Raw genomic sequence first — 121,896 nt, forward strand, 5'->3', positions numbered from 1 at the left:
AGATAAATAATAGATTATTTCCTTCAGATGAGACACTTCAGATGCACCATGATGGTTTTAAATGGCTTGAAATATGATTGGAATAACTCAGAAAAAAAAAAAAAAATATATATATATATATATATACAGTTAAGTGCAACACAAGCTGTCATATAGGCTACAGTACATTTTTTTTGTAATCAGGCAAATCATATAAAATTTGGATTTAGATTTATCGGCCACTATATCGGTTATTGGCTTTCAAATATAAAGAATTATTGGTTATCGCTATCGGCGCATCCCTAATGCAAATACAAAAAGCATATATTAATATTTAGCTGGTTCTCTATTGTTTTTTCATGTGTTCATAATTTCTTCGAATGACAGCCTGGCCAAAAATATGTTTTCTCAATTTGGCACGTTTCATAGCGTTACCATCACAAATACAACAATTGACTCCAAGCGCAACTACGCAATATGATAACAAAATCTTTAACACATTTTTAACAATATTTAAATAATGGGTGAAGATGTCAGTTTTCCTCGGTCGGACATCACTTTTGGCCGCTACTGTACTTGAGCCGTCTAGTAACGTTCAGCAAAGTCTAACCTCTTCTCTGCATGCAATAAATCCAGAAATAAATCAGGCAGTTCACTAACTGAATTCAGCGATAATTAATTCAGCCAATAATGACTGCATGGAATTAATGTCAGAAATGTCCACATATCCGGAAAGAGTGCGACCTTTCCCCTCCGACGGGAAATCTCTGGCCTTTAAACTCACAGCGCAGGTTCTGGACTTCATATCAGGAGGATTCATATAGTTCAAACCCAGAGGAGGAAGTGACCTTTTGGAAATGTAATTATGATGTTTGATGACCTTGCCTGACCTCTGTTTTGAGATCTCATCCACAGACTTATTAGAATGGATGGAGGTCAAGGAATAGAAGTTTGAAACCGCAAATTTGGCAAAAGTTGCCTCGAGTCACTAGAGAACTAGAGGTATTAAATCCCACGGACCGTCTGATGCATATTACGCACAAGACTGACAGAAGCTTTCTGATAACCGCTGCTCCAGTCTGATATCCAGCTGGCTTTGTGCAATTTACATGTGTCAGTGTGCACAGGTTTATATCTGGAAATAAAGATGAGTTCTGAGAAATAACTAGACACTGGGCTCACTGAATTAAATTTGAAGGATATGCAAAAGTTTGTTAGCATTTAAACTAAATAAAGAGGAATATACAGTGCTGCTCACGGTTGTTCTCAGAGCTCGTTTCTGATTTACCGGCACCTAAATATTACATACAAAATATAACCTAATTTTCCCATGTCAGGGATTTTGGGTGTCGGCCATTTTGAATTTAGTCAAAAAATGCTACATTTTAGAAATGCATTTGCATTCATCAGCACCATGCCCAGAATGCAAATAGGTTTTGATTATTTTGCCTATTGTTATGAAATAGATTCCTAATAGATTGCTTGAGTCACGCCAAGAACATTGATACCAAATTTGGCATAGTCGGCCGGACTTCCTGTCCACCATTTTGATTTTCTTTAAAAAACGACTTTTTTTAATTCCCCCTCCGCTTCTGATTTTCACAAAATTTCGATTTCATCATGAAAAACTGAATCTGAGGCTGTATCTCTGCAATTTGCTCTATTGACACCAAACTTCGTGTATGTCATTGTTACCCCGCACTGACCAAACCCCATCAGTTTGTGGGCACTGCCACCTATTGGTCAAAAGTAATAAGCAATTAAATTGTATTGTGTATTTATTATTTTCCAACAATTTAGAAAATTCCTAAAATCACCAACAAATGTCTTTATGTTATTAAGTTTTTATGCTTGACCCTGATAATTGCTGCTTGCAGCGAAATTTAATCTTTGTTACCGTTAATTAGCAAACATCGAATTGTTCATTGTTTGCTCATGTTAGTTCAAAGTGTATTAGCAAATGTTAAAATTACACATCATTAGATTTGAAAAATGTTTTAGTAAATGTTAAAATTACCATTGACTACGATTATTAAATGCTGTAGAAATATTGTTCTTTGTTCGTTACAAGATTCATTGGGGTTTTATATATAAAACTAGACTTTTAACATGTTTTTTAAAGAACACTTTATGCCAAAAAGGTTCTATCCAAGAAGAAATGTCTTGAATGATTGCCTAATGCTTTCATATTTAACGGATTATTTCATTTTTTCTAGTGATTAAGTATGTTTAAGAGCTGCTTATTTCATCAAAAGTGAATGAAAATGAATTAAAACTAAATCCATAAAATGATCCCATTATGAGAACACCTAAAAGGTTCCATATGACGCGTCTAACAGAATCTATATAGAACCTATTCTTCGAAAAGTGTAACTAATCAGCCCGGTCTCACCCCAAAACGTCACATACTGACGCGTCTTGACCAAACGGCAATATACGACGAAAAGGGTACCCCTAAAACGTCCATATGAGACGAAGACATAAGCGCACCAGCAGCGCCTCTTAGCGGTACCCTAACGCATACCTAAACCTACCCATAACCCGAATAGTCACATACGGACGTTTTAGGGGTACCCTTTTCGTCGTATATTGCCGTTTGGTCAAGACGCGTCAGTATGTGACGTTTGGGGGTGAGACTGTGTTACACTAATATAGCAAATGTTACCAAATGTAAACTTGTAAAGTGTAACCTAAACATTATTTAATTCACTACAAGAAAAAAGTAACAAAAGGCATCATGGAAAAAGTATTCTCAGGGGTTACAAAGTAACAAGAAAGTGCAAAAACAAGAGAAACAAAAGCAAACCGAAAAGAGCTAAATAAAAAAATGCATACAAAAACAAGGTGAAAGGGCCTGAAGAACAATCGGGTCGTAACATCATGCATCTGCATGCGCTGTAAAATAAATGAATGTTAAATTAGTTCCTACAGAGTAACATCACCGCAGGAGTGAAGGTCTACAGGAGCCATTTTAACTTGGGTGAGTTTCTGTGTTTCCAGAAGCTCGGTTCGCGGTGAGAATCTCATCAATAAAATTACAGGATGCTGTCAGACGAAAGGCGACGTGATTGATTTGAAAGCATGAAGTTGAAATCCTCTCGCTGTTCACTTCAGATCGTGATTCGTTAGAGCTAGTTAAAACCACAGGCGACATTTACCAAAACATCTCTTGCTCAAATTTGAGTGTTTCTACATTTAAAGTTCTCTAAGCTAATAAATACGAACTCATGTCTGTCAGAGACAAGCATCGAGACAAGCCAGCAGTCTGAAAGTTCATCAATTAAAGGCTGAATGCAAAAGACTTTGAACAACAGATGAATATCAGGTGGTGAAATAATGCTGAGAGTAGAAATAATTTAATGAGTTGCATGTAAAATATTCTCTTTTTCATTTCTGATTGGCATCAAATTAAGGTTGACTCATCTCGCTGTGTCTCTGCTCTCTAGGGCTGCTGAAGAAATTAAAGGGGAGGACGTAATTCTATCAGCGAGCTCATTTTCTCATCTTCTCGGCTGTGTGCAGACGCATATATCGTGTTAAATATGAACCGGTGGAGTCCGCTCTCGTGCATTTCAATGAGCAGCGTTTGAGCTGCATTTATCTGTGGTGACGAGGCCATATGCACATACAATCAAACTAACATGCCACCAATCCATTATAAGAGACGAAGCTGTGAAGATGGGGTTTTGTAGACGCTATTCATATGCTAGCAGAGTCGTGGCTCGGACTGACTTTAGTTCATTAGCACAATAATGAGTAAAGCTGGGCCGCATGAATGAGTGTGAAGGTTTATGGGTAGAGACTTGCAGTACGACGAGGAGGGCTTTTTTTCAGCCAGGAGTGCATGGTGACTGACTGGGATTTTTTCTAGCAAATGTTTTCACAACGTTGCAGTTAGTTTATATTGTGGTACAATATCCTAAAACATTCTAGAAACCACAACTAAAATGAAATAATAACAATAATAATAATAATAATTTGGGTAAGTAGGGTAATAATAGTTGCAAATACTATAATTGTACAATACAAAATAAATTAGCATAAAATACTCTATTAAATAAATAGATAAATTAAATAAATAAACACATGGATGGATGGATATAAATAAATAAATAGATAAATAGATATTATTATTATTATTATCAATAATAATACAACATTCAACTAACAACAACAAAAATAACACTAATACTAATAATTGGGGTACGTAGGGCAATTATAGTTTCTTTTTTTTTCATTTAGTTCCTTAAATGTAGTCTTAACTTTACATCAAACAAATTTGCAAAAAATATTAAATAGATAAATAAACAAATAAATAAATAATAAATAAGTGTTTATAAAATAATTATAAATAAACAAAAACAAGCAATCAAATAAAAAATAAACAACAATAATAAATAAGCATAAATAATATAAATACAAATAAATAAATAAATACAAACAATTATAAATAAACAAATAAATAAAAAATAAATAAAACAAATGAACAAAAAATATAAATAAATAAATAAATACATAAATACATACATACATACATACATACATACATACATACATAAATACATACATACATACATACATACATACATACATACATATAGTTAGGGAAAGTTAGGAATTTTTTTTTTGCCAATCTGAAAAAAATGTCTTAACAATAACTTTTTTTACCATGTGTTCCTATAGGTGTCTAGTAACACCTCCCAATTTATCCACGGCCAAATCCTCGGGGAAACGCCTGGAGAGGCAATCAAAGTTTTTTTTTTTTTTTTTTTGATTTTTTTTTTTCCAATATTACCTTTTGAGATGTCTAACTAGGGGTTTTTAGGGGTGCCGAATCTATCCCAGCCATTAGTTTTGAGTAAAAATGAGTCCAAGTCCATACAAAAACCACATTAAAATGGTTTTATTGAACAATTACAAAACAAAACTTACTTACAAAACTTAATCGGTTTAAGGCGAGACACTACAGAGTCAAAATTTTAACTAGCAGATATCACAATGAAACTTTCCCAGTTGATTACCTATATTATGATGAGAAAAAAATGTATTGCAAGTTTTCTGTAATTTAATGTTTAAATATGCAAATTAGGCAATATCTAATTAAATATGCGCTCATTTGCATATATTTAAAAAAAAAAAAAAAAAAAAAAAAAAAAAAAAAAAACGAAAAATGAGTATTGGATAAAGCCAGGTTTAAAATATTTTTTTCATTGTGTTCACATATTAGATGGGGGAAAAAATTACAGAGGGATTTATGGATATCTACTTTTATTATCCTGTAAATCTGAAAATACTGTCAATAGCCTTAAAAAATGATTTGTTTCTAGACACCTATAGGAAACACATGGTAAAAAAAATCTATTGGTAAGAAATTGTTTTGCAGATTGGCAAAAAATTTTCCTAACTTTCCCCTAACTAATACATACATACAGTTGTGGTCAGAATTATTGGCACCCCTGATACATATGATCAAAGATGGCTGTACAAATAAATCTGCATTGTTTTCCTTTTGATCTTTCATTAAAAAAATAAAAAAATAATTGACGGGTAAAATATCTCTGTATATTCCCATTAATATTTACCTTTTTTAACACACCAGGGTGACTAGGACCATGAAATTGTCTCGCTATGACTTCTTGTTTCACATGAGTATAAATATGGCCAGAGTATAAATTTGAGGAAACAAATTCCTTTAATCATTTATCACAATAAGTAAAACCCAGGGCAATAATTAAGAAGTTCCAATCAACTAAAGATATTATGATTCTGCCTTGAAGAGAACGTGTGTCTATATCGTCCTAATGCACGGCGAGGAGGAGAGTTTGAGTGGACAAAGACTCTCCAAGGATCACAGATGGAGATTTGCAGAGATTAGTGAGTTTTGGGGTCAGATAGAAACCCCTACATCACCACATGTTGTTTGGGAGGGTTTCAAGAAAAATCTTCCTCGCTCATCCCAAAACAAACTCCAGCATATTCAGTTGTCAAACACGACTGGAACTTCAAAAGGGACCTGGTTCTATCGTCAGATGAAAAAAAAAAAAAAAGAAGCTTTTTGGCAGCAAACACACCAGATGGCTTTGGTGCAAACAGGGATAAAAAGTACCCCATGCCCACGGTTTAACATCAAAATGAAGCTTCTGCCTTCTTCCCAGTCCCCTGACCTGAACCCTATAGAAAATGACTGAACTCGTCAGGCATTATAGGAAAAGACTCGGAGCTGTTATCTTGGCAAAAGGAGGTTGCGAAAAGTATTTAATTAAAGGGTGCCAATAATTGTGGCCAAAGTGTTTTGGAGAAAAGCATTTATTTCATAATATGATTTACCCCCCACTTTTAATTCTTTTACTTCAATGAAAGGTTATATTTTTGCGCATTTTTTCAATGAAAGATCAAAAGGATAAACAATGTAGATTTATTTTTACAGCCATCTTTGATCATATTTACACCAAGGATGCCAATAATTTTGACCACAACTATAGAATTACAATATAAATGCGAATAGATAGATAAATACAAATATAAATACAAATGAGTTAAATAAAAATAATTACAAATAAACAAAATCAAATAAAAAATAATAATAAATGCATACACATACATACATGCATACAACATAGATACATATACATACACACATACACATACATGCAAACATGCATACATACATAGCCTACACATACATACATACATACATACTCATAGTTGTGCTAGATGGGCTGAGAGCTTCTTACTAGGACACTTTAGAAGTGCCAAACCAGCAGCAAAGCAACTTTAAATAAAAAACCCTGAATAAATGCAGCAGTGCGAGTGTGTGAGCTGTAGGGTCTGAGGATCACTCCAATGCACGGCAGAGCAGCATCTTTCCCCGGGCCAAACAGAGCGAGTGCTTTCATAAAAAAAAAAAAAAACAGAAGAGAAGCCAGAAATGTCGACAAAAAATATAGTCACTTCACTTACAAGTAAGTAAATAGCTTGGGATTATTTGAGAATTATCACGGCTCAAGGCAGAAATCATTTACGACTTGTTTACACGCAACACCAAGATCATACCGAGCGACTTCTCACATAGTTCAACCAAATAACCTATTAAACACTTAGAAAAAAATTTGATTTTAAAATGTGCATTTTGAAATGTGGATTACACAGTTTTAACATAAACTAATAAATACAAGTACTTATAAACTAAATGTTTTTAATATTTATACTTTTATAATCAATAAATCCAATTTGTTTCGATCTCATATTTATGGCCATGTTCACACAGATGTTCATGTTCATTCTTAATACGGTTACGTTCACACAGAGTTCATTTATTTACGGTAGTAAACCGTATTCACAAATGCATTCTCGGAAAACCCGGAACTGGACGGAACCGAACCGGAAAGGACTACTAGTTCCCTATCACGTCATACAGTGCGAGAGCAACGCACAAACGTGTGTCTATCATGAGTGTTTTCAGTAACTTACAGTGATGGAGATATGAGCTGTCTCTCATCTGAAGGTTTTAAATCCAGTCACTGTTCCTCTTCTCCCGTTAGTTTTGTAGGCTACACTCCATTTCCTCCCAGATATAAAAGCTGCTGTCAGTTAATGAAGATTTGGTGAATGAACATGCAGCTTGATTGTTCTCTTGTCGCATCAAAAGTGACACTTCAGACTTTTCAGTTTTATGGACGTTGCCATCTCTGACATTACTTTGGCCACAGTCGCTACACTCTCAGAAAAAAAGTGTGTAAAAATGTTACTTTTAGGGGTAGTCTACAACAGCTTGTCACAGGGGATGCACCCTTAAAAGAACATCTTTGTACCTTATTTACCCCTAAAAGTTTCATAGTAGTACCTTGCCACTCTAAATTACTAATATGCAGTGCATTTTTGCTGTTAAAAACACGAGACGCAGGTCAGTGGAACAAAAATAGTTGAAGGTCTAGAGACACGTCTTTAAATGTTGAACTTCCTTTAACTTTAAAATGCCCGATTATAAGCGAGACGTGAGCGCAGCGGTTAAAGACGTCCGTCAAGTGCGTGTTTACATTGAAAACCAATGGAAAATTATTTGGAAAAAATGGAGAAACAAAAACCTAGAGGAATGGAAACACGTGTTCTGTCTAAGCCTTCAAATATAACACACAAGTCCCCGGATTACCGTTATGGGGCTTTTTCCCTGTTCATTTTCCCTCTTGCGTCTCTTTCTAGCCGCCTCACTAACACGGGTGCAGTGGCGGCATTAGTTTGTTTGCACATGAGCTGTCAGTAATTAGTCCATGATGCTGAAAGCTGCCGTAACAGAGAGACATTCACCAGCACATCCAATACAGAGCGAGCCAAGCGGTGAATTCTGAAAACCCATCTAAGGATGAAATACAAACATCAATCTCACTCTCTTTGCTGTAGGAGTTTTCCACGGTATGTTGTCAGACATGTGCTTGTTTTAGCGGCTTGCTCGCTCTTTTAGATCTCGCCTCAATGACAGGCCGATCGGAGTCAAACAGCGACAACTCACATTAACATACATAAACGTTAGCGATTTACAACCATGAAATACTAAAACAACTGGTGGCAAATGTATGGAGCATAATAACAGGATTCAGATCATAGCGTGCCATTGAAAAAGTGTGCATTTATGACATGTGGCTGCTAGTCTTTCTTTTCTTTTCTTTTCTTTTCTTTTCTTTTCTTTTCTTTTCTTTTATCAGTCCTGTTCATACAGACTTAAATATGTTCAGTGTTCCAAAAGATAAAACAATTATGGGACCACACATGCATCAGTAGCAAGGTTTTTTTATGTTTGGTCATTTTTGAAAATCTTTAGACAACTAAAAATCTTTTTTAGACAATTCACTGATTAAATTCATTCACTGATTCAATTAAAGGTAGGGTGAGCAATTTCCGAGAGCAGCTAGCAATAGCAAGCTAGCTTTGAAAGCATGAGATCCCACCCTCCCTTCAGAGCGTTTTCAAAGCCACACCTCCATCAAAACAAATGAACTCACACAGCAGATTCTGCAAAGCGTCACGAGAAACGGCGTTAAACTACCTCATGTCTCAAAGCACATAACATTACAATAATAATGAACATAAACAACTTAAAAGGCACTGACCTGTACCACCTGACTGCTGCAGATTCATTTCAGCGTTGATAGTGTTGACATTGAAACGTATCAATTCGAGTCACGAACCACTCGGAGTATAACGTCACTGGTTTCCATCCTTTTCAAATTACAGTAGTTATGGCGTGAATGCAGAATAAGTTCATTATTTTGGTTCAAGAGGAACTGTAAAAGGTGGCTGTTGTTTCGTTTGTGGCGCTCGGTGACTGACGTCTGTCTAACTCTGCCTAGCATGATACATGCAGATGACGTGTGATGTCTGCGTGATGCATGGTGCAGAGGTATGGAAATACTACCTGTCCTACACGTTCCACAGATGATATATATATATATATATATATATATATATACATATATATACATACATATATATATATATATATATATACACATATATATACATATATATACATATATATATATATATATTAGTGGTGGGCCGTTATCGGCGTTAACGTGCTGCGTTAACGCGAGACTCTTATCGCGCGATAAAAAAAATATCGCCGTTAATCTATTCTCCAAGTTGGGTTGGAAGCTGGCTAATACTACACAAGCAATGATGACGCAATCTACCCGTGGCCGCGAGGAACACCCGCCTGCAACCAGGGCCGGTTCTAGACATTAGGAGGCCCTAGGCAAAATTCATGTTGGAGGCCCCCCACCCCCAATAAAAAAACACTTGAAACAAATATGATTCCTAACCTTTTTATTTATATAACATTTAATTTTAAAAGCAGTATATTTTTACTTACACAGTACATAAGTTTGGACACATTACTATTTTTAATGTTTTTGAAAGAAGTCTCTTATGCTCATCAAGCCTGGATTTATTTGATCAAAAATACAGAAAAATAATATAGTGAAATATTATTAAAATTTAAAATAATGGTTTTCTATTTTACTATAGTTTATATTTCTGTGATGCAAAGCTGAATTTAGTGCCACGTGATCATTCTGATTTATTATGTTAGAAATGGTGCTTAATATTTATTTTATAACCTGTAATACTTTTTTTCAGGATTTTTGATTATTAAAAAGTTGTTTTAAAAAAGTCTTCACTATCACTTTTTATATATTTAACACATCCTTGCTGAATATTCCTGTTTTTTTCTGTATTTTTGATCAAATAAATGCAGGCTTGTAGAGCATAATAATCAAAAACATTAAAAATAGTAATGGGTCCAGACTTTTACCGGTACTGTATGTACATAGTAATCAAACTTTATCTAAGATAATCTCTTTTTTGTTTAATGGAGATGTTATTGTTGTTGTTGTTATTTTGCTGTTTTATTCAATTTATTCACAGTTCCAGAATCCCAATTCAGTAGATGAGCATAAGTGCTTTTATATTGCATTGCTACCTTAAATATGCTATACACAAATCAAGTGGAAGAAAAAGACACGATCGCTACTGAGCAGAAAAAAATATATAAAGTGATATTATTGGCGTAATGTCAGGAATCTAATCATCAGCAGAATTTAGAAGATAGACCCATAGATATGAGATCCTTTACTTGAAACATTTAAAAATGTTGTAGTGTGTTGGCTTTTTAACTTAGAATACAGACGTCTTGTCTTTTAATTTTGTAGCTTTTTTACTAGTCAGCTCCCGACGCGATGTTATTGTACGCGCAAATTCAAAGCGTCGCGTCTGGGCACGTTAATGACGCTCACGCTCTTTTAAACTCGTAATAAAGCGGTGAATGATTTTTTCCAGAAATGACGCTGATCTACAGTACAAGTTTATATTTAGAATACATTGCAATCACTCCAAAATAGATGACGACAACTCACACACCTGCATTATGAGCTGTGCTTCTTTGTGTGCTATTAGGCTTTTGCCTCGCAGCACCTGATGGATGCGTTCGTTACACATACTTTCAGAAGCCGGCACCCGCTTTGTAACGGACACATTAATTGGTTTAACTGCAGTAATGTAACAGTCTATGGTTAAGATAAACATCGTCACTATTTTTAGTTAATAAATAAATATTGAAATAAATTGTAGATGGGACATTTGTACATTTTTTTTTTTTTTTGTCCCTCTGTCTGGGCCCCATCCCGCCAATCGGGCCCTAGGCACGTGCCTAGTTTGCCTTTGCGTTAATCCGGCTCTGCCTGCAACGCATCATATTCGTCGTCATCTTAAGTGAACACGGCTGAAAGTGAAAGCTGGTGAAAAAGATCGGTGCAACGAGCAGCAGCAAACTATATAGACAGAGTGTGTGGGGTTAACAGTTCGGTAAGTTAACACGCGACTAATCCGTTCTACCACCTCAAATTCAAAACGAAACATATCACTGAATACCAGCGCGCGCGTATTATTCCCAATATATCTCAGTGGTGTCGCACATAATCTGTCTGCGCCCGATTTTAAGAATCGTTGTTGTGTTTCTTTTTAACTGAAAAGACATCAGTTAGACAATATTCTAATTTTAAATTTGGGGTTTCATAAGCTCCAAGCCATAATAAACATTAGACATACTTAAGTCTCTGCAGCTAGTGTACTTAAATTTTATTTATCTGCAAAATTATGTTGTATACTTACAGTTTTGCACAATATGTTCTCAAAACTACATACACCCTTTAAAAAAAATACATTTAGCAGTTGTTTAGCAGGGTCTGTGTAACCTGTTCTAAAATGGTTTTATTATAATATATATCGTTATCGCAAGAGGCTGCAATGTAGGCCTATATCACAATATGAATTTTAGGCCATATCGCCCATCCCTAATTGATAGCCTATAGTAGTTGATAATAATAAGGCCTACCTAATTTTGCCTACGGACGGTAACAGTACAGTAGTAACTTTTACAGTCTATGAGTAGAACAGCTTTCTCAAGCAGTTTGTGATGCATTTTGGAAACAGGAGATGAGCCCCTGGTCTAAAGCGCCACCTGGCTTGAGGAACCCGTTCTCAAAGACTTACTTTTATAGACATTATTTGGGTAGCACACATATTCTGAATGCCTTCGGCAGAATTCAAATGAGCCATTTTAATCTAGATTAATCTAGATTAATTTCAAAATTAATCTAGATTAATCTAGATTAAAAAAATTAATCTATGCCCACCTCTAATATATATATATATATATATATATATATATATATATATATATATATATATATATATATATATATATATATATATATATATATATATATATATATATATATATACATTAAGACCACTTAACTTAGTGAAATGCTATCAGGATCAGATACTTTCAACCAGCATAACAAAAAATTGTTCTGCTACCAAATCGGCTACCCTGCATTTAAGTGATGTTTTCATTCATTTTTTAAACATTCCTTCGAGAGAAAGTTTTCTATAAGTTTCATAACTATTTTTTGTATCACTCCAGTACAAGCTCTTCACAAATGTATGTTTTGATGCAGGACTTTAATTAGTACATTTGTCTTGGGCCATTAGGCAAATACCCAGAACTCCCAAGCAATTGCATAGTGACACCTAGCAACCACCTAAAACACCTTAGCAACTAACCATAGACAATCTAACAAAAAATCCCAACACTAAATCATGGCTTTTTGCAGGAACACCAGTTTATTGATCCAATTTGATTGAAAATTGTTTTAGCCATTTTGTTTTAATTCCATCTTCATTTTTATAATAATAAAATAACTCAAGGAGCATATGCTAATATGACAATGTCTATGCATTATAAGAAAAAAAGGGTTAGTGATGACATCATAATGGTGGCTAATTTGCCTATTATTCTGACGATAGACAGGGAGATGATATAATGAGGCTTGAGATGCCCCAAATTCTGAGTTCATTAATGCACTAAAAATGTAGAGATTTGAGTGCATTTCTCAGTGCGCTTATGCTGCTCCTGCTGACGCACACACTGATACAACAGCTGCGGACTGACAGATCAGAATATTTCAAACTCAACTCTCACACACTTAAAAAAAAAAACCTAAAGGCCGCAATGACAACAGTGCTAAAAGCATCTTTTCCCAAAACTGGAGCAGTCTGCATCGAGCTTTCAGTCGATGCAACAGTTCTGAACCTCATCCACGGAGCAAGCGTACATGTGTTGATGGTTAAATTTAGCACTGTGTGCATAAACCCTATTCAGATGAAATTAACTGTACAAGGGTTGATGGAATAATGTAATTTTACCACACAACGTCTGTAATATAACTTATAAACACAAAATTACGAAATATTTACGTACATAAATAAACATATTTACAGTGGGTCTATTCACACGGAATTAGTATTACCTGAGAACATTTTTCAGGACCTTTTTACTGAAGGTAAAAGTCACCATAATCTTTACTGACATTATCCGTAATGATTACTGAGATGGCACATTCGGGTGGGACTAAAATCACAGAGAAGCTCTGGTAATTATTACTTTACCCCACCTCTCCATGTTAAACTAGTCCCGTCCGAGACCCAAGTGCACATGATTCAAAACCTCTAACCCTAAATATGAAGCAACCAGTGTTGGGGAAATTTAGTTTGAAATCTAATGCATTACAATATTGTGCTACTCCCTTAAAAAGTAACTAATTACGTTACTTAGTAACTTTTTTTAGAAAAGTAATGTGTTACGTTACTTTTGCGTTACTTTTTCCCCACCTGGGCTGGGCCTGTTTTTTTTTTTTTATCACAAAAAAGTTATATTTTGGCAAATGTAAAGACCCTTTCACACCAAAAGTGAAATAATAAGCCTCAGGCTGAAGGAAATGCAGATTTAGACTGTTCTAAGTGGTTGCTAGGCAGTTACTATGGGGTTTTAAGTGTTTCTAAGATCTTCCAATGGGTTACTGGGGTTGCTATGAGTTCTAAGTGTTTCTAAGGTGTTCTAAGTGGTTTCTAGGCAGTTACAATGGAGTTCTAAGTGTTTCTAATGAGTTATAAGGAGTTACTATGCAGTTACTGTGTAGTTCTAGGTGTTCTAAGTGGTTTCTGGGCAGTTACTATGGAGTTCTAAGTGTTTCTAAGGTGTTACTTGTTAAAATACTTGTTAAAACTAATGTTTCAAAGATCTCATTCTGTTGATTGTTGGAGTGATGGATCTTGGAAGACTTCGGTGAGCAGATGTCCACTCTTGGCTTCGTTCATGGAAGAAACAGATGCCCTAGAACTCGAATCACCTTGAGAAAGACCACACTTCCCCTCCTTCACCCTCCAGCCCACACAAGACTCAGAGCTCTAATGGTGTGTGTGTGTGTGTGTGTGTGTGTGGCTTAGCGGGGCAGCGCTAACAGCTATAGCTAATTGCCTGACCTAATTATAGCTGTGACAAAAGGTGTCCAACAGGAAAAAAAGAATTCTGCCTGTCTAGAGACGATACGAGTCCCGATAGAAAAAAACGGCATGTATGGCATCATTATTGTGCCAAATCAAAAAATTTAAAACAAAATAGAAAGTTACATTATGAAAGAGATGCATGTTTATATTAAGTGCATAGCATTACTACAGTCTGCATGAAATTAAGTATTGATAGTGAAATCTGAGTGGTTGTTAGTGTGTTGCTATGCAGTTTGTAGAGTGTTTTGAGAGGTTGGTTGGTAGTGTTGCCATAGAGTTGCTAGGGTGTTTTGAGTGGTTGTTTGTGTACTTCTATACAGTTGCTGGGGTTTTCTAAGTGGTTGTCAGTGTGTTGCTATGCGGTTGCTATGGTGTTCATGAGTGGTTGTTAATGGGTCGCTATGCGATCACTAGGGTGTTTTTAGTGGTTGTTAGTGTGTTACTATGCAGTCCCTATGGTGTTCTGCTGAGGTGTGGTTGCTGGGGTGTTCCGAGTGGTTGTTAGTGTGTTGCTATGCAGTTGGTCGGGTGTTTTGAGTAGTTGAAAATGTTGCTATGTGATCTTTAGGGTGCTCTGCTGTGGTGTGGTTCCTGGGGTGTTCTGAGTAGTTGTTAGTTGTTTGCGATGCAGTTGGTTGGGTGTTTTAAGTAGTTGTAAATAGGGCTGCCTCCTAATAGTTGGCTAACCATTAGCTGACTAGAAGAGGCTTAGTCGACCAAGATTTTATTATAGTCGGTTAGTCACAGAATAATAATAATAAAAAAAAACTCCACAGGGAGTGTGGAAACACCTTATTAGAATCACCTAGAACTCCATAGTAACTGCCCCTTCCCCAGCAACCCCTTAGAAACTCCATAGTAACTGCCTAGCGACCCCAGCAACCCCTTAGAAACTCCATAGTAACTGCCGTGACCCCAGCAACCCTTAGAACACCTCTGAAACACCAAGAACTCATTAGTAACTGCCTAGCAAACACTTAGAACACTCTAGAAACACCTAGAACTTGTAACTGTCTAGCAACCCCTAGCAACCACATGATCACACGATGCAGAATAAAGAACAACAAATATAGTCAGATATTTCTAATGACAGTACTGTATGAGTTGTATTAGCTTAATTTGATAGCTAATTAAAGCTACAATATGAAAAAAATAAATAAAAAATTGCCGCTAGGAGTCGCTAACCTCTTACAATTATGGGACTTGCTGTCAATGCTGATGGAGCTAATAATGTTCATGGATGAATTAAAACATTCATGTTTTTTAACATGACTGTGGTATGAAGCAGGGCGTAATTGCATTTCATTCTACCAAACTACACTCAAGTGTTGAATTAATACTCACACAGGTCAGTTTATTTGACGAATTAAACTAGTGAGGTAACGCAGTGTTTCACTTGGTCTTACGCCGTGTCCTAACTACACGCGACACGATAAAATTCCAGTGACAGGCAGTGTGTCTGTCCACACTAGATGCAACACGACTGTGAGACGCCACAACGTCAATCAAAAATCACAGCCAATCAGAACAGCGTGTGGGCGGAGTCTCGCGGCAAGTGCACAACACTAGAGAGTAATCTTGACGGCACTCGCAAGAAAATGGATAAGTAGCTACATAATCAAATTCACAAATATTACACCATTTTAAAAAAATACATAGGCTACTGAGTCAAATAATACACTTGTTTGTTCACAGTTTTAACGTTCTTGTTTCCATTTGTTTAATTTCAAGATCTGAGGTGAATTATATCCATTGTTGCTTTTACAGCTACAAAGCTGGAGCACTAAATTACATTCAGAGTCACATGATACGCTTTTAACATTAAATAAAGCACATAAACAGTACCTGAGATTATCATTGCCACACTTTGTGTGTGTTGTTCCAGCGCGACGTCGCAGAAAAATAAGAGTTTTTTTTTTTTTTTATTATTTAATTGAAGAAAAAACAACAACAAAAAAAACTAAAATTAAGAACAAATTAAATATCAAAGTGATTTAATTTAGAAAAATACAGATCTTTCCCAGTTCCTTTCATGGTAAACATGGGAAAAACCAATGCACTCTGAACAACTCTTTCTCTAAGACATAGCATGGAAAGTGATAAATTAAAGGTAACAGAAAAACTGACAGTATTGTTAATGGCAATCTGTGTGAGATCTGATCTGATATGCTGTATCTGTAAATCTGTGACTGATCCGTTCCTGCAGGTACAGTGAAATGATCTATATCGTGTCTGTTTTTATGACCTTCACCATGTCCCTAATAAAAATTAAAGATAGATTACTCTAGAGCTGAGGAGAACAGTACGACCTTGTGCCAAGCAAAAGAGTGTGTGTGTGTGTGTGTGTGTGTGTGTGTGTGCGTGATTCTATGTGCACATTTTCACAGATTAAATAGCCATTTACGATAATTAAGATAAAAAAAATAAAAATCACAAGTACAAGAGAAAGTCATGCTAGCATGTAACACATGAATTTACAAGCATATGCATATAAACACACACATGCACACACGTGTGTGAATCTGGGCTAGTGCGGTGAATGTCTGCGCCTCTGAGGAGCAAACCTACATATCAACTCTTAAACTGCCGTATTCTAACACACACACACACACACACACACACACACACACACACACACACACACACACACACACACACACACACACACACACACAGCTCCTTATGACACTCCATACATGGCAGATAAATGAAGCAGAGAAAAAAAGAGAGTATGCAACTCAGACAGAAAAGGACGAGAGAGAGAGAGAGAGAGAGAGAGAGAGAGAGAGAGAGAGAGAGAGAGAGAGAGAGAGAGAGAGAGAGAGAGAGAGAGAGAGAGAGAGAGAGAGAGAGAGAGAGAGAGAGAGAGAGAGAGAGAAATAGGGTGATTAGGTGTCTTCCTGAACTTCTAGGAGAATTCAGTCTGCCGTTAAAGTGGGGCACGTTACTAAACCAAGAGAGACACGCAAAAAAACTCACAGTCCTCGATCAACCTCAAACACACACACACTGTAGTTTAGTGTACAAATCCAGCATATAAAGAGATCCTCACAAAAATGCATAATGACATCATCAGTGTGTATTTTAATGAATAATTGCTTTAGAGTACAATTATTAGTTATAACGTCAACATCAAATACAAAATAACCCTAACTGACCCTTTCTTTAACACTCTACATTACATGGCTATGTATTATATTAATAATCATTATAATAATCTCGTTATTATGATCTTGCTTTAATTTAAATTTAAATTTTAAAGTGCAGAGTAGACCAATCACAACTGACTGAGCCATCTGACCAATCAGAGCAGAGTAGACCAATCACAACAGACTGAGTCATCTGACCAATCAGAGCAGAGTAGACCATTCACAACAGACTGGGTCATCTGACCAATCAGAGCAGAGTAGACCAATCACAACAGACTGAGTCATCTGACCAATCAGAGCAGAGTAGACCAATCACAACAGACTGGGTCATCTGACCAATCAGAGCAGAGTAGACCAATCACAACAGACTGGGTCATCTGACCAATCAGAGCAGAGTAGACCAATCACAACAGACTGGGTCATCTGACCAATCAGAGCAGAGTAGACCAATCACAACAGACTGGGTCATACAATTACTAAAACTTGAACTAAAATTAAAATGAAAACAGAATTAAAATATAATTTCAAATATTAGCGAAAACTGTAATAGTATAAAGATACTAAAATAACCCCGCTAGAGAGTAATCTTGTGATTAACTGCACTGATTTATTTCATTACCATCTACTTGATATTACTCCTCTATCTTTTCTTCTAGTGGGGTTCTGACTAGTGGGTGTGTTTCATCATTATAAACTTTCTGTGTGTGTGTGAGAGATATATAATTTGGATGGCTGACATTGTGGCTCTCTCCTTTCATTTCTTTCTAATAAAGTTCAGAGAGTCTGTTTCTGCTCTCTGCTCCACGGCTTTTGTGAACCCTTCACGTAATTAGAGAAGCAACCCATGCCAGTCGGCCCGCCGCCCCCAAGGGTCCCCCTCCAAGAGTCTGTCAGAGAACTAACACTTTGTTCTTATTAATGCAGTTCCTAGCCAACACTTACAATGAGAGAGAGAGAGAGATAGAGAGAGAGAGAGAGAGAGAGAGAGAGAGAGAGAGAGAGAGAGAGAGAGAGAGAGAGAGAGAGAGAGAGAGAGAGACAGAGAGAGAGAGAGAGAGAGAGAGAGATTTGCATGTCATTTTTATATGACATGCAAAGTTCATACAGGTGATGTGCAGAGAATAGACTGAAATCCTTCAGATCTATCACTCATTTACACCTGCGTTTAAAGGAAGATTTCACACAAAACGTGTTAGTAGCACTTAACAATAAACTAACAATGAGCTTATTCAATTATTCATGATTGTTAACGTTACTTAATAAAATACAACAGTTCATTGTTAGTTCATGTCAGATTAGGTCCATTAAATAATATTATAAGACACTTTTGATTTAATAATGTGTTGGTAAATGTTGAAATTAACGTTAGGTAGGATTAATAACTGCTTCAGAAGTCATTGTTTGTTTATGTTAACTAATGTGGTTATCTAATGTTAACAAATGGGTCCTTACTGTAAATTGTTAATGGCTGCGCAGAGAGGTACAAGAGAATACAGTACAGTACCGTACGATTCGGGACAGTAAACCCTGTGTGCGCCTCTAGTGTTGTCATTGCCCTTGTAGCAGCGCAAGTGATGATTCTCTGTTAACCAATCAGCATTCAGCATTCTGCAGTGAGTCTAACTCCACCCTTTAGTACCAGACTACTGCGCTTGGCACCCCAACGGAAGGGTCCCAAAAAATTGGTACGGGACGCTATTTTGGTACCATTCACAACTTCTAACAGTTGAAACAGAAATAATTGTGTACCGCAAAAGGGCAAAGAAGCACCATGAAAAGTATTATAAAAGTCCAAACAACTCATGCATTTTACTGCAAGTCTTTAAAGTATGATATTATACAAAAATATTCTTAACTTTATTTTAAGTTAGAAAATAAGAATTAAATAGCAGTTAAAAAATGTATTATGCCCATATATTACGCATATATTACATATATGCCCTTTTTCAAAGTCTTTATACTGTAGTTGGGCTCTACCAGAACAGGTTTTCATGCTTGAATTTTCAAAATATTCTGCATTATTGCAGCTCCTTTTTTCCCAGTCTGTCAGTAACGCTCTGAGGTGCGTTTCCTGAAGCCAACTATGGTCGCAACCAACACAATTCGACGAAACTTGCAACCACAGTTGGCCTTTGGGAAACACACTCCTGTTGAGTTCCTGTCTTTAAGAAGCCCCTCCTTCATGTGCTCTGATTGGTCAGCTGGACCAGTGTGCTGTGATTGGTCAACCGCTTCGAGTGTGTTTAGGAAATGTCACGCCCCTTACCATAACTAAGTTAATTACCATAACAGACTACTATCTAGGGGGCTATTTACGCGACACTGTTTTCAACAAAAAACGTAAAACTTTTTACGCGTTTTAACTGTTCGTTTACACAACAACAGCGTTTTTGGTGTCTGAAAATGCAAAGTCTTGAAAACAGGTTTCAAAGTGCAAGTTTTGGAAAACAGTCTCAGTGTAAACAATTAAAAAAGCGAATCTCTGAAGACGACAACGTCATTCATGCGTATTACATGTTCTGTCTATAGTATATCATCGCCATCTAATGGCCTGGCAGCAGAATACAGGGTTTTTAGTCGTTTTCGCGGATCATTGTGGATGGGGATCGTTTTGACAATGGTGTCGTGTGTACGCGGAAAACTCAAAGGAAAAACTTCATTTTAAGCATATCGTTGTCGTGTAAACGTACCCTAACTCAACCAGACCCCGCACCTTTATTTACCATATGCCTTGGGCGGGAATTATTTAAATGAGGAATATTGTGATGTGTTCGTTCCCGGAGGAAAACTCAAGACTACAATGGAGTCAGAAAGTTCAGAAACAGTGTTACTGATAAAGAGAATAACTCCCGTTGGAGGGACTTTTACATCTACATTTAGTGCTGACCACTTGTGTTTGGACAACCTTGTTAATGGCAGGTGTAAACAGGCTCCTGAAGACTCTCCTCCAGTATTGTTGGACTGATTCTACATTAGTTCTGCTGCAGTGTTTGGCACAGTCAGAGCCTCAAGCCATGTAGTGTGACCCTGAATCCTAAATAGGACACCCTGCCTGCTCGTGTGCTGCGGATTTCGAGGTGCTTCTTCCTCTCTGGTCTTGCGTCTGGTGAAGAACCTGAGGACATGAGACATGCACTCATGCATCAAACCCTTGTCTAAAGATTGTCCTTTACCCACTTTCATAGAGGTAAGAGCAGATGCAAGGGGGAATTTCACTCGTGCATCGGATGAAGCATCAAATTAACCAACTAAGCGTACAAAAAGATACATTTATTCTAAATTTAGAACAGGATTTATAATGAACTATTTTGAGAGCGTACGGATTGCACAGAATGACCTTATAAGGAGGATTGGGTGTGTGTTTATTGTTGTCACATGACCTCATTATGTTGCATGTTTAATTCAGCTAATGGTTCAAAGTCTTTGTTTAATCTTTAATCTAGTCTTTGTTTAACATTACCTTTGAGAAATAAATGTCTGTAATCTGTACAATGTTAGTCGGTCTTAATTATTTAACTTCTGAACAAAGAAACAAGATTAAAAGAGGATTTTAGAGCCTGAATGAAAGATCTCAATGAACATGTTCCCCACCTATTTCTGTCTAAATCTGCATATCATTACATATTCTCGAGGCTCTCGTCAGATGACATGAATAGAGATACTACACAGATTCAGAACACAATGCACTGAATATATTGATGCAGTTTATAATGAAAGAGAAAAAAAAATGAGAGAAAGGTAATGCCGTTGATGGGAGGTTGGGAAAGTCACTTCGTTGCCATTAGGACATTACTTCAGTGACACAAATCACACACAAACACAAACAAGTGCTTTATCACAGAGCTTCGGGGGAACAGCACAGGTAATTACTAAACAACAGAAAACACTGATGATCTGATTGGGTATTGATTGTGTGTGTGTGTGTTATTGCCTTTGTGTGGTTTGGTTCCCATCCACAGGGATCAAGGACAGGGAACCTGAAGAAAAAGGTCGAGAATGTGTTTGTATTGCTGGCAAAAAAAAAAAAATCCCCAGAGGCCTTCATAATTGCTGTTGGTTCACAAAACTGTACTTACTTCATTTTATGTGAGCAATTCACGCATTGATTTTATGATCAAATCTACAAGTTAAAAGAGCTGTGCGCCAGCCAAATGCGATTTCCAACCAGAATAATTATCTTCATTAGCGGTAATGAACCTGCGGCTTCCCATTGGGTTTAAATAGTGTGTGACTGATGTTTCCTGGTACTGGAACAAAGATTTTTGTGGATAAATTGATGATAAATGGTCATGTGTTGAGTCTTACCTTCAGAATGGTTCAGACTCTCTCTTGTCATAAGTTTATCTTCTCCTAAATGCACCAATAAGACAGTTTAAAGAAAAGTTCACCCAAAAAATGTAAAACTCTTGACATCATCTACTCACCTTTATGCGCTCCAAGCCTTTATAACTCTTTTTCTTCTGTGGAACACAAAATTAGATGTTTTATTAACTGTTGATTTGTTACTGTAATTGATAGATTGATCAATACTGCAGGGTAAAATGCAACAGCTGCTTTCAAACTTGTCAAACTTGCGTGTTTGAGTTCATGAATCCTCATGTTCTGTTGTTTATGCTGCTATATGCACATGTAAAGGCCTGTTCACACCGGGACGAATTTTGCGCGCGATATTCGCCGACGTTTAACGCCTCGTAAGTAAACAAAGGGCGGCAATGTGAGTGTGCACACCGACGCGAAAAACGCCACGCGTAAAAGCGTCATTTTTAAAAAAACGCCTCGGGTTCGTTTTTTTGGTTTGACGCGCCCAAGCGGCAACATTCTGATCTGAAAAAAGAAGCCTACCCGGAAGTGCGAAAAACTGCAATACATCGAAAATCCGCTAGGGGCAGGTCCCAAAAGGGAGCAAATGTCCATAGCCCCCATGTTAAAATGTCCGTTTTCACAGCATAAATTCATGTTTTTACAGGTTGGTCCCATGGACTTTTATTGTATTTTTCGATAGGTTCCGAGTGCCTGACAACGACGAGGGGGGTGATTTTTTTTCTAACTCGTTAGTTTAGATCGTATTTAGTTATAAAATATATGACAATAAGGGCGTGGTTAACTTTGATTGACAGCTTGATTGACAGCTGACAAGGCAGCGCCACGGAGAATGACAACATAAGAAGCGCCATTTTTTAATACAGTTGACATAATACTACTGTTTCTGTATCATGAAAAGTAGTTTTAAGAGTTTTTCAGGCGAGAATGTAGTTGTTTAAAGCTCAAATCTGTGGTTTATTTAAAGATTTATGAAAATTTTATCCAGTTGATCCAGCGATGACTGGGCGCTCGGCGCGATGTACCCCGCCTGGAACGGTCTTTCATCGGCTTGACGTTCTGAGGTTTGCCGCCAATGCCGCGGACTCTGGCGTCTCTGTAGTGGTTAAACATGAGATATAATTCATCTTGTGTACATCTAATGGGCGATTTTTGGTCTCGTGAATCTATATTTTTTTCCCTGGGCAATCGTTTTGGCTGAGGGGAAGTTTCATAACTTTATAAGCTATTTAACTTTACCGATGTATGGTTAAACTCGCGCTGACTTTGTATGTTTGACTGAATTGTTTGCTTTATTTGTATAGCTTCTTATACCTTTTACTTATACTTTTATAGTGGCTAACATTGATAAAACTGAAATTTAACAAAAAGAGACTGGGTTGAGTTTTTGTCATTTTAAATTTTAATACGAAGATGATATGTAATGTTGTTTACTGCAAAATCTGTTGTTTAGTACAAATGCACATATTGCCTGGACCATAAAATGTTTAATATTTTTATATTATATTTAAAATGAAAAGAGGCAGGTTTGTGTTTTATATATAGGCTATATATTTTTTTTTTCATAAATAGGCAAACGTTATGTGCAGTTGAATATAATCAATATGCGTTGCCTGAAACACATTTGTGTGGCTATAATGTTTAAGATTTCTTTAAATGAAAACGAAAAGAGTTAGTATGGTGTTTTATAACATATTTCGTTGCCTGAAATATACACAGAGATAACCGGAGTAGCATGCCAGCTGAGTGAAGGTGGGCGGGGTGACGCGCGCTGCGTCAGAAGGTGGGCGGGGTTAGGATTTCCACAGATTTTCCAAGATGGCGCCGCCCATACCCCCCATAAACGGCTTCAAACCCGTTCTTCAGAAAGTCTATGGGTGACGTCACAGACGCTTTGTCCATATTTTTTACAGTCTATGGACGCGCCGCGTCAAAAACTATCCGACCAATGAGATTGGCGCTTTTGCTCACGTGTCTGGAGCTTCTGAAGTTACAGTAAAACACAACTTGGAGGCGCTCAAACACAAAACGGTCTTGCCGAGCACACATACGTAACGGCGAAGAAGATATATGCCGAGTAGCGTCTAAACACTGCCGGGAAGTATTAAGACGAGGAAGATGCAAGGCAAGATGATTGTAGAGCTGCTGGTCTCGTTGGTGTCGGAACATAAAGAACTGTGACAAACGCGACAGCAACTACAAAAATCTTGATAAAAGAGAACTGTTATGGAGTGGTATTAAGCGCCATCTAATGTCAGGGAATGAATTTGCATGTTCACTCGGCTCATCGTCAGCGAAAATCGCTTGGGTGTGAACACAAAAAACGCGTTGCAAAACGCTGGCGAATAACACGCGCCGATATTCATCCCGGTGTGTACGGGCCTTAAAACTGAACAAAACAATTCTCCATTCTAATTTAATATAATTTTATCAGTTAATGAGCGTCGGTTGTCAGTAAAAAAAAAAACGAAAAAAAACCCCGAAATGAACATCTCTTATATATCCAGTACTGTGCAAAAGTCTTAGGCACATTAGTATTTGTATTTTTCATATACAAATAAATGGTTTTAAACCAGTTATATCTTTTGCTATAGTGTGTCAATAGGAAATATCAGTTTACATTTCCAAACATTTCTTTTGCCATTAATTGTAATAATCCAGTAAGATTTTTGTAAGCACAATGAGTCAGACGACAGCCGATATGAGCTGATCTCACCATCATCATCTATGATTGCAAGAAAGAAACAGAAAAAAAAATGAGACATACTAAATCAGAACAACTGTGGCAACGTCTCCAATACGCTTGAAGGGGCTTTATTTATATATGTAATTATTATTTTTTATTAATTATTCTGGTGGTAAATTGTTGGAAAAGAAAGTGAAATCGTGAAAGAAAGAATAAATCAATTGAAATCCTTCCTGTGGCGGAGAAAACAAAACCCTACACTCGCACTCACACACACACACACACACACTATCACAGAAGCAGCACTTCAGACGCTGATTGATTATGTTACTCAATTACTGTGATTGAATGTGTGTGTGAGAGCGTTTAAAAGTGTGTGTTGTGGAAGAGATAAACAAAAGAAAGATAATGAGTATTTTTACGTCATGAAGTGAGAATATTGAAAGGGTAATACACAACCTTGTGAATTATTCATAAGTCATAAAGACCCAAGCACAAACCCCGCCCTCAGGCGGAAGCCAAACTCCAGAGTCAAATCATCGTGATTGGAGAGTAAATCAACTGGCATCGTCAATAGTGTGGCACTCATTACCATAGTTTATACTAAAACAAAACCAGTTACATTAATAATATTACAATAAAACAACAAATAAATAAAGACCAGGGTCGTAATAAAGCAGGTTAAAAAAAAATCCCACATTAACCAGAATATCACTGAGACTTAAAGGTGCATTCTTTTGAACCCAACCGGTTAAAAACCACCTGACAACCACTAAGAACACCCTAGCAACCAACAACAACACCCTAGCAACCACCATCCACATCAAGCACCATGGCAGCAACTTCCTCAGTCAAAAAACGCTCAAATTCTTCATAAAACGTAAAAACCTAGTTTCATATAATGTCCTCTGCCCACGTGGCCCAGTGAAATAAAACATTCATGGTGTGCGAAACCATTTTAATTCAAACGCAATTGAATTTCAGCAGGTCTGTATGGCGAGTGAGGCTTTTATGCTCCTAATTAAAGGTCTGTAACAGTTTTACATTCAGCACAATGGCTAGACACACTAGCGGACCGGACCGCTGCTCATTTGCCGCAAAATGAATTACCTTTCCGTGTGAAAGAAAAAGAGGAAGCGGGCGACATGTTCACCGAAGCATGCGATATCTATCTGATGTTCACCCTCCAACAATCACTTACTGAGGAGCCACTGATTGAAAAGAAAAGGCTAGCCGATCATTAAAGAACACATGACGGTCAATACCACTTATTCAGAGTAGAATGGAAATCAACGCTAAATGTGGCACAGTTTCACGCTAATCACGCTACAAGTGTAGGGCTTGAAGAGGAGGCTTATTTATGAAAATGTCAGAAGCAGATGGGAGGAAAACAATTTAGCCTTCGAGAAGGAAATCCGTGAGACGTAATAAGCATTGAAGGCTGTTTTCTGTGCGACTGCAGGGTGAAGGGCTCTTACACGGCTGTTTCTTAAGATGTGACTCACACACACGCCGCGTCTCTGAATGGATCCGGGAGTATTTGTGTGCCGCGTGAATAGCCTGCCAGCGCAGCAGCGGGTCACTGTGAACGTGCATGACATGTCAGGGCTTTCATTCAGAAATCTGGATGAAAAATAGAGGACAAGATGAAATAAATATAGGCTATCAGCGCTAGGTTCTCGACATCATGGACCTGGAAACATCAGGGAAATGTGTCATGTTAAAAAGCCATGGACTTTTCTAAAGCAAATGTAAATATCTCTGGTTATGCTGTATGTGACTGTTCAGGAAGACAGATCCTCCATTGAGACACATTCAAAATCTAAGGATGGTTTTGCATGGGAAGGCCATCACGAATTTCTCATTCACATCTAATTGCGCTTGAATGGTCGAATACACACGCTATTATGTCGAAATGCCCATCATGTGGAGTATTCATGTGAACACAGCCGGTTATGTCTCAAGTGAAAGTCAGCAGTTAGGTGTAAACTGGATGTGTAACAGTATTATGGACCAGTGCGTTTGGTCTTAAAGTGACAGTAGACTAATAAACTGCTCTGTGTCATTAATGTGAATCAAACAAAAGAGAAAATAACTTACTGCTCTCGACTGAATAACTTTTTTTAGCTTTAATCGATCAGCTGACTTCAGATAACCATAACTTTTGTTACAGACAAACGATGAAATAAATAAAAACAGATTTGGAAAGGGCTTGGACCCAGCTTTAATATGATATCAAAACTGTAATAGGTAAAATTTCACCATGTTTTCCCAGATCGCATCACAAATTTAGATTTAATTCATACAGTGATGACTATGCACCATTTTATTTTTACATTTGATAATTAAATTTCTGTACTAACTCAACTGAAATTCTTAATTTCTTTAATTCATGTTTTTGTTATATTGTATTTATCCAATTGTTTGTAATTTTCTTCGTTTTTTTATTTTTAAATAATCGTGATATTGTCACGGCAGGCCTTTGGAATTAAAATAGCCCCACATCATCACATAGCCTTCACCGTACCTAGAGATTGGCATGGGGTACTTTCCATAAGATCATCTCTCAATGCAAATCAAACCAGCTATTAGGCTAACTGAAATAAAACCATGCCAATCTCTAGGTATGGTGAAGGCTATGTGATGATGTGGGGCTATTTTAATTCCAAAGGCCAAGGGAACTTTATCAGGATGCATAGTATCCTGGATCCATGAAGTAACTGGCCTTTAAAAATTAAAATCTGCCTGCCTATGGGAATTTAACATAGGGGTGTCCAAACTTATGCACCCTGTATTTTAAGGAGAACATTTATTTATTTACGATACATTATTCATTCACAAAGAAAATTGGTGTCCTTAAAGGTTGGATTTTTCCTAATTTTTTTAATTAAGGCATTAAGTTCAATTTCCAAAAGATGATTTTGTATTCCTTTTTTTAGTCAACTTTAGTATGGTGTCTAAACTTATGCATAGCACTGTAAATGATAGTAGAACAGGCAGCAACACACACCATACACAACATAGATCGGACAAAGACTGATTGAACAGACAGAACTACAATGCAAACACAGATTAACTAAACAAGGGTGATACAGATGAACTGATAATGACAATGAAGATGACACGTGACATGATGACAGGCAGACAAGTCCAATGAGAACAAACTAAACAAAACACAACTGTGACAGATATATATCGTTATCAAGAAATAAAATTTCTCATATCATAAAATGTGAGTTTCTATTATCGCCCACCCCTATATAATAGTTTAAATCTCTTGATTCCAAGGACTGGTGCAAATGTAAATCATCCTCAGGAAGCTCTATTAAATATTTATGCAGTAATCATGAATGACTTCTGAAATCACATCTGGGAAAATGTGGGATTTAAAATCTAATTTTACTTTGTAATCCAAGGCAGTCAGATCTTAAATCAAACCTTGAGTTGGGAACACTAAATACACACTGAAGTTTACTACAATTACTTTGTTCATGAATCAAAAGTTTGCATATAACTACACAGATGAGGTTGGTAAAAGATTCTATCACACCAGCTGCATATGTAAAAAAAAAAAAAAAAAATTGAATGAACTTTTTATTAAAAGATAAAATACAAATATATATATATATTTTTTTTTTTAATTTCAACTTTTTTCTGTCTTACTTAACATCCAAAAAACATGTACTTAAACAAGTACCAAAAGCACTAAGCTAAAAAAAAAAGTTATTGTAGAATATGGTACAATATTGTTTTTTGCTTGTAACACTTTTGTTTTTTACATTTTTTGTTTTCCCCGGGGAAGACCTAGGACGTACTGGAGAGACTATGTCTCCCGGCTGACCTGGGAACGCCTCGGTGTCCCCCCGGAAGAGCTAGAGGAAGTGTCTAGGGAGAGGGAAGTCTGGGCATCTCTGCTTAGACTGCTACCCCCGTGACCCGGCCCCGGATAAGCGGAAGAAGATGAGATGAGACATTTTTGTTTTTTTGGATGTGTACCATGATATTCTAAGAGGAACCTTGAAGTAACATGTAAATACACCATAAATATCAGTCGTAAAAAAGTCGTACCATGGTAAATAATAAACAGCATCAATATAAGCCATTCCACTATAGTGTAAAGAACAAGTTTCTGTGGGGGAAATTGTCAGTAGTGAAAATGTGTTTCAACATCCTGATGGCAGACAGACAGAAGAACAACAACAAGAGAAACGGTTTCTCGTACACAAGAACAAACACCATCATGACTACAGAGGATAAACTTTCTCTCACTGATTCTGGAGACTGACAGGATTCGTGTGAGCCGTCAGCGTCAGGGCACCTGTTCGAAAATGACCTCATTTCCTATCGGCATTGGGGGGGGGGGGGGCACCTCTGTGAACGCTTTCCCCAGCCGCTGTTCCTGTAAAAGCGTGGACGTGAGAGATATGAATTAGTTAACAGTCCCGGCTGAATACCTTTCATTCTGAGCTTTCATGTGTTTTGGTGCTGATTTGTGCTTTTCCTGAAGCGAGAGAGAGAGAGAGAGAGAGAGAGAGAGAGAGAAGAGAGAGAGAGAGAGAGAGAGAGAGAGAGAGAGGAGAGAGAGAGAGAGAGAGAGAGAGAGAGAGAGAGAGAGAGAGAGAGAGAGAGAGAGAGAGAGAGAGAGAGAGAGAGAGAGAGGAGAGAGAGAGAGAGAGAGAGAGAGAGAGAGAGAGAGAGAGAGAGAGAGAGAGAGAGAGAGAGAGAGAGAGAGAGAGAGAGAGAGAGAGAGAGAGAGAGAGAGAGAGAGAGAGAGAGAGAGAGAGGCCTTCATGAAACATCAACTCACAAAGGCTTTCAGTGGCACTACTGGATGAAGAAACAGGCTTCCCACAGGTCACTGGTGTGTGTGAATGAACGACCTGTTAGAGGAGGCGGAAACAACCCCACACAATCACGCTAAAGGAGAAGAAAAGAGCATGAAGCAACAGCCTAGTCTCTGATCATTCATTAGCCATTTTCGGAAGAAAATATGAGTGGTGCTTGACACTGGATAATATGCCAAGGGTGATCTTCCATCGATTTAACATCACTCAGATGATGATGATATAACTAACTTGAATACATAACCTGCCCACAAATACACATGATGCATCTCATCTTGTTTGTGGGTCTTAAAGGTTTTAAAAATACATAAGAAACTATTTGTAATTCAACATCTTTATAAAAGTACAATCTGCCACTTATCACAAATGAATAAATGCTCATCATTTTCCCATTCAAAAAACATATACACAAAAAAGTACCAAAAATCACTGTTAAAAATAAGTACTTGGTAGAACATATATATATACACTCACCTAAAGGATTATTAGGAACACCACACTAATACTGTGTTTGACCCCCTTTCACCTTTAGAACTGCCTTAATTCTATGTGGCATTGATTCAACAAGGTGCTAAAAGCATTCTTTAGAAATGTTGGCCCATATTGATAGGATAGCATCTTGCAGTTGATGGAGATTTGTGGGATGCACATCCAGGGCACGAAGCTCCCGTTCCACCACATCCCAAAGATGCTCTATTGGGTTGAGATCTGGTGACTGTGGGGGCCATTTTAGTACAGTGAACTCATTGTCATGTTCAAGAAACCAATTTGAAATGATTCGAGCTTTGTGACATGGTGCATTATCCTGCTGGAAGTAGCCATCAGAGGATGGGTACATGGTGGTCATAAAGGGATGGACATGGTCAGAAACAATGCTCAGGTAGGCCGTGGCATTTAAACGATGCCCAATTGGCACTAAGGGGCCTAAAGTGTGCCAAGAAAACATCCCCCACACCATTACACCACCACCACCAGCCTGCACAGTGGTAACAAGGCATGATGGATCCATGTTCTCATTCTGTTTATGCCAAATTCTGACTCTACCATCTGAATGTCTCAACAGAAATCGAGACTCATCAGACCAGGCAACATTTATCCAGTCTTCAACTGTCCAATTTTGGTGAGCTTGTGCAAATTGTAGCCTCTTTTTCCTATTTGTAGTGGAGATGAGTGGTACCCGGTGGGGTCTTCTGCTGTTGTAGCCCATCCGCCTCAAGGTTGTGCGTGTTGTATCTTCACAAATGCTTTGCTGCATACCTCGGTTGTAACGAGTGGTTATTTCAGTCAAAGTTGCTCTTCTATCAGCTTGAATCAGTCGGCCCATTCTCCTCTGATCTCTAGCATCAACAAGGCATTTTCGCCCACAGGACTGCCGCATACTGGATATTTTTCCCTTTTCACACCATTCTTTGTAAACCCTAGAAATGGTTGTGCGTGAAAATCCCAGTAACTGAGCAGATTGTGAAATACTCAGACCGGCCCGTCTGGCACCAACAACCATGCCACGCTCAAAATTGCTTAAATCACCTTTCTTTCCCATTCTGTCATTCAGTTTGGAGTTCAGGAGATTGTCTTGACCAGGACCACACCCCTAAATGCATTGAAGCAACTGCCATGTGATTGGTTGATTAGATAATTTCATTAATGAGAAATTTAACAGGTGTTCCTAATAATCCTTTAGGTGAGTGTATATATATATAATATATATGTATAAAACATGACTTACTGATCATAGCATTTTTACAGTTGGTTTCATCACAAAAAAGTAACACTTTTTAGAGTTTTTTCCTACAATTATTACTTTTTTCCTGAGAATTCTGTTTACATTCCGCAATTTATTTTTTTTCCTCCACAGAAAAAAAAGGTAACTGCAACTCACAAATCTGACTTTTCTTTTGTTTTCTACAATTATTACTTTTTTCCTCAGATTTTTTTTTTACATTCCGCAATTCTGACTTTTTCCACCCTCAGTAGCACGACTCACAAATCTGACTTTTCTTTTTTTTTCTACAATTATTACTTTTTTCCTCAGATTTTTTTTTTTACATTCCGCAATTCTGACTTTTTCCACCCTCAGTAGCCACGACTCACAAATCTGACTTTTCTTTAAAATTCTGAGTTTAGAAAAAAGTTTTGTGAGATATGAATATGGTCAGTATATGGTAATCTCCACTGACCTACAGATTTATCAGTAATATTTTACTGGAGACAGTGGTACTTCACTTTTTTTTTACATTTCACAGTAAAAAGCATCTAGCGACTTCATCTTTTACACACTTGATGCTATTTTCTGAGAACTGTAACCCACATTCACAGAGTTATTTTTATTCTCCTCCGTTTTAAATCTCTCTTCACTCATCCGCATAAAAATGACACGCTTCACAACACGATTGTTGTTGGTTGCATTATGTTTGCAACAAGGACCAAAAACACAGTAATTTATGCATGAAAAAGGTTTGATCTAACCAGGATAAGACATGGGCGATCCTGTACAGCACAGCTCAGTCTTAAATAAGGGATCTCACACTGTAAATTGAAGACTCGTGTTGTAAATCCACAGCTCAGATTAAGTGCAGTGGCCTGTTTTATGCCTCGCTGATATCCAACTTGTCGGGCTTCCCGGATGGGAATTGAAATGGGCAAAGCTGTGATATCTGTGAGGTAAAGCGCGGGCTTGGGTCACGGCTGTTTCCGCTCGCGGGACTGATGAAGAGCAGAGGAATGAATCCAGGACTGAGTTTGGATTAGCTGTCCTGAATGAGTCTGAGGAACTAGAAGAACGACTACAACCAATCCACAACCACTCTTAAATTACAGGACATATTATTCACCATGAGTTGGGAATATTTAAGGTTTCTTGGATGATGATTATTATTATTATTATTATTAATAATAATAATATCATTAATTATTATTATATTGAAAATGCCAGGGATCCGCAAATATGACGATCCCCTTGCAAGGGACCCTTTCCTAGAATATAAAAGCAATTATTTTTGAATATTTTGTATGTATGTATAAAGACTCATTGGTAACACTGTGTGTGTGTGTGTGTGTGTGTGTGTGTGTGTGTGTGTGTGTGTGTGTGTGTGAGTGGGAGAGGTTATTTGAGTGTGTGTGTGTCTGGTGTGTGAGTGGCAGAGGTTAGTTGAGTGTGTGTGTGTGTGTGTGTGTGTGTGTGTGTGTGTGAGAGAGAGTGTGTGTGTGAGAGAGAGAGAGAGAGAGAGAGAGAGAGAGAGAGAGAGAGAGAGAGAGAGAGAGAGAGAGAGAGAGAGAGGTTAGTTTTCACAGCGAGTGAGAAAGGTCGACATGGAACATCTAAATCTCCAAACTCCGGAGAATCAGCCGTTTTAAACAAACGATGAACAGAGGAGAGTCTGCTGGAGAAAAGAGAATGAGACAGAGATTGCCATAAAAAAATTATCAACATCGGCTTGGCTTTTCAGAGATGGAGAACTGAGGGATCTGAAATGCTGTAAAAGTGAACCACAACCAAAACAATGTTCTTCTGCAAAATACATAGTTCTGTTTTTTAACTGCTAGAGGACCAAACGTTACACAGTGTACTTTTAAACAAAAAATTGCCTTTTTTTACAGAAAACTATTCATATTTGTTTTTATCATGTTTTTCCCCAAAAAACTTTCTGCAGACCCCCTAACACCCTCAAATGTAATATTTTACATCTCACAAACACATTATTAAGCCTACATATTAATATACTCTAGTTTTGACACCTAATATCCAGCGTCACTTTCCCTCCACAGCTCTTCATCTGTCCTCGTCTCGCTGACACTTGCAACAGTTGTTGGAAGCAGATGGTTGTCCTTTTTTAAAGGAGCAATAACAGCAGAAGTTACTCTCTCTCTCTCTCTCTCTCTCTCTCTCTCTCTCTCTCTCTCTTTTTAAATTTTCAAAAATTCACACACACACTTTCAAAAATGCAAACTGTCACCAGTGACTTTGAATGTCTACCTTCTCAGGATGAGAGCAGCAGTTTTCAACTGATTTCATCCTTATTTAAGCAAATCAAACATTGCAGTAGACTCGCTCGCCGTGTATGAAACACACAGGACTCTTCTCAGATTCAGTTCAAACTCTGCTTATTGTCTAACAGACTGGAGAAAAACAGCTATGGGAGGAATAGATGAATGCAGTTGTAATGTGAATAAACAATGTTAATATCCACATTTGTCCAATTTGGTGAGTACGTTTAAAATAAAGTTAAACTGCATGTTACATTCGCAATCATCAACTGTCCAATAACATTAACAAAAATGTGCATTTTTCATTTGTCAAGCTGGCAAAGTTAAAGAAAACCAATAGAGTCCAACAGCGGACCTCCACTTTTTCATCAACCTTGATTTCTAAAGTATTTTTCAATTAATTCATCTTTAAAAATTCAGCAATAAGAGTTTTAAGCCTTGAACCAAACCAGCATGTTGTGAGATGAAACGAGACTACAAAATTTAACCTGAAGCAAAAAAAATCTGACAAATGCAATTTAAATGACATTATTTTATTTATTCATTTTTAATTTATAATTGAATTTTAATTAAATTTAAAATATTTTTATTGTGAATTTATTTAAAGAAAAGTTGAATTTGAAATAGTTTTTTTCAAGCACAAATACCTAAAAAGATACATTTACTTGACATGCAAAATTACTTTAGGTATCAAGTCTTGTTGTCTGAAAAATTATGCATAAAATCAGAAAAAAGTCATAATAATAAACTTACTTCAAAGGGAAAACAAGTTTATTTTTCTCACCCCATTGAGAGATATTTGTTCTTATTTCCAGAAAAACTCATATAATTTAAGTCTTTACAACTTATTTTGATTCTCAAATATTTTTTTAATCAGGTCAGTGAAGTAAAAAAAGGAGGCATGGTCGTCAAGGTAAGGTAAAGCAAGGTAAAAGTTGATCTTTTTAAACTTGAGAGCCCATTTTCCAGAACGCTGCGTCATGCACGTGACTGCAAAAGACACGAGCGAAGCGGTCAAACACATCCGTCTCGCGTGTTTACATTGGAAAAACAATGAAAAAGTAGCACATTGTTGAGAACAAGGCAAAACTAGTGTACTTAGTATTGATATGTAGGCTTAATAATGTGTTTGTGAGATGTAAAAGATTACATTTGAGGGTGTTAGGGGGTCTGCAGAAAGTTTGGGGGGTGAAAACATGATAAAAACAAATATACCAAGAATAATAATACCTAGAATATCAAAATCGACTGCTGGCGGTAGATCCTTTTCCTATTTAGCACCAAAACTCTGGAACAGTCTTCCTACCATTGTCCGGGAAGCAGACACACTCTGTCAGTTCAAAGCTAGATTAAAAACACATCTCTTTGACCTAGCATTCACATAATACATTATAGACTTCTATAATTTAATGTTAGGCTGCATAGATTAGGTCAGCTGGAACCGGGAACACTTCCCATAAATCCTGATGTACTCGTTACATCATAAGAAGAATGGCATCTACGCTAATTTTAGTGTCTGTGTTTATCCCAAGGTTTTCCCGCAGCCAGCCGGATCCAGGCCGTATCCAGATCTGATGAAGGACCTGCGCCTGGACCCGATGACAACGCAGTGCTGAAGTGCCAACTAGTCTCTCCCTATGGAGGATCCCTCTACCACTCTACAGATAAAGCGTTGTCGGGAAACTCGTTTCGCGTACCTACCCCGAAGTGACAAAATAAAATAAAATAAAATTCTGTATCAAAATTTATAAGGAAAGCCCAGTACTTTTAGGCTTGGTTTGTAGGGAATTCCAAACCTGCGCACATATATTCAAACGCACATAACTATAGAACCAATTCTTAATGCGCATGTGAACGCCATCAGCGTTTCTCACAGGTTCGCGTTTAAAGTCTATGTAGAGAGAATTGGGTCGTCTTAGTGGCCCCTAATTTAATAACAAATGATCGTTGCGACGGAAGCGAATCAATCATAACTAACCTTAGCTGGAAAATAACTTTACTAAAGAACCGCTATAAAGCCAAAACAATCTCTGTTACCATAAATTATACGTTTGTCTCTGTAAAGCTGCTTTGAAACAATCTACATTGTTAAAAGCGCTATATAAATGAGGATGACTTGACTTGACTTGACAGTGGAATGGACAAATGTTCCCGTACGGTCGGTTTTACACTCTCAAGGTAAAAGAAGAACTATCAAGGAAGAACTAATCGCTGCATTCCTTGAAAGTATAAAAGGTCTGAGACATGTAATCTTTGAAAGATGTGCCTGTAAAATAAATGTAAATACAGCTGTCATACAATATAGCATTTTTCAGTATAAACCAATGTTTGTGTTGAATCTGTGTGTTGATTTACGGCTGTTGATTATAACTCTGTGCTGCATCAATGTCTCAGACCCGGACACATCAATAACTACTGACAAAATTCATCTTGCCAGATTAAATTGACAGACGGTAGGTGGGGGGGGGGGGGTGGCGTCCCACACGTACAATCCAGCCTATCCGCAACCTCATCTCATTATTCCCAAAAGCTTATTAAATATAAAACAGACACCATTTATCACGGCATACAGCCGACAACGGGATGCATACATCACCGGAAATGTCAGCGAGAGGGTTTATTTACACTGTCTGTGCGCTGTGTGGATGTTACCAGCTCACCTCTGGGCGTCCCGCTGACAGAAGACACGATTCCTGTGGAGTCCACAGGAAAAAAAAATGAGCTGAAGTTATAAAATGTGTGTGTAGGCACAACAAATAAAGGTTTATTTACACTTTTAAACGGTCTAGTTTGTTGTTAAAAGCTGGAAAGTTTAACTATGGATGTGATGAAACCTGAAACACAGACGACATTTAAAGAAGCCGTATTATGCCCTTTTATAGTCTTGATATTGTTTTTGGCATCTACTAGAACTGGTTTTCATGCTTGAATGTTCAAAAACCCATTATTTTTGTTATATAGCATAATTGCATATAGCATAATTGTTTGTAAAGTGGGAGATTGATTTTGCGCTGAATAGGATTGCATATAATTTCGTTGTACTCTTTAGTATAATGACAAATAAACATTCTGATATGCGTTTGCAATAAGTCTAATTGAAAATGAACAGTTGCCTTTTCACTTTAAGCACTCATTAAACCTACAGATAAAGATCCTCCATTCACTGCAGCACCTGCTGGGATGAGGAGGAATCTCTGATCCCTCTGTCAGGATTCCATATGGAATGTTTCTGGATTCCGAGGCACGTCGTCATCACTTGCTGTTATCATGGGACGTCGTCTAAGCCACATCAACTGTGTAAGAAGAGCATGTTAAAAAATCATGAACCCGAAAGTGTGGTTATTTGTGGGAAAGATCATCCACTGACCTCTGCTTTCTGTCCCAGAGCCTGAAGGGCTCTCTAAATAACGCAGGACGCTCCGTCCACCATGTCCTTTGAGGGCTTTGTTAAAGAAAAGGCCAGACGCCCCTCAAACCGCCGGTTCATCTCTGAAATATTTATGCACCCAACCACAAAGTCACTAATCATGATACCCAGCATCTATTGCGACTGTATTACAGGAAAAAGTTTAAACTTCTAGCAAGATGCATTTAATTTAGCCAGTGCCAAGCTAATGCTAACGCTGAGAACTGTAGATCCTGTAGGTTTATCCTTCAGGTTCATCTTAATCCTCACAGTACAATATATAAAAGACGCCGATATATTATCCTTGATATCCTGGTCTACAGTATATTTCCCAAACGTCCATCCTCAAAGGCAGAAATACTGAAAATTGGAATTAATAATACTGAACATCATAACCTGCACAAGCTTTTATGGTAACACTTTACAATAAGGTTCGTTAGTTAACATTAGTTAACTGCATTAGTTAACCTGACCTTACAATGAACTGCACTTCTACAGAATTTATTAATCTTTGTTAATGTTAATTTCAACATTCACTAATACTTTATTAAAATCTTGTTATCATTAGTTAATGCACTGTGAACTAACATGAACAAACAATGAACAGTTAACAAATGATTAATGATCAAATGATTAACATAATCGTTTACCATGCTATTTAAATGGTACATTGTCCAAAAAAACATTGTAATACCGTGGTAACTTTCATGTTATTGACGCCTTTGAATGTAAATGGTTTGCAAAGTTGGAATTTAAAACTTTCAAATTCAGAATTTGAGATTAAAGCTGGAACTTGTGTTGCTGCTGTGATGTGAAACTCATCTGACATATGCATTCTTTACTAGCTTCATATCTATGTTATGCCATACTATATCAAAATGAAAAAACAGCAGAGAAAACTGGCAGTGTTGGTTTGTTTGCAAACATTTGGTCAAGGTTACTCGAGACGAGGCTTCACACACTTAACCTTGTCTTCAAAACGAGAGTGACCTTTTCCACAGTGACGTCTCTGAAATTGATTCTATTTAATGTGAGTTGACCCACGGCCACGGCGAGAGCGTGGATTTGACTGACATGACCATGATGTCATGGAGATGGGTTACCTCGGGTTGCCACGGTAACTGGCAGGCAACGGTAGGGGACTTTATGAAAGTCAAAGTAACTCAGTTTAGAACATAGGCCTAAGTAAATTACCATGCGTGCATGAGTATTATTCATAAATATGAAATGAAGTAGTACGCAACAAATGTAAACATGCACAAATAGATGTTTGAATGGTGATTAAAAGTTCCCGCCAGAGTGCTAGTGTTGTTGGTGGTTTCCAGGGAGTTGCTAGGGTGTTCTGGGTCATTTCTAGGGTGTTGCGTCCTAAATTCTTCCAAAGTTAAAGAGCCAAGATAGCATTAATTTGTGTTTGTGGTATGCAGAGAACATACACAGCATCACCCTCTCTCAATATGAGTACACAAACACACACTAACTCACACACACAGACAGACACGCACACACATGGACACACACACACACAGGGACACACAGAGAGAGAGACACACACTCACACTAGTGGACATGAAAGGTGTTCGAAGCGTGATCGTTTCCTGGGGGAAATAAGTATCCGTCTCAAGTCTTTATTAGATCCTACAGCCTATGACACACACAGAGCTGCAACTCCCAAGACATCTTTCCCTGCCCTTGAGAGAGACCTGATACCACAACACACACACACACACACACACACACACACACACACACACAGACACACACACACACACACACACACACACACACACACACACACACACACACACACACACACACACACACACACAGACACACACACAGACACACACACACACACACACACACACACACACACACACACACACACACAGATCTAAACTACACCATCACCGAAGGGCATGCTGGCCTGGTGTCACACTCACTGCCATTGAGACAGATTTATAGCATTCATATTCGAATTCTTCCTTGTTGAAAACAAGCTCTAGACTCTTAACAATGAAGCTTCCAGTGGGAACCAAAAATACACAATACATCCATAAAATGGGTCTTGATAAAAACCCAGAAAAAAAAAAAAAATTTTCACAACATTATACTAGATTTGGAAGTTAGGTTCATTTTGTGTTTAAAAAAAAGTTATGAATAATTAGACCAAGATATGACATGGGCTTACATTCTGAAACAAATTCAAAAAGGCCATACTGCAAGATTGAGAACATGTGTTTTAGTTCCCATTAATATAATTACTCAACCAAAATAATGGTTTGTATGCTAAATAAATATTGTGAAAACATCTTTGTATGTTTTCATTGTTTTTGCTTTTTTATTACATGGATGTGCAATCAGTTTCTCATCCATGTGCAAAAAAACAAACAAACAAACAAAAAAAAAAAAACCATTAAACTGACCAGACCAGCACATGGAGTAATGTGAAAATTAAATAAATTCAATAATTTAAAGATTATATTCAAGAGCGTTTAGGAGTAATGTCAAGATAAAATAAATTTATCAAATTATAATTAATGTAAGTAATGCCATCAAATTTTATTAAAATTATATGAAATATGAGAAAATATGGAGTAATTTTATGTAATGCAATTTTAAAATTAAATTGTTAGTTATGTAGATTTAGTTTAACTTGACAGTAATTAAAAAAAATTAAAATCATGTTCATAACTGTTATTCAGATCTACAGTGAATCATATATGCCATATTTTGAATTCAAGATGCTGAATTTTAAGAAACAGTATAAAACACAGGGACTTCATATTTTATCTTTTAACATTAAATATTAAACTTTAAGTCCCCCTGTGGTGAAAATCAAGTTTTTAATGTTGTTTATATGTCTAAGTGGTGTTTTTAATATGCTTTAAGACAAACCATGTGTAAATTCATCAGTCGACACCATTGCTGAGTATTTTCTTCTTAAAACTGCAGTGAATCAAAGACAGTCTCAAAAACACGGTTTGAAATCGCTGGTGCTTCTGACGTCACAAACTACCTTGTAACCAATCAGATCAACGTGTGATCGTCAACCAGTGGATCTCTGAGCTACTGTGAGTGAGTGGAGGCGGGGCTCATTTGCATATTCATAGAACCGCGTATAATAAATGAGGCAAGGGTGTCAAGTTACATTCAAACTATTTTAAGGCATGAAGACATTTTTCAGGGAAAAAAAAACATTTAAATATGTAATTTTGGTGATCAAAGATGAGTTTTAAGAAATAAAATGATTAACTACAGGGGACTTTCAATATTAAATTTTGTTAGAAAACATGTCACAGAAAAGTCACCAGAATTCATACCATTGATAAGGTAAAAAAAAAAAGTTAAAAGTTAAAACGTAAATGTTTCGGTCACTAATGACCAAACAGCAGCAAATGGTTACGAGGGAAAATACTTAATGGAATCTCTTAATGGAAAAGTCCATTTCTGTCAATATTGTGAACTAACAACCACACAGTAAAAAAAAAAAAAAAAAAAAACATCAATACCCTTTGACATTTTAGTTGTGCTAACCGGAAAGAGAGCTGCATTATGTAGATCAGAGGAGAAAGCATCTCTCTCTCTCTCTCTCTCTCTCTCTCTCTCTCTCTCTCTCTCTGTCTGAATGAATGAATGTGTTTATGTGTGTTTATATGAGACTTTGACTAAATGAATGTGCTGGAGACAGAGGGTTTCCCAACACATTTGTCACGCGGGTGATAACCTGTCAGCGCTGGAAAGCTTTTCTGCCGCTTTGATTCATGGCTTGCATTCACTCAGCTGTCATTAGCAGCCCGCGTCTGTCAGAGAGAAAGCACCAGCCAACCCCTGCGTTTTACTGATGAGACAAAATTATAACAACCAGTGTTATTCATGTCCCGACATGACACTAGAGATAAGGATGAACTAAAACCCCAGACGGAAGAGGCAAACTTTAAGACTTACTGTTTAATTAACTGATACACTATATCTTTAAACTTTGGAGGCTTGTTGTGTGTTTGCCAGCCGTGAGCACTGGAAGTAAAAGTCCTATTCATTTTCTCCATAGAGAAATTGATTTTTTGCGATAATGTATAAACCTTTCTGAACAGACCCGCCGTGAGCTCGGAGGTTGTTAAATGATGGCATTTGCTTCTGTAGAGGCCACGATTGACTGTTTTCCATATTTAAAGGCCTGCTCACGCCAAAAGCCATGACTAATATAGTTATCGTTATCTTTATAGTCAAGTCATGTCACCTTTATTTATACAGTTGTGTCATGGACTGCTGTTCTTTTAAATATATAACATTTTTTACAACTACATATGTTATCGTATCATTATTAGTTATCGTTCTTGGTGTGAACCTTGGCTTAATACCCAACTGAACTACTAAGTATAACAACGACTATAATCATTGTGATGTTGTTACATGTTATAGTACATCCGTTGGTACTTTGTTTAAGTAAATAAAAGTTATTTTAAGAAACCATTGTGAATGGACGATATGTGAACCAGTTTAAAAGGAGAAATATAAAGTAATATAATCAGAGGATAGCTTTAATGTTAAACATAGCCTACTGGGCTTTTTAATGCATAAACCTATGAAATAATTGAAAACTCTAAAAATATGGATCATAAATTGAATATCTCTTACCCTACTTGCTTGGTGGAGAAGACTGAACAGAGCTGGTCACACTCATATGTTCTGTTGAAAAACTAAAAGTAATAAAAACAGGACAGTATGATTATAGGAAAACAGTTACAATTTAATGTCTTTATATTAAAATGTAATGGCATTTCAATAGGAATATCGAGTATACCTGTTGAGAGTGTGTTGACAGTCCATGTAGATTTTTAACTACCAAAAAAAAGTCAGTTACAGATTTAAATAAATAAAAAAGGGCGGGAAAAAAGAACCCTAAACTCCAACCGACTACTGTTTGCCAAATATTTTGATGTAAAGCAGCTAAAACTTGCTTGAAAAGTCGCTAAATGATGCCATGTGCTAGCATATTCATGACATCATCATCATATTTGCACTCAGCCTAGTGTCAGCCCTTTGTATCTGTTTGCTTCTCTCCAACTCTCTGCACTTGAATACTGTATTTGAATACAGCCAATTTCTCAATAAAGGTGTTTTCATTTATGTACATATTTTTCTGTTTTCATCGGAACGAGTACGAAATAGAACACGGCCCATTAAGACTACTTGTACTACGGGCTGTTGAATGCTTGAATCTGATTGGTTGATGGACGTTATAAGGGGATAGTTCACCCCAAAATGAAAATCATTTACTCACCCTCTTAAAAAGCTAGAGGACGTTTCTAGCGAGGTGTAGATAAACTTAGTTTCGCTATTAGTAGACGCTGTTGAGAGACGCACAGACTGAAGTAATTCACACATACTTAATTTCTCTCTCTCTCTCTCTCTCTCTCTCTCTAATAACTGCATTAGTCTCCTATCATTGGCTCAAGCCTCCGTTAGAAGCTCTTAAATGACGTTTTGGAATTATCAACTGAGGCTTGAGATTAGATACGTTAGAAATTAGTCTGTTTCCGTTAGAGCGTTTCATTGAGAAATAAACTGACAAACATCTTTAAATACATCATCTGAACAATGTTTTGGGGTGTGGTAAATGTACGTAATTCAACAGCCCGTTGTCAATTAATCCTTACATGTTAACTAGCAATCACTTCCAAGCTGCTGCTCCGCATAGCTAAAATCCTGACTAAAATTTTTTAATCCTGACATTAAAATTACAGAATGTTACACAGGTATAAGCTACGTAAAATAAAGTGTATCAAGATTGTACTTAAGTGTCATTTGTGTATACATACCTTATCCATCTGTGCCTTAGTTTGATTTAAACTCACTAGTTCACAGCTTAAATACATGCAGTAGCTTCCTAATTACATTAAAATGACATAATATTACACAGGGATAAGCTACGTAAAATATAGTGTATCAAGATTGTACTTAAGTGTACTTTGTGTATACATACCTTATTTATCTGTGCCTTAGTTTGATTTAAACTCACTAGTTCACAGCTTAAATACATGCAGTAGCTTCCTAATTACATTGCAATTACATAATATTACACAGGGATAAGCTACGTAAAATAAAGTGCATCTAGAATGTACTTAAGTGTACTTCATGTGTATCTATAAACCTTATCCATCTCGGCTTATTACATAAGTGTAACAGTAGCTGCCTATTACATGTGCGTAATTACAATCTGTAAGTACAGGCTGTTCCATAACTTAGTTACATGTTAATTACATTTTGTTACATGTCATTACAACGTCTACTACTAAATAATTAATGAAGTAATTACTCTGTAACACGGACACCGTAAAATAAAGTGTTACCGAAGATTTGGTTCTAAAAAACGGCCTTTTTAGTACGTAATATTGCTCTGATATTGTTTGCTTTAGATATTGTGACAGGTCGCTGTAGCGCCTCATTTTAAGTCGCAGTTGAACTGATCATCTCTTCCTCTTTACGACTATGAAATAAACAGGAATAAACGTCAGAGAGGATACATTGAAAGATATAGTACAGCTTACTGAAATGTCTCATCTCATGTAATCGATCAATCAGTTTCAACAGCAGAAAGACGTCAATAAAACAGCTTGTAAACAATGTACACAAAATGTTACCTCAGGAAAGCCATTTAATGACAAAAGCATGTTAGTTAGCTAGAAAAATTAACCCTAGAGGGGAGAATTTTGCTAAATATATGCACTATAGGCATAATAGATATTCATTATATTTTTACTCTCACATCATTAAAACAAATCAGTTAATTTTAACCTTCCAAGTAAATTGTAATCGTCCAAGTGGATGCTGTGAGGAGAGTCTCCCTGATATGATTATAAACGCTATATAAAATGCCTCATTTTATTTTATTTCATTTCAACCTTTAATATTATAGTAATGTAACAGCTGACAGGGTTCCCTGTATAGTTTACAGCAGGGATGGGCAACGTCGGTCCTGCAGAGTTTATCTCAGACCCTGATAAAACCCCGTAGCCTTAGTGATCCTGAAGACACTGATAAGCTTGTTCAGGTTGTTTGAACTCGGCAGGACTAGGACCAACGTTGCCCATCCCTGGTTTACAGAAATAGTTGAGTTTTTTTTATTTATCCAAATGAATCGATATTGATAAGTTGTTAATGGGATTTTTTACGTTCAACATTTATACATTTTCTTCCAAATGTTACTACTGGTTCAGAAAGCTCCGAGACTATTCAAAAGTAACATTTTTATAATGTTCCCAAATGGAGTGTCCCCCTGTCAATCATTGTAATCCCTAAAACTCATCCATTTTGATCACCAAAATTACATATTTAAAAATGTTTTCCTTGGAAAATATTTTCATGCCTTATTGAATGTAACTCTACACCCTTGCCTCATTTAGTATATGCGGTTCTATGAATATGCAAATGAGCCCCGCCTCCACTCACTCACAGCAGCTCAGAGATCCACTCGTTGAGGATCACACGTTGATCTGATTGGTTACTGTTGTGAATCATCAGACTCAGTCAGGTCCATTTGCAACAGTTTATTATATTCAAAGTCAACAGGCAAGGGTCCAATACCGGCAAGAACAGCGTAGCAGGGCAGGCGAGGCGTGAAGAGAACCAGGCAAGGGGTCAGAGGCAGGCAGCAGACAATACAAGATCCAGGAATCAGGCAGAAGGTCAATGGGCAGGCAGCAGACAATCAAAGAGAGAGTTTCAGCAAGGGTCACAAACACAGGCAGGATAACTTTCTAGAAAACGCTCAGAGATGCACACAACAGTGAAACAAGACTTCGTACAGAGTGTGCTGTGAGTGTGGTTTATATAGGGCTGGGAATGAGTAACAGCTGTGTGTGATCATTACTCACAGGTGAAAATGGAATCAGTGCAAGAGTGAGGCATTGTGGGATTTGGAGTTCAAGAGACAGTCAGTATTCGGGTGAGGGAGCCCGTTGGCGGTTACTGAGAGAGATTGCGGGACTGGTAGTCGTGACAGAGCCCCCCCCCCTGCGAGCGACTCCTGGCGCGAGGATGCTGGCGACGACGGGGTCTACCACGTGGTCGAGGAGCAGGCTTGTTCGGGTGGTTTAAATGGAACTCCTGAGTGAGCGTGGGGTCCAGTATATCTTTGGCGTTGACCCATGACCGTTCCTCTGGACCGAACCCTTCCCAATCAACTAGATACTGGAGATTACCGCCCCGGCGCCTGGAGTCTAGCAGTTGGTGGACTCGGTAGGCCTCTTCGCCCTCCACTAGGATGGATTGGGGAGTTGGCTCTGCGGACCTCTCCTCCCCTTCCTCGATGGGGTCCGAGGCCGGCTTGAGCAGTGAAACATGGAAAGTGGGAGCAATGCGAAGGTGATTAGGCAGGGCAAGACGATAGGATACTGGGGTGATCTGCTGGAGGATCTTAAATGGACCCACATACCTCGGGCTGAGTTTCTTGCAGGGGAGCCGGAGGCGGAGGTCTCGAGTAGAGAGCCACACCCACTGGCCAGGTTGGTACTCTGGGTTGGGTCGACGGTGACGGTCGGCCTGTCTCTTGCAGCAATTTATGGCCCGCTGGAGGTGAGTGTGTGCAAGGTTCCATGTCTCCTCACTGCGCCTTAACCAATCATCCACGGAGGGAACGTTAGTGGGTTCGCCAGACCATGGGAACAGGGGTGGTTGAAAGCCGAGTATACATTGAAAGGGGGTCAGACCCGTGGAGTGTTTTCGGATGGAGTTCTGGGCGTACTCCGCCCACATTAAGTACCGACTCCAATCCTCTTGATGGAGGTGGCAGTAAGAACCAAGGAACCGGATGATTTCTTGGTTGAGGCGCTCGACTTGTCCGTTGGCCTGGGGATGATATCCGGACGTAAGGCTCACGTTAATCTGGAGCATCTAGAAGAAGGCTGCCCAGACTCGAGAGGTGAATTGGGGACCCCTGTCAGACACGATATCTTCGGGCAGCCCATAAAATCGGAATACCAGGTTGCAGAGGTGTTCAGCCGTCTGCAGAGCAGTGGGGAGTTTGGCGAGCGGAATAAGACAACAGGCTTTGGAGAAACGATCTACCACTGTGAGGATGGTGGTGTGACCGTCGGAGGGGGGTAAATCAGTAACAAAATCGATAGCAATATGTGACCAGGGGCGTTGTGGGACTGGGAGAGGATGGAGTAGACCGGCGGGCAGTAGTCGGGACGCTTTCTGAGTGTTACAGTTCTGGCACTGCTGGATGAACTTGCTGGCGTCGCGGACTAAGGTGGGCCACCAGTAGTGGTTCTGGAGGAGTTGAATGGTGGCCGTGATTCCTGGGTGCCCAGAGCTGGGGAGAGCGTGTACGTGTTCCAGGACCCTTTTTCGGAGTGCTTCGGGGACATGAACTCTATTGGGAGGACAGTCTGGGGGAACTTCTATCTGGGCGTTGGCCTGACTGAGCTCGGTTTCAATATCCCACTGGATAGGACCGAGGACGAGGTCGGGGTTCAGAACTGTTTCAGGAGTCTGGGAGGTCAGGTCCGAGTCATATTGACGAGACAAAGCATCAGCCTTAGTGTTCTTAGAACCGGGACGGTAAGTGACCGTGAATTGGAACCGAGTGAAGAACAGAGACCATCTGGCTTGTCTGGGGTTCAACCTCTTGGCTGTGCGGAGGTACTCTAGATTCTTGTGGTCCGTGAGTACAGTGAAGGGGTGTGAAGCTCCCTCCAGCCAGTGCCGCCACTCCTCGAAAGCGGCTTTCATAGCCAGTAGTTCACGATCACCTACATCGTAGTTCCGCTCTGCCGCGTTGAGCTTCCTGGAGTAGTAGGCACAGGGGTATAACTTGGGTGGAGATCCCTGCTGTTGGGACAGAATGGCGCCTAGGCCTGTGTTAGAGGCGTCCACTTCCACTACAAAGGGCAACTCTGGGTTGGGATGGTGCAGGATGGGGGCCGTGGTGAACCGTTGCTTGAGTTGGTTGAAGGCGTGGGTGGCGCCCTCATTCCAGGGGAGACGCGACGTGCTTTTCCGCACCAGAGAGGTGAATCTGTTGTGAATCATCAGACTCAGTCAGGTCCATTTGCAACAGTTTATTATATTCAAAGTCAACAGGCAAGGGTCCAATACCGGCAAGAACAGTGTAGCAGGGCAGGCGAGGCGTGAAGAGAACCAGGCAAGGGGTCAGAGGCAGGCAGCAGACAATACAAGATCCAGGAATCAGGCAGAAGGTCAATGGGCAGGCAGCAGACAATCAAAGAGAGAGTTTCAGCAAGGGTCACAAACACAGGCAGGATAACTTTCTAGAAAACGCTCAGAGATGCACACAACAGTGAAACAAGACTTCGCACAGAGTGTGCTGTGAGTGTGGTTTATATAGGGCTGGGAATGAGTAACAGCTGTGTGTGATCATTACTCACAGGTGAAAATGGAATCAGTGCAAGAGTGAGGCATTGTGGGATTTGGAGTTCAAGAGACAGTCAGTATTCGGGTGAGGGAGCCCGTTGGCGGTTACTGAGAGAGATTGCGGGACTGGTAGTCGTGACAGTTACAAGGTAGTTTGTTTGTGACGTCAGAAACAACAGCTATTTCAAACCACGTTTTTGAGACTGTCTTTGGTTCACTGCAGTTTTAAGAAGAAAATACTTGTGAATTTGCACATGGTTTGTATTAAAGCATATAAAAACACCACATAGACATTTAAACAACATTATCAAATTTTAACTTTAAAAAAAACAACATTTAAAACATTTAAAAAAACTGGACGGTTTTGAACGTTTATAGAACATTCAGAAATAATGTTTTCATAACTTAATATGAACATTAGCTAAATGTTCTTAGAACATATTTTTGTTAGCCGAGTAGATAAAGCTCATTTTCCTCCTTTAATGTATAGATTTATTTTTCACCCGTTTTATCATCTACAAGGTCAAAATAGTGTGCCTGATTACGATTCGAGGGATCATTCATATATGAAGTGCAAACAAGTAAGTAACATGTTGGAGTTTAATACTTTCCTTTTCTTTCTCAGATGAAGCCAGGTGTGGTGGTTTCAAAGCAACATCTCCTCAGTAAACATCATTAGACAGGAACCACGTTCATCACCCTTACAGAGAAAGTGCTCCACAACATCCACATCACGTCACAGAAGCTGCCGATCGACGATTATTTCCACGTCAACATGTTCTGTGTGGAGAAACAGCGTGACGTTCATCGACTGGATGAAATATCCACCGTGAACACATCCTGTCATGCCTGTAGTTCTCGTTAACACAGGTCACATCACACATTAATCAGAACTCACGCCAATTAACACGCAATTATCTGTCACCTTCAGCCACACACAGACACCTCATCGCTAGCAGCGTCATCTCTCTTCACAGGTATTCAACAGATTCAGGTTTGGTTTACGTTCATGTCCTGTCTGTTTTCGTCATGTACAGCAAAAACTTGCTTGGATTTGAGATATTTTCTATGGTCAGTTAAATGTGCATTGTGAACCCAAACAAGTTGAATATAAAGTAAAGCTACATTTACTCATTCTCACGTCATTACAAACCTGTATGACTTCTTTCTTCTGTGAAACATAAAAGATGATGTTTATCAGAAACATAAAATGACTGGCCAGTTTGGAAGCTGTGTCATTTTATCACACAAACACTCACACTGACACAAAGACAGACAACTTACACACAAAGACACACAATCTTTCTCACACACACACACACACACACTGAAACGCACACACACAAAGTCACACACTCTCTCACACATAGGCACACAGTGACACTCAGTCGCACACACACAAAATGTACCTATTATATGCAGCACACAGACAAAAAATGTTACATAATACAAAACAAAACAAAAATTACATAAAATTGCCACAGAACATCAAGCACAGAAAAAGTGAATAATGTAAAAAAAAAAAAAAAAAATAGATAATGTGCAACACAGACAAAAACGTGAATAAAATATAAAATAATTCATAAAATAGACACATTATCTAATTTGTTATGTGCAACGCAGACAAAAAAAGACTAAAAAACACAACTAAATACAATTGACAGAGATCATATGCAGCACAGACAAAAGGTTAACAAAATAATATAAAAAGAAAATGCAGTGAGACTGAAAATGAGAAGTATTTCTAATTTTTCCACCGTTTTGTGCTTTAGAATTATGACATTGTGTGACAAACCCAAAATCAAAGACCCTCCACTGGACACATTTAATACCTGGTGAAAAACCTGGCTTAGTGTGTGAATGTAAATGTCAAAGTTCACATGATGATGCAATCCATAAAGTGATCATAGATTCACAGTCAATTTCCATTTAATCTGCCAGTCTCATCATGAGAAGAAGAGGGCACAGCAAATGCCCCAGAGGCCAATAAAACAAACTCATTTCTGCTGGACTCATCTCTCGGCACTCATTACAAATACACAACTCACTTCTGGAGTCCAGCTCCCTGAATCTCTCACACACACACACACACACACACGTGTGCGCGCACGGATCGGTGATGTATGCTGGACTCATTCGAGCAGAAACGCTGGACTCTCTGAGGCTTCATCGCCAGTGAAATAATGAGCACAGGAGCCATTACACACTGACTCCATCTCCAACACCTCCGACACCATTACGGCATCATGTCCCATTACAGAGAGGAAAACAAGCACAATCCATCCACGGGAATGTGCAAACACGTCCACCTGGAGAAGAATCACAGGCGGCTCGGGATAGTTCACTATGGGCTTGTGGGGAGATTACAGAGTTTATCTGGACTGTTTTTAAAGCTTCATTATCTTTAACAGTGGAATGAGTTTATGAACTTCACTTCACTATTGTTTTCAAAGAGAGGAGCTACGCTCGATACCAACTCAAACTTTACACTACAACATTTAAAGTCATTTCATTAACTTCGGAAAAGTACAAATCAGTACACATATCCTTCTATATCATTAATCTGCCATCATGTTTAAATTGTCTGTGAGTGTATTTATACATATATAGAGTGTGTACATACGGTTGTCACTATTTTTGGGAGGAGTGAAATGCAGCAAATAACATTCTGATAAATTTCACTCTAAAAAGTTCAATGATCAGTTAATGATGCACTTGCTAAAGTATTACATTTAAAACCCCGAAAAACTATTGAAAAAAATAACCAACATAACCTTAAAAAAACAATGAAAACTTAACAGAATGAAAAATTTAAAATTAAAGTGTTTTAGTGCCACATTAACAGTAAAAAAAATAGGATTTTTGAGAATAAAGTCATAATATTTTGAGAATGATCTCATAAAAGGCCTTTTACATAGAATAAAGCCTTAAAAGTTTTGCAAAATAGATTTTAATATTGTAAGATTAATGTAATATTCTGAGAGCTGAATCAATAGTACAAGAACAAAGTCATTGCATTAAGAAATTGAAGTTGTAATTATATGAATACAAATCATTAAAGTGAAAGAGTCGAGCACTTTGTTCTTTCTCCTAAAAATACATATTTTTAAAAATATTTCCTAAATAACAATTTCACTGTCATATTAATGATAACTGATGTGTTTGTACCATAAGACCAATGATTTTGTTGGTAACTCCTATTCTAAAGTGATTTAAAGTCCACCTGTGGTGAAAATGTTTTTAATGTTGTTTATATGTCTATGTGTTGTTTTTATATGCTTTAAGACAAACCATGTGCAAATTCATAAGTCATCATCACCATTGCTGAGTATTTTCTGCTTAATGCAGTGAATCAAAAACAGTCTCAAAAACACGGTTTGAAATCGCTGGTGTTTCTGACGTCACAAACTACCTTGTAACCAATCAGATCAAGGTGTGATCATCAAACAGTGGACCTCTGAGCTGCTGTGAGTGAGTGGAGGTGGGGCTCATTTGCATATTCATAGAGCCACAAATACTAAATGAGGCAAGGGTGTAGAGTTACATTCAAGCTATTTTAAGGCATGAAGACATTTTTTCAATGAAAACCATTTAAATATGTCATTTCGGTGATCAAAGATGACTTTTAAGGGTTAAAATGATTTACTACAGGGGGACTTTAACCAAATCATCCACATCTGCATTGAAGCACCTGATATTTCGGTCCTATGATGTGGCACTAAAACGGTGCATAGCACATAAAGCAGCAATACAAACCGTATGACAGTTATATACTTTTTGTTGCCCCTCTAAATGTGTACAGAACCAGATTAAACACAGAAGTGAAGTGACACCTGGATTTACCTGCAGTCAGTGTGAACGCGGCCGATCTCAGTGTTTGTGTCACATCACGTCTTCTGATAAGACCTGTAGGATGACATCACAGGTTACATCATGTGATGTCATGTTACAGAACAGAGTCACCGGTTTCCTGTAATCCCGTCCCGTAACAGGATCGTCTATCATCCTCTGAAGCATTCCTGGCAGAGCAGAGTTTCCTCCTTACCCAATCAATAAATGAAGAGTCCTAATTAACGGCACATTCAGATCTAATCCTTCACTACATCAAACTGAGTCCATTCATTACACTCCAGAGAGGAGCTACGCTCGATACCACCAACTCAAACTTTTTAAGTTTAAGTTAAACATTTTAAGTCATTTCATTAATTTCGCAAAAGTACAAATCAGTACACATATCCCTCTATATCATTAATAACAATCTGCTATCATGTTTAAATTGTCTGTGAGTGTATTTATACATATATAGTGTACATATACAGTATGTGTGAATTTGCTATACGTGTACTATGTGAAATATACGTATGTGTAAGTTATTGTGTATATGGTAGTATATGTTTTTGTCTGAAGACTGTAACAATATACATTTATCCATCTATCTATCCATTATCTATCCATCTATCTATCATTTATCCATCCATCTATCCATCAATCCATCCATCCATCCATCTATCAATCTACCCATCCATCCATCCATCCATCCATCCATCCATCCATCCATCCATCCATCCATCCATCCATCCATCCATCCATCCATCCATCCATCCATCCATCCATCCATCCATCCATCCAAAAATTTAACTTTTGACATTTACTCATCCTCATTTGTTCTTGTTGGACCATTTTGAATTGTTTGGGAGCAAAACAGAACTTCACCTTTTCAAGGTTCATGCCGAAGGACACTATGCACTCAGATATGCAAAGCTGAGGGAAGCTGTCCAGTTTGTGCCATATGAGAATAAGCTTCCCAACCGCAAAACACTGCTCAAGTCTGCTGTACATCTTCTTTTCTAATATAGATGCTACCAGACATGCCATTTTTATATATTTATAAAAGTTAGAGGGAAAAATAAAACTCAAAATAACAAAGTTACATCTATAAAATTTTGCATAATGCTTTCATATATACACACACAAATACATACAAAATCACTTGTTGGTATGCAAATTAGACCAAAATGAATCCTCAGAACAAAATGTACATTTCTGATATGACAGACTTAATAAATGTTTACAAACTCATCACACTATAAAACTAAACTTTCTGTAATATCTTTGTATAAACTGTTCCAGACTGCTAATGGGTTTACTGCTAATGCATATGCACTCATACATTCAAAATATGAACATTTGTACTAACAATTCAACAAGAGAGCGAAGAAAAAAAACTGTATTTTTGCAGGTATTGTCTTGTCTTGAAATGGTCCCATCATGCATTATTCCCAGGCTTACACCACAGAGAGAAATACCCCTGTTTACATCCCATCTCTGTCTCTATCAATACCATTCTTCATTCTGGGCTTCACTCCCGCGCTCTCATTCGGCACACTTCGCCTCCCTCATTCCCTGTGTATTTGTCTTGTTTACTAAAGCCGTGGTGTTTTTACCCCTCAGGGAGTGCGAAGACTTGCTGCTCCAGACCCCATAAAGGCACAAAATATCTCAGAAACTTTCTCTCGTTCTGTTCCAAAACCCAGCGACGTCAAACTACGAGCCTAGTTTGGGACACTAAATAGGAAGCAACAGCACACATGATGCAACTAGCTTATGCATGACACTCTAATAAGCACAAATATATACACTAGAGTTCAAAAGATTTTTTTTAACTTTAACTATCCTTAAAAAAATGCATCAGTTTCCACAAAAATATGAAGCAGCACAAGTATTTTTAACATTGATAATAATCAGAACTGTTTCTTGAGCATCAAATCATCATATTAGAATGATTTCTGAAGGATCATGTGATCGGAGTAATGATGCTGAAAATTCAGCTTTGATCACAGGAATAAATTACATTTAACATATATTCACATATAAATTTATTTTAAATTGTAATAATATTTGACAATATTACTTTTACTGTATTTTTGATCGAATAAATGGTGAGAATTCTTTCAAAAATCTCACTGAACCCAAACATTTTAATGGTAGAGTATAACACAAATATTGGGTATAATTTTATTTTGTAATTTACACCACAGAATAAACTATATATATAGTTTACTTTCAGTAAACTTTCTCTCTCTCTCTCTCTCTCTCTCTCTTTCTCTCTCTCTCTCTATATATATATATATAGTAATAGTAATTTATTCTGTGGTGTATATATATATATATATATATATATACTATATATTTATATGCATATGTAAAATGTGATTATGGCTCGCAATTCATTCTGGGATTGCCTTCTCCAAAAGGTATATTGTCGATATGCAAAAATCCAATGCTGATAATATAGTATCAAATGACTTCCTTTTGGAAAAACCTTCATGTCAGGAACTTGCCAACAATGTTTTTGTTTTATTTGTACGTGTACACTATGTTTTGGAACAGAACTGCCGTCTTCATAAACACAGCATGTGAAATGACAGTCTGACTGGAAGAGAGTCAGTGTGGGTTTTCTACTGATTTTACCACAGCAGGATTATTACAACACAACTTCAACTAAAGTCCACAGTTCATTGCTGAAGAAAGTGTAAGCGGTTCTTGCACAAAACACTCCCGGCACAATACTAGTATGCAGTGCTGTTATGGTTAACTCAAACAAACTAAAACTATTAGAACATAATTTTCTGTGAAAACTTCATTAAATGCCTGTGAGGAAAAGTGATTAAATGCACTTTAAAGGATGTGTCTTTTACTGCTTGTTCAATCTATTAGAAACATCCAACACCTAGAAAAAGCTAATCTGTTAAAAGTAAAAAGACAACAAAAGAGAGACTTGTATGCAACTGCAAATGGACTGATTAAAAGTTAGGAGAGCGTTTGTTTAAACTCCCTCCGTGCAACATTGCCAGAAATCACACACGGTAGAATCCCCAACAACTTCCACAAATGCACAAGAATGTCACTCATTATCATTTAAAAGAAAACAATTAATGCGTCCAAGTTTCGTCTATTGTTCCCCACGTCAATCATTAAGGTGAGAACTAACGCTGCATTCCTCGTCAGATATTTTAATGAATGCGCTTCTCTCCTGACAGCTTGACAGTCATTTGTGTTTTCTGTCATTCTCGTTTTCCCTTCACCAGCACGTCCTTCGGAAGGTGAAGATAAAGTTTCTGTCCGTCTCGGATAAGGACGCATTCCCTGGTTTTGTTGAAAAGCAGTCTGCTAACTATGTTCTTCAGTATTTACTCATTTTGTCCTGAATTACAATGCATCATCTGACTCGATTGATTTGGCTCTCATTCCAATCGCACAACTATTGAATTTAATGGGCAGTTTAAAAAATAAAATGCATACATGGATACCTGCATTTTAGAACAAGTTCAGTGTCTCTGCAATGAAAACAAGATGTAAGAACAAGAATACCATTTTGTTTTGTATTAAAGACTCTCAGAAAGATAAATAAGCAAATATTTTACCTTTAGCTTGACACTGGAGCAGTACACGCAATATTCATCTTTGCACCTTATCTAGCCCTAAAGGGGCATAGCATTATGCATGTAAAACTATATATATTATACTGGGGCAAAAATCTCAAAGTACATCTTATCTACCCCTGCAGGGTGCATATCATCTTCAGGGTATATTATCCCTCAAAATGATATGCACCCTGTAGGGGTAAATAAGGTGTACTTTGAGTTTTTTTGCCCCAGCATATTTTTCTGTCAATCCACTAACTCCAAAACCTCTGCCTGCATAAACAGCATTATCATATAGGAAGCCTATGTAGACAGCAAGACATTTCGCTAGATGTGGTTACATTTTGAAAACCTGCATGTACCATGGGTATATGTTCAGAATAATTTATACTACTTTTACTAATTCTGCAGTGAATAGGGCCTGGGCATAATATGCATTTATTTTGTATGCATAAAACACTATTTGCCAAAATGTGCTTGAAATTGTCCAGAATGTCTCGGTATGCTGAAGCATTAAAGGGGAACTTGGCAACTATTTCAATTTAATAAATCAGCTTAGAAATCATTTGGATGGTTAAATAACCTGTTCTGGTGAGAATGGTGACTTTCCTCGCACCCCTCAGCATTCCCCGGCGGAATATCAACCTTGCAACATGGGGACTAACGTCCTGGTAAGTTGGAAATAGGAAGTCTCGTGAGAAGTGAGAACGAACAAGAAATACAAACTGCTTTACGGCAATTCAACAATCACACACACCATATGATACTGTGTATGATGTATTACCCACCTCGGTACTAGACATAGCACCACACGATAAAGTTGGCCAGCTCCCATAATAAAAAGTGCACATGAGCAGCGGTAGAAAAGGGGAGGAGGGTTCCGCAAGTGAGATTTTTTTACTACAGTGTTGTGCAATATACGGCCCACAGCTGTAGGGGGAGCTCGTTGAGAAAACACGCGACAACAAAAGGGAAAATCAGCGAAGAAATGGCTAGAGTTGCCATGTTCCCCTTTAAGAGTTCCTTTCACTGGAACTAAGGGGTCAAGCCCAACCCCCGAAAAACAACCCCACACCACAATCCCCCCCTTAAGGAAATTTCACAAATGGACTTCTTGCACAGATGGCAACCTATCACGGTACAACACTTGAATTCACTGAGCTCCTGAAAGCGACCCATTCTTTCACAAAGGTTTGTAGAAGCGTCTGCATGCCTGGTGCTTGATTATATACAACTCTGGCCATGGAAGTGATTGGAACATCTGAATTCAATGATTTGGAGGCGTGTCCCAATACTTTTGGCTAGGGCTGACGTCTAATAGTCGAGGATTCGACGATTCGATTCGGAGAGGTCTGATTCGACTATGAACCTCATAGTCGAATACATGGGCGTCAGTTTGGTTTGAAATGTGCTGGGGACAGAGACGCATTTGCATTTTCAGAAGGGCTGGGTACCATTTTTATTTTATTTTTTCAGGTCATGTTTTGAAAGACGATGTCCTGTAGCTTACTAATGTAAATAAATAAAAATGTATTCAAAAATCTGCTTCACATTTTCAGCAGGGCTGCGGAGCGGCTGTGGGGTTGACTCCACACGGTTCTCATGTGCGTTAAAAAGCTTTACATGGTTTAATGTACCTAAACAATGATTACCTAATTCCCCTCTCATGTTGCTCCACATAACCACTTAAAATGATAAAAAAAAAAATCAAACCCAGAGTCCAATTATTATGGACGTTATCTGATATTAAGCGTTTCTGCTTCACATTTTCAGCAGGGCAGCGGAGTGGCTGTGAGTTGACTCCACACGGTTCTCATGGGCGTGAAAAAGCTTTACGTGGTTTAATGTACCTAAACAACCATCACCAAATTTCTCTCTCATATTGCTCCTCATGTTTATGAAATGTTATGATATATGTGTGATATATATGTGTTTTTTAGCTCTTTTGTTTGAAATGGAAAAAATCTAGCTGCTATCTAAAAAAAAAAAAGAGAAAAAAAAGGTTCGACTATCAGTCGACTACGGCAAAATCTAACGAATCAGATTCGACTATGAAAATCCTTAGTCGAAAACAGCCCTACTTTTGGCAATATAGTGCAATGAAATGCACTCAACTTCACCTTCCATTTGCAATTTGACAAATGAACACATAATTTAATAAACTGTGGTTTTAATCATTCCTACTTTGACAAATTGACTTGTTTGATCATACAGCTAACGAGTCCCAAATTATGACATTTAACTCAAAATTTGAATAAAAACTTAACTTTGACAATACTACTTGTGTAGTTGTGAAAAGATATTGCAGTATTCAGTGAAAATTGTATAAAAAAAAAAAAAAAAAAAAATTATCTTGGACAACACTTGTGTGCAATGGTGATGAAGTAGGCCTATGTATTGCACAGTATTCAGTAAACAAAGAGTAAGGTAGTATTGCAATCCAAACAGCCATTATTTTGTCACAGTGTTATGCGGCCAAGAAGATCTTAAATCGCCTCACGGCCCAAAAATATTCGCGGACACCCCTAAACCATCCAAGGACATCCGAGCACGGCGTGATGGAGAGAGAGAGATAAAATCTCCATTCCTCTCCAGGGATAATAACCTCTATCGTGCACATCGGCTGAAGTAAAAGCTCAGACATCAGCAAACCTCATTACCGCGGGACGCGGCTTTATGGATTCATATCGTTTCGCTAAGTTTGTTTCTCTGTTAGATTATCTGCGGCCGTTTCCATTCACCGCCTGAGCCTGTTTGTCCATTTCGGTGACCATCCTGACCTCTTGTCTTGTCATACTAATGCGTACAAATGCAAACACTGACCGCTGAAGCAAACCTTGCTCAATGTGAATGGTTTTCTGAGGATTACAATCTAATCTCTCAAATGGCCACACATTTATTTAGGCTGATTTAATTATGTGGATAGAAAAGAACCTCTTTTTTTGCCTAGTGAAAAGATGACTTTGCAAAAATCTTTTTTTTTTTTTTTTTTGCTCATTGACGTCCTCATTGAGAAACACAGCAGCCCGAATGAACTGAAAGATGGACGTTTCTATTCAGTCTGCACAATAGACGAACAAACTGCTAACTGTCACAGACAAAACACTTTCCTTCGCCACAAATATTCCCGCAGAACGTGAGGGCCCGGAGGACTGGGGAACACAGGCAAACAAAAGACACTGATTTGTGAGACTTTCCCAAAAGTGAGCCGGCAAACAAAACCGGCGCCTTCTCGAGAACTCCAGCGCCGCTATCGCAATCTGTTCATGTAAATTGCAAAACAAAGGCAGAAAATTCAGCTGGGGTTTGTGATTGTTTTGGAGGGCTTTTATTTGTTATTTTGCTGGTGTCTGAGGGTGGAGATTGTGCCGCAGCTGAAGGCCATTATAGTTCACTGCTGGACTCATTCAAACTAAACTAGAGGAAAACAGCAGAAATAATGATCAGTTCTCTGCTGGGATCGGTGGACACCCTGGTGTTTACTGAGATGCAGGGCGGTCTGTGAAGAAAGGTTTGTACTAGTTTTGTGGAAAAACATTCAGGAGTCCTCTGACATGGATGCCAAAACACTTGTTCACCTTCAAGATGCCTTTACTTTTAAATATGAAGGTTCAAAAAGTTTTTGACAAAGAAGAAAAGAACCATTTTTGGTTGCCCAAAGAATCTTTCAAACAACTGTTCTCCAAAAGAACATTTAAGCTTGTTTGCGCCACAGAATAAAACATTTTAAAAGATAATTGTGACTTTTTATATCACAATCGCAAGTTTACATCTCGCAATTCTGACTTTATTTCTCAGAATTGCGAGATATAAAGTCACAATTGCAAGATATAAAGTCAATATCAATTAGTAATAGCAATTCTGACTTTTTTTCCTTATGTTTATATGTCGCAATTCTGACATCTTTTCTCAGAATTGTGAGATATCAACTTGCAATTGCAAGTTATAAGTCAAGTCAAGTCAAGTCAACTTTATTTATATAGCGCTTTTCACAATACAGATTGTATCAAAGCAGCTTCACAGTATTAAATAAAATAGTACATCAGTGTTTGTTTCTGGTGTAAAACATCCACGTTTGGTAATGCAGATCAATAGCACTGGTGAATCGATTAATCAATTTAAGCATCCCCAACTGAGCAAGCCAAAGGCAACAGTGGCAAGGAACCGAAAAACTCCATTAGGTGACCTAATGGAGAAAAAAAAACCTTGGGAGAACCCAGGCTCAGTCGGGGGCCAGTTCTCCTCTGGCGTTTATGAAGTAGAGACCGGATTTAACTGTAAGATTAAAATATTATATGAATGCCTGGCTGAAGAGATGCGTCTTTAATCTAGTTTTAAACTGGGAGAGCGAATCTGAGCAACGAACAGTATCAGGAAGGCTATTCCAGAGTTTTGGTGCTAAATGTGAAAATGCTCTCCCTCCTTTGGTGGATCTGGATATCCTAGGTATGACCAGAAGCCTCGAATTTAGTGATCTTAAAGAGCGCGATGGATTATAGGGCGATAGAAGATCCGTTAAATAAACTGGAGCTAAGCCGTTTAGGGCTTTATAAGTCAGTAGCAATACCTTGTAATTAATACGGAACTTTATAGGTAACCAATGTAGTGATGATAAAATTGGTGTCATATGGTCAAACTTTCTTGATCTAGTAAGAACTCTAGCGGCGGCATTTTGGACTAACTGTAGCTTGTTTATTGAGGATGCAGGACAACCAGCTAATAAAGCATTACAGTAATCTAGTCTCGAGGTCATGAATGCATGAACTAGCTTTTCTGCAACAGAAACAGATAGCATGTTACGTAATTTAGCAATATTTCTAAGGTGAAAAAATGCTGTTTTTGTAACATATGAAATATGATTTTCAAAAGACAAGTTACAATCTAATATAACACCCAGGTCTTTTACTGTAGAGGATAAAGTAACAGGACACCCTACTATGTTAAAGTTGTATTGTAAGAGGTTTTGTGGGCGGTTTTTTGAACCGATAAGTATTACCTCTGTCTTATCTGGATTTAATAAAAGAAAATTGTGCGTCATCCAATCTTTTATATCTTTAACACACTCTGTCAATTTGGATAATTTAGCGTTTTCATCCGGCCGTGATGAAATATAGATTTGAGTGTCATCAGCATAACAATGGAAACTAATTCCATGTTTCCTTATAATATTTCCAAGTGGCAGCAAATATATTGAGAATAATAGAGGGCCTAACACAGATCCTTGCGGCACTCCATAGTTTACTGGAGTTATGATCGATTTTTCTCCGTTTAAATAGACAAAATGGTAGCGGTCAGATAGGTATGATCTGAACCAGCTTAATGCTTGTCCTTGAACACCGGTATAGTTTTGTAGCCGATCTAAGAGTATTGTGTGATCTATAGTATCGAACGCAGCACTAAGATCAAGTAAAACTAGTATTGAGATACAGCCTTGGTCAGAAGCTAAGAGTAAATCATTTGTGATTTTAACGAGCGCAGTTTCAGTGCTATGATGCGGCCTGAACCCAGACTGAAACTTTTCATAGGTGTCATTTTCTTGCAAGAAAGAGCCCAGTTGGGCAGACACAACTTTTTCTAATATTTTGGACATAAAAGGAAGATTTGAAATGGGTCTATAATTTGCTAGGTTATTTGGGTCTAATTGTGGTTTCTTAATGAGAGGTTTTATAACTGCCAATTTAAATGTTCTTGGAACATGACCTAAAGATAAAGACGAGTTAATAATATTGAGGAGAGGCTCTTCCACTATAGGTAACACTTCTTTCAATAGTTTAGTTGGTATGGGATCTAATAAACATGTTGTTGTTTTAGAGGAAATGATAAATTTATTTAACTCTTTTTGTTCTATAGTTGTAAAGCACTGTAATTGTTCTTGCGGGGTGATAATCGAGGCTGAATTATAAGGCGCGATTGAAGATTGAACGTTTACAATTGTGGATCTGATGTTTTCTATTTTCTCAGTGAAAAAATTCATGAAATCATTACTACTAAACTGTAACGGAATATTTTGTCCAGGTGACGCTTGTTTATTTGTTAGTCTAGCCACGGTGTTAAATAAGAACCTAGGATTGTTTTGGTTATTTTCTATTAGTTTGCGGAGATGCTCAGCCCTGGCCGCTTTTAGGGCCTTTTTATAGTGTGACGTACTGTCTTTCCAAGCGATTCTAAAAACCTCTAAATTAGTTTGTTTCCATTTACGCTCTAAATTACGGGTTTCTCTCTTTAGAACACGAGTAGTATTGTTGTACCATGGTGCTTTAATTTTCTCTCTGACCTTTTTTAGTCTCATAGGTGCAACAATATCCCATTTTCCAGAGAGAACGGTGCTCATAGTGCTGGTTAGTTCGTCTAGTTCATCTGTTTGTTTAGGTTCAGGCAGCAGCTGAGACAGATCCGATAAGCAATTTGAAAAATTATCTATGGTGGATGGAAGGATTGTTCTGCCTAATCGATAACGCGGCGCAGCATGATATATTACCGGGGTACGTAATATGCAAGTTACCATGTAATGGTCAGTTACATCATCACTTTGCGGAATGATATCTATATCGGTTGGATCGGTTCCATGTGATATAATTAAATCGAGTGTATGATTAAAACGATGAGTTGGTCCGGTAACGTTTTGCTTAACCCCAAAGGAGTTTAATAAGTCTATAAACGCAGCCCCTAACGTATCATTTTGATTATCTACGTGTATGTTAAAATCTCCAACAATTAATATTTTATCGACATTGACCAATAGATCTGAGAGAAAATTTGCATAAATAAAGTCCAATTCTAAGGAAAAAAAGACTGACTTTTTTATTGCGAGTTTATATTTCACAATTCTTACTTTATAACACACAATTGTGACTATCTCAAAATTCTGACTTTATAACATGTAATTCTGACTTTATAACATGCAATTCTGACTTTATAACACGCAATTCTGACTTTATAACATGCAATTCTGACTTTATAACATGCAATTCTGACTTTATATCACGTTGTGAGAAATAAAATCAGAATTGTGAGAAAGTAGCAATTACCTTTTTTATTTTTTTATTCTGTGGCGGAAACAAGCTTCCATAAAACAACATTTTTTTTACAAAAATCTAACTTTAAGTTCTAAATAACCTTTTCTCACTATAAAGAACCTTTCGTGGAATGGAAAGATTCTAGGGATGTTAAAGGTTCTTCATGAAACCACTGATGCCAATTAAGTACCCTTATTATTAAATTATGTTAATAAAATTGCAATTATGATGTGATTTTGGTTGAAACAATGGATGCACTGGACTCTCTTTTTTACACTTTTAGAAGCTTTAGCTCTGATGCCGCTAGCTCTAAAGACACAACCGTTGTGCTATGATTAGCCAAACACAGACTCGATGCATTATTGAAGGGTTTAAAATCAACATGGCTGTTGATTTTGAGTAGCACTGCCGCTGTGAAGGGCAGCGAGAGATTGCAGTGAACCGACAATAGCGGGATACCATCGATTCTGACAAATCAATGACATTGAAACTAAAGCCGATGGCTGTTTTACTGTTAGCTCTGAGAATATTACCAGTTTCATTAAAATGAACCTTTGCCACACTCACTTTGTGGTGTGGAGCCTCAGAAAGTCATAATTTTCATAATAAAACTGAGCAGTGACCTTTCTCACCCACACATGCTCATCCGAGTGACATTATGATGTGCTTTTTATTAACTCTCCACTCGTTTTTCTTCAATTATCTTTTCTGCACTTCTTGAAACCATTATATCAAACTTCAAAATTAAATTTAAATTTCTCCAGCCATTAAGATGTACAACTTTCCATTATTTTCTCATCACAATAAGTAAAAGCACCTGTTTCCAAATGCATAATAATCTTCGGAGAGAAGTCAATTTATCACCAGTGTTCCTTCAAAAACTCCCCTTTCCAAAAAGGGAATAAAACGTTAAAGCCTGATTGTTCCAGTTAGAGATGAGAGGAAAAACCTGAAGACACACACAGAGAGAGAAAGACACACAGATAGTTTTGCTGAAAGGCTCATAGGGGTCACCAATTTTCCAAGTGAGAAGCTAAAGCATTACAGATCACATCATTCAATTCCTACGGGCCATCAGACAACGACAGGTGACAACCGTCTTGTGATACACCACATAAACTTATTCGCTCAGGTTTAATAGAGTTAGACAGAGTTATGATTTCCATGCAACTACTGATGCAAAATACAGTAGTCAACATTTCAAGTGGATCAAAACCTTTCCTCAACTTTTTTGATTCACTTCAGATGTTGACTACTGTATAAACAAAAGTAGGCTAATTGTGATTGACTTAAATGCCACGAATTAAACTAAGATAACTGACTTGTGAAAGTTTGAGTTCATTTGAACGCAAGAAAACAGCGTAATTGTAAAGGCTCAATAAAAGCACAGAACAAAGTATGTTTTTCATCATGAGTTTTGAGGGCACTTTAAAGTCTGGATTTCTTGCACTCTCTGTTTTACAAAACGGTGGGCTTGAAAGCAATTATTTCAGAGAGACCGAGAGGAACGTGTCTCAGTGGAGCCCTGAAACGCTGATGAAGCAAACCAGTGAGAAAGAACCAATATGAAACACGGCTCTCTCTATAACGAGTAGAGGATTAGCCAAAGTTTCTGAGCCTGCAAAAGATTGTTTAAATTAACGATCTTCAGCTTAAGACAGTTTAATGGCAGTCCATAACCAACACCGCAGAACATTGACTTCAGAGCTGCTTCCTGTAGTTAAAACAAATGGCATCTCAATGCACATGGTATCCGATTGCGAGATTCACATTAGAGTCTCCCAAATCATAGCACATTGAAAATACTATGTCAACATTTGAAACGGATCAAAATCTTTCATCAAAGTTACACGAGTTTCGAACAATACCCGTTCTTGTCTTAGGACAACTTTAATGAACTTTTTTGATCCACTTCAAATGTTGACCACTGTAGTATGTCAAAAGCGCCAAGACGGTGTAATAGTAAATATCTGTGCATGCATTTAGAGCTAATATTACCCACAACCACTTGTCCTACAGAAGAGGAGTTTGGTATTATGCAAATGCCAACCAGAACCAAGACATTGTGATGGCATTATAGTATGTCTCAATATTGCATGCATACAACCAATCTGAAATAAAAACAGCTTCAAACATGTGCTGGAAAAAAAACGTGGTTCGCCTCAGTTTTAGGTGGTTTCTAGCTGGTTTCCCTGCTTAATCAACTATCAAGTGGCCAAATCACACTCTAAAAACATTTAACTATACCAGCTTGGCATGCTTGGTGTCTAGCTAAGACCAGCAAACCACTTTAGGCTAGTTTATTCTGCTGTTTTAACAGGGTATTTACCAAAACGTCTGGGCTTCCCTAGTGAATCGAAGTATGCAAATAGAAATGCAGCCAGAATCCTTAATCTTTAGATTGACAGTCCCAGATTAACTTCAGCTTAAACTGGATTGGCTGCTCTCTCTACATTTTGTTAGTCACTTTGGACAAAAGTTTTTTTTTTTTTTCATGACAAGTCCATTGGTGTTAAACAAAACGTCTTGCTTTGATTTAGACTTCGCAGGGATCCAGGGTTCAGAGCGAGTGCTCTTTAGGGAATCATGGACTGTATTGACTGTTCTCTCCAGGCAGTCTGGGATTTTAAAATAGTTTCAAGAAAAACATTCGAGCTCGATCTGCTTTTAACATGCAACCCTGTCTGAAGTCTGGGGTTTAAATTAGGGATTGATTTAGCAGTTGTCGTCTGAGTTCAGAAACATATTCAACACCAGTATGCAAATGCAGACATATAAATATTTGGCCAATGCATTGCCAGTGGCCCTGTTGTACGTACATTAATGTGTTCTCGTGTTACTCGTGTCTGTACTCAAGGGTGCAATAGAGTTTATTAAAAAGTCATTAAACCTGAACAACAGTTCAATAGAACAACAGAATGAAATAATGATAGAATGATAGACAGAAAAACAGAACGACAGAAGGAAGTAATGATAGACAGAATGAGAGAATGATAGACAAAACAATAGAACGACAGAACAAAATAGAATGATACAATGATAGACAGAATGACAAAATGAAAATGATAGACAAAATGAGAGAAAAATAGAACGACATATGAAATAATGATAATCGAATCAGAGAATATAGACAACAAAACAAAATGATATATAGATGAGAATGATAGACAGAATGACAAAAATATGTACAATCAATGATAGATAGAATGAGAATACAGACAGAACTATAGAACAGAACAAAATAATGATATAATGAGAAAATGATAGACAGAGTGTGAGAATGATAAACGAAACAAAACAATGAAAGATAGAATGAGAGAATAATATACAGAACAATAGAATGAAATGAAAGAAAGACCGAACGAAAGATAAATAGAACCAACAGAGAGATCAACAGACAGGACAATGGGTGGATGGATGTATAGATTGATGGATGGATGGAACAACAGAACAAAAGAATGATAGAGCGAGAAACGATAGACAGAATGACAGAAAGACAATAGACAGAACTACAGATAGAGAAAACAATGGATAGATGGATGGATAGAATAGACAGAACAACCGAACGGAGGAATGATAGGGTGAGAGCGATAGCATGACAGCTAGAGAGAACGAAGCAGAGAACAATGGATAGATAGAAGGATATGGGTATATAGATAGATAGATGGATTGAAAGATAGATGGATGGATATATAGACAGATGGATGGATAAACAGATGGATGAATAGATAGATAGATAGATAGATAGATAGATAGATAGATAGATAGATAGATAGATGCATGCTACACGAGATGGTAGATAAATGCTTTTGCGTTCACAGTTTAGAGTGTATCGAGTCAAAAGCTCTGAGTCTCAGTGCAGTGTCTTCAGTACCGAAACATCAAGCACATCCTAAACTCTCTCTCTGCTATCTCTCTCTCTGTCTGCAGTTGCAGGTCATTCCTGCACTGAGACGTCGAGCAGATCTGAGCGCTGTGATCCGGAGCAGAACGAGGCTGATTTCACATGCAGCTCCAGCAGGGCGTCTGCTCTCGCCTCGCTCCCCAGAGATGAGGTTTGCTTCTCGACAGGCTGCTAATACAAACCTGCCTGCTGGGGGAACAAGGGAGCGACCCGCACAACCATCCCGAATACTAATGTCCTCCGCCATGCCGCCCGTAACGCAGCACACGCACCAGACGGACACAAGCGTGTCGCACAAATGCTGAAAAGTGAAGGCAAAGCGTCTCGATCACGCTCTATAATGGTCCCAGTATAGCTCATAAACCCCATGAAGTCTAATGGACGATGAAAACTAAACAAACAAAATACACTTAAAATAAATGTGTTCCAAAGATGTTTTCTGACATTTAAGGTAGTTTTTATTATGCTGATTTAAGTTTAAGTGCTCGTTTTCTGAAATAAGTTTGGTCTTAGTTCATTATTTCATGCTATAAAAACGGGAATGTGACGTCATGATTGACAGCTTCTGTCACTGAGGCACAAACATACTTATTTGGGGGGGGATTTTCAGGAGAAGATTGGAGCTTCAGCTTTAATTTCTACATGTCCATGACTGTTTATTTCACACAGTAAACTTTGCACTAACCGTTTCTGAGGGAGTATGTGCGGGACCTTGATAACGCGGCTCTACTTCACATTCACTACTTTTTTCACAAAAGTTTTTCAAAAATTTTCAAAGCTTGCATCTTGGAACCTATTTCAAGGTTTGTGTTCTCACTGTTTTTGTGCGAATGAGCGGGCCGGAGCGCATTAAGGGTTTTCTGTTGGAACGGTGTCGTGTTAGCGCCCCCTCAGTTAATAACTAACGATCTTTGCAACTGAAGTGAATCAATCAAAACTAACTTTAGCTGGACATTAACTTTATCCTAGAGCTGCTGTAAAGCCAAAACAATCTCTGTTACTTTAATTTCCTATTATCACTGTAAAGCTGCTTTGAAACAATCTATTTTTAAAAAAAATACTATATAAATGAAGGTGATTTGACTTGACTATTGAGCAGAATCGGGTCCCAAATCTGTGCAAGATGTCAGCACCATATTAGGACTTTGGCGGCTTCACTTTTCACCAACGGAAGAGAGTGAAGGGCCGTCATCCATCTTTTTTTACAGTCTATGGTTCAACACCTTTAAACCTCCGAGAAGGCCATATTCACGTAGTTGCTAAGCTATCAAAGACCTGCCTGCATTGGTTTCACTCGCTCTTCTTTGATGAGTCTGTCTTTTCTCAGGAACGAGACATGAGATTCCAGCGAGCAGAAGTGTGACGTGTCTCCAGTTTGACGCTGATCTGTATCTGACGGACAGGTCGGGTAGTTTTAGGAGTCTACCAGCAATTACCGGCCTGTCCAGGTGAGCTGAAGTGCTGTGGAATTAGACGATGATCTCCGGTGTAATCACACTCACTCACACACACACACACACACACACACGAGTGCGTCCACATCAATGCCCGCTCAAATTCCCACTGAGAAAGAAAGAGAGAGACAGACAGAACAGAGTTGAGCAGATAATGTCTGACAGGTTTTGAAGATCTCTATAATCACCAGAAATATGAAACACATTTCACACTACGGAGTCCATTGGGTCGGTCACTGACTCTTTTACCCGCTTGAGTGTGTGTGCAACTCTGAAAGCAAATGAAACCACACATTAAATTGCTTTAATTAAAACTTAAAACACAATTAAATGGAGTTTAAATTCTGCCATTATTTACTCACCCTCGTGTTGTTCCAAAATGGTACACTTTTCCACATCTGTCACGATGAGTCGTTTTCAAGTCCGATGGTGTTGAAACTTCAATTATTATTGACCCTCAAATACATGCAAATCATTATTGAGCTCTCTAATCGAATTTGCCCAGGTTTGATTAGTGGTTCATTAGCATCAAACGTCATTGGTCGAAGATCTATCTCGCGATCGGATGGATGGAACAGAAGAATGACAGACAGAAAGATAGAACAAATGATAGACAGAACTACAGAGAGAGAGAACAAGCTGCAAACGGAGCAATAACAACTAGAATGATGGACAGAACAAAAAAACGACAGAACAAATGATACAAAATAAGAATGACAGACAGAATGATAGAACGACAGAATGAAATGATAGACAGAATGACAGACAGAAAAATAGAACTGAAGAACGATCGAAGGAGAACGATAAACAAAACAAAAGATAGATAACAATAGAAAGGACAAACGCAAGGATGGATGGATGGATGGATGGATGGATGGATGGATGGATGGATGGATGGATGGATGGATGGATGGATGGATGGATGGATGGATGGATGGATGGATGGATGGATGGATGGATGGATGGATGGATGGATGGATGGATGGATGGATGGATGGAACAGAAGAATGACAGACAGAATGATAGATAGAACTACAGATAGAGAGAACAGTGGATAGATGGATGACAGAACAATTGACAACGATGGACAGAACGAAACAGACAGACAGACTCTCAAGCAAATCATTATGGAGTTCTCAAATCAAATTTACGCAGGTTTGATGTCATTAGCATCAAACGTCATTGGTTCTTGAGGATCTCGCGCTCTATCATGACGCCAAAGCTGCAACATATTTGATTTGAAAGCTGGAAACTGAATAACAACAACTAGAATGACAGACAAAACAATAAACGACAACAAAATAATGAGATAGAATGACAGACAGAACAATAGAGTAAAATAAAAAAATCATAATGATATCTCTTGACAGTCTCGTTTGTTTCTCCAAGATTTTAGTGAGGCTTGTTTCTCCTGAAACAAAAAGACCCCAGTAATCTCATGTGTCTCCTAGTTGTCAAAAAATACCAAAGTCAACAATCAAAACGCAAGATCTTAATATGAACTCAAACATTTCTCATCAACAAGAGATCTGAGGAGCTCCACATCAATTTTTTCATCAGAGTCTTACTGGATGACAACTAGCGACTCATTTGTGTCTGTTTTAACTGAAGAAAGTCTAAAGGTACGTTTACACGACAACGATAACGCTGTTGTAGTGTAAACGAACGGCAAGAACGCATAAAAAGTTTAACGTTTTTAGTTGAAAACGGTGTGTTGTAAACAGACCCTAAAAGAAATAGCTGAGACAAAGTTGATACTTGAAACAAAACATAAGTTTCGAGAGCGATGATAGAGCAACATTTGAGCAGAGAAGAGTAGAGCTGAGCTTCATGAAACTGAATTTAGCATAGGATCCCTTCAGGGGCCAAACCCACATCCACAAATACCTACTGTAAAGAGAGACGCTCAGAAAACGCACCTGCTTAAGAGAAGAGCCGCATCACAGCAGGAGATACACGCATATGCTTTTATATGAACAACATGCAGATCACTCCAGAGAATAGGATAATGGGGTTGTGCCCCCCTGAAGAAGAAAATAAATAAAAAATAAATAAATCACAGCACAACACAACACAACACATCCTGAATGAAGGGAGAAAGACACAACATAAAATCTGGAAGAACAGCAACCGGACAGACTGAGCCTGAATGTCTGCGGCTGGACCAGTAGGTGCAAATACATGTACATTCATGAATATTTTTAACTAGATGCATCAGTGTTATGTTGAAACCGGACCTGATACCTCTTATGAGACCAGCAGGTATATAGGGACAGTGTGGAGCCTATTTTAATGACACAGAACCGGCTTTTCTTCAGTTAAAACCGGAGGTTTGTCCAGTGGGATTGTCGTTGTAAATCAAACATCTGTTACACTTACTTACCAGGAGCGATGAATTCTCTATTGGACAACAGGGGCATCTGTCCTGGTAATGACAAGAGGTTAGTTTACAAAGAAAGATTGTTATGGTCTCAAACATGGCACAGTTAATAAAAGGTCCTACTATCACTCCAGTGGGGTTTTGAGAAGTGGCTTATCTAATTAATAGATAGCCAATGGCCTGACTTTGTAATCGTCTTCATCGAGTCTTTAGTTCATCAATAATTGGTTCTCCTTTCAGAGGAAGGCAAGGATTGGGAAACATTGAGTGTAATTTATTAGGAAATTGCGGCCTCCGGTGGTGGAAGAAGAAAATGCGTCCAGACAACTGCAGGAATGTTATGAACAATTAGCGAAACTCGACAGGAAAGCTCACTGAGGTAAATACAACATTGTGCAAGTATCTGAGAAATAAATACGTTTTGAAGAAGAAAAAAATAACTACAAACCTGGGAGGTGATGAAGAGGACATTTAAGGCCTGTTCACACCAAGAACAAGCTACTGCCAAATTTTCACTCTAGCTAAAAGAGAATATCGGAGTCATTCAACACCACAACTAACGACAGAGAAAATAAATGGCTGGAATCACCTTCATTGCGATTTTTTTTTTCTTTTTCGGATTGATGAAAAACTTTGACCCCCAATCAAATGTTAAATCTAAATTTAAAAGCGCGCCACGATTATACTGACTGATTTCGCTTAACATAAACACGTTATCTTCGTTGGTGTGCGCACGCGCGCCTTTACAACGGAAGTTCAAGAGGCAAGACTTTACAGTGAGATGAACAAACATTCGGTTTTTTAAATATGTGTATATGAATGTGATTAAATCAGTTACATGCTACTTTTTTTAAGACGATGTAATAAATAAATATTAACTGTGTATATGCGCAAGGATACCAGAAAGAAACGTTACACGGCTTAGAAAAGTAGACCCACTAAGATTCGACAATTAGGCCTACTGTCTAAATGAATTCTGACCAAAAATATGTGATTTAACAAAAACAAGAGCTGTGTATCTGCTTATACCTCACCTTTGCCCCATAGATTAACACAAGCACATTACTGTAAACATCATAATTATATTCTGTGGTAATTGAGCCCATAGATGACCTGATGTTAACATAACTTTTTGAATCCAGAACATTTCTTTCAGAATTCACACATATTTTAGAAAACAAAAAACAGCTTACAGCATTTTATGGATCCTGTATGTTTGTTTTCAAGACTCCTACATGAAGACGTCCAAAAGATATAGAAATTAATGAGCCTCAGAGAACCTACAGCATTAGTCTGTCATTTAAAACTAAAAGTAAAACTATTTTGTTTTTCATTGAAAGAAAAAAAAAAAAGCCTATGAAAAATCTTGTAGATAATTCCCACTGTAATAGAATTCACAGCAAATCAAACTTCATTTGAACCGCTATGATGAATATTAGATCAAAACCACTCTGCTAGCGAACACCGGGGCGAAGCACACGCCGTCGACAAGATCAGACACATTCGGGTTTTGTGTAATAAATTGATACCAGTATCAGACAGATGCAACAGACATCGTTTAATTTTTCATGTCTTTGAGCTATATCTCTTCAGTTTATTTTTCTGAATCTGATTAGATGTCAAGATAGTGCTCGACATATGCATAAACGGCAAAGCAAACATGTCTTCCTGTTGGGAAGCACTTAATGACAGAGTAACCATCAAACCCAGAGACGTGACATTAAATCACAAGCTTTGTTAGCTGACGGCACAATCTACTTTAGTGACAGCTTCATCAGTTCCCATTGGGAAAAAATGATGATGCAGTCTTTGTCTTGAGTTACGATTAAACAAAAGCTTAGTCCTGCATCTGTCCCAGTGGTTTCTGTTATTATTTAATGTCAACTTAATTACACGCTTCTAGTCTTGTTATGAATTACTCAGCAATTAATGTTATTCAGAGCAAAATAACTTTCTCCACCTCTTAAATTACTTTTCAGCTGAAGTCACCAAGCTCTCTTATTTTAACCACCCGACACTTTTCACCATCCAAGTCATGAATTGATTTGGATATTGAAATGTCATCCCGGCCTACATTTTACAGTTACATCATAAGTAAAAAGGCAAAAACCATTTCATGTTGGCTTTAACACCCCAATATCCCAGTTGTGAAAGAGTAGATATTTGCTGATAGTCATTTTGTCTATTTTAGTATTATTTGTTTTTTTTTTAACTAACAGCACATTTTTGCCTCATCATTCCTCTCTCAGCTTGATTTTAAACTTAAAACATCAGTTGTATCATGTTTAATACACAATTTTAAATCTTTATCATAAACAAATGGTCTGTAGCTGGAAGGTGATTTCCAATTATTTCAGCAAACTTCATAGATGTATCATCAGCAGTCACGACCATAAAAAAACAATGATTAAAAATATAATGTATTTATGCCCTACATAAATTATATAGGCATTTATGCTAAACCAACTATATGCATTTGAAATGTATATTTTTAGCTATAATGAAATTGATATTCTATATTAACCCTTAAAAAATCTATTTCAAGCGATTCAAGTAATAATACTCAGTATTTATTTATAAAGAAAATGGTGTTAGCACTAGTAAAATTACGGGGGAGGGATAAATAAAAAATATAAAATAATGACAAATACTTATCCAGGTTTTTGTTTATTTGCCTAAAATAATTAGAAAAGCCTAAGCTGATCAGCCATTTCATGTGCATAAAATAAAATTACATAGAGAAAATGTACAAGTGCCTTTTTCACACACCACTGCATCCAGTTTACTCACAAAAAAACCCTGCCTGACTCAAACTGAAGTGAAATAACTAAGTTTAAGTGAGTAAAGTGAAATTCTCCATAACTCAATCTCTATATGAAAATAACAAACGTAATGTCTTTCTTCAGTGCTGAAAAGTTTCTGTTTCAGGTTGAAATTAAAATGGCAAACATTCCAAAAAAGAAATCTATGGTAGTGTACTTTCCCACCGGCACCATGGTCAGGCCTGAAGCAGAATCAATAGCAGCGGGACAGATTTCACTTCTGATCCCAGCCAGTAACCGATACACTGTATTTCAGAGTAACTCGGATTAATCTCCAGCTGCTTTAATCTCACCCAGCTGGACTCCTACCCAACATGGATTTTATGATATATATGTTAAGTTCATAGCCGACTGGTTCAGTTTCCCCCCAGCCTGTCTTCTGATAGGTTTGGCTGATGTAACCCTCACCCTGAGTGATTGGCCATCAGTTCGCCTTGAGTCGTTTGACGGCTGCTTCTTGGTTGAGGTCATCTTGCTCTCTCTTGGCACCTCGGCTCGTCTCTTCCAGCTGGCGGCTCGCTCCGGACTCTCCGTTAGACGGAGGCTCATTGCTCTTCTTCATCTCTCTCCTTTCTCTCCTCTCCTCCATTTCTTCAATCTCCTCCGCAAACAATGCCTTCAGAGGCCGAATGAGCCGCGGAAGCATCTGGAAATCTCCAAAACGAATCTGAGAGCACAAGAAAACAACACATTGAACCTTACATTTGATTCACAATGGAATATTACTTCAATTTTGTTTGTGTAGCATTTCTCAACTAAAAAAGTGAGATACAAAAGGAAGAGGAATAAAGGGAAAGAAGGAAGCAACTAATTAGGCATCCTTGTGTCCATCATACATTCCTTAGTTACTTCCTTTCCGATTTTTAAGGAAGTAAATAAGGAATTAACAACTAAGGAAATAAAAAAAGGAAGACAAATGAAAAATATAAGTGATGTATGAAGTAACTGAGAAAAGGAGGATGCAAGTAAGGAAGGAAATTACTAAGAAAGGAAGGAATAAACGAAGGTGCAGGAAGTAACAGTAGGAAATTAAAGATGTAAGGAAGGATGCAAGTAAATAACTAAGGAAGTAAGAAGGAAAATAACTAAGGAAATAAAGAAGGAATAATGATGTAAATAATGCAGGAAGTAACTAAGAAAGGAAGTAAGGAGGAAAAGTAAGAAATAAGGACATAATGATGGTTTAAGTAATGCAGGAAGTAACTAAGAAAGGGAGTAACGAGGAAAATGAATTAGGAAATAAGGAGGGAATGATGTAAGTAATGCAGGAAGTAACAGAAAGGAAGTAAGGAGGAAAATTAAATAAGGAGGGGATGATGATGTAAATAATGCAGGAAGTAACAAAGAAAGGAAGGAGGAAAATAAGGAAGGGATGATGATGTAAGTAATAGAGGAAGTAACTAAGGAAGTAAGAACAAAAGGAAGGCAGGATTTTAGTTAAGAATTAGATGTTAGTTATTTGACAGTATGTGTCTTCTCACCCTCATGTGGTCAAACGAGATTCCCACTTTACTGTTGAAGTCGTCGTTGAATAGAGGGATCTTGGCGTACCGCTGACTGAAGTGATTCAACATGATGAATTCAGCGTTCATCTTCATCCCCATGCCAATAGCCTGAGACGTGGTGCTGGAAACAGATTCAGATTCAAACAAAGATCGCTGACACAATCATGCAACTTCATTGGAAGTGAATTTGAGCCTCAACTTCAATTTACACAATAAACGGCATTAGAAAAGTCTGCACCAATAGAGTGCTGTAATACTGTTGCCCTCACCCAATTCTCATGACTGTTCCCTACAAAGCTCGAAACACAAATCTGTAAATGTGTGCATTTCAGCGGATAAAGCTAAACCGAAGCTTCACGGACTTAGACGACCCTCTCCAGCCTCTCAGGCAATCAATTCCTCACTGAAACCCAAATGAACTCCCACAAAATCCCCAATCAATTCCACTCAGAAGTTCTCCGAGTTATTCAGCAGCTCGATTGGAAAAGGCCCCAGGCGTGACACGAGGAGCGGTTCATCCTGAGACACGGCGCTACGGCGGACGACAAGAAACCCAATCAATGCTCATCTAACAGGAGAATCCCAGAACTTTAAGAGAGAGCCGCTTTAAATGAGTCCTCCATCAGGAAACGCATTATCCTCTGGGAAAGCTGACCACTTTCATTTCAGAAGGTCTTCTCCTCATGTCTGCGACTGAGTGTTTTTTAGCTCTCAAATCAAAAGATGGTTTATCTTCTTGTCTGTTTTGTTGGTTTGCACTTCCCCAATACAACCTCACTTCCCTCAAGGCAAAAGCTGAAGTGTTCGTTAAGAGCTGCTGATTAACACTTGCAGTATTAATGGAAGAGAATTCATGCCAAGTTGAAATGCATTGGAACAATGGAAATGGAAATTGTGCCACAATGAAAAGACAATACCTTTTTACTCATTCAAAAGTACTTTTGAAAGTCTCTTATTCTCAGCAAGGCTGAATTTATTTGATCATAAATACAGTAAAAAATATTGTGAAATATTATTACAATTCAAAATAAGTGTTTTCTATGTGAATATATGTTAAAATGTAATTTATTCCAGTGATCAAAGCTGAATTTTCAGCATTACTCCAGTCTTCAGTGTCACATGATCCTTCAGAAATCATTCTGATATGATGATTTGATGCTCAAGAAACATTTCTGATTATTATCAGTGTTTTATGTCAACAAAATAAGATGCAACTGTAAAGAGAGGCTGTTATTGAAGGATGAGTAGTTACAACTATTTCTGACCCAACAGCCAATGTGAAAAGGCATTTACATGGAACTAAAGAGGGTGTTTTTGCTGCTTTACCTGTAAAACTGGTCAGAATTGATCGTGGAAAAACTCAATTAAGACAGATTTGGTGTTACAGACTTTAACAAACATTATAAAAAAAACACTTGATATGAGCCTGTAGATCTGAATTTCTCTTATATCTGGATGTGTCATTGAACCTGTGCTCATGTTACCTGTGTCTCTTCTCTAACGCCTCTTCTTCCATCCCATCCTCCAGCGTGGCTTCATGAATCAAAAGTGTGGCATTCTTGCCTGAGAACAAACCAAGAGATGAATCAAACTCTCTCCCCGCAGATAAATTACAGCTGACATGCTGTTCCCTCTTTCACCCTATTGTAAAGCACACACAAACATTCACACACCAACACACACACTCCATTTTTTCCCTTTAGAAATCAATCACGAGAACTCCAGCGGCCAAACAAGCACCGAACCACCAAAGACCTTTCCTAATGAGTCGAGCGGACCGAACCATCTCAGCGTTCGGGAGGGGGAAGGATGAAAACCCACCGGAGCCATTAAAGAGGTTTCTGTGTGATCGATTACATCGCTGATCAAGACGGGAAGCAGGATTTAAACGCAGGCTTCATTCGTATCAATCTGTGAGTCACTATAGAGATTCAGACGCAATTACAGACTCTCTCTCTCTCTCTCTCTCTCTCTCTACAACCGGACTGATGGGCGTTTAATGACCAGATTCTGAATAACTCAATATTTTGAGGGTTTGTCCAGACTGAGAATTAACCATAAACATGCAACTATAAACCTAATAGCATGCAAAATGTAACCGTAAATCTTAATGAGAGTGTGTGTGTGTGTGTGTGTGTGAGAGTGTGTGTGTGTGTGTGTGTGTGTGTGTGTGTGTGTGTGTGTGTGTGTGTGTGTGTGTGTGTGTGTGTGTGTGTGTGTGTGTGTGTGTGTGTGTGTGTGTGTGTGTTCACAAAACTCAAGAAACCTCTCAAGAACATTTTTTCCGGCTCACATTTCAGCTCAAAATCAATAGAATCAATGACATTTGTATTAAATGCATAACAAAAAACAAAACAAAATAATTTAGGTAACATTTTACTATAAGGTCCTATTATAGTTAACGTTGATAAATGCATTAACAAACATTAACAAAGATTAATAAATACTGTAACTAATGTATTGTTAATCATTGTTAATTTTAGTTAATTTAAAAAAAAAATCAACTCTTCATTGTTTGTTCAGGTCCATTAAACAATATTAACAGATACAACTTTTGATTTGAATGATGTATTAGCAAATATTGGAATTAACATTAAGACTAATCAATGCTTTAGAGGTTTTTTTTTTTGGTAACACTTTACAATAAGGTTTCATGAGTTAACATTAGTTATGTATTAACTAACATGAACTAACAATGAACAATACATTTACTACTGTATTTAACTTTGTTAATGTTAGTTAATAAAAATACAGCTGTTCATTGTTTGTTCATGTTAGTTCACAGTGCGTTAACATTAAATGAAACCATATTGTTAAGTGTTACCGTTTTTTTTATTGTTAGTTAACGATAACTAATGTAGTTAACTAATGTTAACAAAATGAACATTATTATAAAGCGTAATTTTATAAACCATAATTTACATAGTGAACTATTTATACATCATACTGGTACTTTTTTAAATTTATTACATTTTGATTAGAATTTCATCGGAATCATCACTGAGGACAATAATTACACACACACACAAACTAAAAATATCAGTGGATTACACCTTCTAAACACTATGACCTTTGAAAGGCCAGTTTTAGTTATTTCACCTCTTATAAGAATATGATATGGCATGATATGTAATATGTATACACTTGTGTGCAAAAGCATCAGCAGTTATAGTGTGTGTGCGTGTGTGTGTATTTTACCGATATTGGCGACGGCGTCGCAGGGCATGGTGTCTCCAGAGAACACGAGCTGCCAGCCGGACTGATGCGTCAAACTGCAGGCAAACGCGTTCTTACAGTGACGAACATAACACGTCTGAAACTACACAGAGAGAGAGAGAGAGAGAGAGAGAGAGAGAGAGAGAGAGAGAGAGAGAGAGAGAGAGAGAGAGAGAGAGAGAGAGAGAGAGAGAGAGAGAGAGAGAGAGAGAGAGAGAGAGAGAGAGAGAGAGAGAGAGAGAGAGAGAGAGAGAGAGAGAGAGAGAGAGAGACTTGACTTGACTTGACAAAAACCTTTAATTACAGTTTAAAAATAGAATTTCATAATTCCACAATTATACACTCACACACAATAATAAAAAAAAAAAAAAAAAAAAAAAAAAAAAAAAAAAAATTATAACATCTTTTCTAAACAACCATCACTTATCTTGCATAAGATTCCATTTAAACACCAAAATTCCTCAAACATTACCAATTTTCCAACAAGTTCATAGTAGGCAAATTCAACCGTTAAACGAGCAGACAACAAACCTTTGTATGTTAAAACAATATTGGTGGAACCTTTCCCCACAATCTTAGCTTTTCTTGTCAACCATATGCTTAATTTAGCTTGTCCATACAAATAATTCAAAAAGACATCAACATTCCTTGTTTTATATCGATACTTTGGACCATAAATAAAACTTTCTTGACTAAAAACATGACCCAACATATCACACCACTCTTTTAACATCTGAAAAAGTGGCTCCAATCTATTACACTCTGAAAACAAATGAAAAATAGATTCAATTTCTGGACAAAAAGGGCAAATATCAGTAGAACTGGAATCTAAGTGAGCTTTGTGTTTATTGGTTGTTACTATTCCATGTATGATCCTCCACTGTAAATCGCCAGTTCTTTTATCAGTAGGAGTCTTATATAAAGTTCTCCAGCTGCGTTTGGGTGAGAGATCTGTGCCAAATATCTCTTGCCATTTTGACTCACGTACTTGTTTCAATTCTTGAAACCGCATTACTTTTACGCAGACATAATACATGGATTTCTTGCCCACCTCATGAAAGGATTTTAGTTCTGGAGTACTGAAAGTAAGCAGTTTTCCCTCCTCCTCCTGCCATGACACTACACCAACTTTTACTTCCAGTTCTGGAAAATCTTTTACATTGTCATCATCTTTTTGTTCTGATACTTCTTTATCCAAAGCACATTTAAAATCAGAGGGTACAGCAGTTACAATTTCAGTTAAAAGTCTTTCAGAAAAACGCAAGGATTTCACATCAATCTTTATCGCAATGTTTTCCGGGGCCAACCATCCGTCTTTATCCAGGAAGCATGACACCTTAGTGAGACCTGCTCTTACAAGTGCATTTCTCACTGAAACAGAATTTAAACTTTTTACAGACAGCACAGGGTTATGAATTATGGGTTCTTCTTTTCCCCAAAAACCGTTGACAGGTCCTTGTTTTCGAGAGTTGAAAAAAACTTTCCAAACTCTAAGCATTGTCTTATAAAACGGCGTTAGACCAGTTAAGTCCACTCCACCAAGGTCCATTAAAAAAAGATGTCGATCAAGGCCCATCTGTCCTCCTTTTCTCAACAGTCCACAGGCTACATCTGTCCAGCTGATGTGCCTTTTATACAAAAGTCTTTGAGCAGCCTGTAATCTAAAGGCAGCAACTCTGCATTCAATATCAATAAGTCCTTGTCCTCCTTCGCAAATTGGTAGATACAGGACAGCCGCTCTCAGCCAGTGCTGCCCAGACCAATAAAAATTAACCAATTGTCTCTGAATATCTTTAATGAGGTTTAAAGGAGGGTCCACAATGGCCATTTTATGCCACAAAGAAGATGCAATTAAGTTATTTACTATCAAGACTCTTCCTCTATATGATAATCGAGGAAGTAGCCATTTCCAATTTGACAAACGTACACACATCTTCTCTATTATTCCATCCCAGTTTTTCGTTTTATACAAATCTGAACCTAAAAAAAACCCTAAAAACTTGAAACCATCTCTACTCCATTCAACATTTCCAGGCAGTACTGGTATAGAACTTGTGGTTCCGCACCATAGAGCTTCGCTTTTCCCCCAATTTATTTTAGATGAAGAAGCCTTTTCATAGCACTGAATACAACTTAATATACTTTGTATATCTTCTTTATCCTTAATTATCACAGTGAGGTCATCAGCATATGCAGAAAGTTTCATGGGTTTATTAAATGATCCTTCAATGTGCAAACCTTTCAATGACATTCTTATTTTACACAATAATGGTTCAATGACTAAACTGTAGAGCTGACCAGATAATGGGCATCCCTGCCTTATTCCCCTTCGGACTTTAATAGGCATGCTTAACCCTCCAGGGACTTTTACCATACATTCTGCTTTTTCATAAAGTAATCTAATCCATGAAATAAAAACATTCCCAAAGCCATATTCTCTCAAAACATCGAACAGATAAGAGTGATCCACTCTGTCGAATGCCTTTTCTTGATCTAAGGATAGTATTCCTAAATCAATTTTGTTTAACATTGAGTAGTCAATGACATCTCTTATAAGAAATAAATTATCTCTAATGCACCGGCTTTTTATACAATATGACTGGTCCGGATGAATTAATGCGCCCATATATTCATTCAATCTATTAGAAATACTCTTCGAAAAGATCTTATAGTCTGTTGTCAATAAGGCTACAGGCCTCCAATTTTTAAGCAAAGTAAGATCACCTTTTTTTGGCAGCAGAGAAAGAATTGCTCTTCTGCAACTAGTAGGTAAAAGTCCAGTTTTCATTGAACATAACATCACTTCATAGTAATCTTCCCCAATAATTTCCCAAAACTGTTTGAAAAATTCGGAGGGGAGACCATCTAATCCAGGGGATTTTCCAATTGATAATTCTTGCACAGCTTTAGTTACTTCTTGAAAGCTTAAAATACAATCTAAATCTTCTTCATGCTCTGGCATAAGTTTTGGAATTGACTCAAAAAGTTCCGTTTTACTGTCCAAATCTGTCAATTCTTTATCATACAGTTTAGAATAAAAATCAACAACAAAATTACTCATTTCAGATGGGTCATAAAATAAATCACCACTATCATTTCTTAAACACAACATTTGTTTCTCTTGACACACTTTTCGTTCTAAATAAAAAAAAAAAGATGTTGGTCCATCAATATCTCTAATATGAGAAAAACGGGCTCTAATAAGAGCTCCTTTTACTTTTCCATGTAATATGTTTTCTAACTGTAGTTTTTTTTCATATATAACATTTTGTAATTGATTTTCATGTCTTTCCAACATTTTCTTTTCAATTTCAAAAATCTCATTTTCAAGTTCTTTAATCGTATTTTCCATTCTTTTTGAGGAATAACAAGTATATTGTTGGCAGAAAACTTTAATTTGGATTTTTCCGACTTCCCACCACTGTATAATATCTCTAAAATCATTTTTATGCATCTGCCACGTCTGCCAAAATAACTTAAAATTTGCACAAAAAACAACATCTTGTAACAACTTCTTGTTGAAATGCCAGTATGAACCCACTTTATGTTGTTTTGACAATACACAATCTATTGTAATCATTTTATGATCTGAAATAATATTAGGAATAATATTAGCATTACAGACTCTATTCCTTGAATTATTTGAAATGTAAAACCTATCTAATCTTGCAGCATGAATCATTCCTTCTGCAACCTTTACCCAAGTATACTGCTTTAAAGAAGGATTTTCAGTTCTCCATATATCATTTAACTCAAACTTCTTAATAATATTTGTCAAAACAGATGAAGACTGATGATGTGTTTCTTCATTATTTCTATCCATATTAAAATCTAAAGTACAATTAAAATCACCTCCCAAAATCACAATATCATTTGATTTTAATGTATTTAAAAAAACTTCTATTTTCTTAAAAAGAACACTTCTCTCAGGTCCTTTATTATTTGCATAAATATTCACAAAAATTACATTTTGAGTATTTACTTTAGCTTTTACAGCTAATAAACGACCTGGCTCTATCTCGTGTTTAGATAAAAAGATAACCTTACAGCTTGGACTAAAACATATAGCTACACCCGAACTAACATTAGAGCCATGACTAAGAATATATTTTCCTTCCCACCATAGACCCCATTCTACTTCATTGTTTTTATCACTATGGGTCTCTTGAAGGAAAGTCACTCCAATATTTTTAAGTTTTAAACATTCTGAAAGCACAGCTTGTTTTCTTCTATCTCTAAGGCCATTTACATTTAAAGATGCTACTCGCAAAGGCTCCATGAGACAGAAAAGAAGAAGAAAACAAGAAAGAAAAGAGAACAAAGGAGACAGAGACACAGCCATTACATTTATTTAAAACTTCCCCCTATCTCCTTTCCTACTCTTTTCCTTTGCCTTACCGCAGCTATATGTTTTTTCAACCGAAAACGTTTCTGTTGTGATAACACAGAAAAATTATACGTTTTCCGCGCCAACACCACTGAAGCAACGAACTTATCAGCATCCGGGAAATAATCAGCAACATTTACCTTTTTTCCTTTTGTTTCATCCAGAAACTCATTAATCTGTTCGACTGTATACAACTCATCTCCTACTTTCGGACAATCAGATATATCAGAGCAACTATCGTCAAAAATTAATCCATCATCCTCCTGACTCATTGATAACTCTCCAGAAACCACCTCCTCAACAGTCACCACCTTTAAAGCTAATTCACTACTACAACAAGGCTGCTCTTCTTGCAAAACACCAGCAAATTTACTAGAATTTGCACTCACCTCATTTTCTTCACCTGTATCCACACCTTGGCCCTCTGAAACTTTCTCTGGTTCCCGATTTTGGTCAACCTGACTCTCCATTGTAGCCTGAATCGGATCAAACTGACTCTCCATTGTAGTTCGATTCGGATCAAACTGACTCTCCATTGTAGCCTGATTCGGATCAACCTGACTCTCCGTTATAGCTTCATTTTCCACATCTTTTTCTTCTCTTACCCGAGTCTCATCTGGTCTCTTTTTATGCGGACACACGAATCTTTTGTGACCGATATCGCCACACTCAAAGCATCGTAAGCTTTCAGTGCTTGCATATAACACATAGGAACTATCTCCATCATTTGCTCTAAACGACACATCTAGAGTTTTATCCTGAGAATTTAAAAGCATGTGAACTTGTCGTCTGAATGACAATACGTGCTTTAAAGCTGGATTTTTACATCCTAAAGGTACCATCTTAACTGGACTGACTAATTTCCCAAAACGAGACAATTCTTTGACGATCGCTTCATTTTTAATAAACGGAGGTACGTTTGAAATTATAACTTTTGTAGCCGGTGCATACAAAGGAGTTGCCGGCACAAACATCCCCTTCACCCAAAGCCCATTTTCAATTATTTGATTAACAAGTGGTTCAGTCTTCAAAAAAACGACGACAGCTTTATTCATGCGCGAGGCTGAATTAATATTTTCATGACCAACCTGATCACCGACTACAATCAACACGTCCTCTATCGAAGCGGTCGGCTCCGGTACACACCTAAACCCATTCCGGAGGGAAACCGAGCTCGTTCCCCCCGCCATGCGGACGCCGAAAAGGCCACACGGGGAAACAAAAAAAAAAAAAAAGAAAGAAAAACCCTAAACTATCTTAACCTTACCAAACAAAAATAAAGGAAAAAAGAAAAAATAGGAAAAAAGAAAAACCACTCCCAATATTTAAAGATAAAGAAAGAGTTGAAAAACAATAATATAACACAATTAGAAACGCTCTCACACACATCCACTCACGCAAACCCACTCCTCCATGAGAGAGAGAGAGAGAGAGAGAGAGAGAGAGAGAGAGAGAGAGAGAGAGAGAGAGAGAGAGAGAGAGAGAGAGAGAGAGAGAGAGAGAGAGAGAGAGAGAGAGAGAGAGAGAGAGAGAGAGAGAGAGAGAGAGAGCAGTCACTCTTTAGATCAGTCACAACATAGATCACTCTTTATTATTTATTGATATCACAATCTGTCAGTCTGAGTACAGCTGGGAGATATTTTAAAGAATTATGTATAATAGTTTGTTGGTCTTATAAAGTTAACAACCATTTTAGATCTTGTGATTGAGATTTGAATGCGCTTTTTATACAGCCATTAAGCTTCCTTACAACCAAAAAGTTCATGAAGACACAGAAAAATAATATTTTAAATAGCAATAAAGTTTGATTAATCATCACATTGGTGCATATGAATAAATAAAATATCATCAGTTACTTTTTTAACTTTTTTCTTTTTTGCTTTAAACTTTTTTATTTAATTTTCTGTGAAACTGCTGTTTGCTTGAAATTATGATTCTAAAATAAAATTGAATCCAATAAAACTAGTTTAAGAGCTAATGCATAAACATTAAAATATATATTGGGCATAGCTAGTGCATATAAATAAATAAAATATAATGTAATAAACTTTTTTAATGTTCTTTTTTGCATTAAACTTTTTTTCTCTTCTTTTTCCTTTGCAACTGTGTTTGCTTGAAATTATGATTCCAAAATAAAATAAAACTAATTTTAAGAGCAAATGCATAAACATTCAAATATATATTGGGCATAACCAAAAGGACAACAAATTTTTTTAGATATATCACAAAAAGGCTCTACAGACCTTGACCAGGTCATTCTTCTTCAGGACAGTCTGAATGAAGGATTTGGTCTTGGCTTTGGGGATCTCGGCACCGTCAAACAAAAACTTTGATGGGATAATACTGGAAAAAAAACAGAAGCGATAAGTGTCAAGAAACAAACATACATTTTTTTACACTGATAATGTATTTACTGTCACTCGTGAGAATGACAGACGCTCTGACAGAAAGACGGACACAGATATAGTGAAGTTCGGTCTCGTACTTGATCTGGCTGAGGATCTGCTGGCAGTGGTCGTGGTACTGGTTCAGCCACGTCATGATCTGTACCGGCGCGATCAGGAACACGGGACTGAACGCTTTACCAAGACTCGTCTGCAACACACAAGACCACGGTCACAGTGAAATAATCCACACACACAAGCACAAAATCATACTGAACCCAAAAAATACAACATGTACATACCAGAGCTCTCTCGCGCTCCAATAACAACTGAATCAAACCCTGCGTGGACGACAAAACACACAGCAATGTCAGCAGAGCGATAAATGGCGAAACACTGATATGATATTCCTACTTTTTATACATTTATCTCTCAGCGATTCTGCTCTGGACTAAATTAACTAAAATAATAACTTTTTTACAACAAAAATGAACCATCACTTAAGCTGAACTATGACGCTATTTTCTTCTGGAAACAAACTTTGCTGCATTATTTTCCTGTTATCTCTGTAAAGCTGCTTTGATGCTAAACTGTATAATGGATCATTTATTTAATTATTTGGCAAGTATCCATATAATTAGCAGGATAACGTACAGTCAAGCGGTCTTTATGGCCAAACAAACTGGTTTATTTATTTTTTTTTATGTTAATGTTTTTTGATGTTGTGTTAGTGACGGCCTCACCGTGTGATGATCTGCGTGCAGGTGCGACACAAAGATGGTGGAGAGCTTGGAGAGGATTGTGTCCACGTCATTGCCGTAATGACGACACAACTGACCGAACGTTCCCTCCCCACAATCCAACAGCAGCGACTGAGACGGGCTGAGGAGCAGAGATGATGATCAGACACACAGATATTATGTTATAGCAATAAAACACACTGTGCTACTGTGATTTTACCACAGTTAAGAAGTATTGTTTGGAACAATGTGAGCCAGAGGGACTAAAACCAACTTAACCACGATAAAATAACCATATTTCATGGAAATTGTTTTTAGAAAACATCAATAGCAACAGCATAAAAGGAATCAATGTTGATTAAATAATTCCAGTGACTTGTAGTAACTCTTATTTAGCGTATATTTAAGCAATAAGCCCCTAGAAGCCGTGTTTAACAGTAGATTTAGAACAGTTAAGGGGCGTTGTTAGCTAAAACCCCCTTAGCTGTTCTAAATCCACTGTAAAACATGGCTTCAAGGGGCTTATTGCTTTTATAAAATGGTTACTCCATAAAAATATTAATTTTACTATTTATTTTATTCATAAAATAAACACCAGCATCAAAAAAACATAACGTTTTAACACATGTATTCCTCCGCCAAGCAATGTAGTTCCAAAGAGGTTGCTAAGCAACACATGCAGCAACAAAGACTCACAAACGGCAGTTGTGTGCAGTAATACTGATGTAATGCGGTCACAGGTGTGTGTGTGTGTGTGTGTGTGTGTGTGTGTGTGTGTGTGTGTGTGTGTGTGTGTGTGTGTAGTAACACTAATGTAATGTGGTCATAGGTGTGTGTTTGTTGAGTAATTTACAACGGCTTCGAACATGGCTCAACCAATCAGAATCAAGGACCGGAACTATCCGTTTTATGAGATGGACGGACGGACAGACAAATATATAGATATATAGCTGGATATATAGCGGAGGGCGCAACTAAATGATCATGTTACTTAACTACCACTTGATTAACCAACACAAAATAGTTGTCGTTTTAAAGCTTATAAGCTCGGCTTTACAGTGAATATGGGGAATATGACCATCACTGAACAAGTGCTTTTAAATTTGCTGAAATACTGAAGTGCTCTATTTTCTTGGTGTGAAAAAATAACTGCTTTACATGATAGTGATCTATAAAATCATCATACATTACCAGGTAGATTTGTGTCAAATATCATTGAAAAGGTCTCAACTAGCAGAATACAACAAGCATGTTTGTTTCAGTTAGAAACCAAACTATATCAAGTATATGTATGAAAAAGCACTGCAGATGCACGTGTAAACAGTATACGCATGATGCGTTTGCGCCACATTTTTGTTTGTAACTTCATAGAAAACATTAGTAATCGCATATATCGCGCATGTATGAGAGACATTGCCATTAAAGCTACAGGATCTGATGGAACCAATGGAAACCGGATCTCTGGTATAGTGGGACGGGGCGATGAGTAGAGAGCGATCACACACCGATTTACAGCTTGAGCGCTTTTGGATTGGATTGACAATCCTTAATTTAGCGTTCGCTATAGAAGCGCACAGCTGAAACTGCGCTGGAAGATCATCACTCATCAACCAGGATCTTATTACTTGCTTATTCTGTGCTTTTATTGTGGCGTTTACAACAGTGAGTAGTTCTTATGTTCAGTAATTTTAGTTTGTTAGTTTTGGACCCTTGGTTAATTATGCTTCGAAATAAACGGCTAGTCTAGCTAATCCATTGCATGGCTTGAAGATATTATTAGACTTGGAATAGGTAACTATGATGTTGTAATGAACGAACTTCATTTTTCCTCGTGTGTCTGCTGCACGTGAGCCGTACGCACCTCAAAACTACACATTCTAATGATGACCGTTGATAAATATTACCTGATGTTCACTAAAGTGCCACTGACGTTTCTGATCTTCATCGGCAGGGACGAGCCGGTGCCCAAAAACACGATCTCGGGAAACTTCTCGCCTTCACCAGCACAGGAAACAAACAAACAAATGCGATAAACATCTGAAAATTTAATTAATTCAGCACATAAACCCACTATAAGAGCATAAAAACTTCATATAGACGAGATCCATCTTTATTATGACCATTACATAAATCCATTTACTCTTGCAGGATCTGAGTCGTCTGGCAGAGATACAGTAGAGAGAGAGTGAGAAGTGAAGAAAGTTTTACTCTGAGGAAATTAAATGTCAAGCTTTGGAAGTGTTCTTGTCTTTCTGCTCTTCTAATTCAATGCTTTCATCCCTCCTTCTCTCTCTCTCTTTTGGAAAGCTCACCAGATGTGGAGACGGACGCAGCCGCCTGGAACTTTCTGCACTCCTCAACTTCCTCAAGAAAGTTTGGCACTTCGGCGGCTTCCTTCGCAAACTCCTCAGAGTCGCAGGACAGGATGGCATCTCTACACACACACACACACACACACACACACACACACACACACACACACACACACACACACACACACACACACACACACACACACAAGAGTGCCTCAACTTAGATCAAGATTTATAAGAACTTCCTAAGAGCTGGTTTGTTGAAGCTGTAAAAATTGATTAACTCATAATTATTGCCTTGTTTCACACTATTAACTTGCACAATGAGCTTGTGAACAAAATATATGAGGTATATGAGGACCACAATTAAACTACAGTAGTCAACATTTGAAGTGGATCAGAAAGGTTCGACAAGACAAGAACGGGGATCGTTCAAAATTCATGTATAACTTTGATGAAAGGTTTTGATCCACTACTGTATTTCAGTTGTATCATGTGACACACTGTGGATCAACGACCTGAACTGACCGTTGCCACTCCAGTTTGGGCCGAAGCTGAAACTTGAGTAGACACTCGGCCCTGACGTTGGGAACGCTTAGAGACGCCTGAGGCTCCTGCAACAGAGACAAAGAACAGACCCGTTAATAACTGACTGAAGTCACATTAGGCAAAAATAGAAAAATACCTTAAAATAGTTACTTCAATTAGAAAAACACAACAACATTGAAGTACATTAAGTACATTAAATGACAATAAACACTTGACAAATAATATATAGTTGAAATGTTCCTACTGGCAATAATCAAAATCTAACCAAACTGACCTACAGAGACATAACAGAAACTATTTCATATTAAATTAACAATTTTTTTTTCAAATCAGATCAAATTGTTATTCTACACCAGAATGAATATATTGACAAATTATAATAAAAATTTACCAATGGAAATGGTTGAAATCTAATTAAAAAAAATGAACTGTTAGAGTCTATAGCGGCTACTCAATCCAATGATCAAACCGCTGAGAGACTAAGAAAGGGACTCTATGCACTTGTGACGCATAAAGTAAAACATCGTTGAAGAATAAACTTTTACTAGCTTTTGTATTTCACAGACCGATGTTTCTTGATGGTACAAAGTTTAGTGGTCAACAAAGAATACATCGTCCCTGCTCACCCCCTCCTCCTATCTCAATCAGTGAACAGGTGACTAATATTCACATTCCTACGAAATCCCGTGACCCCCCACCATGATCACGTGACAATAAAAAACATTACCTCTTTCATGTCTACTACAGTCTATTAAATATTTAATTATGTAAATATGGAATGATCCAGTGAATACTTACAGAAATATGTACAGAAACTATTTAATTGAATAATTGAATGCCAAAAAGTAAAAAGATATAAAAAAAGTATTAATTGAAATGTTTTATTTATTTATATATTTATATTTATATATATATTTATATTTATATTTATATATATATATATATATATATATATATATATATATATATATATATATATATATATATATATATATATATATCAGGGTTTCCGTTGTCCGGTAATTGCCGGACATTGACCGGAAAAAAAATGAAATGTCCGACAAAATTAAATCTCTCCGGTCAAATTGTCCGATTAAAATTGCCTTATAATCCAGACTCTGACTCTCCTACATAAAATGTAATAAAGCAAAAATACACCGACCTTTGGCTATGTTATAAAGGAACAGGCTCTACCGTTTGAACGTTTTTAAACATTATTACATGGCTTGGTTGAATTCCGATGTGGAATGCGGTCTGTTATTTCTTGATATCAGACCGCTGCGAAGCACTAGCGGCGCCAGGATTTTGAGGTGCACCTCCAGAAAACTGGATGGGCCAGTTAAAATAAGCCAAAAAATATATAAAAACGGGTTCCCCTTCATCTCCGTTTCAGCGCTTTTCTGGGCACTGAGGGCAGTGACTCAGTAGCCTACCTGAATTTAATGCGTAGGCCTATAGGTAAAAAAAAACTTAAACAGGGTTTTTTTGTTGCTTTTTTAATACAATTACAATTTCATTTAATTTATTGTTTAATAAAATTATAGGCCTATTATTTTTAGTTTATTAACAGCAACAACAGCTGTAAAGATGAAGTTGACGATCGTCATCTCCGTAGTGAACGCGCCTATAGAGAGAAATGCACATCATGGATTACATAATCAGAGAGTAGCCTATTTCTTTTCGTTTTAAATTGTTAAAAATACATTTCAAGCTTTAAGATACATTTCATGTCTGTGAGGCCTACGTTGAGTTTCGTTAAATTAGGATGAGATGCGCTCCTGTTCACGAGCAATGCAAGTGACCGAGGCGCCCGCGCATGATTAGGCCTATCGTCTGCTATATTTTGCTGCTTATTTATTAAATACAGGCAATTGGTTGATAAAAAAATTATTAAAATTAAGATACAATTTATACAAAACGAAATTCACTTCAAAAAAGTCATTCTACAAAACCAAACTTAATTAAGTGGTCAAAATCATGTCTGACCCGCTCCATGTCTCTCCTTATTGCGCATCATATCTTACTCGTGCGGTTCACTTTTCATAATCAACATAAATTAAAAAAATAACATTATAATATTTTAACAAATATTAAACTAAATCAGCTCATTTAATGGCTACAACAGGTATAGTAGACCTAGACTCTCTATTTGTACAAATTGCTGCACATTCATTTTATTCTGAATTTTGCACACATAAGTTGAAAGGCATTTGTTTGTGCATGCATAGCAAAACATAACATATCTGCAACATTTATCAAGTTCACTGATAATTATGGGCGCATTTATTAATTATTATCTTAATGAATAATGAAACAGGGACGAAGCATATAAACTGCGTTGTTTGTTCAGAATGGAATGGATCGCAAATAGATCCGAATGAAGAAACGTAGGCTACATAACCATAGTAGAAAATGGGTCTCGAGTGTTCCTACAGAGAGGGGGTTCTCGCTGCAGAATCGGATCAAGACGAAGCAGCGAAGTCGCCTTGCGGGTTACGCGGCTTATGCGCATTGCAAGTTGTGGAGAGACACTGGGAAGTTCGCTTGAGTAAAAACAATAGGCTTCAGATATTTTATGTGGGGAAGGGGGATTGGTTTGTTAAACTATGAATGTGAAACCATAAAAAACAATTGGCGTTGATTGACGCCAATCGGACGTTCATATTTTTTTTCCGTTTTTTTATTTGAAAGTTAGGCTAATAAACATGTTGCGTTCGGCCTGATTATGTCATTTTTTAAGTTACATAGCCTTCCTCCAGTTTTCCTCAACTTGACTAATTATGAGGCAACATTTGACCGGCATATCTTCAAAATGTCCGGAAAACGAAACCTCTGCCGGTCACTTTGACCGGCACCATTTTTTTCTAGCGGAAACTCTGATATATATATATATATATATAGTACTGATCTCATCTCTAACTCTAAAGCACTAGGAGTGTGTGTGTGTTGCTGTACTTTGCTCTTGTAGAGTTTGAGCTGAGGGAAGATCTCGGGATGGATGAGGTTGAGCTGTGTCTGGAGTTTGAGACTGCGGGCGTTGTGAGGCGTGAACGACTGCTCGTTCATCACCAGATGCTCCGTGCTGCTGGGAAATCTGAGACACAACAGACCCGTCACCACACACACACACAAACACACGATGAGATTCCTGTGATCACTGGAGTCCAGCTGTACCTCTCCATCCAGCTCTTGTACTGATCCGTGTTCAACACCGACTCCGGCGTCATGTGGACCACGAGAGCCGCCGAGTCCTCAGATCCGCCGCTCTGATACCTACACACACACACACACACACACACACACACACACACACGTTTGGTTCACTATCTTTGTGAGGACTCTCCATAGACGTAATGGTTTTTATACTGTGCAAACTGTATAGTTTGAAGCCCCTCATGGGACACGTTTCTTCACCTTTGAAAGACGTGATTGGTGCAGAGCGGCTGAATGAAGTCTTCTGACGGACAGTCGACCACGATGAACACAGGTCCGGGATCAGCCGGAGTGCACAGCTCCTCCGGTCGGATCTGAAACACACACTGCACAGTCAGAACAACCAGATCCAAAGTCTTCAGATCAACACTGGAGTCTCTCGACGCTACAGATGTTCAGAAACACCTGTGCAGAACTGAGGAATCACCTCTTTTCCATCGTGTGTGACAGTTTTCCCAGCTTTCAGAGCCTCGATTATGGGCCCGATGGCTGCTGTTCCCCTACAGGTAAAGAAAACAAGCATATGTTCATATTTAGGGATGCGTGATATATCGGCTGATATATGTGCATTTTTAATGTCATCGTTATCGGTCTGATCAGAAAATTCGGCCGATATATTAAAGTTAATAAAATAAATAATGGATTATTTCCTTCAGATTAGACACTTCAGATGAGCCATGATGGTTTTGAATTGCTTGAAATATGATTGGAATCACTTCAAAAAGGAAAATACAGTTAATGTGCAGCGCAAGTCCGTCATATCGACTACATAAAATTATAATGAGGATATTATAATTGTGTGTTTGGGACGTGGCTTTTAATGGAGAGACTTGCGTTTTTGTAATCAGGATCTCAAAAATTATATACAAATTTTGATTTAGATTTAGAGGCCAAAATATCGGTTATCGGCTTTCAAATATAAAGAATTATTGGTATCGGCCAAATTATTGGTTTCACATGTGTGTTATATTTCAGTCCTGAACACACAACCGATCAGATACTCACACCGGCAGGCCCATCTCTTTAGCTTTCAGTACCAGAAAGTTCCCTTTCTTGGAGTGTAACTGAAGAAACATTACATGGAAAATAAGTTATTAGACACAGTATGATCGCAAAAGGTGAAAAGATGCATAGTTATTATAATTATTAATTGTATCATGTAGATTTCAGATTATTTCTGCTGACCTTACACACGTAGGCCACCACGAGAGATGGATCTCTGGTGATATTTCCTTTGCCTTCTGTCAAGAAAAAAACATTCATATTTCTGATTAAACACATTAGTGCCACTCTCTTTAAGTGCGCTTCAAAACAACCACAAATTATGAATATGACGCACATGTGACATGCAAACTGAGTTTTAAATGAGACATGTTTGTTTAAAGATTTGCTGGATGACAAGTTTAGATTTTTTTTTTCCACACGTATAGTTCAAATGCAATGGAAAATGATATTTTAATCACTTTAATTATTATTAGTGGAGAAAATATAATATAACAATATAACTGGCGAAATGGAACTCAGATTGAAAATATTTCTTATTAAATTGAACAAAACTAATTTTATATTTAAAATTTAATACATTATTTGAATTATATTAGACAATAATGGACACATTTTTTTCAAATGATCAACAAACAATGTAGTTCAAATGCAATAAACACTTATCTTATTATATTTTTATTATTTAACACTAATGTCATTAAATAAAGCAATAAAATAATAATATAAATAATTTAAATACAATATATATTAAATAAAATTATAATTTACATAGCATTTCCCCCTTTAACCTACATAGTTTGTGACTCATTTAAAACAAATTGTATTAGGTTTCATTTCTACTTTACTTTGTAAGGAAAAAGTCATTTTCAGTGAATATACGAGACTTCTGATTCATTATCCTATCATTATTCATTATCTGATTCAAGTAAATAACTGGAACAGGGACGGGCGACATCAGTCCTGCAGAGTTCAGCTTCAACCCTGATAAACTGAAGCCTTAGGCTGTGTCCGAAATCACCCTAACCCTTAAATAGGGCATTATTTGAGGGGACAGCCATTTGTAGTGGTGTCTGACCTTATCGAGTGCACTCATTCAATCCCATAATGCACCGCAGTAATGAGTGTACCAATTATGCATACGCTACATCCAGCAGCTCATAAACCGATGTCTGTGTGTGTGTGTGTGTGTGTGTGTGTGTCTTGCCTGGACTGGGTGATCTTCTGCTGGCGTTCAGACTCTGACTCTCCTCCAGATCCTCCTGTCTCCTGAGCGCCCCCTTCTGACCACTGTTAGGACTGCAGCTGCGCACCGAGCCTGGGGAACGCCTGCCGGCCTCGGCCTTACGCTCAGCTACAAACACACACACACACACACACAGAGAGAGAGAGTAGAGAAGGATCCTGTACATGTGAAGGGTTTTTAAATGTTCAGAACAGTGTATGATGAGGCGACACTCACAGAAGAGAGGAACCTGACTGACGGTCATCGTGTTGTCTTTATACTGAGGTTCAGTGTACGGCCTGACAGCTGCAAAACAAAGGTTTAGTATCATTTATATACCATTTATATTAAAATTGTCAATTAGCTTTTATAGTTTCTACTCTCTAGTTTCAGTAGTCATTTTTATTAGTTTTAGACTTTTTTAGATTTCATTTATTTTCATCTCTTTTTAGTTTTAGCACATTTACTTTACTTTTACACTTATAGGACTTCAACAACTTAAAGCTGCAGTGTGTGACTTTTAGCGGCATCTAGTGGTGAGGTTGTGAATTGCACCCAACAGAAGTAACAGTGGCCGACAGTTCCAATGGTAGCCAGTTCAGCAATAAGGTTTCTTTACAAAGATAAATTAAGAAATGATGTTTACTTTATTATTCAGTAAAAGATATGTTATTGTGAATATTATTGTTACTTGTTCATCATTGTGTCAGTGTTTTATTCGCTGACTTTAGCTTTAGCTTCTTTGCACGAAAAACAACAGTGACGAAACGTGTTTGTCCATTCAGGGCCACTGTAGAAACATGTCGTGTAAGGGGACCTGCGGTGTGTGTAGACAGAAAAGGCTCATTCTAAGGTAATAAAAACATAACGGTTCATTATGTAAAGTCTTTATACGCCACTGAGAACATAGTTATGTATATGATATTGCATTTCTGTCAACAGATCCTCCTAAATATTACACAGTGCACTTTTAAAATAAAACAAAAACTGCAGAACTTGTTCATCTGGCTTTTATATTTTATTTGAGCTCTATTTAAAGCTTATGTTATTTTAGTAAACTATAACAGCACTGCATGTATAACTGATATGAGAAGCTAGAGGAGAATGATAACGGTGGACTTTACCAAGTTTAATGTCCTCCAGCGGTCCTGAAAACACTCGTATGGCCTGTAAATATTTCTCCTAAAACAACAGAACAACACAGTTCAGTCAAACACCACCAGAAAAATATCCAAACGGACACAAAGATCTGCATGAACGCACCAGCTGTGGCGGTCCTGACAGGACACACTGAGGGACTCCCGTGTCTTTGAGGGTCAGGATCATCCCTGCAAAGCACAAAACACAGAGTCATGAACCTGTCAAACACAGAGCAGAGCATCTGATCTTAGTCTATACACGCCAATGCAAAAATCTGCAAATAGCAACAAGAAAATAGTGTGGATCGGAAGAAAATAAAAACTGGAAAAGCTTCAAATGCGAGGGAATGAAATGCTAAAGCACCTGATAAACCGCCGACCGTCTCCCAGCTCATCCTGGTGAGGAAGATGTTGTCCAAGCGAGCAATTTTCATTCTGGATACACAGTCAAAACACAAACACATGACGTGTGAACACAGAAGAGTGTCATTACGTCACGTCACAGTGAATCTGCAGTGTTAGTTGATCTCTTACTTGTGTTCCTGCATCAGTCTCTGGGTTCCTTCACCACAGTTGAACAGATACCTGCATATCAAGCACATGCTTTACGGTTAACATACTGTAGATATAGAGCGCTAGGCTATATACATACATGCATACATACATACAGGTGGCTTGACATTTTATACTCAATTTAACTAATAATTATACATACATACATCAATTTCACTAATAATTCACACTATATTCGGCTTAGGTGTTCATGTATATTCAAATATAAATAATAAAACATCTATATATTCCTTTAGTAGATGCTTTTTTTTTATCCAAGGCACCGCAATATCTGCTGAATCAAAGTTTAATGACTTTTATTTGTGATTATTCTTTATTGACCAATCATTTATAAGGGAATATTTCATTTATAAAAGTCTCTTATAAGGGAATTTCTGTAAATGTTGTTTTTAAATGAAAGATAAGTGATTATATAAATACTAAAATAAATAAAGTCAAATAATAATCAAATAAAGTTTGAGATTTTATAATATATATTAATTTTATATGTAATATTTATAGGTAGCACTGTGATTTTTTCTAAAACATTTATGTAATTTTATATTTATAATTCATCAACTCAGATAACGTTATATTAGATCAAGTTTAAATAGTAAAACATGAAATATCATGATATATCTTAAAGCATGTATTCAAAATTTCTATTCATAATCAAGTTTATTCAAATAAAATCTGTATAAAAGTATACCATGCATGTAAATAAACTACTGATTTGTTAAACATAACATAATGTGACAATGTTTGGTAATGTTACCAAGCAATTAATGTTATGTTGTGCTTTTATAAGTAACATTTTATAATCGCTTTTTATAATCACTCTTATTTTTCTCTTTATATTCATCGTTCAAATCAATATATTAATACATTTCCTTGAGTCATACATATATTTATAAACTACTGATTTGTTAAGCATTAAATTACATAATGTGCTAATGTTTGTTAGTGTTAATTGAAACTTATGTAATGTTACCTTTATTCTATTTTAATAAAAAAAATAATAAGCTGATATTTTACTGTACACCAACTACTGATATATTAATGTAATGATGATTATTGATGTGTGCTGCTGTTATATAGTGTGATGTTTGACCCTCATGTCATGACAGATCCATTGTCACGTGACACTGCATGATGTCGCGTGAGGCTCACCTGTTATACTCGGAGAAGACGTACAGCGACGCGCCGTTATCGCGACTCCCCGCGCCCGCGACCTGCACATACACGGTGGACGGCCCGTGCAGCTCGCCCTGCCTGCGGGTGTCCCTCGTCTTCACATGTCGCCGCGTGTCTTTCAGTGGTCTGGTCTTCCCGGAGGAGTGTGTGTCCATCAGAGTCTCTTCAGCGGCTCTCAGAGCTCGGTGTGTGTGTGTGAGGAAAGAGCCGCGGAGGCGCGCGAGCATAATAAACACCGCGAGCGCCTACGAGGAGCGGCTCATAATATCAGCTCAATAAAGATAAAAGAATATCCCGAGAATGCTCTGTTTGTTTCTGTACTGCACAGCAGTTTGAAGGACTCACTCACACATGTGTGTGTGTGTGTTGATGCTGCTGGACGCTTCCGGCGCGTGATGATGACGTCTGGACTAGAAATAGAATCAGGTGGAATGACGCGAAAATATTTTAGATATTAATATAAATGTGCCTTTTAAAATGATTCAACAGGGTTTTCATCGCTAATAGATCATCTAGTTTAAATCTGATATCGACAAAATGTGTTTGTCAGAATCTTGTGCGACTGGTTAGACTCTAACCAGTCGCACTTCTAAAATTGTTCACTATATGTAGCGAATCAACATTTCTGTCTACCATAAATAGTAAAAAGGTTGTAAAAAATATTTTAATTATTAACTCTATATTTTTAATTTAATGTCTATTGTTAAAAGTTAAACATTGTGAATGATTATTGTCAAAGTCCTTCTCTGTTATTGTTCAGTCATCTAATGAAACGACGAGCTGTCAGTTTCTAACCGTTACTTTTCTCAGCGCTGTTGAGGACGGACCAATCACAGGCGTCTCTGAATGCTGGATAATGATTTCCACACCATGGTTTAATGGACATTGTTGTGCTGCGTTCTCATTTGAATTTCAGATATTACTTTGTGTTTTATTACTTTATGTTTATTAGATTGGAACGATTATACGTTAAAGTGTCAAAATCTCAGCAGTAAGATAAAAGACTTCGTGAAAATTGAACTTGGCTCAAAGGGAAATCAGCTTTCTGAGCCGCCAGTCGCTTCTAGAGGGAAAATAATAGTTTTTTTATTACGTATCAAATATAAAACACTAACCCTTCACTTAATAAACGTCATCTTTAATTTTTGACAGCAAAATGTTGCCATCTAATATAATATTCATATCGGACACCTGGGGGCGCGAGACAGCCGAGGAATCCTCCGATGAGGAATACCAAGTTTTGTTGTTGTTGTTGTTGTTGTTGTTGTCTTATATGGACTCTTAAATATGATGTATTAAATAAGTGCATTTTAAGGATCCAGTATCCAACAAACAAATGGCAGTCCACAACATAATCTCCATAAAATGCCCCATTAAAACTCCTTGTCCTGTATAATGTAATAATTGGGCTTTGTATTTTATAGGCTGGAAAATAGATTATAAATATGTATGTCTAAATGTTTACACTACCAGTCAAAAAATTGTAATAAGTAATTTTTGCATCTCTTGGCTGCATTTCTTGAATCAGAAATACAGTAAATTAATTTTGCATTAAATGCATTTAATTTTGAAATTAAAATGTAAACACAATGATATTTCTTTATTAATTATTGATATCATGAATTAAGTGAATTAAGTCATATTAAAATTAAATATATCGGCTTCAATGGAGTAAAAAGAAATCAAAACAAGCAGAAAAAACTCATAATGTCAAATCACTGGATTCATTTCTTACAAGATGATGTAGATTTTAATAAAAAAGTATCAACATGGAGTCGTTTCCATATTCCTCAGTTTTATTTATAATATCAGCACATATTCGTTGTACAGTGAGGATGGATGTCCTCGTTACAGAAAGCCCGGCCACCTCTGCGTCATTCACCTTTACATACAAAACACGTGTTTAATATCACATACATGAAGAGGAGGGGACCGGACACGAGCAGATTCCAGTACGGCGACGGCTTCCCAATCATATATTCCACAACTCATTTCAGAAGTATAAATACAATTCCAGGCTTATTTATTATTCATTATTTTATATCGGTTTAAAATCACTATTCTGCATCCACGAGAGAGAGAGAGAGATAGAGATAGATAGATAGATAGAGAGAGAGAGAGAGAGAGAGAGAGAGAGAGAGAGAGAGAGAGCGAGAGAGAGAGAGAGAGAGAGAGATTGGGGCCAGACCGTCGCGTGTGTCCCATCAGAGGCCTGTGTGTGTGTTTATACGCTTTACAGATGTGTGTGTGTGTGTGACGAGACAGAGAGAGAGTGAGAGAGAGAGGGAGTCATGGGTAGGAGGTATATTACAGTCGAGCTTGAATTAAACACCGGTCTGCGGTGCTCTTGTGTACGTTTTCCCGTTTTAATACTGCAGTTCTGTGATGAAGCAAAACTTTACACCGTGTTCAGACGCATGTGTGTGTGTGTGTGTCAGTCCACGTACATCGGGGAGCTGGGAGACGCGGGCATCATATCCAGGATCATGCAGACGTAACTGCCCACGTCCACCGTACGCTCCTCGTAGATCTGAATGAAGGGATGTTTCTGACAGACAGAGAGAGAGAGAGAGAAGTTTGGTTTACTTTCATTTCTTTAACTGAACAACACTTCTGCTTTATTTCACTTCAGAGTTCCTCGTAAAGGCCCTTTCACACCGGATGCGTAACGCAAAAAGCGAATAGTTTGTGTGCGAATAGTTCGCGTCAAAACCCATCACATGAGCCGCGTAAACACGGTCTCTATCTCTATCTTTGACGATTAGCTTTCTATCCCAAATGTAGTTTAGCCTGCTAGCCTACACAGCACAGGACTATACAACAACTAAAACTATCACACAACATATTACTCACAGTCGTGATAACCGAGTTGGTTGGCAATGCTACGCCACACAATCATTGTCCTTGTAGTATATGATTGGCTGAAGCCTTTTCTGTCGCCGCAAAAGGAAAAAAAAATCGACATCGAAACGAAAAAAAAAAAGTCATTTTTTCGCCGCAGCACATTCGCGTTCGGTGTGAAAGCACTCATTACACAAACAGCTGATCAAAAAATAAAACCATCGCGCGAATTATTCGTGCGTAAAAATCGCGTCCAGTGTGAAAGGGCCTTAAACCCTCACAATGAACCTCTCAAACGCCTTTATCACAGTTTAAGCGTTAACGGGTCGCAAGATGTGGCTCAAAGGAATACTAGTTCACCCAAAAATGAGAATTAGCCCGTGATTTACTCACCCTCAAGCCTCATCCTAGGTGTATATGACTTTCTTCTTTCAGGATTAAAAACATCCTGGCTCTTTCAAGCTTTATAATGGGAGTGAATGGTAACTGAGATTTTGAAGCACAAAAAGTGCATCCATCCATCATAAAAGTAATCTATATGGCTCCAGGGGTTAATAAAGGCCTTCTGAAGCGAAGCCATGCGTTTGGGTAAGAAAAACACCCATATTTACAACTTTATTAACTCATATAATAGTTTATAAAGTTATGATTTTATAAAGTTATGTGATTTTCTTACAAAACGCATCCCTGTTCAAAAAGCTGAACAAAAATTAAGTCATGCACGCCAATGATGGGATAATTTTCATTTTTGGGTGAACTATTCCTTTTAGATAGCTTAAAATAAGACACATACTTTAGAAAAATATAAAACAGCTAAAAGAATAAAAAAAAAAAAAAAAATGAAGACTTAAACTGACACTTATTATTTTATTTTATTACCTCAACAACTGTCATATTTATTTAAGAAGCAGAATTCCCAAAGTCTTCAGGGGAAAAAAAATGTAAAACTCCTCACAAAATACTGGGAAATTCAGTTCTTAAATTCTTTAAGTATCTAAAGTCAAGTTTTTCGGTATAAGCGTGAAATATGCATAAGGGAACGTGCAAAGTTCAGGAGCTGTCAATCAGTTTTTAAACTACATAGTCCATCAGCGTAGCAGATTTAGTTATTTTTTTATGATTTGATCTCTTAGATAATATGAAATCATTAAATATTTAACAATAATACTACTAATAATAAATAACTATTTTGTTAGTAGAAATAAAATAACTGAAATAAAATAAAATATATAAAACTTAAGCTTGACGTACAAAAATAAAGCAAACTCAAATACAAATGAATAAACATTATTTAGACAGTAAGACTTTTTAAAATAACTAATAAAAATGACAAAAACACAAGTTACTAAAATTAATTATTTTTTAAATGATAATAGAAATAAAAAACGTACTAATATTGAATAATAGAATAAAAAAAGTTTGTAGTACCGCAAAGATACTAAAATAATACAGCAGCAATAATAAAAAAAATATATTGTATTAATACAAATATTTATTATTATTATTATTATTATTATTATATTATTGTTGTTGTTGTTGTATAAGAATTATACAAATGCTGTTTAAAAGTATATATACCCAATGGCTTTTGATTTGTATAATGTGAAAATTATTTTATAGAGACAGAGCGATTTTCAGCCAATCACACATTTTGCAGCATCATTTCCATGACCAAGGTTTTATTAAATACCATAAGTTCTCCAGTCCTAAATACTTCAACAACAACAAAAAAATCCCTGATATGTCCAGGTTTTCCATAACAGTAGAAACTCTGCAGGACAAATATCATGCTAATTAACTTGGCGTGTAACCGATTATCCTAAAAAGGCAGAAACACTTTCATGAAGTGCTGAACGTGTCACTTTAGCAGGAAACAGAAACTCACCAGAAGCTCTTTGTACTTTGGCCTCTTTGACTCGTCCTTTGTAAGGCTGTTAGAGACAAAAACAATACAATGTTTAATTAAGCCCATAATTCATCACCAGTGCGACCTGGAGCTCCTGCAGTGTCTCTGAACGACCAGCAGGAGGCGTCATGTGCGTCATGTGATCAGAGCTATTACATCCCTTGTGCTGAGTCTGCAGACTCCCAGAAAGAGGAAACGCTCAGACATCACAGGGTGTGTGTGTGTGTGTGTCTCACCACAGGTTGACGAAGTTGATGAATTTGGGGGAGAACTGCCTCTCCTCGGAGCTGCTGAGCTGCGGCGGGTCGCCCTTCACCACCTGCGTCAGCTGATCGAACACACTGTTCCACTTCGGGTAGGGGAACCGTCCTGTGGCCAGTTCATACTGAAACACACACACACACACACAATAACAGCACTGCATCACACTTACAACATCACACTAGCGCTGACACCACATGACGGATCACACATCATTCTCACCAGTGTGATTCCCAAACTCCAGACGTCTGAGCGCACATCATATCCCTGTCTGGAGGCGCTGGGGTCTATCCTCTCCGGCTGGAACACACACACACACACACACACACACACACACACACACACACACACACACACACACACACACAACAGTATATTAATATATTAGGAATATTAATACAGAATCAGATTATGTTATTCTATATATAAGGTATATTAATTTAATAATAAAAATATTCTCAATTATTATTCATATTCAATGTATTTCTTATCCATTTGGTTACTAGATATAGTATTCAAATATTACGATTCATATATTTTTATTACAATACAATTGATATTAAATATATTAATATATTATCATTATTATTATTATCATCATTACATAATACATTAAAGGTATTATTGTGTGTATTAAAAAAATGAAGAAAATATTAGTGCATGTTATTCTAAAAAATAATAACCATGTATATGAATATATTGGGAATATTAATTTAATCAAAAGTATAATCGATTAGTATTCACATTCAATGTACTTTTATAATATTAAAATATTACAATTAATATATTTGTATATAGTACAATCAAAACAAAATATTAAAATAGTATTAATATTATTAGAAATAAAATATGTATTTAAATGTATTATTTTACAAATTAAAATAAAGATTACAAGAAAAAAAGAAAAATAATTAATGCATGTTATTCTAAAAAAATCATCATCATCATCATTATTATTATAATATTCTCTTTATTATTAATAATAATAATAATAATAATAATAAGTATTATCATTATAAAAAGAATACATTTTCTCCATTTCTAGATTTTTCTGCTTAAACATTGGCAGTGAAAATAATATTAAGTTGAATGATGATGACCAATGATAAATGATAGTCAAATCACATCTTTTTTTGTGATTTATTGCTGAATATTGTGTTTCACTGATAAACGTCACATTAGACAAGTTAAACGTGTTGCTAAAGTGGTTTCGAGATTCTAAAGAATGGCTTTTTCATGGCGTTTATTTCAAGTCATGGATTCCTTCATTCAGGAGACACACACACACGTACGGATAAAGAGCCTGAAAGCTTGATTTAGATAAATATATAATCATATCAGACTGTCTGTGGCACAAATCATTAATGCATGTTAATAATTGTATTAATAAATATAAGTAGTAATTTACTTTAAATTTTTCCACATAAAATATAATACAGTTAATCCTGAAAAATGTCTTCTGGCTGATCAAATCCAGTCCTGTGCGACATGATTCACAGCTGAATACTCTGTTTAACACAGACATCACTGGATAAATGCAGTGCAAATGTTCTGGCATTTTATGCAGCTTCTGCCGATTAATGTTTCATGACTTTAAAGAGCCACGATGATCACAGGTTCATTTCTCAATGGACACGCGACTGATAAAATGTCCGGGAAAAGACAATTGCGCAATTGCAGAGTGACTCTCCAGCACATCCGACGCTTCACAGGTCAAACAGCAGGAAAACAGATGTGCTTCTGTCCAGACAGACGGCAGCATGTGTGTGTGTGTGTGTGTGTGTGTGTGTGTGTCACATGCTGACAGCTGTGCGTGTCAGTCAACACATGATTAAAGACTGATGATGTCATAATGCAGTCGGGATGAGATCACTCGCTCAGATTAGACTATGACATCATCAGCAGCAGCAGCAGCGACTGCAGAGCGGAGGTTCATTCACAGATACTCCTGCAGTTACATCATTCTACACACACTCGACAGGACATTACACACATGCTTGAGGAAATTAACAGTTTTTGTCAATAATTGACTTTAGTAGTTGATGTGTTTTTCAAATATTGTAACAAAATGTGATAGCAATGCTATTTAAAAACTATAATCAAATTCTGACCGCATCAAAGGAAGACCGTGTCCAAGAAATGTAATTAAAAGCATTTTTTTATACATAAATAACTAGAATAGAATAACTTATATATAATAATAATAATAATAATTGATAGCATACTATTTTTTCTACATATATAAAGTGAGAGAGAACTAAAGAGAGAGAGAGATTAGCTATACATGTTACACATACACTAGTACCGTTCAAAAGTTTAAGGTGTTTTTTTTTTTTTTTTTTTTTTTTGAGAAATTAATATTTTTATTCAGCAAGGATGCATTAAATTGACCAAAAGTGACAGTAAAGACAGTTATAATGCTACCAAATGTTATATCTCAAGTAAATGCTGTTCTTTTGAACTTTCTATTCATCTAATAATCCTGGAAAATAAAATGCATCACATTTTTTCACAAAAAAAAATATGAAGCAGCAACTGGTTTTCAACACTGGTAATAATCAGAAATGTTTTTTGATCATCATATCAGAATGATTTCTGAAGGATCATGTGACACTGCAGACTGGAGTAATGATGCTGAAAATTCAGCTTTGATCACAGGAATAAATTCACATAGATAAAACAATATCTTATATCTTATTTTATAATTGCAATAATATTTTTTACTGTATTTTTGATCAAATAAAAATGCAGCCTTGGTGAGCAGAAGAGACTTCCATCACAAATATTAAAACTCCTTACAGACCCCAAACTTTTAAACAGTTGGGTATTAAATATAAATATTTCAATATTTCAATAATATATAACTGAATGACTCTTACTGCCATATACGGTCTGCATCCGGCATCTCTGGTTTTGGCGATGGAGTCGACCAGCTGTCCACTGATGCCAAAATCACACAGCTTAATGTTGCCCTTCCGGTCCAGGAGGATATTTGATGGCTTTATGTCTGCAGAGAGATCATGAAACATCATCTAAACCCGAGAGTCTTCTTACAACATGCAAACAAAACTAAACTGATGGAGGTCAGAAATAACAAAAAACACAGCATCATCATTCTGCCTCTCTTACCTCTGTGAATAATTTTCAAGCTTTCTTTTAAGTGGTTAAGTGCTTTCACAGTCTGAAACCGACACAGAAGAGCACGTTAATGAACGCTAACCAACGCGTCGCTTATTAAAAGCTCTGAATAAAACATGCAACTCACAGCTAATGTTATTTTCCCTAAAATCTCCTCTGGAATCACTTCGTCTAAAGAGGAATAAACGTATTTGTAGAATTTGTCGAAGGAGATGGACATGAGCTCCATGCATATCCAGCAGTCCCCCTAAAGAAAAAAAGAAGAAGCACAAAACAAGTGTTTATGTGTTTAGAAAGACTCTCTCTGAAAACATGAGAAGGAAAGCAGACGAACAGACGAACCTCTCTGAAGAGAGCTCCGTAAAACTGGACGATGTAGGGGCAGTCGCTGCTCCTCATGACCACGTCCAGATCCATCAGCAGCTGCTTCTGCTCGCGCTCGTCTACCGTCGACCTGATCCTCTGTACACACACACACACACACACGCGCACACGAGCATTAAACGTGACCGTCAGCAGAGTCTGATCCACATCACAGCTTATTATTAACCGACTGATTTTACATCGCACAGATAATGTATAAAACAAGCACTTAACAAATAAGAGAGAGTCAGTATAAACCTATGGAGATGCACATGTTAATGCAAACAAGGGCAAGAGCAAATAAAAACAAGTCATCTTCATTTACATTGATAATAGGAAATTAAAGTAGTGTTTTGGCTTTATACCAGCTCTAGAATAAAGTTATTGTCCAGCTAAAGTTAGTTTGATTCACTTGAAACAATGGAGGATGCTTATTAGGAAAGAAAGGGTCAGCCTAAACCTTTTAATATACAATTATTAGTGCTGTCAAATCGATTAATTGCAATTAATCGCATATAACATAAAGGTTTATTTTTATATATGAGTGTGTAAATTAGGGGTTGCACGACTACTGATTTCTACTAGTCGATTTCTTATCAAAACAATACTCGAGTTACTCGACTACTCGTCGTTTATGCTACTGTATATGAAAAGACATGAAATAGCTAGATCTTATCAATAAACATTTATTAATTCATAGCCTAATGCAACAATTACATAAGTAAATTCTCAAAACATTATAATTATGACATTTCATTTTTAAATTTTCATGTAACAGTCTAAAGCCAAATAAATAGCCGTTCTTGCCTTTCATTTCAGACGTCTGCTTCTAGGGGCCGTTCACATATCGCGTCTTTTCCGCGCTCAAGGTCGTTATTTCAAATGTAGGCGCGCGGCGAGCGCGCTCATAATGAAAGCAACGGACCTGGTGCGCTAGTTTGTCCAGGCGGGTTTTTCCTTCTCATCTCCAGAAATATATCTAGTAGTAAAGCTAATGCAAGGGCTAGAAATAAATGAATCCTTTGCTGAATGATACTTCTTCGTCGTCATCATGTAGAGCGCAGTTTGGTTGCATAGCAACGACAGACGCCACGGGAGCGCAAGCGCTTCTAGGAGCGTGATTTTTTTTCCCAAACCACTTCAGCGGAAATCCCGCCCTGATTGCCCTACACCAATCACTGATCCCTAAACCTACCCGTCACAGATTGCCTACACCAAACACTGATCCCTAAACCTACCCGTCACTGTAACCTGAACCAATTAAATAGGCTGCAGGGCGGGATTTCCGCTGAAGTGGTTTGGGAAAAAAAATCACGCCTTGTAGGAGACAGCGGCACGGCCGCGCGCGCTTTCCACACGTTTTTAGAAGCAATATGTGAACGGCCTCTTGCAGAGTTGGCCAAATTACAATATTTTTGTCATCCTTGATGAAATTCTTCCACACATCTGACGCGTGGTGTCTGTTGGTGACGTTCGCCATTTTTAATTCATTTATGTTTAATGGACGCTCGAGTAATCGATTGTTTCCGACAGCGTCGACTAGTGGTTGAAGTAGTCGATCTATCGACTACTCGACTAGTCTATGCAAGCCCTAGTGTAAATACACAAATATGTATGCATATATATATATATATATATATATATATATAATAAACACACATACAGTATAAACTCACATAGCCTATATTACATAAACACAAATCTCTTATGCTAGATGTAATTAATCGTCCAAAAAGTCATCCAATCGTCGAAAAGTCATCCAAATAGATGTTTCCACAATTGGTTGACAAAACAGAAGAACAGTGGCGCAAAAAGTGGGTATGCGCTATATGCGGCGCATAGGGGCGCGCAGCACCAGGGGGGCGCCAAAGCGATGGTCTTTTTTTTTTAATCTATATGTAGCTGCTGTTGTGCGTTTCTAAATAATTTCTGCATTTCCTCAATGTTATATAACTTTTTTAGAGGACTAACAGGATAGAGTAGTATATTCATAAGATTCCATCATATAATTTTGACAAAGAGAGGGGGGGTAATATCGCGTCGCGAGCGGAGCAGGCAGGGGCGCCGTGAGCGCTGAGCGAGCCGGCACGAGTCGAAAAAGATGGATAAAGCAAAAAAGCTGTCGGGACTAAAAATAGAAAAAGAAAGAGGGAAAAGGAGATGGCATGTCAATTGATGCGCCAGCAGCTAAATAAGTGGATGGTCAAAGGCAACAGGTAGGATTTAAAGTGTGACGCAGGCTAGGAGATTCCCGGTGGGGTACATCTAACGTAATACGCTATTTTTTTTTTCTTTGTCTTAACTCGTACATCGGCGGCCCATTCGTTTTGTTTTGCTTAATTGGCGCCGCTGGGTTAGTGCCGTTGTAATGCATTGGTAAAAAAAAAAAGTCAGCATTATTTTTATTTTTTATTTTATTTTTTAAATTTTTTATTACACACGTAGATTAGCAGCCCATTGGTTCTTTTCGATCTTGACTGACACTGGGCTGGCCCAATCACATCTTTAATGTGAAGTATAGAAATTAGTACAAAACTAATTCTGAAAGTTTCCTTTAGTTTTCAGTGCATTTGTTTTACAATATATGGCTATTGAATTTTTTCTTTGTTTAATTTGCACACTGAATATGGGTTGGAGCTTTTAATTTTGAACACTCAAAGTGCACCAGATCGATGAATTCAACATTAAAAAGCACAAAATTTTCTTACGGGGGAGCATGCCCCCGAACCCCCCTATAGGGACAGAGGTCCACTCAGCAGTGGATTCATCACTGAGAAATATACTTCAATTTTATTAATAAATGACAACTTTCTACTTATTTCATCTGTTAGTTATCACACGTTCCTCACTCACATGGCACAGTTATTTATTTCTTTGTTGTTGTTTTTTTTTTTTTTTTTTTGGGGGGGGGGGGGCGCCAAAATTGTTGCTGCATACACCTCTGACACTGGGTAGTTGCGCCCCTGCAGAAGAACTTTGTATTTTGTACATTATTAATTTTCCAATTTAGATAGTCCAATTCTCCAGCCATCTAAAACTACTAGAAGTCAAGTGAAGTGACCTTTATTTCTATAGAGCTTAATACAACACCACAGTAATAAAGAGGAAAGTAACAGAATCAATGATGCAAACTTCATCAAAATAATTCTAATTCTGCAGTAAAGCTGCTCTAAACAGACAATAAAGTCATTATTCAGCTGAAGTTCAATATTGACTAAATTCAGTTCATTAACCGTGTTAAGTTTATCACTTATGAAAAGAGTTCAGTTCAGCTATAAGCAGCTCTACAGAAGACAATAGTGTCATTACTCTGAGTGAGAAGTAATAAACATTTTGTGGACATAACTGTGTGACCAACAAAGATAAAGGATTCCCTGTTCAGGTGGTACTAGTCGCATCCAGCTACATTCTTCAATATTGTTTAGGGAACACCACGAACCTCACAAAATTGATCAAATCCAACTAATTATGCTTATTTTGACTAATTTTCTTAAAGGTGCACACATGACTTTCATTTCCAGTCTGGTAACCTGACACAACTTGTCTTCCTGGTCTACACTGACTCGGGGAGATTTGCATCCAGCAAGCTTGCCTTTTTTAGAAAGTTCTTGCAACTTTTGTGTTCAATTTTTATTCAATTGAATCTGTGAAACGAGCTTAACTTTCAAATACAACCTAAAGTATAAATGAAACCAGTCAATATCTAATGATATCTGAACTCTTAAAAATTATGCTTCCAAAAGATGATTTTCAGAGTGATGCCATAGATAGACGAACCACAAAGAACCAAAAATATATATATAATAATTCTTAGTGTGAACATTTTAATACTCTAAAGAATCTTTTGTGGAATGGAAAGATTCTAGGGATGTTGAAGGTTCTACATGGAACCATTTAAGCCAATAAAGAAGACATATTTGTAAGAGTGTGTCTTACTTTGACAGCCATGATTTGTTGACTGGGTTTGTGCACCATCTTGTTGACGGATCCATACGCTCCTCGGCCGATCTCCCCGAGATCCTTCAGGTCTTCCGCCGTGAAGTCCCAGTGCTGCTCCGGAGAGATCTTCAGCTTCCCAGACGACTCGATACTGTGTGTTCGCAGCCGTTCTCTGAGAAACACAGACGTGCGATGCAAAGAGGTTCACGGCTGAGCTTGGAAAGACCAAACTGAAGACTAGTCATGAAACTCTCCACAGAGTTCAAGTTCAGAACGCTCAAATGAAGGAGGTGTAGAACAGAAATAACACTATGATTGACTGATCATTACAATAATTCTGCTCAACACTTATACGAATCACGATTGTTCTCATTTGACAAGTTTCTTTTTACAATTTAGAGAATGTCAACTCATACAAAGTGTTTATTTTCCGTCATCTAGTTTCCTGATTCATTATATTTGCCATACACATTACCAGAGATTTTAGCAGATTAGAGACGGGCAATAATATAGAGGGAATGCACTGACGTCACTTTCCCGGACTGAGTGGCAAAAGAGCTTCTGCGTGACTGGATTTAACAGGGGAAAATGCAAAAAATTTGCCTGTGAACGCTTTATATAAAAGCGGTGTTGGCTAAAACCCCTTTAGCTGTTCTAAATCCACTGTAAAACATGGCTTCAAGGGGCTTATTATAAAATGGTTACTCCATAAAAATATTCATTTTAATATTTATTTTATTCATAAAATAAACACCAGCAACAAAAAAAATATATTTATTCCTATAACACATGTATTCCTCCGCCAAGCAATGTAGTTCCAAAGAGGTTGCTAAGCAACACATGCAGCAACAAAGACTGCATGACAACGGCAGTTGCGCAGTAATACTGATGTAATGCGGTCACAGGTGTGTGTCTGTTGAGTAATTTACAACGGCTTCGAATGCGGCTCTACCAATCAGAATCAAGGACCGGAACTATCCGTTTTATAAACACGCATAACCTCTAGTTTATATTTTCATGATAATTCAAGCAATCTAGGAGTTGGATCTAAACTCTGCGAGAGGGTGATTGAGTTTGATCAATGTTTTAGTATCAGTCAGATGTGAAAGAGCCGTCAGATGATCCGTACTCACATGTGTGGGTTCTGGAAAGGAAGTCCGGCAGTGTTCAGAGTGATTCTGGAAGTAGTTTTGACTGGAGGACTGGCAAAGTTTAACTTCAGGGCTTTACGTTTACCTGACAGAGGAGGAAGAGACACACACACACTCAGGCGGCTTGAAGACAAAGTTGCGGGTGTATTTTGTTCAGGCTGCCACAGGATGATGATGATGATGATGATGACATCTATAACTAAAGCCATGGAAGATGTGGGAAGAGACAACAGTTGACTAGAGACATGCACATCGGAGCACCAGGAGAGGAACCCGAGAGCCAGATTTCCTAAAGCCATCGGGACACGCTGAGGGTTTGAAGCATGTTCAATGTACATTGTGGAAACACACGGAGGGCGACGACGGCTTTAGCAAATCTGGCAGCAGAGGACAGTGACTGCAGTCCGACATGCTCAAACCCTGCGCTTCACATCAGCAAATCTTCCACATCTACTGTGTGTCCACTCACGGCAGACAATAGAGCGTTACACAGATCTGATCACATCCGGACACAAAACAGGAGATACAGAAGAAACTTACCACCACCATCACCTCATGCAAAACCCAAACACTAAATCATGTATGAATCCATCATATATGAAACGAGAAGGTGCAGCGTCCATCATGAGCACTACACATATCCCCCAAGGCAATGAAGCCAATGCACACAACATGACAACTAGTGAATAGATTGAAAACGGAATTTAAAGTTTTCATTGGCCAAAAACGAAAATAAAGTTTAGGTAATTATATCTGGGACTTTTTTTTTGTTCAAGGAGTTGTGTCTTCAGGAGATAAACTAAAGGTCTTTGTAGTTAAGTTATTGATATTTTGACAAATTATACATATTGCAACTCTAGAATCAAAAAGGCATCAAAATGCATAAATGAAGAAGTGGCAATTAAACATAAATCTTTCCTTCGAAACTTTCTTTCACTTTCAAAAATGTATTTGCAGTTTTGTTAATTTTTTGCTTTGTGTTTTTGGTTGCCACAATTTCGGTGCATCACTAGACGAAACTTTAAAATAATGTTAAAAAAAGACCATTAAACCTAATTCAACACTGAGTTTTTAAGGAATAATGTATGTCAGAGTGCTGAATTATTACAAAAAATAATGCATTAAAGTGGGTTATCCGACTTATCATATCTTTAAATGAATTAGAGTCAAATTATTTTATATCATTACATCCTTTTCCAATATTTTTGTATTTTGGTCAGTACTAGCCATACTCAGTTTTCTGAAGGTATTAAAAGTAATTTATGAGAAGAGAACATTTTTCTTTTTTATTTCTTGCTATATTCTTTTGCTATAATAACAGGGTAGTTTTGTGAATTTCTGCTCTGCTCATGATAAAGATATGCAGAATTCAGCTCACAATTACAAGAAATTCTGGGAAGGACTTTTTTTCCCAAGCTATAATTCAATGCTTCTATTTCCATACACAAACTAGACAAACTAAAAAAATTGTATGTGACGATTGAGAACAAATAATGTTTAAGCACCAAAAATACCTTCAGATTAATAGAGAATTCATGTTTAAAGAGTCTTTTTTGAGGGTTAACACATCTCTGTGAAATTAAGGACTAGCCTATTTTCCCTCCACCACAAGAATGTGAGGATTCGAATACCAGAGGAACAGCATTTCTGAAATCTCACGGCATGAGCGTCCATGTCCCAACAAGCTTGTGTTTGTTCCAGATGCACATGCCAAAAACATCCCAGCACCAGCAGTGCTCGAACACTAAACAAAATGCAAACCCAAGAAACCGGGAAGACAGCTACAACCCCCAAGGCAATAATCATCACTGCGCCGGTTAGTAGAAAAGCCGTCTAAAACACCAGAAGAAACATCCACCAGAGCTTCCATTACTGCGTGTGAATCAAACACCACAAACTGATCAATACAGAAACACACTTGTGTGATTATTTCAGTAATCTGGATCAAGTTAAGGCTGATTTTGATGAATTTGATGGACTAAATCAAATGAAAGTGAGGACCAATCGACTGTCCAGAAGTCAATGGAAGCTCGAAGCTTTAGACTTGTGCTGATTTCTCGCTGAACTCCTCTTTATGTAGATGTAGTCCGGTACAGAAGAACATTTGAGTTATTATCAAACGGAAGAGCTGACTAGAGGTCGACTAATGTGTGTTATTTAATTACAACATCTAAAGAGAGAGAAATAATGCTGATATCAACATAACACAGCCTGATGATAAATGAGATGTGCACAAAAATGCTGAGGAAATACTTATTGTACACAATATTTACTAAAAAACTAAGAATGGAAAATGAAATAAAAATTTTAGGGAATATACATGATTTTTTTTATGTTAAAGGGGTAGTTCACCCTAAAATGAAAATTAAATCATCATTTACCCACCCTGGCGTTGTTCTAAAGCCGACCGTATGCCCTTTATGGATCACAAAAGGAGAAATAAAAAAAAAGCCTCGCTCCGCCCTTCGATACAATGGCAGTAAATGGCGACCAGCATCAAGCTTTTTAAAAAAGACGCAAAAGTATCACAGAATGATCCCATGTGACACGTGCCGTGTAGTCCAAGTGTTCTGGGGGAATACGATAGGGTTTGGTGAAAAACAAAACAAAATTGAATGTATTATTTAATGTACAAAATTCTTGACCTTTGAGAAATCAAGATTAACAAAGATGCGACACGAAATACACTGTCTGGTCCACACACACACAAAAAGTGGCTGTTTTGGATTTAAATAGGCAAATACTTAAGAGTATATGACTGGATCATTATTGCAGTGATTATTATGTTTCTAGCATGTTATGTTTGACAACAGTTCTTCTAACGCTAATTGATGGAGTGTGTGCCTTTTAATTTCTTAAACAGCCATGTATGAAGACACATCATGGCCATATTCCAGATTGACAATGTCAAGATTCATCAGGCTCAAACTGTGAAAGAATGGTTGTGAGGAGCTTGAAAAATCATTCTCACACATGAATCGGCTCCTCTGAGTCCTGATCTTAAAGTTATTGAAAGTCTTTGGGATGTGCTGGAGGAGACTTTACAGAGAGCTGGACTCTTGCATTGACAATACAAGATCTTGACCAGAAATATATGCCCCTCTTGATGGAAATAACATCACAACATTTATTTCTGGTCAAGATCTTGTATTGTCAATGCAAGAGTCCAGCACTCTGTAAAGTCTTCTCCAGCACATCCCAAAGACTTTCAATGATTTATGATCAGGACTCAGAGGTGCCGAATCATGCGACACACTCCATCAATTAGGGTTAGAAGAACTGTTGTCAAACATATAACAAGCTAGAAATATAATAATCACTGCAATAATGATCCAGTCAGAGACTCTTAAGCCAAACAGTGACTTTTTATTTTGGCTGGGCAAGAAATCCCCAAAAAGTATCTGTGTACTTTCTTCACCGAGTCAAATATCACAAGACCTGAACTCTGTTTGTCAGATGATAGTTATAATGACAGATGTCAACGAACACAGCGGATATATTCAGCTCAAAGAAGAAGGAACATGGGCTGTATCTTTTTGATATTTCTCAGACGTGAGTGCTTTTTCTGGGCGAGACGGAGTAAACTGCGGCGCTCTCACGAACTGAATGCGTGCGTCGTGCACAGAAGATCAACGGCCATGTCAAGAAGTGTGTTAAATAATACATTCAATTTCAACACCAAACACCAAAAAACACCAAACACGCATGTGTCACATGCGATACTTTTGCGTCTTTTAAAAAAAAACTCGATGCTAAGTCGCTATTCACTGTCAATATACGGACGAGTGCAAGCAAGATATATATTTTTTTAAATTCTCATTCTGTGGTCCATAAAATAAAGACGGGCGTACAGCATTAGAACAACACCAGGGTGAGTAAATGATGCCTTTCATTCAAGGGTGAACTGTCCCTCTAAGCTGATCTAGGACTCTCTCAGGACAGAGAGACTAACTCTAGCATGCAGAGCGGTCAGTCGTAGACCGGCACAAGTCTAGCAGAGCCCGCGTGAGGACAGATTAGTGTCGAGGACAGAGGACAGGCTTCCCCAGACGCGAGCACAGCGGACAGACACGGTTTAGGAGGCTTGGCTTACTTTGGGGAAGTCCAGACAGGTTTATCTGAAACCCTGGTGGTGAGAAGAACAACGAACACTTCACTCATCAACACAGAAACAGAGTTTGATCTGGAAAAACACCTGCATTTTGTCTCCATAACCTGATCTTCAGAGCCATAAAGTTCCCATTAAACCTCAAAATGTAAGAAAACCGGCTCACGTCGAGCATCTGAACCGCACTAAAGCAAACCTTTGTGCCGGGATGTGCATCAGCGAACCGGTAAACATGGGAAACATGCAGAGGAGTTTCACACACAACAGCAACCGGAAATCAGCAGAATGTAAAATAAAGGTAAAAAAAAAAGTTAAAAAAAAACATGAAGAAGAGAAAATAAAATATTCGGCAGTTCTGGGAAGAACAATTTCACAAGGTCTCACCGTGGTCCGGCATCATGGAGGATTGTGGGTAAGAGGAGGCAAGAGATAAAGGAGAGAAATATCATGAGGGGAAATTATGCATTTCATTTCACACATTTTAAATAATCCGTCCAGCTGAACTTCAGAGCGTTAAGAAATGCAGCCTATGTTGGAAAGAGATTCATGTTAGGTTATGACAGATACACTGAAAAACACTGATTAGGTTTTACAATTTTCACACAGAAATTGCGACAGTAAATGTCAAAAAGAAACACTGCAACTGAATTAAAAGTGAAATTCCGAACGGAATGGAACTCTACAATAACAGCTTTATTTAGAACTTCAAAATCATTTTTACAGTCTAAAAACAAGGAAGTTTTGCAACACAAATACGTAACGAACATGATCTACAAAAGGTTTATCGCTGAGATTAACTTCATAAATCATGTGAAGATGATTCATGAGCGTTTCCTCCTCCTGTTCATGTGAAGCCAATGAATAACCTTCCCAACCAAACCACATCCGACAGCGCTTTCAGGAAATACAGGAATGGACTGGTGTGATGTTGGAGAAGCACGGAAAAAGTGAGAAACTTTTTCAGACAAAAACAGGCCAAACATTGACGCAAAACTGAAGGGTTTTTACGTGGAGATTAAAATTTAACTTCATCCTAGAAGTAAAACTCAGTGAACTGGATAATAACTGTAAAGAAACTGAAACCAGAATTACATATGCAGTAGTTCTACACAATAACTAATCAGCAAACATGCACTAACAAGTCATCATCTCATCATAAAACACGTCTGCTTCATATTTCACCACAAAATAAGAATTTAAAAATATAAAGAATTGCATGAAGTAAATAATTGTCTTTACTGTTTTACTGTAATTTTTAATGCAGCACCTTAAAATATTGGTGTAGTACAGCCATTTCTAATACAAGATCTGCATGAATTAAAAGCAGTAAAACAAATACTATCATGATGTATAAAAACTCAAATAAATATTAATACTCAAAGTCTATAGTGGCAGTAATAAAGGAACTGAAAAATCTTCAATATCAAGACTAAAAAAACTACAATAATTGTAATGATCTTGTTGATGACTTTATGATAAACACAATTCAAACACATCAGTGTCCTTGTTCAATTCTGCAATCTTTCAGTCACCAGCTCATATCTTTTAACCACTACACCAAACCAATACCAAAATAAACCAAGACCACTGAAAGAGTCGCATTTCAAGCTAAAATTAGTACTAATTAGCTATTGTTCAAGCTGCTGTCTGCTTTCCACACATATCCACATCTGATGTTAAACACAAAGAAATTACACTATTATGGCTGGTCAATGTCCTAAATTAACCCACATTCTACCTTAAAAAATGTTAATGTAAAGTTATGGTAGATAATGCCCTAAATGACTCGATCCTAAAAATATAAATCATAATCATATATCATGTGGTAATTTGAGTCATAAAAATCCCCAAATAAAAATCATAAACAGATTTATGTTGTAGTTAAAGTCAGGGGTTTTCAAAATGGGGGCGTTGAAAAGATTAGAAAAAAAGAGTGTAAAATAAATCCTAAGAAAAATTGCTTAAAATAAATAAGCAAATCAATAAATTTAACATTTATTAAAATAAGTTTTCTCTATATACATAAATGATAAAAATAAGATAAAAATAAATTAAATAAAAATGTATTAAAATAAATAAGCAAACGAGTAAATATATAAATGAATAAAAATACAATAAAATAAGTAAAAAAAAATGTAAATGAATAAAATAAATAAGGAAATTACTACAATAGTAAAGTACAATATTGTGTAACTTAGAAATGGCGTAATTTAACAGTAGAACCTAAATTTTTAAAATCATATTTTGGACATTTTTAATATTATGTTTTCATAGTATAACTTGCGTATTTACACAAGAAACTATAAAGATGCCTTTTAAATGTTGATGATCATATTTGGGGCCCTTATTAGCATCTAAAAGATTGAAAACCCCTGGTTTATGTGATTGATAAATCATCAAGACTAGCATCTTTCCATTGATTCAAGAGTCACTTCCTTAAGAAATCAGCAGTAAATATTTGTGTGGTGATCCACAAATGATTTAAACAACATCTTAATCTTTTCATTGATTAATAAACAACAGTTTAATCCCCAAAGATCCACGCGCATTTACCTGAATTTCACATTAGCATTAAGGTATCGTTAGCCTGTTAGCCCTCCAGCTAAACATGTCAACAAACTCCAATGACAGCCACAAAGCAAACAACGGCAATAAACGAATTAATATAATACTAACAGAGACATGAACAAACAAAATATTAATTTATAAACAGTTTGCATATTAAATAATGCATTTGTGAGGCTGAGAAATGAAATTTTTGAAGGCCTGTCAGTGTTTGACTAAAGCAGTTAGCCGAGCGGCTAACAAGACTCTAACATTAGAATGAAAACTACAAGTGTAAAGGCGACTGATTTGAAATAATACTAACATGCATTGCTAGTTAATGCGACGCTAAATCAATGGCTGAGCCTGAGTGAAAGCCGCAGCGCTGATAACGCAGTGTGTGTGTGTGAGATGTGTGTAAACTGTCATCGGATCTGATGATATAACGCTGCGGCTCGGCTGGTTCGGGCGGTTCGGGTGTGTTTCTGACCTTGCATGCTGCTCATGGTGCTCATGCTGCTGCTGCTGATGTGCTGCTGGCTCTGGCTCGGGTGCTGCTGTGCGGAGGAGGATGAAGATGATGATGAAGGGTTACTACTGGAGCTGGACGTCGCCATTTGGGTTTGACTTCCAGCAGCCAGCGCTGGGCTGCAATGCAGAGAGAGAGACAGATAGCAGACTCTCTCTCTCTCTCTCTCTCTCTCTCTCTCTCTCTCTCTCTCTCTCTCTCTCTCTCTCTCTCTCTCTCTCTCACACACACACACACACACACACAGTTGGAAAGTAATTTGTGACAGAACAAATACCCTCATATGAATGAATATAATATAAAACAAAACATAACAAACCAAATAAAATATAAAGAAAATAATAATAAAATAACACAAAACAGAGCAAAACAAAACAGAACAACACAAATAAAACACAATAAAACATAAATATTTTTACATTTTTGAACAACATTCAGCGTGACCTAAAGATGTTCTTCATTCACCAACATGTCACAAATGCTGCAAATGAAAGAGGGAATATTTGAAGGTTTACCAGAATTGACCCAGACCATGAGAATGACCATGCCAATAATGAGGAATTTAATGTGAATAGAATAGAATAGAATAGAATAGAATAGAATAGAATAGAATAGAATAGAATAGAATAGAATAGAATAGAAAATGGCATGCAAAATAAACCAAATAAATATAGTGCAGAAATAGAAAACTAAATAAATCAGTATGGTATTCAGCTTTTAACTGGTTTAAAAATATAATATAATTAGGCAATATTTAATAAAATATAATTAAATAATTGATAATTATATTTACAAAAAAATATAAAATAACTTATATAATTAAATTAAATTAAAAATGATTAATGAATGAACATGTATTTATTGTTTGTTTGACTGATTCTCGTTTGCCCTGTAAATCCAATGCCCTGTAAGGACAAATGTCGTATACTTCATTTCCCATAATGCTTCATCCCGCATTCCGTCATATCCTGAAAACTGTACAGTTATAAAGTTAAGTGTGTTTAGTGTAGAGAGATGTTAATAAACTCATCTGAATAAATGCACAGGAGTCCAAATGACGAACAAGATCAATGTCTCGTTTTCTCAGATCATCTGGAGAGTCTGTCATTTATTCATGTCAGTGTTTTTCTCGCTGGCGACTTTCGTGCAGTAAATGTTACTTCAGGTTTATTTGCATACAATGAACATAAATTATATGAGAGGTGATTACTGTTGATTAACCGCTTATTTGTGTGTTTATCTTCAGATAAATGATCCGGATGCTGTATTGTGGATGGTGAGGCTTCACTTTTCTGCTGCTCTAAAACATGTTTGTGGTCTGATATTGTTTTATGATTATTTCTGCAGGGTTATGCTGTTCCAGCTGGATTGTGCTTTTTGATTTGCTGTCAACAACAAACAACAGGAAAGAAGAAAGTGAAGAAGTTCTTCATGAATCCAGCTGAGCGATTCTGCCATCTAGTGGAGTAGAAACACTCCTCATCTGTCAGGAGACACAGTTATCATGCACATATCAACACAATAACTACATTTTAATATAATTTTGTTATTATCTGATATTATGTCTGGTTAATTCATTCAAAAGTCAAGTGGAACACATTGCATTGCATTGTGGGATACAGTATTCCTGTACATTATATTTCTTATTTTAATAAATGTAGAAGGTCATCCATCCAGATGTTTTGTGCAAACAGAAAATATGCAGATTATGAATATAAATAGTAATAGTCAAAATACAGTTTCCCAGTTTATTAATTTAACATTAATACAAATATTATATACATGTTTTTACCTCATTAGAAATAATGGATGGATGTTGCAATAAAAAGAAGAGACAAAAAATACAGACTGTGTTCAAACTAACAGTAAATAAAGACTTTTTCAGCTTGTTCTTCACACAAAACTATGACATCTGAATGCATTCATCATTCACACACAAAATCCCACATGTTTTGACCATCATTAGAGATTATGTAGAATTTCGACTTGTAAATGAATCAATTTTATGATCTTTAGAGTCATTATTGTGGAGGAGAACGGCTGATCTGCATGTGCTTGTCTCCTCTACGTTTGGACTCATTCTGGGCTGGAAACTTTATAAAAAGGAATTACAGACATTGTCCAGCAAGAGGAAGGAAGCAAGGAAACAACAACTCAGTTTTGAACCCATGCAGATTCAGTCACATTATGATTAGAGGAATAACACAGATTTATTTCACCGGCGTAATCTTTGCTCTCATGGAATGTTCTGGAATCTTGATGACGGGTTTCTGGCTGCTGCTCTGCACACATTCAGGAAGGTAAATATCATTTTTAATATCCATAAATGCTGTTCTGAAAGCTGTGATTCAGTATGAATGCTTCTCTGCTGTATTATTATTTTATTATGAGCATTAATATCTGTTTCATAAACACAATCAACAAAAAAATATAACGTTTCATTACATGGCTTGGTTGAATTCTAATGTAGAATGCAGTCTGTTATTTCTTGATATACCATGGTCTGGGTGAATACTCGATTCTGATTGGCTGCAGGGTGTCCATTAAAAAGTGATAATGTACACCTAGGAAAGGCGTCCCGTCAATTTGCCTGATGACAGTTCTAAATGATTGCGCTGGCTCAAACTCACTGATCAACTGCTGCGGTCGGGTCGCTGTGGCCACGTTGCTTGGCAACGCCTGTATACAGGAGATATTAAATAGTGCGCTCGACTTAATACATAAAAACCCTCACGATTTTTACTCTAAAACACATTAAAGTATTATTAATTGATTAAATATTTCTTTTTTTCGTAAGTGACCATGTATAAGCGGGTTAATGCCCTTCGAGGTGTCCATTATCAGGTTTTAATGGACTTCGGCTCCGCTCCGCTGCGCGTCGGACGGTTCACGCCTCACCGTCGTCCATTAAAACCTGATAATGGACACCTCGTCGGGCATTAACCCTTACATAACACACCGCTGCTAAGTATAACACACCGTTGCCATGAAAAACAGAGCGTTGCTATGGACGCAGGATTCGAACCGTAGAGACGGAACGGACTATGTTCTTTAGCGGAAGCAATAGCCTACAATCGTTTTTAAATCAATAAACTCCTTTTTAAATCAATATTTTGTGTCGAATTATTGATTTATTTGGTGGGTAGCCATGTAATAAGCGGGATAATGTAGAACGAGGCGGTTGTTACAGCGAATAACAACCCCTTCAGGCTGATTCAAGCCCCCTGTCAGGTTGTATTCGCTATAACAACCGCCTCGCTCTACATTATCCCTTACATAACACATGTATTCCTCCGCCAAGCAATGTAGTTTCATAGAGGTTGCTAAGCAACACATGCAGCAACAAAGACTCACAAACAGCGGATGCGCAGTAACACTAATGTAATGCGGTCACAGGTGTGTGTTTGTTGAGTAATTTACAACGGCTTCGAACGCGGCTCAACCAATCAGAATCAAGGACCGGAACTATCCGTTTTATAAAGAGTATTTTTCTCTCATTGTTGATTATTATGTTTCTGTTTCCACTTAATCCGGCTGATTTTTCTCCGTCTTGTCACTTCTTCCAGCCTCCTGATCTTGATTCAGTAGAGGATTCATTTCATGTGATTCTGCTGAGTTCTGGTTCTGGTTTGATCCACTGGCTGAAGCTTCATTCTCTGCTGCATTCTGGGTTCAGGAGAATACATGTTTTAGTCTATTTATTTAGGACGGTTTAACATGAAGCAAAGAGCCTTTGATTTGAGGTCAATTATAAAATCTTAAATCAATGAAACCAGCTAAAAGATATCAATCTGATAATCTGGTTCTGGTTCAGTTCGGTGACTGGAATGTCACAGTTCTCGCTGCTTTCTGTTTAAGATGTAGCCTTATGTTATGTGTGTTTGATGCACGTTAAATATGAAGTAAATTCAGGTTGATTGTAAATCTCTAATCAATAATACTAACCTGACAAAACTGCCGACATTTTATGTCAGAAATCCCTGCGTGTTAAAAGCAGTGGGAGAAAAGATATTTTTATAAAATCATCAATGGCATAATGAATATATCTGATTCCTGAATTTAACAAATGGCTGAAATAAGTCATTAAATCAGTTTGAAATTCTTTATTAGGCTATGAACAAAAAACATAATGACCTGGGGCTCGTTCTTCGTACGTTGCTTATTACATCCGAGATCAAATGACACATCCAAGATATCATCGTGCTAATCATGATCCGGCTAACTAGGTTCTTCGAACACACCTGTTGTTTATGATTAGTATCGCTGGATTGAGTTATCTGAGATAATTGCGCGTTCATGCGCTGGCTTAAAAGGGGATATGTATCGATAGTAAAAGCATTGATCAGCAACGCTGCTATTGGCTGCTCAGCGTGGCCAAAGAGCGCGCTCAGTTTTTCTCCTCAGCAGAGCAAGAACTAATAGTCGAAGTTTATTCAGAGTTTTAATGTTTAATCAAAACGCCAGGGAACACCTCAAAGTCTGCAAAAGCCAGGAGAGAGGGCTGGCAAAAAGTAGCAGACAATTTAAATCCGTTAGAAGTGGCGATGTTAGATGTTTTTATCACTTATTAGCCTATATTTTTGTATTTTAATAATTGCATAATTACTTTTTTCATTCTAATGTCAGTCACAACACTAGAACATGGGAACTAATAAAAGTGAAGTACAAAAATATTCTACATAATGGTAATTATTAGTTATATTATAGTATCTTTTATAAAAGGCACTGTTAAATAAATGGTTATTGTCTGTTTATAAAAGCAACCCAGAAAAAGACTGAGAAAAAAATAGGAAAGATCTTAGTAGCCTACACTGTAAAATAATTTTTGCTGCATTAAATTAAGGTTATATAGTCATTTCAACTGTTAAATCTTGAGTAATGATGAATTGCTTTGACTTGTGAAAGTGAAAACTGATAAACTTATGTTAATGTAAAAATATTTTGCCATGAGTTATTGACCACATTTTTCCAGAGTGTAGTCATTGTAATGACATTGTGTTTTCCTCTTTTGTGCACTTTTACATAACACACCAACATTTGTATCTGTTCCCAAGAAAGTGGTGGCTGAAATATGAGCAGTAAGTGGACATCTTCTAACTTTCCAAAGGAAAGAAAGTATAAGACTTTGTAATGTCCATTTATTTCTATTGCCAGAAGGGCATTAAGTGGCGTTTCAATCCTCCTGCTGGGTTCCATTATGGTGGGGTTTGGGAGCGAGTCATCCGCATGTTGAGGAAAATCCTCACTGCAGTTCTCCAACAGCAGATGCTTGATGACGATGGTTTCCATACGGTCCTGTGTGAAGTTGAGGCCATCTTAAACGATCGACCAATCACCAAATTGTCTGATGATCCAATGGATCTTGAAGCTCTGACCCCTAATCATATTCTGTTGCTGAAAGGAAAACCGACATTATCTCCTGTATTGTTTGATGCACATGATTTGTACATAAAAAGAAGGTGGAGAAAGGTCCAATACATTTCCGATCTCTTTTGGAAGAGATGGGTGAGAGAATACTTACCTTTGCTGCAGGAGAGGCAGAAATGGAAT

General features: G+C 37.3%; 2 protein-coding genes across 3 annotated transcripts; both read right to left on the reverse strand.

Annotated features, from left to right (window-relative positions):
- Positions 1 to 71,877: 71,877 nt before the first annotated feature.
- On the reverse strand, positions 71,878 to 95,960 carry elac2 (elaC ribonuclease Z 2). Its single transcript, XM_081371884.1, has 24 exons — positions 95,543 to 95,960; positions 94,355 to 94,405; positions 94,185 to 94,255; positions 93,945 to 94,009; positions 93,806 to 93,863; positions 92,919 to 92,987; positions 92,664 to 92,810; positions 91,640 to 91,695; positions 91,460 to 91,518; positions 90,882 to 90,954; positions 90,656 to 90,768; positions 90,416 to 90,514; positions 90,197 to 90,335; positions 87,221 to 87,306; positions 86,693 to 86,814; positions 86,285 to 86,375; positions 84,384 to 84,522; positions 83,943 to 83,981; positions 83,742 to 83,851; positions 83,500 to 83,599; positions 76,852 to 76,972; positions 75,138 to 75,216; positions 73,630 to 73,774; positions 71,878 to 72,815 (listed from the first exon to the last, which is right to left on the reverse strand). Exons 1-24 carry the CDS (start codon positions 95,791 to 95,793, stop codon positions 72,573 to 72,575), a joined length of 2,526 nt encoding a protein of 841 aa, XP_081228010.1. The 5' UTR covers positions 95,794 to 95,960; the 3' UTR covers positions 71,878 to 72,572.
- A 1,381-nt stretch (positions 95,961 to 97,341) lies between these two features.
- Positions 97,342 to 116,537, reverse strand: map2k4a (mitogen-activated protein kinase kinase 4a). 2 transcript variants are annotated; one of them, XM_081388371.1, is made up of 12 exons: positions 116,308 to 116,536; positions 113,259 to 113,291; positions 109,148 to 109,250; positions 108,012 to 108,186; positions 104,055 to 104,174; positions 103,840 to 103,959; positions 103,704 to 103,755; positions 103,454 to 103,581; positions 100,797 to 100,874; positions 100,550 to 100,698; positions 100,293 to 100,338; positions 97,342 to 98,114 (listed from the first exon to the last, which is right to left on the reverse strand). In XM_081388371.1, the coding sequence occupies exons 1-12, from the start codon at positions 116,432 to 116,434 to the stop codon at positions 98,001 to 98,003; spliced, it is 1,245 nt and encodes a 414-aa protein (XP_081244497.1). In that variant the 5' UTR covers positions 116,435 to 116,536; the 3' UTR covers positions 97,342 to 98,000. The 2 variants fall into 2 exon arrangements, with proteins under 2 accessions (XP_081244497.1, XP_081244498.1); XM_081388372.1 differs by lacking the exon at positions 113,259 to 113,291 and having other exon boundaries at positions 116,308 to 116,537.
- Between the last annotated feature and the right edge of the window lie 5,359 nt (positions 116,538 to 121,896).

The sequence above is a fragment of the Scardinius erythrophthalmus genome (genome assembly GCF_964197995.2).
Source record: "Scardinius erythrophthalmus genome assembly, chromosome: 1".
In the NCBI taxonomy this organism is placed as follows: Eukaryota; Metazoa; Chordata; class Actinopteri; order Cypriniformes; family Leuciscidae; genus Scardinius; species Scardinius erythrophthalmus.

Excerpts from the sequence above, each read along its gene's own strand:
- elac2 (XM_081371884.1), bottom strand. The coding sequence starts at position 95,793 with ATGCTCGCGCGCCTCCGCGGCTCTTTCCTCACACACACACACCGAGCT. Across the intron at positions 83,852-83,942 it reads TGGAGCGCGAGAGAGCTCTG|ACGAGTCTTGGTAAAGCGTT; the intron begins GTATGTACATGT and ends TGTGTGTTGCAG. Across the intron at positions 75,217-76,851 it reads CGACGCCGTCGCCAATATCG|GCAAGAATGCCACACTTTTG; the intron begins GTAAAATACACA and ends GTTTGTTCTCAG.
- map2k4a (XM_081388371.1), bottom strand. The coding sequence starts at position 116,434 with ATGGCGACGTCCAGCTCCAGTAGTAACCCTTCATCATCATCTTCATCC. Across the intron at positions 113,292-116,307 it reads CACCATGAGCAGCATGCAAG|GGTTTCAGATAAACCTGTCT; the intron begins GTCAGAAACACA and ends TCTCACCACCAG. Across the intron at positions 100,339-100,549 it reads ATCAACTTCGTCAACCTGTG|CCTTACAAAGGACGAGTCAA; the intron begins GTGAGACACACA and ends TGTCTCTAACAG.